Consider the following 144179-nt stretch of genomic DNA (forward strand, 5'->3'; position numbering starts at 1 on the left):
TGTATAAAATATATATGTATTTTTAATCTATTGGCTGATTTGTTTTTGCCTAAGTATCCTAAACTCCTACTATGTTAAATATGAACAAATTTGGCATAAACAATGATAAATATTAGCTACTGCCATCAGTAGAAGTCATCTTAATTGCTTGGGCTGATATCAGTACATCTCTGTGTATAAAACTCAAATAAATGTACAACAACAGAAGTAGTATGTTGGAATTTGAATTTTCACTATTTATAATTGTTTGTATTGATTTCTTGTCAGTTGGGCTCTGGTCAGATCTTATTTTATCATTTGTTTTTATTTTATTGTAGCTTCGAGTTTTGTTGTTTTGGCTTTGTTTTAATGAGCGACAATAATCTTGATCAGTGCATCCCCAGCATTAAAAACAGGGAAAGTCCTGCAGCTGCATCTCTCCATCGTGTTTTCAGACTGAAGGCACACATTCTGACCAGCGAGTGCACCTGCTCTCAGCTCCAGGTGTTCTTGCTGCCCGACAGCTGCTTGTTTTTCTAGTCATACCACGCTAACTTTCAATACAGCTAAAGCCAAACTCAACACACATACACACACACATACACAAGCTTTGACTGTTACTACAAAAAGTCCATCTGGCTGTGTCTGTTGAAACCAGCTGCCAGCCAAAGAAAGGAGGGGTGTGTGTGTGGGTGTGTGTGGGTGTGTGTGTTGGGTAAGCCCATTCATAAAAGCCAGCATCTGATGTTCAGTTAAGGCTTTTGGGACTCAGCCAGAGGGCATTATAGTTCACGTTTTTCCAGTAAATAAGCAGCCTGCCAGCAGGTTTAACCCTGCTAAGTCATCATCTGTGATCACCACCTTCTGCTACTGGAACATGTTTTATATTTTTCTTTTTTAAAAGTTGTTCTTCTAAGTCTAATCCTTCTAAGTTGCCTTAATTACCTTTTTCCCCACTTTAAAATCTTTTAGATTTCTTGGCTAGACAAACTTTTTTTCCTGCCACCATTGTTGAGATCTTGTTGTTTTGGCATAAATTCCCCAGCATGTTGTGTACAATTACTTTGTAATTCCCAGAATCACAGCAGTCTCAACACTCATCGTGATGCCAAACAAAGTAATAAACAAGGCAGAATGTAAGAGAATTGTCCCTGGTTGTATCTTATGTCATAAACCTAAACAACAGTGATCCTATCAGACTGGTGATTTCCAGCGACAATAATTCAAAGAAAAACAAAACACAAAAATCCCCCAGACGACTACCACTTTGAATCCACCGTTTTGCTCTTGACATAATCAAAGCCTCCCTTATCTTCAGTTTTTGTGTTGACTCAGTTTCAGGGAACACCTACCCATCCATCATTATCCAACAGCCAGTCTTTCTTCTCTTCTCCCAGGTAATCAGCTATGGTCTCTGCCAGCCTTCTGCAGCTCATGGGCTCCTGTCCCAGTTCCTGCTGTTGCCCAGGGTCCAGCCCCGGCTTCTGCTCCAGGATCTTTCTGGCCAGCACTCCAGTAAAGGCAAAAAGAGAAACAACCCTCCCCCAGTTCAAGTGTCCATCTCCAACCAGCTCCTTCATCACCTTTCTGAGGCTGAGGCAGTGGTCCGGCCCACACTGCACCAGGAAGGTCTGAGCGAGGTTGTCGAAGCGAGCTTGGTGCTGTCTTTCGATGTCCCAGCCCAGACGCCTCATGGCAGCGGCTGATTCGCTGGGAGGTGGAGGGGCTTGATGTGGACTCGTGCAGCAAAAGGACAGGTAGTCCTCGGCCAAAAGCAGGGTCTCTTTCCACAGCCCACAGAATTTCATTTTCTACAAGTGAGGGAAAAAGAAGACGAGCTTGAGGAACTTGCCAATTGAGACACTGAACTACTATGAAGAACAAATGCTGATGATGTGGTTTTATCATCAATAAAACTGCTGACTGCTTCCTAAACAGTGTGTTTGGTTCTGTGTAATTAACAACTACAAAGCCTCACAGTTATCCCAACCCTGGATAACTGGGAGGGTTATATCAGGAAGGGCATCTGATCTGCCATGCTGTGGCAACTCCCTTGAGAAATATGGAAGCAACTGAAAGTACCTTCTTTATTTGAAAAGTGAAAATGTGACACTGGTTTTTCCCTGCATTTAAAGCAAGGTGCTAACACCCACCTTCTGCCAAAGGGAGACAAACACGATAATTTTTTTTTCCCTTTGAAAAAATGTTTATAAGGCTACCAAAAATGATGGTAAAATGACTCAAACAACCACGATGACATGATCAAATTACAAAACTGTCTTCTTTGTTATGTATTCTCTCTTTGTACTACAATAACTAAACGGTTTTAAAGCCTTTTAGCTCTGAACTATGTCATATAAATAATGAATACTGGCTGCTGACATCTCCCAGAGTCATCTTAACTGATTACAGCCTTACTGTATAAAGCTAAATGTAAAATTATGAAGGCAAAATCCTTTAGCTTTCGCCTCCAGTTACCTCAGTCGTGTGATTAACAACAGACGCTCTTTCAAACTAGTTTCATCAGCTTTGCTTTTGCAGCCGCAGCTGTTTTCATATTAACACCGGCCAACGTAACGTAAGGGTTTTTTTTTCCATTCTCGACATAAAAATGCGTAAAAGTCAAACACTATGACCTGTGAGTCAGTTTCCGCGTCAGGTGTCGTTAAACGCAGGCAAAGAGAAACTGTGGTGTTAGCAGAGTATTTCCGTAGGCTGTGCTGCGGTTTAGCTTTAGCTTTCTGTTAACGGAAGCCACAGTGATGCTGAAGGCAACACAGAGCTATCTTCACTTTAAAGAGTACCAAACAGACACGCAGATCAAACAGATTGTAGTTTGAGAGTGGGGTCACTTTACGTGACCATTTACTGTATCGGCTAGCCGTTGGCCGGGTTGTTGGCTTTAGCTTCGCTGAGTAATCGTTGATCTGTCACCAGAGCAATGGAGGACACAAAGGAGCGCTCGCGGACGGAGAGCGAGCTCAGCTACGACAGCCACGTCTACGCAGTAAAAGCCGGTTTAAACCGACCAAAAAAGACACCTCAGTGCGGACATTTTTCTCTATCTCTCTAACAAGACACAAATCAGTAAAATAAACACGTTTTTCTCAAATACATTAAACAAAGACTCACCCTCCCAGCGATATCAGACTGCTCTCTGCACATACAGACGGCGGAAGGAGAGCGTCGGTACAGTTGAGTCTTCCCTTCAGCTGATAGAGAATGTGTGACTCCGCCTCTCGACATGATTTTTGTGCTGGGAACGTCGACTGTGGAACTGTGGAAAGAAAACACCGTCACGGAATAACCAGCGGAAGTGTGGTCATAGTTTGGTATGGTATTCCGAAGGTACAAAAAAGGGTGACAAATAATCCATAAATCATTGTTTTACGTTAAGTAGTTGTTAAAGATGTCTTTGTGCCAAAGTATTTTTTTTATTTACATTTCCTTTAATGGGATGCCACAAAAGGAGACCAAAACCATAAACACAATGTAGAAACTTATTGTAGAAAAAACTGGACGGTTAACTTGTTTGGTTTTGTGTTTTACCAGACGAGGAAAGACTTGACATGATCAGAACATAAAAGGGTCATTCTACAATTCTGGGACAATTTATGCTTTAAAATGTTTTTGTCTCTTTGTTGTTGTTGTTTTAAAATTAACCCTATATTTTAACATTTTCTGCTGTCCGTTAAGAAACTCAAATAATAAACCACCACAAAAATTAGGCATCAAAGTGACATTTTTTGAGATGCCATACTACAGAACCTGAAAAAGTAGAGTTTAAAAATATAGTTTAATATAATTTTGACCGTTAAGTTAAATGATTACCATCATACTAAATACTCAGTTTTAGATAAACTTGATTTATATCAACGTTTGAAAACAAGCTAGCACAAATTAACATGGATGAATAGATATATAATCTAGCATTATTTGTCACAATTTACATAAGTGTATTATACTTGTTTTATATGCATGGTAACAGGGTGTGTAGTTAACAGTGTTACAAATCAGTGCGATCAGTAAGTATTAGTGTTTTCTCAGAGAAAGCTTGAGCTGAAAGTAAAAAATAAGTGTAGTTATATAAATAAAGGAAGGAAACTGAATTTAATCTGTCTTCTGGACACCAAGTATTACAAACTATGCCAAAGAGAACTGACCTTTGGTCTGCTTGTGCCACTAGCACATGACTTAATTATGTCACTTCCTTTTTTCCATGACGCCTTACATTTTTTTTTCTCTTCTGTTTCCCAACTAGATAGGTTTCATTAACAGAATTCCACATGTGTTGTGGGACATAACTTGCAGTATATAATTACTGTTCTTTAAAATATATTGATGATTAAAATATCACTTAACAATTGTAAAAGACAATGTCAACAAAATCCAAACAAAGAAGTGGATTAATAGCTTATTTTAATTGCTATATTTAACATGCAGTTTGGTTATCAAGAAGGACAGAGGGCTATTTCTTCTCCAGTTTATGGGTTTTCAGGGAGTCAAGGACTTCTGACTTGTAGCTTTCAATTATTAAATCATTTACTAGCATGGACTTAAAAGAGGGGGATTTAATATCTCTATTAGAGAGATCAGCAAGTAAAAAAATTAACAGTTTTACTCTTTGGTGTTTTATTGATAGAAAGTGTGGTTGGTTGGTTTGAACTGTTGTACCAAGTGTGAAATAAATAAATAAATGAAATGAAATGAAATGAAAGTCAAGGATGTTATATTGTTCTCTCTTCAGCGTGTACGCCCTATAGCTTACACATTGCTTCTCAGATGCAATTGAAGGTGGGTGTCGTCCATTGTGTCTAAAAAACAATGGACATCCGTGGACAGGCTCTTTAAAAAATGGTATGTCCTCTGAGCTTTCACCTTCCTGCTCTAATGTCAGAGCTCCTCCATCTCATCTGCTGACAGCAGGAAGTCTTTCTTTCCTTCAAGAATTCTGTGAAAATTCCTTTCTGCATCACTCAGTCCTCTGCTTCCCGAAGTGTGGGCATTGGTTGGTAAATCCTGCTCTCCACCAAATCAAATATTATAATATTTCTGAAATCCTATTAAATTGAAGTTACGAGTCTCATTTGACTTTTTGGACCCTTGTTGCCATAAAATGTGGAAGCTGCAGTCCCCGTCATTAAAAAAAAAAAAAGTCAATGTTGTCTGTTAGTCAAACCCCGTCAAATATGCTGTCATTAAAAATCCCAGGATATGATAAACTGTGATGACACAGAGGTCACAAAACTCATTTTCCTTAGCTTGGTTTGTCCTTTGGCTTAAAAAGTCCAGGTAAATCTACAGGTGTAATTTTGATAGCAAGGATTAATTAAGTTAATTCTTAACATTTCCACGGCTCAGAAAGCAAGAAAGCATTTTTTTTCTCGCCACTAAACAGTGACATCTGTTACTCGTTCCAAATCCATGAACAGCATGAGGAAGTGAAACATGCAGAGGATATGCATATAATCACTATGATGATAAACTCAGTGTTAATTTTGGGGACTTTCACTTCATGGTAATACCCGTTGTACACTTGTCCTTCAATCTCCGTTTCACCTTCCCCACATCATGGCCTTTCTCTGTCTACACTGGTGTTTCCCCCTAGGTGATTCCCACTATAGATTTATGACAACCTGAATGCAGGCTAGCATCGAAAGTGAAAAAAATACAAATAAAACAGAGCAACCTAATCCCCGGAGTGCATGTTTTCTATGACATAAGTTCAATCATCTGAAATGCAAAGTTAGTGGCTTTCGGAGAAGGTCGGTGTCACAGAAATACAGTGATGCAGCTGTTATGTAATTAAAGTTGGATGCTGCCCTTCCTACAGCATAGACAAACCCCCCACCCACCCCAAAAAACCCTCATGTGCTGTACTGACTGGACTTAGTGGCGTGGTGGTAAACATGTTGCTAGAGACATAGAGTGATGATGTGGATAGAGGTGGCCGACCTTTGACCATTGTTTAGAAAAAACAGAGACGTGTAAGAAAGACATCAACAATGCTTTGAGGTCACAGACTGAACAAACAGTAGAGGGTCATGACATGAAAAGTCAGTGAGCGTCTCCCACCTGACACCCTCAGAATCAGCTTATTCTTTGTGTCTTAGGCTATTTACTGAAGCCATGCAAGGCTTTGATGCATAAACTTGGAGGGATGGGTAAAAATTTGGGGCTTTTCGATTCATTTGATATTTCTCAGAATTTGAGCCCTCCTAATAAGCACAGGACATCACCACATCACCATATGGAAACAATATGTTTGCTTCCTTCAGGGGAATAATACAAAATGCTGTTCAAACGTTATCGTTCTGACGTAAAAGTTCAGTTTTTTTCTTCCAAAATTATGTACACTTTACATCATTGTGGACCTTTTCACATGCTTCCTGCATTACAGCATTTGTTTTCCTACCATACAGAGAATCATTGTTCACCCTTCATCGTCATAGTCCATGAAAATCAAATATCAGAAACAGGAACTCAAAAGAGATGTGCGAATCTAGAAATGCCTCTCTAATGAAAAACAAACTACCAGATGAAAATGACACTTAACAGTTTTAATTGGGATTCCAATAAGAAAGGAAACCCAACTTTACAAAGACTCTCACATAAGACCATAAAAATCTTCCATGTGTGCTTATTGTTTTACTTAGCAAGGGAGTCAGGAATGTTACATTCAAATTAAAAATATATTTGGCTTTTACATACCAATACCAAACCAGTAACTTAAAGTTAAAGTAACTAAAGTTACTGTATCTTTTTTGGTGAGATGGTTAACGTTTGTTTTGGTCTTCTGTGTATTTCTTTATTATTTTCTTTGCTGTTTATTTTGGTCAAATCCAGATATTAAAGCGTTGTAGTTTAGATGTTGTTTAAAAAGGGTACATGTGCTAAGCTAAAACTACAGCTTTCACATTTTTAGTCAGTAGTTTGTGCTATTTTCAAGCTGTTTTTGCAGTTTGTATGACACTAAAGATAAGATTTAGCACTATGTTAAAATTTCAAACATCCTGTCAGCATTAGTAATGTCCTGCTTTCACCCTCCTCTAGCATACGTTTTGCTTCCCATTTTTTTTTGGATATATGGCCACCTTATTCACAAACAAAGTCAAGACTTAAATCTTTTTTTTATCTCCATATCCTCTGCAGAGCCAGACAGTTTTATGTTTACTGTGGATCAGTTACGTAACTCAACAAGCTCAGTGCCTGTTAACTGATTATCAGACAACCATAAAATGTCTGGTATGTGCAAAAAAATAAAATAAGGTAAATAAAACAGGCAATATAAATCAACTGCATTCAAACAGATACTATACTATATACTATAAAACAATCTGGCATGGTATGTTAGTAGTAGTAGTAATTGTGATAACAAGTAACTGACTGAAATGGTCCATCAAGGTTTGAGAATTCAAACAAAATCCTGTCCTGATCTTTAGCACAGGGCACCAATATCGTTTTCTTTCGGGAACTGTTATGAAATCATTCATTTCTTTATTAAAAAAAACAAAAAACAAACAAAAAGCAAAAAAAAGCCAACAAAAACCTCAGTTTTACTGAGCTTGTCATTGCTGCACTACCCTCTTTCTGCTGGGATACAGTGTAAACGCCCCCTAGTGCCACTAAATGGAACCAAAGAAGACCACATTTTCTTCTGTCTACTACCCCCTTCTCATTTTCTCTCTACTAACTTTCCCAAAAATCATACTTTGAGGGTTTAAATGCTTCTGTGATTTCACCAATTATAACCTTGCAATAAAAGATTTGTCAGATCTCTGCTTATTTACATCTCTCCCCTTCCCAGAACAGAAGAAATGCAAATTTCAGCCACTGGGACCGAATCTAGGTCATCCCGAATGCCGGGAGGCTGAAGTTGAATGCAGCTTGAGAGGCACAATCAGTTAAAATGAGAGGATTTACTAAAGTCTTTACATGCTGCTGTATGCTTTGTTAAGCCATATCAGGTCAGCCTTATATGTTTTGGCATTTGCATCTTCAGAGTGTGGTTAGACATGAGTGCATTAAAAGGATATATATAGTATCCTGTGTGTCAAGTAGAGGCCAGGGTAGAAGTGGCTGTAGCCTACATGAAAATCTTTATTTCTCCCACAATAAAATATGCATTTTGAAATAAGAAAACTGAGGTTCTATTCAAATTTCTCTTCTTGTGTTTAATCATGACATCAGCTACAGCAAAATACCAAAAACTAGAGACAATATACACAATACAGTTAACAGCATGTGCAACTACAGCTTCTTAAGAAAAGTGACAGTGGGCATTATTTACATGACAATCGGTAATATTGTTTGCAGTATGACACATAAGTTTGATCATGCAGATGATTTCTAAAGGTTATTTGGCTCTTTAGAGGAATACATATTTCACACTATGTTAAAAATAACATAATTATTTAGCATCAGTCATCAGGCTAGCAATAACAAAGACCGGGAATACCAACTTCTGCTTAAACAAATATCCACTTTATAGATATTATTGAATATTTTCATTCAGAGACATCTGAGGGCTTGGCTGACTGAAGGTTTCTTCAATACACACCTGAAGTAGTGCTAGTATTTCAGGCTGGGCTTAGGGATTATTGGCCACCAAATGTAGATACCTTTGTTGGAAACTACCACAATAAAAACTCTAGGCCCAAACCTGCATGAGACAGAAGTGCAGAGTTAAAAACATACATTTGTATGTCTGTAGCTACATTTAAAAAAATAAAAATTAACCAGTTACTTTATTAGGTACACCCATTCAACTACTCGTTAACACATATATCTAATTGGCCAGTCACCTGGCAGCAACATTTAGGCATGTAGGCATGCTCAGACCAAGCATTGGAATGGGGAAGAAAGGTGATTTAAGTGACTTTGGTGTAGCTGTTGGTGACAGACAGGCTCGTCTGAGTATTTCAGAAACTGCTGATTTACTGGGACTTTCCACAGAATCATATCAACGGTTTACTGAGAAAAGAGAAAATATCCAGTGAATCAGCAGTTTTCTGGGTGAAAATCCCTTGTTGATAGGTCAGAGGAGAATGCTCACACTACTTTCAGCTGATAGGAAGTTAACACTAACTTAAATAATAACTTGAAAAAGAGTATCTCTTAGTGCAAATATGTTGAGCCTTGAAGCAGATGGGCTACACCAGCCGACGACCACAGAGAATGCCGCTCGCTGTCAGCTAAGGACCGGCAACTGAGGCTACAATTTACAGAGGGTGACCAAACTTGGATAACAGAAAATTGGAAAAATGTTGCCTGGTCTGATGAGTCTCAATTTCTGTTAGATGGTGCGATCAGAATTTGGCATAAATAACATGAAACCATGGATCCATCCTGACTCGTTTCAACAGTTCAGGTTGCTGGTGATGGTGTGAGAGTGTTTAGGATATTTTCTTGGCACGTTTTGTGTCCCTCGCTATCAACTGAACATCATTTAAGCACCACAACTTACCTGAGTTTTGTTGCTGACTATGTCCACCTCTTTATAACTACAGTGTACCCATCTTTTGATAGTTGCTTCTAGCAGGATAACACACCATGTTACAAAGCTCAAATCATCTCGCAGAGAATTAAAGAAGTTCTGAGGTCAAACGGATGTCCAATCCAGTATTAGCAAGGTGTGCCTAATAAAGTGGCTAGTGAATTTATAAAATGACTCACTCACTAACGCAAGATAAAGTATATTTTTAAATTAAAAAGCCACCGTAAATTCCAAAACAAGCCTACTGTTTACCCAAAACAAGAGTTTTATAAAACGGAAAATATAATTTGATCCTGTTGAGAAACTCCAGCTCACCCGTAAAGTGCTATCCCAGGAAGCTGAGCCGAGCGCTGTGCCATCAGGTGACACTCTCACTCTGCTAACACGGTTCTCGTGACCAAACAATATGGTGGCACGAGTGCCCTTCAAAACATCCCATACGTTGATAGTATAGTCATTATAACCAGCAAAGAGCAGACGGCCTGAGGGTGGAAGAAAGAGAAAGACATGGTGAAGACATAGATGAAATGGAAGTGGGGAATTCTAAAAAAAACAGGGAAGCAGACACTCACAAATTATAAGGTGAAATTCCTAATAATGATTGTTGAAAGCGCAGATTTTTTTTACATTAAATACTGTACTATTAAATTTTAAATCTAAATTTGAGACAGAACAGAGAACCAAAGCGTTCTCAAACTTTCTTGAGCCAAAACGTACTGAAAACATTTGTTACAGCAATTTAAAGAGTGTTTGACCGACTCCTCACCGCTCAGAGAGAAGTCACAGGTGGAAGCGCCAAATATGATGCTGTCCTTCTGGTAGACGGCCACTTCACGGTCAGCTCTCAAGTCATAGAAACGGCACTTTGAAAAACCAGAAAACATAGAAACAACCCGTATTTAAAAACATACTACGGTGGTTATTCCAGTAAATGGCCTACAGTGCAGATTATCAGAGTAAATCACAGCAACAAGACTGAGGTTGCTTTTAAAGCTAAACTGATGTTGGCGTTGTTCCTGCCACGCCATAATTAATGTGACCAATCAAATTACAGCGAGACAGGAAAAATAATGAACACTTAACCTAAATCCAACCTCAGAGGCAGCATAAAACTATACATGTTTCATGACACAGACTACACATCTCTGTACATGTACACGGGACAAATGTTAGTAACAATTTAACACATGTTTAATGTTTGTAAAAGGACCTTTGTCTCAAACAAAAACTCCCTCAAAATGCAACTTAAAGATGAAAAAAGGAAATTCAAAATTGGAAAATGAGTCAGCTAAGTTTAAAAAACAATCTCAACAATGACTATTGTTCGGAGACAACGAAAGTCTTCCTGCTTTAAGCTATTTCTGCCAGAAAGCACTGAAGGAAAATTTCTCCCATCAATGGCTTTTTCCTTTCGCCTCAGCCACTTGTCTGCTAATATAAAACCTAATGTAGTTGTACAATTTGATCCAGCTGTAAGCTTGGAACCACAGGTCAGAGTATCAGTACAGTCCTGCTTTCTTCCATAAACATGAAGTCTCTAAAGCTTTGCTGGTTTAATGAGGAATCATTTCATCCCAGTCCAAGCTTGTGTCCCAGTTTGTTTTAGAAAGAATTTTACTGATGACAATAAGTCTTTATACTAAGTTAATTAATCGATAATAACAATTTTACATCTTAATAAGTCTAAATAAGGGCTGATAATAAGATCACAAACACTTTCATTGTTGGATTATAACACTCATAATACCTTACAGGATTTGTTACTTTAATTAGATTAACACATTTTTTAAATGTATTTAATAACAGTTAACTATGCACTTTAAAACTGACCTACACGTTTTTTCCTAAAAATACCTTATTAAGGGTAATAAAGCTATTAATAACTAATATGCTTTTTAAAACCTTGGGTGTCTGGCTTGAGTACTACATGATGTCGAGATTGAAAAAATGTGACTAAAAACAACCTAAAGTACAATATTTTAGTGCAATAACATCTCAATGTCTTTTGTTGTCATTGCTTTTAGTCTCTTATTAATATTTCTGTATTGATTTTCTGCATTTGGTATGTTTCTGTTTTTTACTTCTATTTTAATGTCATCCTTAAGGTTAAGCTTATACTCATTTTTATCTTGTTTTGTACTCTTAATGTCTATTTTGTATCTATTTTGTAGCGCTGCTTTTAAAGCACCTTTATAATAAATAAAACTATTAGTGTTGTTATAAATGCCTTGATAAGAAAAAGTGAATCACAGAGTTTACAATAATGCTTAATAATGTTTCAAAAATGATTCAGAGGGAGCTCCGTGAATCAATATTACTGCTCCACGCAGGAACTGAGACAGTCAATTAGGTAGTATCACTGATGAGCTCATCAAAACAAACAGATGAGCAGGTTACATGACAGGACTCACCGTCGCATCATCAGAGGCGGATGCAAATGCATCTCCACTGGGGTAGTATCTATGCACAAACAGACAAAAGCAGGATTAGAAATGATGCAGTAATGATGTTCTTTCCATTGAAAAGGGAACTGACTGATTCTGTTTTTAATTTAAGCTTTTCTTTTGAAGTAAGTAAATTATTTTGCTGCTTGATCTGCATCACAGAGCTCAGTCAGTATGAACAACACAAGAACACAAACTAGTCTTCTAAATGAAAAATGTGTTGGTTTCTCAATACTCTCCTTTTGTTGACACACTCGAAAAATATCTATAAGAATATACAAAAATGTAAAGATAATGTCTCAGAAATAAATTAAAACTATTATATTTATTTTTGTTGATTTTTTTTCTCTCAACATCAAAAGGCAGCAGCTGTCTTCAGTCATGTCTGGGAAATGCGTGAACATATGTGGCTTTGCTCTTCATGGATTTTGATTTATTCCATTTCCTCCTTTTGGCTACAGCTTTTAAATGTCTGTCAAAGAAATGATCCATGTTTCATTTGTAAAATAAAGAAACTATGATTCACTTAAGCTTTTTAAAAAAGTAGGACCCACTTCACGCAGTTGATGTCGGACTCGTGGCTCTCGAAAGATTGAATGTTCTGTCCAGAGCGCATGTCCCACACATTGGCCTTCATATCACAGCCCTGACAACACAAACACACACATACAGATAAACAGACACACACAGGCGCACGAAGAAAATACTGTTATTCTTCGGTAAAATCCCAGTTTCTTCATCATAGTTCAATGAAAACCAAACATAAAGAAGAGAATTACAGGGTTTCCCCTGAAGAAGACCACATGAATCTCAAACCAATCCACAGAATATCTCTCTCTCTCTCTTTCGCTCTCACCCCAGAGACAAAAGTGTTTCCAGTCTCAGATGGGGCGAGGTCCAGGGACAGGACATCAGCTGTGTGACCGTGGAAACTCTGCAACAGCTGCCCGCTCTCCACATCCCACAATGCACATGTGCCATCGCCACTGGAGGTCAGGAGCTAGCAGACACAAACGTACAGAGATGCATGAATATAAGAGCAAGGCCATGCATCTCCTTTATATATACAACACTTTTTATCACTCATGTCTGTTTGTTTAACCCTTGAACAACCCAATCTACTTTAGCAACTAAAATGATAAGCATCACTTATGACTCAATCATATTTAATGGAAACTTGAACTAAAAAGCACAAACTGCAGATTTGAACACAGAACACATTACACTGAAGACACCATTGTCAGTGTGTTTTTTCCATCCTGTTTTACTAACTATACACAAACCTCTGATTTTTGATGTGTAATGTTTCAAATATGTTGTGCAGAAACACTGAAATATATCTAAATGTTAGCAGTCAAAATAAATACAGTCCTTTCCACAGCACTGGGGAGTTCCTGTAAAAAACTTTTGGAGATGTAGATTGAAGAAATCATGGCATGAAACGTCACAAAGGCATGTACCAATACCTGATTGAGGTTAGAAAAGTTTTTTAGGGAAATGTTTTTAAATATCTTTGCCCAATCGAGAACCTTGAAGCCAGTGAAACCCAGACCATAGAAACTAAACAAAAGGGAAGCTTAGAAATATTAAAATAGTTTGGAAAGCCAAGCTTGGCTGAAACTGGGATATACAACGGAACAATGATCCCAAGCACGCCAGCGAATCTACAGCAGAATGGCTGAAAAATAAAATAAAATGATTATTTTTGTTTTTTCTGCTGCGAAATGTGGTTCTAAAAACTACTGAATCATGAGGTGTCCTGTGAAAGCAGCCATTTTCACATGACTGTAAACTCTAAGACTTGATTAATTCAGAGAAGTGAATGTTCTTTACCTTAAACACCCACACAGACATATGATTAGCAGTTTTATCTTTGCTGGGTTTTTTCCCTCCTTCTTTAAATTTATTTTTAGCTGCTTGGTTTCATTTCTCAGTTCAATTACGTAGAAATGAAACAGATAATACACTAGATAGTGTGCTCCTAATCATTACGCAATTATGGTCAAATAAAGCACTTTTTTAAAATTAAGTGTTCGACTGTTTTTACTTCTCAGTACTTTTATGGATGGATTGCTTTGAGGGGTTGTCAGTTAATTTGCCAGGAAATCTGATCTAAAGAGGAACCTTTTCCTATTTATTAGTCAAGGCAGGTTTTTTTTTTTTCTATAGCAAAGTTCATGCACAAGACAAATCAAAGGGCTTTACATAAGCATTAAAAGGACATTAATAATAAAAAGATTTAAAAAACTAAAAACTAAATACATGAATGAAATAAAATTCAAAACAAAACAACATATCGAGAAACCGTCATCAGAATACATACATATGACACAAACAGGCAGGTTCTTTTGCAACGTGTGGAAGATGAGCGTACATCCTCTCTGTTATAAAAACTCTTACTATGTATCTGAATACAAAGAAGCAGACAAAATGTCAACAAATCCTCTGATGAAAACAGATTATGGGCACTTAGAGACACATGCAGACATCTGAGGTCCCTGCCGGCTGGTGGATTAGAGAGCTCCTGCTGGATGACCCCAGGCACAAAAAACACCACACATCCTGCCTGCACCAAGCGGTAACTCCAGTTTCGACAGGAATATAATTATCAGTAAGCCACAATTACTCACACACACAGATGAAAATCTCTGCGATCTGACGGAGAGCCTTTGCATCACTCTGACTTTACGCACCACCTGCCTGACCTTAAAACTTTCATGGTTGGTTCGTTATTACTCAGTGAAACCGCACAACAGCACCAGCTGAAAATCTGAGCTAACACACGCATATACACAAATACTACACAATCAAAGCATGTAATCTAGACTTGAAGGGATTTTAAAGCTGCTCAATTGAGTCTCCTACACACTGCTGCAGTAAAAATAGCGGGAACTTAAAAAAATATAAAGACTGGCATGCGTGACAGTGTGTTGAAGGGAGAAAAAAAGAAGACAGACAGGAAGACGACATGCATGTGTGTATTTTTGTGTTAAATGTTCTGCCCTCAAATCACTGTGCTCCACTCTTCTTTAGATAAAAGCCACTCAGTGTCTATTAATACACCCATGAGAGAGGATCATACCCCCCCCCCGTCTCTTTCCGGCCCCTCCTCATCCCTGCCACCCATATCCTTTCTCCTCTCCTCCCCTGCCCTCATTTTACCTCCACTCCCACTGTGTTCCTGTGCCTCACCGAGGGCCAAAGTGAAGTAAATTATTAATGCCAAATATTTCAGGTCGTCTCCTTCATGTTCCCTTTTTGATTCTCTTCCTCTCCCTACCTGTATTTCCTGCTGGGGGAAACGCAGAAAAGACCCCTAACTTTCAACATATGGAAGCCAGTATTTAAAAGAAAAATGAAGAAGATAACGGTCACTATTCCTTGAAACAACAAGACTTATTAGATGTAATGAAGGAGGGATGGCTCAAACTAAAGAAAAATCCTTGTTGCACTCGTTGGCTGCATTGAATATGCTACCATGGACTTCTACTGGCTATTTGGGAGGCCTGTATTGAGCCTGGAGGACCACATCCCCTAGAAGCTCCACCAGCTGATGCGTCGCTCACCTGCATGTCAGAGTTGGTGAAGGAGCAGCCTGACACATAGTTGGTGTGCATAGCAACCGACTTCTTCTTCGCAGCCAAGTTCTCATTTTTGTCCAGAGACAGCGGGATCACTGAGCACTTGTTATCCAGCCCGCTTTGGGAGAAAGCAAATGTATAGTAATGGGTTTCACCCCAGTTACAGCGACAAAGTAGTCACAGATAACCATTCATGATTAAACACAAAGATCTTTCCACCTACCCGCATGCTATGGCACAGCCTGAGGGGGGCATAAGCACACGCCAGCACCCACGTGCACGGCAGGGGAACTCCATGCTCCTGTAAAAAAATATGCAAAGAAAAAAAAAGTGGTTATTATGGTTAAGAAAAACACACATCTTCTTTTTTAACATAAAAACAAGCAAGGCAGCTTGTGCACAGCTGTGGTTTAATCTGGATGTGGTGTGTATTAATGGGGATTAAATTCAGTGTACTTATGCCTCCTCCGTCACGAGGCATAACGGTTAGAAAAGCTGAATCCTGGCTATCATTTAAGGCTGGACACATACACTGAGTGATTATGGGGGACAGATGGATAGATAATATTTAAATTCATATTTCCATATAGTCGTGTCAAGTCCTCTTTCTCTCTCTTTGAGGATATAGGATGGCCCACTCACCCTCTCAACACCAGCACATATGGTGACTGAACATGCATCTGAGCATTCAGAGGAAGAGAAAAATCACTCAGACTTACATAACAGAGTGGACCACCGGGTGAGGTTATACGGGGCTATTGGGAAGAAGAGGCCTATTCATTTATCTCCCCTAAAGACATAGTTTACCTTCTTTGGGACGGAGACTGATTCTGATCTTTTTTTATGTTGAGGGAAATTATTAAGGTAGACTGAAAACATGAGCATTAGCATTAATGCAAGAGCATTAATGGTGCCGTAACAGTATGCATTATATGTTATATTTACTCAAAAAATGAAACTTGTTATTTTTAAACTTGGGACAAAATTCCTGTAATGTAAATTTTGCTGCAACTTGAGATGACTCAATTTGGACTGAAGCGTGAAAGATTCACAGCAGCAGATTATCATATTTTGCAGGCCCCTGACGTAAAATGTTCCTCTTTTCCTTTCCAGAAATTTGCAAGGAGAGGAAAAGCACAGAAAAGCAGAACAAGAAGCTAAACTTTACAGACCTATTTATACTGCAGCAAAGATTCAACAGATTCATGCCTGTTAAAAAAAAAAAAACTTGAGAAACTTGAGAATATTGGTCTAATTAATTAATTAAGTAAATTTTAAATGAAGAGATTAAGTCTTGTAAATGCAGCGCTCATGTGTCCAAGTTCCCAAATTTCATAGACATGAAATTCATAGTTTTTTTTGTAATTTTGCAAGAATAATAAAAAATACACTAAAAGTTCAAGGAATTCTTACACACACAAAAACGCAAGATAAAGGTTTACACACCTTATTAAGAGTGAATGCATCCCAGACAATCACTTTTCCGTCCTAGGATAGAGAAATGAAGTCTTTTAATGAAGAAATAAACGCACAAAAACAAATAGGACAACACAGAATAACAGAAACACTGCTGTGTCTCAGAAACAACACAATATTTATCTTTAGATACTACATCTTCTGTGTATGTATGTGTGTGTGTGTGTGTGTGAGCAGGTGCATACCTGTGATGAGCTGACCATGCGTCGCTTGTCTTTGCACCAGTCCATACACAGCACCTTGTTCCCGTGACCCTTCAGCACACGTCTGGTCTTTATGGAGAGAGCACTCAACACCTCAACCTTCTCTGCCACCTGGTGCACTGAGGTGTAAAACACACACACACACACACACACACACACACACACACACACGCACACACGCACAATTTACTAGTGAAAAGGAAGTGAAAACATTAGTAATACAACCGGTTTTTATGAATGTAGAAATCTGTGCATTTTGCTGTTTTTTTCTAACAGTTTCATAATCAAAATAATCTTTATCTAAAAAAAAAAAACTCTTTCTCAGATCAACTCTAGATTTTTAACTGGGGAAGGAATAAAGTGACTCAGGACCTAATCACAAATAAATTGGTATGATAATTTTAATTTCAATTTTGAAAGAGTGCCCAGTTAACACAAGCAAACAAACAAAAATAGGCATGATCTGCAAGTCTGTAGTGAACTGTAATACAAGCACTTTAACTAGATAATACTCATTATTGTAGGTCACACTATTTGGAACTGCATTGCAAACCTGAAAAGTGTTCAAGTTTTTTGAGGCCAAACATTAAAAAAATTAAAACATTTGTTGATAGAAAGGAAAATTAAATTAAATTAGACCAGGAGAGACAGAAAATTAAAGTTATATAAGTATAATTTCATTCATTTAAGGCACCCCAAAGCTGTGGGAAGGAGGTGCTGCAGCTATCTCTGATGGATTATAGACGACCTGCATGTCTACGACAACGGTTCAAAAAATAAACACGTTTAATTTAGATGTGTCAGTTTGAAAATATTTATTTACTTATTTATTTTTTATATTTCTCAACTGCTAATGCTCTGTTGTTGTACATTTCACTTAAATGCACATTAGCCTGTTATTAAATATCAATGATCTGATGCTCTCACTCTGCCAGTGAACATCACTGTCGATAGTCAATGCTTTTATCAGATAGATATTTAGTAAACTTGGCTTTCAAAGCTGCTGTCATGTAATGTTTTTGTAGTTCAAATATACTTGTTATTAGATCATTGCTAGCTTTGCCTGTAAATTACAGCATTAGTGGGCATAACGCTAAAGAGTTTGTCCTTGCAGATGCACTGTTGCCTCTGCATGTCAGCTTCATAGACTGTAACCCTAAATTATTATGATTATTATATATAAAGGCAGCTGTAACATTTAAGTGAAAAAAACATTAATCAGTAATTCTGATCTATTAAATAAAGTTTTTCATTCCCCAGCACTTTTAACTAACAGCAGTATATTTCCAGTGTTTTCTATACCAGATTTATTCATGACCAAATATCCAGTGCCCCCCTCACCCCCGCTTTTTTAAGGTTCCCACCCTTTGCCCCTCAATTAAAATAAAAATCCTGGAAACGCCCCTGCACACTGCCTTCCTCCTCACCCTGTCAAAACCTCTCCTTTGCCCCCCCATGTAAAATTTCAGAGAGAAGTCAAACAGCTGGCAGCTACATATTTTAAGCAGATAAGAAAATGTTTCATTAGAAAACGAGAAGCAGAGTGCTTGAAGCTCGTTTTGCTGTTTGTTTAATTCATCACTTACACTCCACGTCGTTCAGCTTGTTTCGCTCCTCCTCCAGCTTCTTCTTCAGAGTCTCGCTCTCCCGCTTCAGTGACTCCAGGGTTTCCCCTTTTTGGAGCCCCTGACAAGCCATCTTCGAGAGCAGAGAAAAGAGGAGAGCAGGGGAGGAAGGGAGCGGGAAACAAGGGAGAATTGGGAGAAGCGGGTGGTTGGCGATTAGAGGTTTGTTTAAATAGTCCCAGAGAGCGAGAGTGATGCTGTTGCGCGTGCTGCACTCCGCTGCTCTGCTCAGCCTCCTCCCCCTCACTGCTCCCTGCACCGCTGTTCACGGGGAGCTCCTCAGTCTCCACCTTTTGTCTTATTCCCACATTTCAGTTATGGCATGAGAGCTGCTTTCAAAACACGTTGTTATTTAACATAAAAATTTATGCGAGAAAATTTTATGTGAGAAAATATTAAGATGTTTAAATAGTGATGAGGCATTATATATGAGAACGCTGACACTCAATCTTCAGTTTAAGTTTGTGGGACAATTCTGGAAAAGGTAGGTCTAAATCCCATTTTGAGTTTTTAGCTTTTCATCAGTTTTTTTCTGGAAAATGTTAATTAAAGTTAATTTAGACAGTCCTTCAAAATATTTTGTTTTCTATTTTATAATTACATTAAAATATCTCAAAAATACGAAGTATATTATACATAATTTTGCATATACAAACTGCTTTTGTAAATCTATCCCAACACCTGCTTATAAAAATTAAAATTAAAAACCACCTGAATCTTAGAAAATGTTGTTATACTTTTTTATTTGTTATTTTTTGTGGTGGAAATTTGAAAGAAATAAAACTGAGAGCCTCTATATGTCTTTATATATTATTTACTGAAATGTCTGCAGAGGGACCAACTCAGTCACAGAAGGTAAGACAGTCTGCAAACGAGTGGCTATGAACAAAGAAGTGATTCAATATTTAAAGCTTGATTCTCACGCACGCACGCTGGCTGGAGTCTAATAGAGTGAAGCCAGATTGACTTAAACACAGATGCAAGATGCATAAACCAGAGCTGCTCTGCTCGCCTTGAGGCACATGCAAAGGGTCACTGCTTGTACACTCCCATTTACGTTAACCTGTGTGCAGACAAACAAAGCTTTCACAAAACAAAGAACAGAGTAAAACAGTTACAGCTCTTATTTTTCTACCACACTTCTCAGTGCTAGTGAGTCGCTCTTCTTGCATCACTTTGCCACTACTGGAGATTCCAGGCTCTGGTTGCCTAGGTAACCCTTTATCATATTGCCGCCCTGTACCACCCTGACACATAGCTCAGTTCGCTTCGCTCTTACTGATGCTAAAAAAATGTTTTATATTTCTTTTAGTTTGTTTATCATATTCCTTCTGGAGACGTCATCTTTCAGGCTCCTTTTAAATAAAAGGTTAAATAGGTTAAATTATTACTGGTCAGTTTGTTTCCTGCGCCATCTTTAGGTAATAAATGGTATTACATGAAAGTATAGCCCAGCCCTTGTTTAACTTTGCCTGATGTCTCTTCAGCACAATAAAGAGATTTCTATGACTTAAGCTCAGAGTAGCTGTTTCTTCACATTCTGTTAATAGCTGTTTTAGTAGAATTTAATGAGTGGTGGTGATGATTGTGCACTACCACTTAAATGAATTTAATCATTGTTTTTATTTATTAAACTAAGTTTACTTTAAACCCATAGCGGTACCACCTATACATTTTTGTAACAACAGCAGCAGCACACATAAAGCTTGATGAATTAGCTAGCAGGTGATGATACAGCATGTCTAAACACGCTGCAGTTTCAATACCGTGCCATGTTGATAGTGATTAATGTGTGTGTATGTCCTTTTCTGCAAGTGAATATCAAATAAAATTGACAATTTTTCCCACACTGGCTTTTCAAATGTTATCTAACATAATCATTACATCAAACCTGAATAGAATCAAAGTAAGTAGTCTGATCCTTTGTTACAGATCTATTGCTTGTTTAATTGAAGCAGATACGTTAATATTATGTAAAGTACATGTTAGGAAGTGTATTTCTGTCCTTCTCCAAAAGTTGCATCTGTTCATCTGGACGTAGCGTTTTGTGGGAGAAACGTTTCGTCACTCATCCAAGTGACTTCTTCAGTCTCAGCTGACTGCAGGTTTCCCCAAACCTTATAAACAGTACATTTGCATAATGACTGAAACCAGCCCACTGAGGGAACAATGGGCTGTGAGGTCAGTTCCTTAATCATAATTATGCAAATTCCCATGACCATTGATCAACAATCACTGACCAAAACACACTGATCAAAGAACACTGATCAATGGCCATGAGTACCATTCACAGAGAGTTGGGGAATGGCTGCAATCACAGCATTGTAAGATGGCGAAAGATGTACCCTTAGGCCCCCTCCTCGATTCAGAGATGGTCTTTCCGTGTACCGTAAACCTACGCATACGGATCAGTATCTAAGGTTTGACTCTCATCATCCACTGGAGCACAAACTGGGTGTCATCAGGACGCTACAACACAGAGCGAACACCATCCCCACTGACACAGCGGCCAGGGAGGCAGAAGAACAGCACATCAAGAAGGCCCTGAGTAAATGTGGTTATCCCAGCTGGACTTTTGTCAAAGCTGGGAAGGCACCTAAAGAAAGCTCCAGCCGATCCAGGAGAGAAGGACAACCGCTGCCCAGGCGAAAACCTGTAGTGATCCCATATGTGTCAGGAGTATCGGAACAGTTGAGACGCATTTTTTCTAAACACCGGGTTTCTGTGGCTTTTAAACCCCAAAATACGCTGCGCCAAAAACATAGTGTACGCTGTTAAGTGCCAGGAGGATTGCCAGGATTTATACATCGGGGAAACCAAACAACCTCTAGCGAAGCGGATGGCACAACACAGAAGAGCAACCTCATCAGGCCAGGACTCTGCAGTCTATTTACACCTACAGGCCAGTGGACACTCTTTCAACGATGAGGATGTACACATCCTGGACAGGGAAGAACGCTGGTTTGAGCGCGGAGTCAAGGAGGCCATTTACGTGAAAAGGGAAAGACCATCTCTGAATCGAGGAGGGGGCCTAAGGGTACATCTGTCACCATCTTACAATGCTGTGATTGCAGCCATTCCCCAACTCTCTGTGAATGGTACTCATGGCCATTGATCAGTGTGTGTTGGGGAAACCTGCAGTCAGCTGAGACTGAAGAAGTCACTTGGATGAGTGACGAAACGTTTCTCCCACAAAACGCTATGTCCAGATGAACAGATTCAACTTTTGGAGATTTACTTTCCTGGATGATTGAGAATGCATCAAGATATTTCTGTCCTTGTTTGGAGATGATCACAGGGGACACTGGTGTCAAGTGAGCTGAGAGCCACTTCCTGTGTGTGTGTGTGTGTGTGTGTGTGTGTGTGTGTGTGTGTGTGTGTGTGTGTGTGTGTGTGTGTGTGTGTGTACATGTCAAAAGGTGCTGATGAGCGATGGGTCATTAGTTCAAAAGTGTGAGTGTCTTCAAACTAAAATTGTCCCTCACATGTAGAAGCACGTCCTGATTTTACCACTAACCCTAACCCCAAGCCACTGGCAGAAATACATTTAAAAAACAACAAGAAAATAATTTGTTTACACTTAATATTAATATTGTGAAAAAATTAAAATGCAAATTAGAATAGTAGCATTTTTTCCAGCATGGAAGTACGGTAACTTGGACAGGCGAGCTAACCTGGTTTCCACCTGTCAAAACTACAAACACTGGCATTTAGCTCTGTAAAGTGAATAATTTCAAAGTAATAAAATTGTTACAATATTTAACAAAAAAATAAAATCTCCAGTTAATCTACAGAATGAGGCAACTAAATTAATAAAATGGAGCAAGCTACCAAGCTCAAAACCAGAGTTAAACAGTATTTAGGTGTTCCCTAAATGCAGATAATACTCGACTCACATATTTTTTTATATTTAAAGGGCACTAGCAAAATATCTGCCTCCAGATATGCAAGGTTGTAGCATTCAGGTTAGTGATGCTGGAGGCAACAAGCATTAGTGACAAAAACATCCTGCAGCACTGTTGAGTATATATTATCCCTCGATTGGTGAGTTAAGAATACTCTGGTTAAGAATAATCTGGGCATTATTTGCCAGTATTGCAGAAACAGATGTCTCATCATGTGAATGTTGTTAGGTGGTAGCTGCTCAAGTATAAAGCTTTTAAATCAGGGACAGAGGACTTTTTTTCACAAGGGCTACACATGACATCTATGCTTATGTTCAACTTAATAAATTTAGTAGACATGGTTGATTAGCTTAAAGCAGGGGTGTCGAACTCCAGGCCTCAAGGGCCGGTGTCCTGCAGGTTTTAGAACTCACCCTGGGCCAACACACCTGAATCAAATTATTAGTTCATTACCAGGCCTCTGGAGAACACCAAGACATGTTTAGGAGGTCATTTAGCCATTTAAATCAGCTGTGTTGGATCAAGGATACATCTAAAATCTGCAGGACACCGGCCCTTGAGGCCTGGAGTTCGACACCTGTGGCTTAAAGGCTATTTGCCAGCCCTGAAGGGCGAAGACCTTTTCTCTAAAAACAAAAACCTTCTGTTAGAAAATGTTGACTGCTTAGGTATAAATTTGTTGCACAATCATAAGATTACTTACATAAATGCAGTATCAGCTTTTAAATTAGGCTACATCTTGTTAATTGGTATGCATTGCATGAGCCAATAATGAATGATTATGTTATAAATATGGACTCGGGCTGTTTTTATATAATCGTAATGAATAATTCGAGACTGCCACAACAATCATAAGTGGTGCATGCTCTGTTGTATTTCAGTTAAACAGCAGTACACACTCATTACAGTCATTCACAATGACATTCATTAGCATAATGCTGCCTTTGTTTCATTTTTGGGGGGAGGTGCAGGGATGAAAATGAGAGGAGAACATTACCATTTCCACACAGAGGGAGCAGTAGTTGGTGGCCTCGTTCTTAATGTAGATGTTCATCAGAGGACTCGGTTTACTGCAGCTGTCGCAGGGGCCAAAAGTGGCCGCCATGAAAGTCTGGTCACACATGGCTACGGAGGATCACCAGCACACCTGCAGAAACCCACAAGACACACACATAAAGATGACATTAATCATCAGGATTACATGTTGGAGGGTTTTCTTTGTGGCTCTTCTGGTTTCTTTTCTCAGCTCTGACCACTTGTCTTGTTTTGCGTTTGTGTGTGTGGAGCTGTACAGAAGATAAGCAGCTGGTAATCTACTCCAGCCTGATCCTCCTCTGAGGAGAGCAGCTATTCTGGGAACCACACACATCCAGCAACACAGAGTTCATGGCAGTGCATGATAAAGGACTTCCAAATTTGAACTAAATATGGTCATCCAAATTATGGATCAACATTTTATCGCTTCCCTACACAATTATATACATTTGAACTGAAATACAATCAGTTTCCCTCATTTGAAATGAATTATCTTTACATGTTATTGGCTTTCCATGACAGTATAACTCATAATGTGTAAATAATGTATGTATTGAACAGAATAGTGTCATGTTGTTAGATTGCATTGAGTGAGAAGTTTGCACACAAACTTGTCAATAAAGTTAGTTTTCATTTGAACTTCTTACTGTCCTTTGATATGTGATCACATATCAACTTTCTGTTTACTCTCTGTTTAAGTTGTCCTCATAGGATCTTTTGTATCAAATGTCTTAAACATTTGGATACATTTAAAATATCTGACACTGTCTTTGATGTTTTTAACTAAACTGCAGAGACCTTAACATCTAAAACATCAGCTTCCAGTCAATTCCCACAGTTAGCTGCCATATCAACAAATAACAATAAATCTTACCTTACTAAATACTTTTTCCCCCCTCCGTAGAGCAGGTGCTTGTCTCTGGAGATCTAAGTGGAGGTTTTCTAGTGAAGAGGATTGTCAGTGAGGGACAGAGAGGGAATGGTAAGCTTCTTAGTGAAGCATTTAAGCCCCAACTCTGCTCTGCTTTTACCGCCATGCTTTATACACTCCTGCAGCATTACCTGTAAGGCCTGGGAGGTTACTTTTACTGTGTAACCCCAGTGCATTAGTCTTTTGGATCACCACCAGCTGCACAACTACTTTATGGCACCAATTTACCAGTTATAAGCACAACCGGATTTGCAGAGGGTTTACAGAAAAAGTGAAAATATTTCAGTGAGCAGCAGTTCTGTGGGTGAAAATGTCTCATTAATGTCAGAGGACAATAGCTGGAGTGCTTCCAGCTGATAGGAAGGCAACAGTAACTCAAACAACCACACGTTACAGCTACGGTATGCAGAAGAGCATGTCTGAATGTTCAATGTGTTGAACTTTGAAGCAGAAGAGGCCTCAGTATCAGCTGGTATCAGTTGGCCATCATTTAAACCCACAGTCTGATCACTTAGTTCAGAGTGAAAACACACCTGATGACTGCTTGCAGCAGGATGACTCACCGTGTCACGAAGCTCAAATCATTTATCAGTGTTTTTAGACTGTGACAGGGAGTTCAGTGTACTCAAATGGGCTCCAAAGTCACAAGATCTCAGTCCAGTAGAGCACTTTTGGGAACCGATTTGCACCACGGGTCAGCTGACATCTGCAGTAAATTGTGTGTGATGATGTGATGCCATTATGTCAATATAGAATAGAATAGAATAGCTTTTTATTGTCACTGTTACAAGAACAGTGAAAGGCAGTTTGGCATCTCTCCATGTGTGTGAAGTACACAATAGCGTAAGTATTTACACAATGACAAATTTACATTTACACAAGAAAGATATGTACAAGTTATACATACACCTGCAAACATACACGCACATACATACATATATGTATATATACATATTTGCATCCGTACATGCATACACACACATATTTCCACATACACGCTTACATCTATATACATACACATACATGCCATCTAACTAGCAGGTGCATTGAGAGGTGCAGTGTGATCAGTGATATTGCACATTGAGTGGGGGGGTGCTGTTGGAACTATACTAAATAAGGTTATAATAAATACAGTTTAAAGAGGTAAGGGTGTGAAACAAACTCTGAGGAATGTTTCCAGCAGCTTGTTGAATCTGTGCCACAGAGAATTAAGGCTGCTCGGAAAACCAAGCCAAGCGGGTAACTAGCAAGGTGTAACTAATCAAATCTGGTGTTAAGCAACATATTAATTTGAGTTTAAGCATAATAAACATTTTTGTTCATCAAAAGCTCAGAAAGTACAGTAACCTCAACAGATTAAAGGCAATAACATCCAAATGAAGTCAGGGAAACTATGTAAACCTTCCAATTTTCAGGTTTTGTTCTTTCACTGAAACCTCAGAAATCAAACTGCTTCACCCCCAAGAGAAAAAACAAAAAAATTCCACATCTTATTTTCTCTTATGACTAATTTTTCCTAAAACAACACAAAACTCTCAAAAATAAGAAACACGGAAACCCAAACAGTGCTGAATTCTTTTATTTTACTTTTACAGATTTGACAATTTATTCCAAGTTTCTTAACAGTGAACACATTCACTAAGCACAGCTACCAGAAACTACAAACAGTCCAGTTTTTCCAAATGTACACATGGGATCGGAGAGGAAACATCTGGTACCGGCTTCAGCATGTTCACACCAGTACCGCAAGAGCTGGGGAGGGGATGTATCTCTTTTTAAGTTAGTTTTGAACATTTCTTTAAAACGGCACAATTTATGCTAGTGCTGATGAGAACAATGGTAATTTATAATGTCTGAGTCATATCATACAGCCGATTCTCTCTTTAGTATGGAAATGCAGAGTGAATGAATGACATATTTCTCCTGTTTGAGAGCCCAAGAGAAGCCCAGGGGAACAAGATGCTGCAGCAGCTCTGCTCAACTAAGAAAGTAACACAAAACACTGAATGAATGAATGAAGATGCTTTTTGTTTTTCCTCTGAAACTAGCTAATCCTTTGCAGTGTCCACTGACTTCATCTCTGACACCTGCGCCACACATCAACTTGTAGTGTTAACAAAGAGATGTTCAGTCAGTCAGGACATTAGCTAGAGGAAGCTCAACAGGCTGCATTTGTATGAAAAGAACGGGGAAGTTTGATGGATTTCTTTTTCCAGTCCATACCCATCTATCGTCTATCAGATTTCCTCTGCAGTGTTGAAAAAAGTTCATTTTGATGTCTGTGACACCAACTGCAGGACCAAATGACATGCAATCAAAATAAAACACACATTTATATTCATTTTACAGTGAAAGAAAAAAAACTGCACTGACAGAACAAAACAATGCCACAATGTTCGTTGATCATGTGTGTAAGTCATTCAGATAGCAAGTGATTCAGATAAGGCTTGGTCTACAATGTGCAGCTAAAAATCATGATACGCTTCAATGTTTTTAAACATTCATATAGTTGATTAATTCCTTCATTAACCGTCTTTCTTACGCCTACAAGATATGTTCTCTTTGCACGCGACATACATTAAACCAGCTACAAATCCAACCAATATAACAAAAACATGGTCCCAGGAAAGTGCAACACAAAATAGCTTTACATAATTACTCCACTTAAAATTAGAGTTTGGCATTCGTACTTCAACTTAATAGTTTTTTTCCCCTCTGCGTGTAAATTTTACATCCTTGAAAAGGTTCGAGAAATTAAAATCAAAACTGCAGAATCCAGTTCACGTGTGTTAGGAGAAAATATTCCATCAAAGTGAAATGTGGTTTTTGAAAGGGTAAGGTCACTGGGCAAAATAAGGTTCACATCAAGGCGAGAGGCAGCTTAATACTAATGGCACAACAGGAAGTAAACTAGAAGTGCCAAAAGAAGAGGCAGCAAATGGAGGAAAAGCTGTTTTCACACACAAACTCTGAATAATGGCTGGTGAATCCGGTCAGTGCATCCTTTTACTTCTTTTCCACTGTACCCAGTCTAAACTGGTTTTATACATTTTCTCAAAAAGCACTTGTGCCTAACCCTGACCAGTGATGTCAGTGAATATAGGAGGGACTATCACAAGAAACTGACCAATGACTGGCCTGAGTTCTTCACATGGAAATGACCCAAAATCTGCTGGTAACACTGCATAATAACGGTTTCTCACACCTGCTGAAATGTGAGCTTATTCTCGGAACTGTTTTCACATCAGCACTGGTTCCAGTACTGCTGCCCACATAAGTGGGAAAAGGGGATTTTGTTTAGGTGAGGGTGCCACCTGGGTAATGTAGGAGGCTGGACATGATACCCATTCAGCTCCATAATTAGCTGCACTTTTTTTTTTAACGTGAGCTGGCAGGTTAAATATATTAAATATCTCATGCAACTCTTCTCACAAATCCAGCAGATGCATGTGTGAAAACTACTTCAATCACAACATGGGCAGATTACCAGACAATCGTCCGACACTTCACCTGTGCCCGGGTTTCTCTTCTTTAAAATCAAAAACATGCACTTGGATTTTGCCAAACCCATGCAGTTTAAGTGGGGGCAGCAGGAGTAGCGGTGCATGCAAGCAAACAATCTGAGCTGAAAGAACATGTGCACCTACAACAGAAAGACAAAAAACAAAACTTCTTTGTCACCCTTAACCCAGCTGTGAAACTGAGAAGAGGAATAAATGAACACATTGTTTTTCTGGTAATAAAAGCCCACGTTGGGACATGCTGAGTGAAGGTGGACGGGTAGGAGATGTAAGAGGAGTCGAACAGAGCTGTGTTAGTGAGAGGATGCAGCAGAGGGAATGTAAAGCTCAACAGATTTGCATTAAACTTCATAGAGCCTTTTCCATCTATTCTGCTCAGTAATACATGGCTTTAGATTATCTTAAGAAAATGACAATACTGAAAAAAATAAATAATCGCACAATGACAACAGTAAAACATTTTTATGGCTGTGAGCCAGAAGACAAGAAAAAAAAAAACAGTAAGCAGAGTGTAAGGTTGGTACTCATACAGTATGTGTTCATGCCAGTGTTTCCTGTGACGCTCGGCTTTGGTCACAGCTGTAAACGGTGCAGACTGTCGCAGGTTAAACCCTTTGCAGAGTTTGAACCTCGAACCTTCTCAATCTGTCGTCTATAAAACCTGTGCTACACTTCATATGCCAGACATGCAGGCTAAACATGACAAAAAAACATCTCAAGGTTTAAGACGCGACCTAACAAATAATTATCTGTGCCGGCACTCATTAAAGATACTACATATTTACCTGATATTGACATAACAGCCAAGGAAGCAACTAAAACTTAAACTGTCTCTAAGAAGCTGTTTGCCGTGGGAAAGAGTGGTCCCATCCTTCACTTCGGACACATTCGCTGCAAGGGGGAAGCTTCTAATCTTAAAAAGGGATGTAGCTATAAGTGCAATAAATAAAATACAGGATATATATTATTTATATTTATATATATATTTATTTATGTATAAATAATATAGTACAGATGATGAATTTTGTCTTGGCTTGACGTGTTCAGAGAATAAAACGTACAAAGTGAAACCTGCTCAGTGGTCACCTCAACACGGGGTGGAGAGAGCGCTGACTTTTTCACCTCATCATTCAGCAGCCCTCACACAGGAGCTCAGAATTCACCCAACATGAGGGCAGACTGCTAGACTGACAAATTATAACTCGTGTATCGAGACGACAACAACAACAACTATCTTAATGATTACTGGAAACGCAGATGAAGGATCGATGGAGAGTACTGGAGGCATTGATCTGGTCCTGTGGCTTCTCTAAGAGGCAGGCGTTTTGTACAAGCAGCGGATGATGCTCGGGGCTTACGGCCAGATTTAAACCAGCGGAAATGACCACGTGTGTGCGTATCTGTGCGTTCGTGAAAGAGAGAAGGCGAGTGTGCGTCTGTACGTTCGGAGGATGAAACTACTTTACAGATGTGACGTGTCTGCATTTTTCATGTATGTGCGTGCATGTCCGAGTTTAAACTAGAGAAACTGCTGAAACTTTTCACCTGTTTATTTAAACGTGACTTCAAATCGTGTTAACTTGAGTGAAATTTGCGAGTGTTCGTGGTGTTCTAAATTTTTCGGGGGAGACGGTGACTTGCAAATCCGACTGTGGCCACTAAGACAACATCGCCGCAGGGCTCAGAGTGCTCTCGTGGGCTCGGATTAGACACGGGTGAGGAAGCCCAAGTTGAGCGAGCTGGGGATCTGGATGGTTTCCAGTGCGAGGCAAGAAGGGTTAAACGGGAAGGTGACGGGATAGATCATCTTCGTGTCCATCAACAGCTGGGGACTCTCACAGCGGTCCCGCAAGCGAGTCTGGAGAGAGACAGATGATGGAAAAAGTTCATATGCATTAAAAAAAAGGTAGTAGACAGAAAATATATTAAGCCAGTCTGTTTGAAGACTCGACAAGTAAGAAAAGTTATCTTGGTGCAGAATTTTCAGATTCATGATGATTGCATGATCTTTTGTTCGTAAAGCTGATCAGTGCAGTGACTCAGATCTGAGAGGACCCTTGAGCTCAACATAGTGCCTATGGGAAGTGTTGAAGAACTGTACTTGTTATCAAATTTACAGCCCTCTTATTACAAGATAGCTACCACTGAAAAGTAACCTGTTACTTTAAAAATAAATTACATAAACACCGTCTTTGCAATTATCTATCCAGCTACTGTACATCGACTTTACTTCATTTCACAGCGAGTGGATATTGGCAGCACCCCCTCCACCACATAAACAAGCGCATTCATTTCCATCAGAGCGACGGCTTTAGGCAAAGTAAAAGCTAGCAGTTGTGGTTTTGGAGCTGTAGCTACGTATCACTCTCTTCCTCACCAGCATGTTGCGAATGTAGTTTTAACTTGACGTTATTTCTGACATATTTCTCTCACATGACACATATTAGCACAAAGGAAACTGAATATAAAAGCCATCCCCATCCAAACCTGACCTTAACATGCACACTGACACTGGATGCATTCATCTCTGCAGCTGTGTTGCTCGACGTTTTAGTTACTCAAGCAGAACAGAAGTTTCTGTTTATCAGATGCTCAGAAACACCAGAAAAATGCTGATGTTTTTCAAAGCAGCACACATTCATTGCCTTTACGGTACATGCACTAGTTAACAACAACAGCTGTCTCAAAGACCTCACAATATTAGTGACAAAACCCAAACAATCAGACAGTTTTCTACGAGTGACCGCTTTGAGGAAGAACTTCCTTTTAACAGGAAGATAACCCGAGCAGAGCCAGCCTCGCTGAACTGCAGCTTGCCTGGAACCAGGGGGGAAAAAAATGACCCCAAAACACTGAAGATATAGCAGTATTGAATTGATATAGCCAAAAAAGAAATTACCTGTATGGTTCGTATGAATGCAACTGACACTCTTTCCTCAAACTCGTTGACGGGGGTGTAGAGGTTCAGGACTTTTACGATCTGAAAGACATACGACAGAAAAGTTACAAAACACAGAAAGAGAAACGTTTTAGCTGAAGCTTTAGCTGATAATAATTTAAAAAGATCAGCTTTTATCTGAATGAGGTGTAATGACAGAATATTTTACCTGAGCAGTGGTGAGAGCGTGGCACATGGAGCAGATGGCCTCTGCATCCTCGTCAGTCTTCTTCTTCACCTGCAGCAGCTGAGCGGCCTGGATCAGAGGCTCCAGCGTCTCTTTGGCTCCGCAGGTCATCAGACCTTTGTCTCTGAGCCACTCCTCCAGCTGACTCACGTTGTACCTGCAAACACGCATGATGAGATAACACATCCAGCCTCACTCTGGAGATCTTCTCTGAGCAGCTACACCTCATACCTGATCTGCATGCCTTTGCTCCAGGAGCACATGTCTTTGCGTAGCAGCAGGTTGTTGAGTGTGACAGCGCCGATGATATAAAACTGCTGCTTCACCACCTGCTTGATGAGCTCAGGGTCGGTGCCGTGCTGGCACATGGTGGAGTGGAAGGCGCTGAGCTGTCGCAGGATGGAGTCCAGGGTGTAGGTGCCCTCGTCGGCAATGCTTGACGTCCGTTTACGCAGGCCCGTGGGCTTAACCCCGGACACACCCTGAATGGTCTCGTGCTCCAACATGCCAGAGACTGAGGAAACACACGCACAGGAAGTGTATAAGTACATGTGCTCTACCCGCTTGTTAAATGATGACCAACCGACCCTGATTATAAGTTCAACCCTCTCAGCATGTACTTACTTCTTTTGCATCGAGTCTTGTAAAAATTGACTCTATGTTAGCCCAACTACATCTCTGTAGCTAGCAGCGGGTGCCTGAACATTTTATGGCAACTTCCTAACTTCACCAACCATCTAAAATCTTATTATTTTTCAATCCTCATCTATAATTACATTTATAGCAGTAAATTTATGTATCACATGGATTTATTTCAGAAATTCCTCAGCTAGGACTTTGCATTTTTTCTTTTATGTTGATAGCTTACAGTTATTGCCAACTCCTAACTGCACCTCATAAATCCTCTTTATATTTAACTGAAAAGTGTCTTAAAGCTTGTTTGCATAAAAGAACCAAAGGAGCATTTGAACCACGAAATTACTTATTGAGTGACACACACACACATCACATGTACAGGGACACACCTATCATGGGCTGGAGGATGTTCTCCATGCATTTGATCAGCTGCTGGTAGATCTGGATGGCCAGGTCGCTGATCACTTGTCTGTACTCTGCGAGGTCAAAGTTGGACAGACAGTGCTCGTTCTGCCTCGACGTGTTGTGCTTCATGAATTGCTGAGACAAGCACAGAAAACAATACGTGTTAGAGAAGGTGAATAAATGATGTCAATATTAATCCACGACACAGTCGGTCAATACAAAAAAACAAACAAACAATCAAAACAACAGCTTGTTACGTCAAGCTTTCTATTTTTTGTCCTTTTGGGCATTTTTAACAGATTAGTATATAAACGACTGTAACAGCAAGATAATAAAAGAGATTCCTTCTTCCCGAATATCTAAATACAGTGATACTGACTAGAAAACCCTTGTATGTACTGGAAAGAGACATTTTCAGTGTTTTGTGTATTGTTGTTGGTCTCACCTCGTCTCCGCTGTACTGTTTCAAACAGTGCAGGAAGCGGCAGGTGTTGGCCAGCCAGAAAGAGACGGTCTCAAAATCATCTCCTCGTTTCTGATGAAGAAGAAAACATCAGCAGAAGTTTGTGTTCACTGCAAAACCTTTTTTAGTTCTCTAACGCAAAAAAACATCCAAAAATTTAATGTAAGAACAAAGGAGCTGGAAACACAAAATGTGAACTTTATTCAAATATTTAAAGCATGCGTACCTTTAAGATCTTTTTAATGCTGTTGATGGTTGACGTGAGCAGAGTGCGGACCTTCTGGTCATCGTTGACGTAGTCTGCATGTCTCAGACACATGAACAGGATGTAGGCTGGCAGACCTGGGATCAGATTCACTGCTACCCCACGAGGTTTTAGTTCTGGAGAGATGGAGGAGGGGGGAGTTTATTTGTAGATTTTATTTTGTGTAAACCTTGAATTAATGCTTAATTTTAGAATTATTAGACTATATCATTAATTCTAAATTCTTACCCAGGATGAGGTTCTTAACCAGTTTCATTTCATCCTCCTTCTTGTACTCTAGCATTCCCTGGAAGTCTTTCTCCCTGCGAGGAATGTTGACAGGGTGGATCGGCTCATCCACCATCTGTCCCGGAGATGTCTGGCCTTCGGTTTGACCGGCTGAAAGAAGCATGGCATGTGACAGTCAGCTGACATGTGGTGGAAACAAACATATATGAATAAAGATTTTCAGACTTCGTTTTTTCTCGCTTTACCTCCCATCTCTCCAATCCTCTTTGAGTAAACCTTCAGCTGCTTCTTGAGCTTTCGGATTGTTCTGTCCTGCTTCTCTAGCTGCTCCATCAGATCCTAAAAACACAGCGAGGGACACAAAAGGAGAGAACAGTGAGGACTAACAGACAGCATCATCAGACACAGACTGCTTCGCAATGTCGCCCTCCAGTGGCAACAAGGAGGAATCCTACTCTTCTGTTAGTGGGCTTTGCAGTGGACATCAGCTCAAACACGGGAATCAAAAGGTTAGAAGATGAAGAGAAGAGAATTTAAAAACGTCCTTGGTGTGATTTTTAAATCAACATTAGTGCTGCTGTACTGCTTTTTGTTTGTTTTTTTTAATCAGAGGAAGAGAGGTTGCAGGATTTTCTGGCTGTTAGGAAAAAGAAGAAGGTGCAGCGCTGCTCCGCTGTGAGTTAGAAGACACTGCTGCAGAGAATTAGAGCGACACCCTGCGCCATTTCATTCAGAACAATCTCTGTTAGTTACACACGTGCAAACATGCAGGCAAACACACACGCGGTCTCTACATACAACCATCCGCCGTAAAATGACGACTCGAGCCTCTCGGGATGCCGTGGGGTCGTCTGCCATGAGTTCCTGTCAGGTGACACCATCCACACAAATGAGCATGTGGGACGCAGCTCTGTAGCGGCTGGTTTAGTTTGTGTATGTATGGCCATGAAAGTGACTCAAATCACACAGTCGAAATGCTTTTATTCACATTTCCACCACTGGAAGAGTTTTTAGTCGTGGTCTTATTATTAGTGATGTAACGTATTAGTCAAATGAGCTGTGGCCATCTTTACGGATAGTGTAATATCCACACTGTTGACCGTCCCCCAAAGTCTTCGTAGTCCCAGTTTTCTCAAACCGTAGGGTGGAATGATTATTTCAGAAGTGTTGGTTGGGGGTGTGACCTTTTCTCAGTGGTATGTGGTAATGTATTTACAGCAAATTAAGATTATTCTGTGGGTTTTTGGCGTGTTAATAATAAATAATGTGACTGCAGATTTAATATGTGTGTAAGATATACGAATGGTCCATAGCTGTCAGTAGTTATATGAAGAAAAATGTGTGTATACACACACCTAAAATTCATTCTTAGGTGTGTGTGTATACTGGTAAAAATAAGTGTATTGTTTTTATTTTTATCATTTAAAAATTATGCTGAATTTGTGAGACACAGTTTAGCTCCTCCCCGTATCTGTGTGTGGAAGCTGCAGCGTACCAGGTTCTCGTTGGTGAGCCGGGTGATCTCGTGTTGCAGACTGGCTTCGATTCTGGCCTCTGGAGGCAGCTGCAGATTTTGGGCTAAGAGCTGCTGCTGCCGGTTGTTCTCCTCCTTGACGTTCTGCAGCTCGCTGCGCAACGACTCCACCTCATTATCGTAAGTCCTCCGCTGAGTCTGCAGCTGGTGCTCCAGTAGCCTGAGAGAGGTAAGAGAGAAAGAGACAGAAATCAGCATCATACTGTGAGGGGGAGAAAAGCAGTGAGACGCCCAGTGCAGAAGGGAAAGACAGAAGCTGTAGTTTCCACCAGAAAGTGGTGATTGAGGACAGCAGCAGCAGCATGCTGTGCAGACACTACCAGCAGCCCAGAGTCTGGCCTCTCTGAACAACACTCATTCATTCTCCTCCTCTCTTCAGAGTAAAAGTTTCTCTGTGGAAAACTGAACCGAGCCAAATCAGTACTCAGAGATCGGGCTCAGGAACGGAGCAGGTAGAGCTGACAGAGGTTCAGTTTTCATTCAGCAACCAACATGCAGTATTTCTATCATTTTATGAAAACTACAGTAGCAGTTAGTACAACAGCAGCACTTCATACACTTTATTAAAAAAGAACTTTGACTGCCTTTCTTGGTGAATATACATTGTTTTTGTGTTTTTCCATCAATTTCTCCGATGCAATCCTTTCTTGCTGATGCCTTTTAGGTATCGGTCATTTTATGCACTACAGTTTATAAAATGACTTCTATTCTTTTACTAGATTTTATGATCCATTTGTTTTTCTGCATGCATAAATCATTTTATAATACACCTGTATGAAGATGATTAGCAGATATTTCTTCTTGAGAGTTTGTCCAACCAGTCTACATGTGTTTTGTGGACTTGGAGAAGGCATTCGCCCACATTCCTCTAGATGTCCTGTGCTTTGGGAATACGGGGCTATCGGCTCTGGTGGGGATTGTACTCGTGTGCAGCCGCCTGCTTGTCACTGATTCTAAAACGTTTTAAAGTTATAGTAGTCTGGGTTTTATTTCTAAAACTTTCTAAAAATATTCCTCGGGAGAAAATTTTTTTTGCTTTAAAATAAAAAGCACCACTGTGGCTCTATCAGCACCTCACATAGCTCAAGGTAAAAAATGTGTTTGAACTCTTTATTATGTATTTAAAGTACTGCACACACACACACACCACAGTGCAACCCCCTCAGAGAAAAATAACTGCTCTGACACTAACAGACCTCTCAAGATTTAAAGACAAACACTGTAAAAAATTAAAATGTTATTTATCTTGAAGCATGCAGAAAGTGATTAACCTCAGTCAATGTCTATGAACAACAGTTAAGAGTTTTTTAACGATAGTAAGCAGTTATTGAGGAAACACTTGAGTGGAAAAAAAATTCAGCCCATCTAACTTCACAAGCTGAAGGCATCACAGCATAAAAGGAAGAAGAATTGCAAAGTGAACTGACGTTTAACAAGCTTTCATAGCTGCATAAAACACGGTTAGTAGAGTACAAAGACAAATCCTGCTGTACTGTCAGAAATAAATCTAGAAACTAAAAACAAACCAGAGCTTTGTATCAGTGACTGTACATTACGCAACACCTAAAGAAAGTTTCAATTTGTAGCACCCTGTGAAGTGTGTGGCAGAAACAATAAGGAAGACAAATAATCAGAAGGCAGTCAAAATAAACAGACTGATGTGAGAGAAATGAAGTGTGAGAGAGAAACGTGAGCGAAGAAAACCAACGGGTCACATCCTTTCCCGTGAAAAAAGGCAAATGTATCATGCTCAAAAACACCGTTAAACCTGATGGTCTCCTTCAAGCCCTGATTAACCAGCCACAGCTCTCCGTCCTCATTCAGCTTACGTAAGTCTGGAGCAGCAGATCTGACCGACACACAACACAAAGCAACATGAACATTACAATGGCAGAAAGAAACGTGAAGGGTGGTCGGGTGAGCGGGACCACATGAGCAAGAATATTTATCTGAAGTGTGATAACATCCTGCATCTGGTCTTCAACACAAAATAATAATAAAATACTAATTTGTGTGATGTCATAAAGTTAAAGGAAGAAACCCTGTAAAACCTGATGTACTGATGATGTGTGAAGTCCTATTTCTGACTCAATGCATTTCAGTAATACATTAAAGTGGACCTATGCCGCTCATTTCTAACCCCTTCTGTCTTTTACAACAGCTGCAGCAATCTTGCCGCCTTACTGTTACAAGGTTAGAACAGGAGGTGGTGCTTCTGTGCCTGAAATGACCAAATTAGAGATAACTACTTTCACAGGGATCACAAAGAGTAAAAAAGACAAAGAAACATCTGAAACAGAGGCTTTAGTGTCAAACCTGAGATTATGGTTGACAGAGATTAGATGTACATATGCGGACCTCATTACTGTAACAGTATGTGCACAACAGAAAATAAATGAATTAGCAGTACTTTATATGAGTGTGAGTGAATGAGTTTGTTCTTGCATTTACTGAGTGATCCAGTGACTGAACATGGTAGTCAGTGGGAACAGAAAAGGTCAAGAAATGGGACACAAACAGAGGGATGAATGCAGCGATGCAAAGTTGAACTTTTAGGGAAGCTCTACTGTAAATCAACATTGTCGCTGTTGATATTTCTAATCTGATGCCATTGATCTTATCAGCTGTCAAACATTTGGCCTCATTCAATAAAATGTGCATGTGTTACTGTGTACAGTAATGTTTACGCTTGCAAGATTACTTTCAAATTTAGCTCCCATCGCCTCCGTGTGCAAATCCAAATCATTCTAAATTGAATGGCATGTGGCTGTTTTTTGCTGTCTAGAAACTGTCATGCTCCATTTCTCTATGAAGTCGAGAGTGAAAAGGGAAGCAGGTTGCTAAAAAAAACAAAACAAAAAAAACAAAACAAAAGGGAGTGTGAGCTTTGAGGTAGAAGCCAGAAAAGGCACACTTTTCTGAAGTGTGTCCTTAGGAGTGAAAAGCTTGGACTGCAATAACCGAGGCAGTAAATATTGTGTCTCCAGAGACTCGGAGCGAAAGGTGAATTGGGCAAAAGTTTCGACATCAGAGCTGTTGTGAAAACTTGGAAACAGATCAGAAGAAAAAGGAGGAAACGGGTGAAGGACGAGCACCACCTGATCCATCAGCCCAAGCCATTTATTATGCCAAAGTAGCATTTAGTAAAGAGGCGATGTTAACTGTCAATTAGGATGATTTCTATTAAATTAATAGTGCCAAATATGCTTGGATTATTTATTTTTTAATAAAGTCACCCTAATATGCTATGCTTTCGGCAAAAATGTGTGTGAGACAGAAGGACCCTCATGATTGTCTGAGGCTGCTATAAACCAGCTTTCAGGAAAAAATATGGATGAATCTGGGATTTCTGCACGAAATGTTTGAAATGTTCAAACGCAGATTTGTGAATGAGGCCTAATGTCTACACTGTTCTGAAGCCAGTAAAATTATTATGAGGAAAAGTGAATTGATTTAACATTTTACAACTCAGAGTTTGTAACATTTTACCCTTTTCCCTTTAGTTGTGCACACAGACTGTATATAAAAGATGGAAGCCCTGCTGTGACGTCCGAGTGTTTTGGCCTTTACTATCTTCCTGTTTTGAAATTGGATTAGCAAAGGTCACATCTAATTAAGCCTTTAAAGCCTGAACCATTAAATAATAATTACCAGAAAATTAACATTTTTTGAAAATGGAAAATTCTGTGTTGAACTTTGTGATAAAATTTTTAAAAAGATTATAAATTAAATATTAATTTGCAAACATGAGCTTTAATTTTTTTTTTCATATTTGCTACATCAGGTATTTTTTCTTGCAGTGTATTGTGTAATTTATTTCGGGTTTTTGGAGGGTGGAGTGGGGAAATCACAGTGATCAAGTCTCAAAAACTCAGAAGTTACTAATGAAGACAATAAATTACAACATGGGTATCATATAAGATCTGAATAATAATAAGACTTGAACCAAGTGATTGAGACGAAAAAAAAAACTTTCCAATAGATTTCTCTCTATAGTAACTTTGTTTGCAAACTCAGCCACTTCTGCATCTCCCTCCTTGCAGCTTCCACTTCCATCCTTCAGTCTGTGGTTGTGTGTAAACGCACGCTTCCTTACAAGTACGCTGTGCATCGCTGTTTTAGCGTAATAATGAAAACAATCAAAACATAAATGAATCATTTCATGCACCATTCATGCCAAACTCCTATAAAGCTGAGGCCGAAGCTCTTCTACATCGGGATCTAAACTGTGGCACGGTTAGTCACTTTGGGCGTAAAAGTCAAACCGAAACTCAAAGCCGTCTCCCTCGCTGCTCAGATAGTTTCATGCTGTTATGTGAAGCAGGTCCTGCTGTAACTACAGCACCGTGAATACAGAGATAAAGTCACAACAACTGTAGAGCCATTAAAGTGACAGAACTCCTTGTTTTAAAGAAGAAGAAACTCTGCTCCAGTTCATGCTGAACAGTTTGACCCATGCAAAACATTTTCTCACTTCCCTCATGAGCCACATAAATATTCTCGATGTCAGTAAGTTAAAAACACACAATGTCCTATTTCTGTTGGGCCTAAACAGAATCTAATATTTTATTTTGCAGCGTGTTCTCACTCCTGCGTGTCAAATATGCCGTTTTTGCCGTCTGTCCACCATTACGTACAAGAAGTTACAAAAACCTGCTTTAGGAAGCTGAAGGGTTAATCACCCAGAAAATGTCTTCACGTCCTACTTCACTTTTTAAAACCTTTTTTCACTTTCTTTTTTTAAGCGTTAGAAGTCAGTCATATGCATACAGTATTAAAGACAGAAAATTAGGGGACTAGATTAGTTTATCCTAATAAAGTTCTTTCATCCTCATCATAGTTCATTGTAATGAAAATGTCTTCATGAGCTATAATTGTTTATTTATTACTCTAAAGGGAGGACAGATGCAGCAGTATTATATTTTCCAAACAAGTTCTACAAAAAAAATCAATATAAAATTAACATATTTCCATTTTTTTCAGTATTTTCAAAATGTTCTGAGTCTCAGAAGGAAGGTCAAATGTTCAATTTCACACATTTTCTGAACTATTTTTAAACCATTAAAGGATTTTTTTTTAGATTTTTTCTGTAACATTTTTCTATCTGTCATATTTTTCAAATCCAATTGGCACACTTCCCAAATAAATAACACTAAACCTAATCAGTCAGCTAGTTTCCAATCAGTAAGCAGAAATTACAGATCAGGCCCACAATATACCAAAATGATGTGAACTTTTCTTTTCTCCTTCATTTTTCCCTTTCACTTTTACTGGTAGGTTTGGTTTAGACACTAAACGCATTAGTTTATGAAAAACTAACAATGAGTTTGGTAAGACACGCCGGCGGCATTATTTGACGCCGTGATAATGAAAACAGGCGCGTTATTCATCATGCTTTTAGGGCCAAAAAAACGTTACGCTCTGCTGCATCAGCACTACAGCCTGAAATCAGCTGCAGTAACATCTGTCATTTATAACCCAGTATTTCAGCGACAGCGTGGCCATGCATGCTCTGCTCCACGATGCATCGGCCACGTCTCATCGGTTACCTCAGCCTACTCAGGAGATCACTGACTTCCATCTGCTGACGCATGAACCTAGGAGATCTGACAGGACAAACAGGGATTCACACACACATCGCACACACACACACACAGTGCTCACACATACACGGTATCATAATGGCACTAGAGCATACAAAGGTTGATGTGAGTCAGTGGAGGACAATGAGTAAAGACATGGAGGTGAGGAAGAGAAGTGGCTGTAAAAAGTACCTGTTGGTGTCTTTGAGGCCTACGTAAGCTTGCTTGACTTCGTCATCCTTCAGTTTGGACACGTCATCTTTATACACTGAAGGCTCCGTCATGGTCTCCTGGAAATAAGCGAAGAGACAATAGAGAAACAATACTTGTCACTTGTGATCAAAAGTTTTGATGTTTTTTGGGATACATGACCAAGAACCATTTCAATGTTCACCTAATGAGACACTGGTAGCCAGAATATATGTATATCTAATACATATAATATTGGCAGCTACAGTACTGCAGTTATCGGCTTTTTAAAAAAAAACATCTGAAATATCCTTCAATCAATTGTGTTAATTTGTTCAAGTATTCATGACAAACTCATATTATTCAAAAACCACAATTTCAACTTGCAGGGAGCTTTCATACTGAACTACAACACACACACACACACACACACACACACACACACACACACACATACACATACACATACACATACACATACACATACACATACACATACACATACACATACACACACACACACACATACACACACAAAGACAAAGGACAAGACAAATGTATAATCCACAGGTGATGACAGTGTCTGATTATAAATATGACTATTATGTCTTGATTCTCTAATTTTACTTCTTTTAATTATCTGTTCTTTTCCTTTCTTTTAATTTTGTAATTATAGTATTGTATCCTTTAATTTGAGTTATAAATAAATACACATAAATACTGCTTGGTGTCAGATGAGCCCCAGTCTCCTCATAAATCTTAACTTGATCTGATATTAAAGTGATTTAGATCTGTTTACAGCTCATTATGTTGTATTGAACAGTTAGAGTTAAGAGCGGCTTAAACTCTGAATTCATATTAACATTTAAAAGCAGAACCTCTATGCTACAGTCAGATATCCATTATATTCAGGTAAATATTTATATATTATATAAAACTCACTAATTCTACACATGTAATGTTAGCCAAATATGCATTTTTAAAATCTATTACTTATGTCTACTTAAACTATCACTTTTTAGCAAATCTATACTGATCACAGATTCACTGGCCACACATTTAAATGATGCTCAAGTGATACTAGGGGGCCTAAAGTGTGTCAAGAGAATATTTCCCACACCACCAGCAGCCTGAACTGTTGATACAAGGCACAACAGGTACATGTTTTCCTGTTATTTTACCATTAAAATAAATTATAAAGTATTTTCACTAGTAAATTTATGTATATCAGCTTAAAATTAATCAGGCTGTCTTGACTATGTTTACACCCCTAAAGGCACTGAGCTGCTGTAATGTGGTCGGTTGGATATTTGATTAACAAGCAGTTAAACATCTTTGTACCTAACAAAGTGGCCATTGAGAGTCTATCCAATATTAAGCTACATTCATTCAGTTATCTTTAGTAAAGGATTTCTCACTTATTTTCAGATTCTTACCCACTTACTTAACTTTGTATTACAACATTTAATAACTGGTTATAATTGCTCCACACGGAAATATCAGTAATTTCTTTGACCTTTCTACTTTAGTCTTCAATTTAGGTTACAAATTTTCACACAGCTTCAAGAGAACAGGAGTTAATGTGTTTCACCGAGTGTGTGAAAGCAGTCAATGGCAGCAAGTCGCATCTCTTCATTCCACAAAGTTAAACAATGCAGAATAAAAGACAATAAAAGACAACTGAATGAGGAAAGCAGTTGTTTTATGTCGTTTTTCAGTTAATTTCTTTAACATCATTGCTGATAGCGTCGTCGCTGTAAATGGAAACCAGAATAAATGCTGTTATTCTGTGTTTCACAGAGATGCCTGAGGATGTTTCATTCACAGCACAGACCATGAAAAAAAATGTCAAATACTCGTGGTTGATGCAATTTTTCAACTGTACCTTCTCATCCTGTGGGGAAGCATGAATGGAGGAGAGAAGGTGGAGACGGGGCAGTTAGGCACGATGGACAGTGGAAGCATTGTCAATACGCAGCGTGAACAGTGATTTTCCCCCAAAAAACAAAAGTAGAGTTCACGTGTCGAATAAATAAAGACTCGTTTTAAGATCCTAAGATCAATAAAGTTTTAGGGGTTTCCTGGATGACATAAACACAACAAGAGTTATAAATTAAAATTAGAAAAAAATTCTTTGGGTCAATAGAATTGACCCATTTTTTTGTTATTTGCTTACTAACAACAACAACAAACGCAGACAGGGATGAAAACACACAAATATGAGAAGGTGGATGTAAAATAGCAGCATTTCATCCACCTTCACAGTTATGAGACCTTGTAAAACACGACAACATGCCAAACACAAGACCCCTTTTTGTTTTTCTCTAATGAATGTGAACAAAACAAAGAATATCAAGTGCTGTCTCTACCTTGTGGTGCATGGCCTCCTTCTGACTGACCAGCTGGGAACGCAGAATCAGCACCTCCTCCTTGCGGACCTCCAGCTCCTCACAGGAGGCGCTGAGCTGTTCCAGGAGCACCTTGTAAGCTGGCGAGCCCGGAGCACCGGCACCTGTAGCAGCATTACCGAGCAGACTTTTCCTCATCTCTTCTAGGTTATGTTTCAGCTTCTTGTTCTCTGACTCGAGCTCCTGACGCTGAAAGATGGAGTTACAGTTAGAATTACAAGCAGAAAATTAGACTTTGTTTTAATTTGCTGTATAAAAAAAGCTGATGATGTCATTCAGAGGAGTGAGTGGAGATTAGGACACCTATGGTCATGTTACTTACCTTCAGGGACTCGTACTCCAGCTCAGCCCCACGAGCCTGAAACAAAAACACGTTTATATACTTTTAATGTGTAGTGATAATTATTTATGTAGATGATTTTGGTCTGAGTTGTATTTTTTTTACCATAACAGTCACAAAATTATTTTATAAGTATTGAGGAAGACCTGAACCTGAACAAGCTCTAATTATATTCTATATCATCTCAAATATCCATCATCTGACTGAACTGCAGACCTTTCAACTTTTGGTTTTAGATCATCTGTTTTTCAGTGAGTGCAGTGAAAATGGGTGAAGGTACCATGGCACTAGCCCGCTGCAGCTGCTCCTCTCTGTTTTCCAGTTCGTTGCGCAGCAACTGCTTGTCTTGCTCCAGCTCTGTGACACGTTTCTGCAGCTTGAGAGTTAGCGAGGTGTCGATTCCTCGTGTCACATCCTGCATGTGAGAGAAAGGATTACGAATGTGCCACATGAAACGTATTTAAATGCAAATGCTTAAAGCACATAAACATCAACTATAATAACATTTTCAAACACTAATATTAAACATCTCCTAACTTGTATTCCAGTTAGGGTTATGCTTTACTTTAACTGTAATGATTTGTTTCCCTAATAGTTGAAACTCCATCTTCAGATCACACTTTTTAACTTGACTCTGCTTAATATTAATTTTCTTACTTCGCGGCCACGGGTACCGTCTTCCAACTCGGCGTACTCGGAGTTGTACGTGTACTCTGATTCGTTGCTGCTGTGGGTAGAATCTGTTCTCCTGTGGCCAGGCTTCGAGACGTTCTGCAGACAAAAGAGGAAATAAGCCTTTTAATTTTAACAAGTATTGACTCGCACTCACTCTGCTGCGCCTGCAGATTAAAAGTGCAGTTAGGCACTGAACACTACCAAGCATCTGCCTTCCACAGAGTCTATGAAGAGTCAGTATTTCTGCTGTTCTCACCTTTTCTGGAAGCTAAACATTTAAACAAAGGTGTAGAAATGTGTCTCATTGTTTGCAGTACATGGGCAAATGTGTTGCTCACCGAAGAAAGAGCCATCTCCTCCTTGAGGTCGTCGTATTTCTCCTCGAGGCGAAGGTGTTCGCTCAGGAGATTCTGGTAGCGAGAACGCTCCTCGTTCAGGTCGGTCTCCAGCTGTTGAGTCTCCTCTGCTATCGCACGAGTCATTTTCTCTGAGGGGTAAAACATAAAGAACAAGTCGTTTCAAACTTTGCAAAGATGAAATTAACTGAGCTGTTGGATGTAACTTACATGTATGTGATAATGCGTACCTGTCATCTGCTGACTCTGTTCCTGAATCAACCGATTCAAGTCGTCCTTCTCTTTCTTCAGCAGCCCGTTCTGATCCTTCAGCTCTGCCACCATCTAAAAACACACAAATGTGATCCTTTCATCACAAATGATTAAACCTATCGTACAGATCATATTGCGTGGGACACATTTGTTGCTGAGATTTCTTTTTTTAAACTAGACTCTTAGCTTTGTAAGAATAATCTCCAGAAATGAAATGTAATGATAGATGTTATGATAGCGTTGCAATGAATCTGACTCGGTCTGTGCTGTTCTCCAATGTCTCTTCGCAATAGTGGAGTCAACTCAACTGTGTGCAGTGGTGTGTTATTTTTCTATCCAAAAGCAACATTTCCAACACTTATGTCCCTTTAAACCTAAATCTATGTCCTGCAAAAAGCACATCAGTATTTGTGGAGGGATTTCACTCTAAGGGAAACTAAACATAAGTAAAAACAATAACAACAAAAAAAAATATGTATCTTTGATACAGTAGCTTAACACACTAACAGTACTTTGGCCTAATGAGCAAAAAGAAAATTAAAAATATGAAACTAACACAACTCCTTGGGTCTTCAGTCTAATAGCCTTCACTGGCAACAGTGTAAAGAAAGAAAGCAATGTAAACTAGAGAAAACCACACACATACACCAGCTGTCTCACTAAATCACTACTCTCCTGTGCTCATCTGCCCTGGGGCAATACTGCCCTCTGAGCCCACCATGTGCCCCTCTCCCCCCGGTTCGCTCTGGCTCCTGAATTGCCAATATGTGTAGTCAAGCAAAAAAAGAACACACTTTTGTGATAAACAAGATATATTTCTCCTGGAGACTAGCGGGGACTTGACTTATTAGGGGTCACTGTTGATTCTAGTTTCAAACTAATAATGTGGATTTTTGAAGTAGTCTCAGAGACATGAGAAAGAGGAGGGGAAAGAGAGGCAGAGAAAGAAAAGCCATGTGACTAAATTCACCCGCAGCAAGCGAGCGTTCAGTATGCAACCAAAATATGTGGAAATTAATAAAGGAAGAGAAAGAAGTGGATGAAAGTGAAGAGAAATATGAAGATGCTATATATTCATGGTGCACAGAGATGTGTCAAGTGGCTCCTGTCTTACTTTCTCCATTTCGTCCCTGTAGCTTTGCGCCCAGTCCTCGATGGTCTTCTTCTCCTGCTGCGTGGCACTCAGCTCCTTCTTCAGCCTCTCCAGCTCCTCCAGCAGAGATGACACCTGGTTGGCTTTGTTCTTGGCATCTTCCTCCACCCCGCGTAGCCGGCTCAGCTCGCCGCGCATTCGCTCGCTCTCCACTGTGTAGGAACTCTCCAGGCTGACTAGCCTCTCGTTGACCAACCGGTTTTCCTTGCTCTGGGTGTACAGGATAAAAGTTAAGCTAAATAAAAACCCTCAAAGAGAACAAAATAAATAGATAAATGAATGAATGAATAAATAAATAAATAACACGACAGGTCAACATGTTACCTGCTCGTCGATCTTCCTCTGCAGCTGCATGATCTTGTTCTCCATGCCTTTGTTGAGTTTCTTAAAGTGTTCGACTGAGCGAGCCTCAATCTTCAGCTTCTTCAGCTCACGCTTGGCCCTCATCCTGCGGATGCAGCACTGCAGGTAGACGATGGCTTCCAGGCAACGCTTGTACCAGCACCGGGCCAACCAGCCACGAACGTGCTTCTGAATGATTACCGCCTTGTGCTCCCGCAACAGCTACAGCCACACAGAAAGGCAGTGATAGAGAGGAAAAGAAATATGAGTACAATAAAGTGAATTTTAGAAAAATTACACTTCCTTCCATCCACTGAAAACTGAAAACTGTGCAAACATAGAATAACAGAATATAATATTAAAAAACAGGAGTGTTTTCATGACTCACCGCCTGATACTTCTGCCGGGCCATGTAAGCTCTGAGGATGGTTTGCATGGCCAGAGCGGCTGCCTGCTTCTGCTTGTAGCGTTTCCTCTCCACATACATCCTCTGGTACTTCTGGATGATAGTGGCTGCCTGAGTGCGGCGCAAGAACTTGGCCAGGCTGAGGAGAAGCAAGGGTCAGGATTTCAATTTCTGTACACCTCTAGTATTTAGCTGGATAAAATGTTAAGTGCCACAGTTCTCACCAGCGGGCCTGGTATCCTCTGGTGAACCTTTGGATGGTAATGGCGGCACTGCGCTTGCGCAGGTACTTCTTGCGTGCCAACCAGCAGCGGATGGTTTTTTGGATGCGGATACAGGCGGCACGCAGCTTGTCTGCCCTCAGCTTCTCCAAGTAAGCCACCTGGCCGGCTCTGAAGAAGATCTTAGTCTTACCAAACTGATATTTATCCTGGTCCTAAGGGACAAAAGAAGCAGTGATCAGAGGTGAAACAAAACTCAATCATGATTTCAAAGTTGTTTTAATCTGTTGTTTTATAACAGAGAACTGTAAAATGAAGGAAGGGACCAACTATCTGACCTGCACTAATTTCTCCAGAACGTTCTTGCAGGTCAACTTTTTGTCAGCGAGGACGTCCTTCTGCTTCATCAGCACTCGGTAACGGCTGAAGAACTCCTGATACGTCCATCTGACAAACAAACACAGACGCTTACAATCTGATCCTTTCAATTTATCAAACTGAAATACTTCAAATACCAAAAGCCTGAAAGATCCAAGTATTTGGAGTTTTGGTCGGCAGACTCTTTGATCTCAGGGGAAGTTATTTTAGTTTTTTTGCATTGAGCATCACATTGAGGGAAATGGTACTAAACTGTCTACATTTTGATATGCAAAATATTCATATCTCAAATTATAACTTTAAAAAAATATATATACAATTTATTCAGTAGTGCTGGGAGTGTGAAGTTTTGCTGTTTGTTGTATAGTTGTCTCTTTAATTAAAAATTTATTTAATACACTATGTTTTGGTTTTGATTTTGTTTTCCTCAACTCATTTTCACCTTTATTATTACCTCACCACGTCTCCTGGATTGTCTGGGGAACGTAAGAACTGTGCACATACTGGGGAAGCTCACGGTGAGATGAGCAGTGACAGCATTTTTGAGACTCTTCACCTTGTCTATGTCTATATGAGTGAGTTAATTCAGTCAAAAATCTCATCACTTCGGCTGATCCAACTGCTTGCACTGGCCTTCTGCTATCCAAATGTTATATTTCTTCTATATGAATTCACATTAAATAATTAGACGTTTACAGTGTGAGTCAGTCACAGTGTTGCTGGGGTGCTTCAGTACCTCGATGGGAAGCCTGCAGCAGAGATGCGGATGGTTTCCAGGACGCCGCAGGCTCTGAGCTGCTGCACCGCACGTTTGGGATCAAACCTGCCGAAATCGAATAACCACAGCCAATGTGAATCATATATACACAGTTTTGTACAATAAAACACTGCATAAACATGCAGTGTTACCGGTGTCTGAAATTTAAACAGAGAACTTGAAAAAGAGAAAAATATTCCTACAAAAACAGCAGATTATAAAACAACGCTGAAACTCACGAGAAGGCCAACTTGAAGTCATTGGGTTTGATACAGCGTACGTAGTGAGGAGTGGTTGCGTTCAACGTGTCCATCAGCATTTGTAGAGAGTTACGAAACTACAAGAGAGGATCATCATCACCATCATCATCATCGTCATCATCATGACCCAAATCCCTTTTATAAAATTAAGATGAAAGTCTTTAAAGTTCAATAAGTCACAATTAACAGGCTTCAGATTTCCTAAAATAAACTCATAAGAAAGATAAAATACTGGCAACTGCTTGTGCTTCGCCTCAGTCTCCTAGTAGATACGCCCATGATAACAACTTGAAACTCTTACGTCACCTTGTTCTGGAGTTGTCGCATTCACAAATTTACATGTCCACGCCTAATGCCCACGGACACCCACATAAATACAACACTGATCGTCAGCTAAGAGAAGTCCAGCTAAGAGTGAGACAGCCACCTGACAGCCGACAGTCTTCTTGTGCTCTTTGCTGCTCGTGTCCCGGCTCTTGTCGGGTTTGATGCTGAGACGGGTGCGGCCCCCGGTTCCCTGGACATGACCAGTGGGGCTGGTTGCCTTCTCCTCGTCCTGGAACAGCTCCACCAGCAGGTCAAACTAAAAACAACAGCCCACTCATAGTTAACAGCTGATAATGGCATGAATCCTCAACGATAAGGTGCATCTCTGCTGCTGCCATATTGCTCAGGGATTCTGATTACTGGTTGTAATGTGGTTTGATGGACAATACCACACTTTTCTGCTGCTTTTGAATTTCCCAGTGGAAATAATAAATAAATAAATAAAAACACAGATAATAAAAGTTGAACATGTGAGAACTTATCTTACTGTCTGAAATCTTACTGTCCCAAATATGTTTAATTTAATATATCACAATAAGCAATCCTTCTTTTTAGATGACTTAAAGTTCATAAACAAAGGCTTATCTCTGACATATATCTAAAATAAGCATTTGGGTAATTCTAATTTAGCAGTATCCAATATTGTAAACACACGTCTACTATCTAAAACAAACCAAACAGCCTCTGCCTTTGCCTCCACAGACAAAAGTACTTTAGGAGGTCCAGCTCCCCCTGAGGAACACGGCGACTGCAATGATGCATCATTCTTACATGCGTCTACATTTATGCATGGCATCACACACTGCAGATAATACTGACTTACTGATATTTCATTTTGTTTCAGTAATTAGGCTTTAGTGCAACTCCTATAAATCACAAATGATTTTTTTAATACTGCCATGCATTCTGATTTTTCTTACTTACCGTGCAGGGCATACTGGCTTACAAAGCAGGACAGCAGCTCCATTTTTGCGACACTGAAAACCATCACTATGAGGACTTACTGTAAAATCCCAATTCCGAAAAATGTTTGGACACTTTGTTTGCAAATCCCATAAACCCATATTTTACTTACAACAGAACATATAAAAATGTATCAAGTGTTTAGATATCTGAGAGATTTTACTGTATCATGAAAAAACATTGGCTCATTTTGAATTTGATGGCAGCAACACGTCTATAAAAAGTTGGAAGCGGTGCAGCAAAAGGCTGTTAAGTAAAGTGGTACTAAAAAGAAACAGCTGGAGGATAATAACAATCAGGTTAACTGGCATCAGATCAGCAACATGGTTGACCATCTTAGAGAGGCAGAGTTTCTCAGAAGTAAAAGTGGCTAGAGGCTCACCACTCTACAAAAAACTGCTTCTACAAATTCTGGAAGAATTTCAGAATAATGGTCCTCAACATAAGATACTGAATATCTCATCATCTACAGTACATAATATCAAGTAATTCAGAGAATCTGAAGAAATCACAAGGGACAAAGCCAGAAATATCAATACTGGATGCTTATGGCGGCACTGCATTAAAATCATGCATGATTCTGTCATGAAATCAATGCATGGGCTCGGGAACACATCCAGAAATCTGTCTGTGATATCCATCAAGCTCCATAATACAAAGAAGAAGCTGCATGTGAACACGATCCATAAAGTCCACTCTCTTCTTTGGGCTGAAGCTTATTTAAAATGGACTGAGGCAAAGTGGAAAACTGTTCTGTGGTCCGAACTAAAAAGGAGAGGTGCCATCTGACTTATTAGGCACTCCGTGATAATATGGAGGTGCGGTGTAGCCAGTGAAATTAGCAGCTTTCACATCTGGAAAAGCACCATCAGTGCTGAAAGCTTTATACACATTTTAGAGCAACATATGCTCCTACGCAGATGATGTCTTTTTCAGGGAAGGCCTTGCATATTTTAGCAAACTGATGCTAAACCACATATTACAAGTAATACAACAGCACGGCTCCGTAGTAGAAGAGTCTTGGTGCTGAACTGGCCTGGCTGCAGTCCAGACCTTTCACCAACTGAAAACACTTTGAGCATTATGAAGTGTAAAATACACCAAAGAAGACCCAGGACTCGCAGACGCTTACAGACCGTTGTGGTAAACTTTTTTTTTTTTTCTTATATTGGCACATTTGATATGTTTTGGCTGAATAAAATATGGGTTTATGAGATTTGCAAATGATTACATTCTCTTTTTATTTACAACTTTTTTGGAGTTGGACTTGTATGTTTTAAATTTACAAATGCAGTGTGGAGACATCAGAGTGAGTTAATTAATCACAACAACTTCGGACAAAAAAACAAAACAAAACAGCTCAAACGCAGTTTGAGAGTTTAAGTAGAAGAGTGAAAAGATATTGGTCAATTTGTTAATAAGTTTTTGTTAAATTCAGTCACAGTTGTTACAATGCTTTACAAACAAATGTAATTAAAAGGTTAAGTTTAGTCATATATGACAGTATGCTGTGGCCATATATGAGTGTACGGCATCATTATGCCATGAAATAATATCACAAACATGTCATGTTCCATATGACATGAAGGTTATATGAGGAGGATGCTGTGTTATGTGTCGCTGCAGAGCCATGCTGCTTCTAACCAGCATCATTAAGCAGGACAGCCACATCCACAAAGGCTTTACGTGCTGCTCGCTCTCAGATAAAAATACTTTCCTTCCTTCATCCCTTTATTTTTAATGTTGAATCCCCCCTTTAGTGCTTTCCATGCAGCAAACAAAGGCATACACAAAACTCAAATCTCCTCAGTGCTGTTAGAGTGTATTAACTCACAGAGAGAGACAAAGAAGGAGGAAAGTCAAAGGAAAAAGGAGCTAAATGAAGAGCTACAGGCAGACCAGCGTTGTAAGAACGCTTCTGTTTACCTTCTGCTGGCAGTGAAGGTTGTCATGATGAGGACAGAACCAAACATACATGGACAACATATGGAGACAAAATTACAAAAAACCCACAATGAAAGGTTAAAAAAGAAAGCCAAATGTCAAAAAACCCTAAAGGTCAGTTTCTAAATCATGATCTTCCCCCATCCAAAGCGATCACACACAACTATGATTCAAATGGAAAAGAAAAGAAAACCAGGAAGACAAATGAAGCTGAAATGGATGGAAGGAACCATGATTTAAAAAAACAAAAACATTTTCATTGACATCCAGCAGAAATGCAGTATAAAACACAAATGTGGTTGGAAGGTGGCTGCCTTCAGACCCAGTTCCTGCAAAGGACATCTCATTTGGGTTGCTTGGAAAATGAAAGTTTAACAGATGACACCTTTTTAAAAAATTGCAAATAAATGTAACGCAAAACTGGCTTCCCTGTAACAGTGAGGTGGATCAAAGCTTCAAATGCAAAGAAAAAGTGAAGTTTTCCCAAACACTGCTCGTCTGATGCTGTGCGCACACGTTTCTCGACTGTTTTGTTGTAGAACAACATCCAAAATCTCTGCAATTTTTTAATTAATTCATTTTTTTAATCAATACTTTGTCAATACTGACAAAACAGTAAAACTAGAGAGTAAGACACAGGCCATAATAATTTAGGATTCTATGCTTAAGAGTTGTTGAGCCTGAAATGTTCTGAAAGATTGGAGAGGAGATGGCATTCAGTGTGGCGGAGTGCATTTCTGGATGAGAGACCTACTAAAGCAGAAATGCAGATTTTTCAGAGTCTTTATGATACTTTATCTGTTAATGTGTTAAACTACACAAACAGCTAGCAGCTAAATGTTTATGAGTCATTTCAGTTTTACTGGCTGTTGAGGGCTGGTTTAAGAGCTGGTTTTAGACGCAGATACAGACAATATTACAGATGAATAGAAGGCTGTTTTTAGACAGCGTGCTCCTTAGTTAATTGCAATATTATAAATATGTATTCATATTCATATTAAGTATTAGCTCAGTAAAAACAAACACGCACACACAGACACATTAAGAATGATGGGATAAGCTTGGCAGAGAACCTTAATTTGACTAAATCTCATTAAGAGGTCAACCCCAATTGCTTTAATGCCCCTGATTTCCATGGCAACTATAAGAGTACAAATCTGTGTGTGAGAGTGAAAAGGTCTTGTTAGATGTTAGAGCAGACTATATCTATATTTCAACCCTTACCCACTTCTGGCTTTGCTGAAAAGGTCTATAAAGGAACAGCCGAAGGTCACTGTGAGAATTTTAAACAAACACACTTCAATAAAGTCTGCGTGTGTGTTTCTGTGCGTACGTGTGTGTGTGTGTGCATGTAGCCAAAACAGTGAAGAGGATTTAAAGGCTTAGGCCCCTTTTAACCCAACAGGGTTTTACACTGATCTCCAGCCAAGACCAAAACACGCACACACACAAACACACACGTGAGGTTAATTCAGCTGCGATGTAACTAACTTGGACTTGCAGTTATGTGTGTAGAAAAACTGTCTCTCTGAGTACTGCTGCATATAAAACAGTAGTCTGTAAGGTTTTGTGATCTACTATCACATATACTTACATTTAACTGAAGTCCTTAACTCAGGTATAAAGTTGGAGAAAGGTCTTGTGTGTGCTAAACTTGAATCTATCCTGCATTCAGGATAAATGTGTGGCACACATTTAGCTTTTTGTGCCACATGTAAGTAAAAACCTACACAACTGAGAATTTATCTCTGCCAGTGTCACTATCCTCTTCACCAGTAGAGGGCACTGTTCCCCATATACTTTAAGTTGAACAGCATGTTTGGCCAATAAACAACTTTCTATTTTTTCGGCACAGAGACCAGGTGGCACATCTCTGCAGGAGCAGCAGACTTATATGTCAGTGGATGCTTCACAGTTCTTGAAGTCCAATGTGTTTTAAAGGCTTACATTTGGCTGATTACATACAACAAAACATATTTTCATTGTTGGTGTTTGTGTGTCTCACCTTGCTGGCTTTCATCACATTGATTTGCTCTTCATTCACCGTGTCCTTGTTCTTTTCCAGGAAACCCTCACACTGGTACTCCACCTGCCCGACGACACAGCAAAGCTTGCGTTACACTTGGGATGAGCGGGTGTCCCACTTTATGTGGCACTGCACAGCATTTCCAACCCACATACTGAGAAAATGGTCCAGTTTACAAAACTCAGCACACATAGAGGACACCTTTAATGAACGGCTGTAAGGAAAGCAGGGATGGCTGCATCGTGGGTCAAGTGCAGGTTAACAAGTCAAAGTCTTTTACTGCTTAAGTGGCGCTCAACAGGGAAACTGTGAGCTATTTAGTGAATCATCATGAATGACACTAGCATAAATAAATGGAAATAGAACAAAAAAGCTATTAAAATTTACATGTGAGTGGGTGAAGCTGATGGAAAGACATTCTCAAAATTTCCAGCCTTTAATTATTTTTACTTTAATAGATTTTTTCCCTTTATTATTGTTTTTGAATGAGGTGAGAATAATGACATTGAGTAACAGTGTACATGTGTGTCTGACAAGAAACGGATAGCTCAAAAAAGATGTACTGATCTGTGGATGTATCTCTATTAAAAGACAGATGATTACCATAAGCTAAGAGTTTTATGACACAGAGAGCGACGAGTATTTGGATAAAATGATGTGTATTTGTCCTTCACATGGCAGAAATCAAACCTATAGCTTGCACAGTTTGTAATTTTGTCTGCTGTTTAATCACTCGTGTCAACATTTCAAATCACTTGTCAGCATTAGTCTTGCGTTCCTCGTTGACCTACACAATGCACTAAGTTTATCAAATCAAATGTATTTGTATAGCACTATTCAAACACAAGGCAATGCTTTACAGAGGGACAAAAGATAAGGAGAGAGAAGGGAAAAAAATTATGCAAGACATAAAAAAAAGATCAAAATGTACTGAAGAAGCCCTACAAATGTATCCAGTTTTATTTTGGTTTGCTACGATTCTGGGAGCGACATAGGTGACCTCTTCCTGATGACCCGAGAGTTCCGCATGTTTTGTAACGTATGTTTGAAGTGTAATGTCGTCAGAGATCATTTAGTGCTTAGTGAAAGAATTTTTTAAATCTGTCTTAGAAGACACATGAAGTTTTTCTGTATATGCTTTAAACAGGAATATTTTAATTTTTGTTCTGTTTTTTGGTTTTTTTAAAAAATGGTAATAGGCTTTGTCTTGCCTGTTGAAAATGCATTTGTCCACAATTATTCTGGCCCGATTTCAAAATGTAACCATTTTTTTAGAAATTTCAACTATACAGACTTGTTCAAGCTCTATGATCATGTGGTGACACTGATATGTAGAGTTGTGTGTCATAATTATGGTAAGAGATTTTATAATATCTAATAATTATTATAAAATTATATTATTTCTTGGGTCTGTTCAGCCCGAGTTACTCCTGTAAGAACTTTAGCTATAGGATGCTTTTTTCTCTTGGTATTGAGTCAAACTGAACTACAGTGAAAGCACATTTCATCTAATACAAAAAGTATGAATATTGGAAATCCTTAGACTTATATGTCTCTAGGTATCCTAATATAACATCATTTGGTCTTTTAATCCACTTTCTCAGTAACCTTATAGTGAAGCTGTAAAAACAGACATGAAAATTAATGCTTTGTCACACAGCATCTCATTAGAGGACACAAAACTTATTATTACACCACTACACAAACATGTCATTGCTAAAATGCTCATTTACGTTAGAGCACCAATAATTGGAAGAAAAAAAAAAAAAAAAAAAAAAAAGTCAGTTAAATCTTTTAAATCAACCTTTTTTAAATGTACGCAAACACTTATGATACACCAAAAAAAAGAAATGTAACAACCTAATTTGTAACAATGTGACAACACAAAGCATACAGTCTGACAGACCCACCTTGTCTGCAAAATGCTGGATGATGAAGGCGCGGTTGGACATGCGAGGCTTCTCAAACAGGGAACAAGTCTTTAGGTGGGTGTTGTACAGCTTTTGAGCCCATGAGTCATCCGAACCTTTAGGCATCTGTTACAGAAAGAACGAAACCATGAATAATGCATTTTCATCTTTTCAGAAATTACAATGAATGTGTTTATTGCAGTTATTTGATTGAACTTTTTCTTGTCATTCATTGCATACTGACAAACATATGTCCCTGCCATAATGTGAGAAATGCGTTCCCACCTCAAATGTCAACAGCCTGTAAAATGACCTTGCAGAGTTTGAGAGCGACAGAGAGATAAGCTCAACAGACACAGGACCTCGACACAAGAAGCTGGAGCCTTTAATATCACAGCTGCCACAGTATTAACTAAAACAAAGCTCAATTCTGTTTATTTCATACACGCTCAATATTTCATTCCAGTCTTACTAACATGAATGAACATAAACTAAAAACAACCTCATGTCTGCCTCTTGTTCAGTTTCACAATGAGAAAGAAGAAAAAGAGACCTGTGGTTAATAATTCGCTTTGGGTTTCTCAGTTTTAGGTATTGGTGACTTCAGCCTTGTGTGTGGTGGGAGGCAATGACAAGCTGCAGGTTGACGTCAAAAAATGGAAAGCAGAATGTGGGTGTGAATGAAGAAACCCACAGGCCTCTGCTTAACATGCAGCACAGGCTCAATTTACTTTATTTTGCTTGTTTATATTCATGAGAAAGTTTATGTAAGTAACTTATTTAATGGTAATTCCTTTCTTTTTCTTTAAAGATATGTAGTTGGAGAAAGTCTGTTCTTAAAAACTTTTGCATAAAGAGCAAACTGCTCAAATAGAAGACAAACGTGAAGAATGATGCAACCTAAGCAAACTATAAACAACAGAATCGCTGACCGTGATATAACTGATCTGAAATACACTAGTGAAGTAATCAATCAGTGTAGTAAACAAGATTGATCGCCTTGTAAAAATGAAACGCTCTGCTGGGAAAACTGGTGTTAAAGTAACATGTAGCACCCACCACAGCATTGCTGTATTAGGATGATGCACAAGCCAGTCCACAGAAACTGCTCGGGAACACAACAATTACCCTGTATTCACCCACGCAGTGCCAACCTAGAACCAGTGCCATGCATTTCTACAAATACAACACTGACGCCTGTACAAACTAGCACCAGCATGGGACCACAGAATTGCTAGGTTCAGAGTTCAGTGGCTAAGTGGAGGGACTATCATCAGACCTAGCCCACAGATTCAACCCCCATGATTTACTTCTCACAGAACTAGTAGGAACTCTACAAATCGAATTAGCTCGAACCTAAGAAACTGGTCCCAAGTATTTCAATGTTGTGCTCGTTCTGCATACACTATTTGTCGGGTAAAATAAGACGTACCCTGCACTCCTCGTCCAACAGGTCCAGGACGCCCATCTTAGCTTCTATGAGGTTGATGCACGGCTGATTGTCATAGAAGTCGATCAGAGTCCAGGGGATCTGCTCCTTCATGTACTCCTCCTGCTCCAGTTTGAACACATGCTGTGCAGATAGAAACACACAGTTAGGTATTTAACTTTGCACTTTAAAATAATAATAAAACAATAATAGTATTTACAACCTTTAAATATAAAGAGTGGCTTAACAAGAGTTATGCTGCTCTTCATAAATGATTTGAATTTTGCAGAAAGTAAATCAGAATTTATTTTTTCGTGTAAATTGTCCATTATTTTGTTCTATTTTTAAACTCTGAGGTTTTTCATGGAAATCTAGATATTTTGTTCAGAACCACCACTGACATGCTTTTGAAGTTTGTGAACTGCCACGTTTTGATTGAGGAGCAGTTATTGACTGTTTGCGTTTTGCTGCTGCTTACCATGTTGAACTGTTGCTGCAGCTTCTCGTTAGCGTAGTTGATACAGAACTGCTCAAAGCTGTTGATTTCAAATGTCTCAAACCTTGTGAAGAACAAGAGTGACGTTAATGACCTGAAACACACTTTTTCACTGCTGTATTTTAATTTGATGAGCAAATTCAGACAAATCCAACGAAAGAACGATGCTAAAAAGCTCAGACTGATTAGTTACCCCTTTGTAACTACTACATACTTTGAAAGTAGTACACAGACATACCCGTAGATGTCGAGGACTCCGATGAAGGAGTGCTGTTTAACATTTGTCACCAGAGCCTTGTTGACGTGCTCCACAATCCAGTTGAAGAGCTTGGCGTAGATATGTTTGGACAGGGCATCACGGGCATTCGTGGCCTGCAGACGAGGGAGCGGCTTGATATACGTCTCTGTGGCCGTCTTCAGCTTCCTGTGGCACAGCCACTGGGACATATCCTGGTAGGTCACGCCCACCAGCTCGCAAAACGCCATCAGGTGACGATTGTTGGGCTACATCAGAAAGAAGAAGTTTTTATCTCCACTATCCAACACAAACCCAACACAAAAGTGAAGTCACACTGTGGCCCCACATCAAAGATGGATCATTAAAAAAAACATAATAAATGCATCTTTAGGGAGGAATAAGTGGGAAAAATGCGGCATTTATTAAAAATTTCTTAATAAAACAAAAGAAAAAATAGATCCCAGTGGAATTAATCCAAACAACTAAAGCTGCAGCCTCATTTCTGCCTCTACCCATTTACTAATTTTAAAGCTTCTTAGCTTGTAAGCATGTGATAGGCTCATGAATATGCAAACTGTGAATACAAGGTACCTACAGGTATAAGCAAGCAAGATTTTGAAAAATCCCTAAAATTGAAATTCAGAACAAACTGGCTGGCTGGCATTACCATGTTCAGAGTTCCTACCGGGGGATTTAAAGCACAAGTATGAAGGATTCTTCTGTTTTTAAGTATTCTTTAAGGAATGACCTACATCATTAAGTTTGATCAGGGATGCAAAACTCATTTTACATCAAGGGCCACATACAGCCCACTTTCATCTAAAGTGGCCAGACGAGTGAAACCTTTCTTTCTGTCAGTGTAAAGAAGTTTAACTACACATTTAATCTCTGAGATGTGTGCAATTTCAAAGCACACCTCTGTCTTTTTATGTGATAAACGTGTAAAACATTTTCATAAAACAAAGTTTTTGTTAATTCACAAAAAACCCCAAAAACATGTAATTGTTTATCTATTACTTAATTACTTTGGTGTAGTATGAATGGCTGTGGGGAACTCTTTATGAGTGGGAAAAGCTGAAAAACTTATGAAAACACAGTTTTCCCCAAATCCCCAAATTTATGCCATACTTCATATTTTCCAAGGACTTCCAGCGGGCCGAACTGGTGTGGGGAGCTGATTCTGGCCCATAGGCCTTATGTTTGACATCCCTGAGTTCAATAGTGTATCTTATCAGTATACTGTTACTGCTAAATGTTTTTAGTTAGTTGCACTATGAAGTCCAACCTTAACGATGCAGTCTTATTCTGTGATCTAAATGTGCACAGTGGGCGAAAATAGCAGCATTTTTAATATTGAATTTAATTCAATTTAATACTTTTATCAATAAATGTATATTTTTCTGTGTTTATCAAAGGTGTCAGAATAGTGATATAGTGTTAAATGTACTCGGTGCACTCCCGTTTCCATTTAAATTCAAATGTTTTCCTACATTTTGCCGAAATGAAATGCTGAAATACCAGGACGTGAAAGCATATATAAGTTTTAACGTGTATACAACATGCATATATTTAACATTGTGTCCATATATAGAGAGAAATCCCAATCATATCCTCCCCTGCTTCTCCTTTTCAACAATCCCTTAAAGCAAATGACATAATCATGCAAACTTCACTATCTCTGATCAGCAGCCAGTTCCCAGGAAATGCAGAATAAACCCACTGACCAACACCCAATTCCATGAGACCACACGAAACAACTAAAATATGATTAATAATCACATGCAATACCATAAGCAAACTGATGTTAGTTAAAAGTGGAAAGGAAAAGATCACAGAAAAGATTTCTGAGCAGCTGAACTGAGAAAGTCCCTCCTAATTACAACACTTATTTATGCAACAGCCCAGTGACACGCTCCCCCTTTTCTTTATGCAGTATGAAGAGTATCCTCACAGGAATAACACTGCTGTCTGCGTCTCTGTCCTTAATCTCCACATTTCCCAGATGAAGAATGGCAGCCAAAACCTGGAACAAACCCATCTGATAGGACTCATTAATACCTGCAGAGGACACACAAACACATCGTTAGGTTTTTACTGAGAATGCACAATATGCTGCAGGCTTTACGCTTTACAGACAAACAAACACAAAGTTAAACACTGATTTTCCATACAGATTTCAACCTGCATGTATTTTTAGGTGTGTGAGTTACCCAGCAAGGAAAAGGCATTGCGTGTGGTGCAAAGCTCCTTGGTGTCATCCACTCCGTCGATAACGGGGCTGCGGCCTTGCCTCGTGTACAGGAAGTCATTTGCACTGCCTGAATAGAGACACAGAGGAGCAAACATGGAACAGTGGGAGTCTTACATTGTGCTACTTGGACACATGTGTGCTACTGAAACCTGCACCAGCAAGGTACCGTCCCTACACGCTGCTCCCCGGGCACCCAATGGCTGCCTACTGCTTCACTGAGTGAGTGGGTTAAATGCAGAGAGGAATTTCCCCACGAGGATCAATAAAGTATACATTATTATTATTAACTAGGAAGGTGTGTATTACAATCATATGCTGTGACACTGCATCCAGAATGAACTCTATGTGCAACCTTGCAACTAACCAGAGCTGCAATCCTGATTTGTTGAACTGAAGGGTCAAATACAACAAGGACACAAAATCGTGGCCACCAAACGAATCTCAAGGTCAGATTTCAGAAGATTTTCTACAGGCCTTACTACTTCTACTTTCTAAAGGCCCTGGTCTCTATTTGAGGTAACACGTTATATTCTGCTAAGCTGAAGTTTTTTGTTTGTGTTTCATTGTTATTAACAACTTATTCACTGTGCCTGAGTTTAGGTAGAAATGATCATAATCTGTTTTTAATCTGTGACACTGACTCACTCAGAGTGATGCTGGGTGTTTGTTCACTGTCAGATCAGGAGACTGATAATGTGGAAAACTCAGTTCTTAGAAATAAACAAAATCAAGAGCGCTTCTTCTGCGTATGAGCCCAACTTTCTTACAATCGGTTTCTTTATACACACTTAACACCGAATTAGGGCATGGTCTGTTGCCTGGCAACAAGAGGCAGTGACATGACTGTGACAACCACTCCATTAACTGAGCCAGGAAGTTAGCAGGAGAGGAAAAGACAGCAGCTGCGTGTGTGTGTGTGTGTGTGTGTGTGTGTGTGTGTGTGTGTGTGTGTGTGTGTGTGTGAGATAGAAAGAGTGCCAAGTGAGTGGCAGTAAATGGCGGTGCCAGCAGAGAGTGTGTGTCCATGACTAGGATGAGCAGGTGCAGGTCCACAGTGGGAGCGCTTTATAAGGAGCCTGATGAACCAGAGAATCAATGAGTCACAGCTCAGTTCCTACAGCAGGAACTTTGCGTGATGCATCTAAGTCGATATCTTACTAATAATTTACAGAAATCTCTGACTGTCCGTCTATCTATGTGTGTTTCACTCATCTCATCAACTGCTTGTCCAATTGTACTAGTGCCAGACCATTACACTAACCTGAACCTGTATATATCTAGACGAGATCTAGATCTTTGGGCAGGATGCTTTGCATTTGTCATCTCATTAAAAAAAAAAAAAAAAAAAAAAAAGCTCTAAAACACATAAAAATCAAGAAATAATTTCAAAGTCAGCGAGTTCTTGAGCCAATGGATTTCACCGTTCTGGCATACTGTCTACAGCGAGAGTGACTCACAAGTCAAATAAATAAATACACTTGGGAAAAGAAATTCCCCTAAAATTACTGGAGTTCATGCAGGAACATTTTACAAATGAATATTTATTGATTTGTAAGTCTGTTAAGTCATTTTAATGAAATGCTTTCACTTTACAGCATAAAGTGAAAATCTAACCATTATGTTCTATTTGTGGGTAAGTTTCATTCACAAAAATATAACAGACGAATGAGGAAGGAAGTTAGTTCTAGTTACAGCTGGTGTGGGAAACATATCTTTTGTCACCTTAAACAAAAAAACAAAACATAATAACCTTTCAGCATATTGTAAATTAAGTACTTGCCTCCTCTTGCCTCATTTTTAAATGGTGACTTTGTCCAACATAAGATATTTTTTAGGCTTAGATTAGGAGTAAAATGTAGTATATGTGCTGAAAGGGTCAGAGGAGAAAGTGAGTTGTAGTCTGGGGTTGAATCCCAGCTGTGTACGCACGTGCTCATCTGGTGGTCGGTGCTTAGAACAGGGAGGGTTTTTTTGGCCTCTCCTAGTTTTCTGTTCTGTAACATATTTACATGAGTCCGATGCCACCAGCAGCATGACTCATATTAGAGGTCTGGACTGCTTGTGAATTCTATTTGCACCTAAAATTGAAGTGAAAAAAAAAAAGAGAGAGATCACTCTTATGTGGCACTTAATGGTTTTTTTCATGAGGTCTAAACAAGCAGCAGACTTCAGGGCTGAAAAAAAGCACTGAAGCATTGAAGTGCCAAAAACTGCATTTCCTCTACTTCCTCCACTTCAAGGCTGCTTTAAAAAGTGAGTTGATCCCCACAGACGTCCATATTAAATTGCCCCACATTAAAGCATTTAAAAGCATGCTTACACCCTGGTACGAAAACAGATGCGGTCTCTATGGATAGTCTCCCCCTTCAGTGAGCGATTTATTTATTTATTTAGATTTTAATTAAGAGGTGTGGCCACTTTGATTGGCAAATGTACAACACAAGACTCCTGTATCCGCTGGCTGTCTTCTAGGCCTCAGCTGTGCTGGCTGAACAGTGGACTGCATTTCTCTTCTCTGTTTGTGCTATTTGTGCCTTTTGGGGTTTTTTTTAATGTTACAGTCTGTCTAATAATACGGTTTGATTTGTGATACAGACCATCCAAGAAGTTTGTGCTTCCATTTTAGTGAAATTCTTATTTTTTTAATACTCTATTGCTTGGCACTACTTTGCATATATTTATGTGACTGCATGCAGTTCATGCAGCTCATGAGCTTGCTAATCAAGCTAGCTAGCATTAGCTCGCAAATTAGCACTCTAACCTCTTGTCTAAATTAACTTCTGGGTTTAAAAACACTGACATTGTTAAATGCTGATGTTGAGGTTCCAAAATGTATAGTGCAAACCAATAGCTTTCTATACTTGGATTTCTATGGCCTGTATACATCCATCTTTTATACAGGTCATTGGTTTGGTGCTCTCAAAATGAGTGAGAGCATGATGGCAACTTTTATAAAGTCTGAACCTCTAAAGCATTTCATTAATAGCCATGTGTGTTCAGGTGCTGCAAATTAATTTAGCACTTCTGCAGCTAGAGCGTTTGTATTTGTCTCCAGTGTCAGTATATATATATGTGTGTGTATGTATATGCTTATGCATGTGTGTGTGCGTGCGTGTAGGTGTGTGAAACGTATATCCGACTTACTCAGCTTCAGAGCCTTGAACTCAGGCAGATGGGCAGATGCACAAAGCTGATAGAAGATATGATAATTTCTCTCCTCGTCCGCCTGGAAGAAAGCAGAAAGATCATATCTGATTAATCAATAAGATATTATTATTTCTTAAATAATAATGAATAAAATGGTTTAATACTAATGTTCACTAAAATAGTTAATTATCATTCCGATATGGTTTTTTTTACTTTTTTCCAGATAACATTCATGAAAGAAAAAACAAAAAAAAAAATCAGGTGCTTGTTTCTTTACATACTGCATTCTGCTTTACAATTATACAGTTTGAGAGCCTAACATTTGGAAGCTCTACAGGCTGGCAGCTGGAAACTCGGTGCCTTGCTCAAGGGGACAATAGCGACACACCTGACAATAGAGTCAGGTGTGAATTTGAACATCTTTAGACATATAAGGAATGAATTCCTTATATGTCCTGGAAATTGTCCTGATACGTCCTGGAAATTCTTCCCAATTAACATGGAGTTGTGTTACCTACCTGCGTTTAACCCTCTACTGGACAACTGACTGTATGTGACATTGTGAGAAATACAATAACTCAAGCTACAGATGAATATCTTGTGAAAAAAGAAATTGATTTAAAAAGGTGCTGCAAATCTAGAAAAAAAAAAGCATCAAGATCTGCAGTCTGTTACCTGTGCTCCACATCAGTGGGACTGCACCCACACCACAGAATGCAAACACACACACACACACACACTTACTACTACTGGGTTACTGGAATCAAGCATGTGAAAAAAATGTGAGGAGGAAAGTAATCACGTTTCTCTGCCAACATCCTCATTCCTCAGTAGCACTGTCTATAATAACTGTGTGTGTGTGTGTGTGTGTGTGTGTGTGTGTGTGTGTGTGTGTGTGTGTGTGTGTGTGTGTGTGTGTGTGTGTGTGTGTGTGTGAGAGAGTGTGAGAGAGAGAGAGAAAGAGAGAAAATGTTTCTTTTTCCAGGCATTAAATGTCCTTGTTCTTTTATCATCTAGATGCCACCCTGCAGGCTTCTCCAGTGAGCAAACACACCCACTAAATATATAAGAAAGAAAGATAACAGCTTATATAAGAGAAAAACTCTATTTATAGAATATTTAAAGACAGTATTGAGTAAACTTTTATGAGGTATATTGAAGTATTTCCCAGAATGTGCCCATAAAAATGAAATGAGACGAAATTAAATGAAATGAAATCCTTATTTGAAATGAGTTGGCCAATCTCTAGTCCAGGATCATCTGCTCAAGTATGTTCAGACAGGTTTCAGCATGGCTGCTATTTTAAATTTAGTCCTGGAAGTTTAATTCAGACCACTTACACTGTGTGTGCTGTGATTTTGCCATGAACGTCAAACTTACAAAGCTTATATATACAACAAAAGTCAACTTCACACTAAACCGATTTGACTTTTGTGCGCAGGCTCACTGCTCATCTGATCAAACTCCACAGTTTCCAAACCCAGTGGTCATGAGCATGAACACAAACAGCCCAGACAAAGAGATGGAAGGAAAAGGAAAGGAGGAAAGGAGTGGCGTGCTGTCACCCAGTGTGACAGATGAGCAGTTAAAGGACGGGTTTACTTTGTTTCCTTTGTCTTTGTGAAGGAGGAAATGATTGTTGCACACCTGTTCTGTACTTACAGGGCAAGTTTTTCATGATCACCACTAATGATGTTAGGAAGCACATGCTGCTGAGGAGTGTCTGTGTTTGACTGCATTACAAAGAGTACCATCATCCTGTGTAATTGCATTTCACAGTCTACCCATTGTATCACTACAGCAGGGTTAATGTTACTTAAGCTGAAGGATCAATGATTGAGACTTTACTACTTGAGTGATGATATTATTAAACACCTTCCAGTGAGTTTTTTGAAGGGTCTGAGTGCAGTTTTCTTATGAATGACCCGAAGGCCCCTGCTAGAGTTATGCTGTAACTCTAGCAGGGCAACAGCTTTTATTGTAATGCTGTACAGGCCGACAGCGAGCTTTTCCCCAAAGCACCCCCAACATTAAGGAAGCAAGCTAACGACAAGATCACCCAGAACAAAGCAAAAGTGATGCTCAAAAACATTCAGGAAATTCAGAGTAGAAACTGAAACTGTCTAAGGGTTAACTTTTGACCATTAATCTGTGACTCGTGAAGAAGGCATAAAAAAACGTAATGAGGGAACGAATCAGTACACAGAACAACAAACACAGCATATGTGAATTTATGCAAATTAAAGGCTTATTTTGTGCACTCACCTGAAATACCACTCGCGATTTCTCCAGCAGATATGTTCTCATGTTGGCACCGATGATACGGTAACGGTTGTCAAAGCCGATCTCGATGTATTTCCCAAAGCGACTGCTGTTGTCATTTCTGGTGGTCTTTGCATTTCCGATGGCCTGGGTAAGAGAAGACAGACACAACCAACAATCATCTCAAAGTGCGACTTCAGGGGAGGGCTATGCAGATAACCACAACTGATTTTGACTGGGTAGATTTTAGAGCAGCAAGAAAACACAAGAAAAAAAAAAATACAGCAGAGTGAACGGTCATTTTCACTGTGGTTAAAAAAAGGAAAAAAAACACATTTATCTTACAACCTGGAGAGCCCAGTACCAGGTGCAAAGTATACCTGTTTTTAAACTGCAACCTCCACCATTTTTGATGCTTCCTAACCATACCAGCATTACTAAAGAGGCCAGTAAGTACAGTAAGGGCTGAATGTTGATCCCTGATTAATTATGTATTGCAACACATATTTGTGATCATCAGAAAGGAGGTGCTATCTAGCAATTTCCACAAAAAGCTGACAACTGATGTTTATATATAATATTATATATTTATATATTATCATCTCCTATGTGTCTCTTGTTGACAGCTTCTTTCAGGTTTTCATTTTGGCCTCACAGCTCTGCAGAAGACTCCATTTAGATGACATTCTGGTGAAAATATGAACATTAAAAAATAGTGTTAGGCTTAAAAGGCTAAATGACACTTTTCTACAGTTGTGCACATATAACTCCAAAAAAGCAACTGCTGTCATGTCAAGTAAGTTAAGGTACAAAGTAATGTCTGAAGCTGGAAAACAACATTACCGTAACAGTGTCAGCGAACTGTTAAATTGGAACGGATCCGTTTGAATGTTACAGAGTAGATGATCTGATTTGCGTCTTCTGATTGGTGGTGTTGTGGACATGTAGCTTTTTTTGTGATGAATAGAAGTGACTTTGAGAGGTTTCTGCCAGGAAACCATGTTTTGGAGGAGGCTCAGCGTGGGATTTAGCGGGATTTAGCACACACATTTTCTAGGTTTTCACAGAGGCGGCTTTTAGAGGCTCTTGCATCTAAACTCTTCTTTTCTTTCGACTGATATTGATATCAGTCAAAAGAAAAGATATTCCTGAATGAAATAATCCAGTTGTTTTACCCCATAACGCTACAATTAGTTGTACCAGGTGTTAATCAGCAGGCAGGTTTTGTTACCTTCTGACTGCTGGCTTTGCAATTGTAAAGGTGACGTCAATTCTCTCATCCTAAAGGCTGAACTACAACTTGCACATCAAGACCAAAGTTTCTGTATTATACTCATCTTACTCTAAAACCAAACCAGTACATCGAGCTCTCAATCAGCCATATTGATCAATGACCCTACAGACGTAAATAGACCATTGAAGCTGCCCAGAGACAAAACAAAGTTAAGAATCAGCTCAGTTAAATGTAGTTAAATTGTGGGTTCTTGTTGAATTAAGGTCAAACACACAGTCTTTCACTGCAGACAGAGGGACTTTTATCAGAGCAGGTATTCCAATCTCTGCCTGCATCAGCCAACACGTACAAACACCTCGTTCAAACACTCTCCCTCCGTCATGAACACAAACAAACACACACAGGTTCTGTGAAATCGAAAAAGGCTGATGCAACAATCTACTCTGCATCCAGGCTGAAGTGACATCACCGCAGCAAAAGAAGAAAGCTCTCTATTCATTCTGTCAGCCTGTTCCCGATTGGCTGAAGGGGAAAGCAGCAGTGGTCGAGGAGAGTGATGTTAGCAGAGGGGTAGGAAAGAACGGATAAGGTGGGGGTGGGGGGAAGGGGTGGTGGGTTGAAGGAGTGGCATACGGGCACAAAAGAGCTCTGCAACCTTCCTGGACTTATGAGTCCATGGGAACAAATACACAAACATGCACACTTAAGGATAAAACCTGTGTTATCACAGCACAGAGCGGCCTGAGGCCACAGTCTGGTGAAGAAACAGAACAAAATAGTCTGTAAAGACGAGTGAGAATGAAAGCAAGGAAGAGGAGAGGCCATTTTCCACCACAATTTCCACAAGAGGATTTTTATTTTTTGCGTGACCACAGTGAAAACCTCCCTGACAGGACTTCTGTCTAAGACTTTTTCAGGGGAGAAAGACGTACCTACTCTGGGAGTTAGCCCTGAAAAACTTTTGGGTGAGGCTTAAAGCTGAAGACAACTATTTAAATTACAAACAGATGAAAAGTAAAAATTGAAATTGGAAATTTGATGGCAGCTTTAAACTTACTGTTTAAAGAGAGTGAAAGAGAATGGGACAACAAACGGCTGTGGGTGACCGAGGAAGAAAGTGAATGAACAGTACAAAAGAAGTAGTAAATAAGAGAAATAAAACACTATTTTTGTGACTGATATAAAATAGAAATCACTAATAAATACAACATATTCATATCTCCACATATATCCAAGGGAAGGTGCTGTTTCTAAATGAAGAGAAAGCTTCTTCCAGTCTGCTGTCAATGCTTGATGTGTGTAAGTGCGTGCTCATATCGGCCATCGCACTGCCCTGAAGCTCAGACGCAGACAGCCGAGATACAACCTGGCTGTTACGTGCATAAAAACAGCTGTCAGGACTAATTTGCCTAAGCTTCACGGGTCTTCACAGCAGTAGAAACACAGACAGACAACAACAGTCTAAAGGAAATTTTTTAATCCCTGAAAAAAAAAGTTTTGGAGAGACAAACATTCAGATCAGCTAAACAGGAATTCTTGTCATGACGGGCAAGAAACCTAGTGTCCAACGATAAGCTGTCTGTAATTCCGTAACTCTTAAACTTTGCAAGACTGTAGTGTGGAAGCACAACGTGTGTTTTGATCTGTAATTTTAAGTATACAGGTTAGACAAGGTCACGTTTAAGTTATTTAACAAAGTTTAAGTAGTTCTTCTTCCCCATCATCTCCAAGTGCTTGCTCCCAAAGGATCATCTGATCATTGTGTTTATTTTCTTATTATTACAAACTCACCTTACAAGGTAAAATGCTGTCAAATGACTGGTGTTGTAAACCGCCACTATATAAACAAAAGTGAATTTAATTAAATAGAAAACAGGTGAACGATCAGGATCGAGCCCTCACCTCCATGATGGGGTTGGAAGCCAAGACTTTCTCCTCTACGTTGGCCTCACTGGCTGAGCCGCTGACCGTAGCAAAGTATCTCATGGCGTATTTGGCTGACACCGTCTTTCCTGCACCAGACTCCCCGCTTACAATAATCGACTGGTTCCTCTCATCCCTGAAATTAAAAAAAACAAAACAGCCTTCATAGGTCATGCATAACGATGCTGATAAATTCCAGTTTGTAGATTACAATATAGTGTTGGGATCATATGGAATTTTTTTATCTCACTGAATGAAACAAAAACACAGGTCTGTAACCAAAAAACTGCATAGGATTTTTTGACTGTTTCAGATTTTTACTCACTGAAACCAGGAAATATTTTTAAAATTCCAGGTTTTCTTGAAAAACTCCTGTTTTTAGTTTAATTAAGCGTACAATTTCCCTTTTTAAACTGAAATCTGGTATCTTATACTTGAGTCAAAGTTAAGAGTTAATTGTAATAAAATATTTATTTTTTTCATCGCTGTTGTGCTTTTTGTACTCCTCGTGTTTTGCAAAAAAAAAAAAAAACTGTACATGATGGAGGGAAATGGAGATCATTTTTGGATCCAGCACCCTAAAATCATAAAATTTAACAAAAATATTTTGCAGACCTGTGTAATTAAGAGTATGGATTTGGTTGGGTGCAAATTGCTATAGCTTTCAGTCCAAATCAAATATAGCTTCATAATTAAAAGTGTGACACACACAATTTCAGGAGACAGATGCCAGATAGGAAGTGTCACATGCTATCATCATCAACACTTTTTCAGCCTGCTGGCAGCACAAGCATCGCAGGTCTGTACACTTTAATGTATCTGCAGGTCACTTTCCTTGTTCTATGCATGAGACAAAATCCTTACATACTGATACTTCCTAAGGCATCACCTTTCTTCTGCAGTTCCAGCTGCAGATCCAACTCCATCTCCAGCCACCATTTATCCTTTTTTGCAGGCTTTAAGGGAAGTTTATGTTCACTCTGATTTGAGTTTACATACATTTAGTTTCACTTTAATCAGTGTCAAACGTGTTGAATCAGTTAGGACTCTGAAGCTTTGTGCAAATTTCACTTGAATAAGAACTTGAATAGAATACTAACCGACAGACTTACCCTAGTTTACAATAAACATATGATTATTTAATGATTATAATACAAAGAAGATTGCAAACATAAGATAGTGGACATGTTTGAGACTGCTGCCTCTGGCTCTCCTTCACTGCCCTGTGGTCTGACTAAACTTAGTGCAACATACTGTCAATATTCAATGTGTTGATGATATGAGCCCCCACCAGGAGAGTGCAAAGATCTACTAGTTGGCTCCTGCAGAGAGTCTTTGTGGGCTGCGCGTGTGATTAAAATAAGAGAGGGAGAGTCAGTGAGACCACCGTGTGGCTATTTCTGGCTCCGCTTTGACCTACAAACCCTAACGAGAGAGGCAGGGCTGAGCAACAGGGAGACTTCAACCAAGCCTGCTCAGGTAACACACACATGCTCAGACAAACCTGGCCATCTGCTTGTAAGCTTCCTCTGCTACAGCGAAGATATGTGGGTCCATGTCGCCCATGTTCTGACCGCTGTAGGCGTTGATGATATCCGTTCCATAGATGGGCAGCGTCTCGTACGGGTTGATGGCCACAAGTACGATTCCTACGACGCGAGGAGAAAAAAAAAAAAACAGTAGAATTAGCTGAACAGCAGCAAGACCACATAAGGAGGAATTATGCTCTTATGATGGTAAATGATTAATATTGTTAATTAGCTTTTTATCTCATGCAAACTGAATTTGTCTTACAATAATAGCAAACATGTCTTGAGTTTATCAGTAAGAATAATGGAATAAAGAAGCTAAAATGCTGTAGGCAGACAAAGCTTGACTTGTTTATTTAAATTAATAAATCTTCCATTGTTACGGTGATTAAAATAAGCTGAGAAATAAAGGTTATATTATTTTTAAAAAGAAACCCTGTGACAATTCAATATTCATCCCTTCAATGACACCATTACTTAAAGCTGTAATTTTAAACTGGCAAACATACAGTCTGGCATCTTTGATAGACGAAGCACCTGCTTACCGCAGTAAGTGTAGATAAGCTTCGAGTCGATGAAGCGGACTTTGAGGTTGTGCAGCACTGCTGGCTCGTGGAGGTAGCTGAGCGCTGTGAGGTCATTCTCGCCCACCAAAATGTCAGGATTTCGCAGGTAAGGCAGGTTTCTTGTCTTAGGGTCCAGCTTGTGCTCAATGTTCTGAGGATGACCACAAGAACAGGACTTAATCAAGAAACAGCACATTATTCAAAATATGGCACAACAAGGTATCCGTTTTATTAAAAGATGGTAGATTGGTATAAAATCCAGGGTTAAAATATTAAAATGAGGCTTTAGATTTGTTAGAACTTGCAGAAAAACATTCATCCATCTTCTACTCGTCACCAAGGTCCAGGTCACAGGGGCAGAGACGCCTAAACCTACTTCTCTCCAGCTACCATTTCCACCTGTTCTGGAGGGATACCGCAATGTTTCCAACCCAGCAGAGCCGCATAATCCCTCCAGTGTGTCCTGGGTCTGCCCAGTTGGACATGACCCAAACAACTCACCCAGGAGGAATCCTAGTCAGATGCCTGAACCACTCCGGCTGGCTTCTTTTGATGTGGAGGTATGTCAGCTCTACCCTGTCTCACCAATGACTCGTCAAAAGCTTGTCATCCAAACTCTGAGTCCAGACAACCTCATTTGGACGTCTGGGTTCAGTTAAAAAAAACAGAAGATACAAATATTCGACTGGGACTAAAAAAAATGAAGGGACTCGAGCGATATAAGTTATATTACAGGATTTACAGCAGTTAAATGTGCTGTTTCTAACAATAATAAGGAACTACCAGCCAAGTAGATTATGTGGTCCTATACAATACAAAGTCACCAACCCACTGATCAAATGATGAGAAAAGAACATGTTTTTTTAACCCACTGCTAAAAGGAGAAAAGATCTGCTTTTCTACCATCAAACTAAATTAGGTCCTGCAATAAAATCCACTCAGAGATTTTATCTTTAAACTGTTTTCATGCTGCTGTTTTCTGTCTGGGGCTGTCTGAAGAGATCAGATCATTTATATAACCACTAACAGAGGTCCACACTAACAGGGTATTTGAACACCATTTCATATTCACGTTCTCAGAAATGTCATGAGACAAGCTACTGATTTTCCACCGCTCAAAGCTGGAGAGTATAAATGTTGTTTTCATTTTCGCTCCCCTCTTTCTGTGTGAAAGCTTCTGCTTGTATCCTGTGCTCACTCCTTTTATATCTTTGTGAGATGGATGTACTGTATTTCAGATATTCGTTTGATATCTTCAAGAAAACAATATCAAGATTGAGACAGATAAGCTAAATGCTTCACTGAATAACTGAGTTATTATGATCAGCAAAGGTCATCTCACACACATGAGCATATTGCACCAAAGCTGTATAACTATTCAATTTAATCAAAATCAGAATTCTTATAATTTTGCATGTTTTAATTGCTTTTTGAAAAAAAAAATGTTTAGTTTCAGTTTGAGTGGATTTGCTCATTTAATTGTTTTTGTTTTTTTTGTTTTTTTTTGTTTTTTTAAATGCTTCGTGTTAGTGTCGACTTTAGTCTTGTTAATTAGTTAATGTGGAGGGTATATGGAGGGTAGGTGACTCAAAAAAAAAGAAAAAAAAGATCTGCTTCATCAGACAGATTTCTTCTATACATTTATCTTATTTTTATATTTTTCTAAGTCTGGTTTTGAATTGAGTTATTTCATTTTACTGAAAGGGGTTTTTGCACCTATTTTCTTTTTTTTCTTTTTTATTTACTCAGCTATAGTAACCTTGGCTAAATTGGATTGTTACTACTTTTATGGCAGCGTAAAGCCCAGAGATAGGTAGTTTGTGACATTTAGCTTGAACGAAAAGGAAAAAAAACCTCTCGAACCTCCATCTGACCTTTACTGACTCCCAAGATCTGTTGCTTGTTCTTTGGCACTTTTTAACAAATTACAATTTAAATGTCTGACGTTTTGGTGATATTAAGCAGCTGAGAAGCTAAAAAGAACAAAACCTTTATCCTATTCTACATGTCCATCATAAAAACACCAAATTTTAGAGCATCTTTTGGAGGAATGATGCTTCATCTCCACAGACTTGGAGAATTGATACTAAGACGTGCTGCAGCTGTTCTGATAGGAAGCAGAGGCTCAACACACTAAGACACTTTATGTTGGTGTTTCTTCGATTTGTTACTAGACTGTGTTTTTAAATATGACTGCATAAATCTTAAATCACTACGGGCAATATAGTAAATGGTCCAGCTACTATCAGGCATTCATTTAAATGAGTGCCTCATGGTAAGGAATAGCTTCATGCTGGTAGCCGTTTTTATTCTAAGCCAACAAATTAAATGTACTGAGATACATTAAAAATGCTCCACGGGGCATCTTTGCTTCTGCTACATCTCATTAGTGGTTATTGGTTTTATCATTAGCGCGCTCCACAAAGGAATCCTGCAGAGAGACAGAAAAACCAAGAGAAAGAAGAGGGGGGAAAAAAAACAAAGAGGAAGAGGCTGATTCTTCCCCCACCCTGCTCCTCTTCTAACCATCCTCACCTTTCCATCTTCCAGCATGAGCTGCAGGGAGACATCTCCACTTTTGTAGTCCTTGGTGAGCTCAGCAGACTTCCACACCTCCTCTGCATCAGGGATCCAAACCCGAGCAGACTGAGACACAGAAAAACACATACACAAAAACCAAAAACAGATAAAGTTAGAAACCAGACAATTATTTCACATCAGGTACACAATAGGATACTTGCATAAACACTGTAGAGATGCCGTTGCGTTTATAGTATTAAACACAAGAACGTTTATGAATATCCAAATCTGGAGCCTATCCCAGCTATAGTAGGGTGAGAGGTGGGGTACACCCTGGACAGGTCGCCTGTCTGTCGCAGGGCTAACACAGAGAGACAGACAACCATTCACACTCACATTCATATCTATGGGCTATTTATATGTGTAATTTAAAAAGAACCAAACAAAAAACAAAAACAAAACAAACAAACAAAAAAACCCCACATGCTTAACTTTCTACCCTTTCTACAAAATAAGCTTTTTTCTCCTCCCTGGAAGTTATACACATATAACCATCTTTGCTGTTGCAGAATTCTTCCATAAATTGGAATTCACGATTCACTGAGTGACACATCACCTCTTTTATCACATATCTGGATAAACCCACTCCACCTGATGCTCCATGCAAACACAAATCACTTAGGTTTCCTTCTGCTCAGTTCAAATGGAGGAGGACAACAGGACAGTTTTACTAAAATGCCTCCTTTTTAATATATCCATCCAGTATATCCATATATCTTTTTAATATCCATGACCTCAGAGAAAACACTGGCTTCTGTGTTTCACAGTCATGAGAACTCAGCTCCTAATGGTCAGTTAAGTTATAGGAACAAACAACTGAACAAACACTGGCTTATACTGACTGAAGAAAGCAGCTGTGAATGTTAAATGGTGATAACTTCAAACCCACAAACACAGACACACAGGCATCACTAGAAAAGTGTTTCAGGCCTTACATACATGTGACTGGAGGCAATCAGCTGATCACAGAAATGTGGGAAAACAGTGATGGGCACTGCCGGTCACATGGCTGAAGAGACTAGCTTATAAATGGTGACGCATGCCCACACTTATGCAAGGAAGCCCAACTGTATAAGAGTCAGCTGGAGAACCATGCAGTGACTGGGTCATTAATAGGACCACGGTGTGATGGGACAAGGTGACCGCACAGTGCCTGGCAGAAGACAAAAGCTAAACAGTGCATGTGTTTAGCTTTTTTCTTTTAGAGTATATTTAACATTACAAAAGGGGAACAAATGAACAGGAAAAGTGCCAATTTTTTCCGGAGCATCTAATGCACATGACGATAAAATTCCTTGTTGAACTTCCAGGAATGCTCTCAGGCCTTAAGGATTTTTTTTAACCTTCCTTACGCAAACTGCTCATGACGATTTCACAGAGGCAAAAGACAAAGACCTCACTGTAGAGGAGCGTAACGGGAGAATAAGTGGTTAATTTTGTCTGCTGCTTCACTACCGATCATCTGAATCATGACCTCATAGTCACACAAATCCTCATGAACCCTTCGTGGTGCATGAGAGCGGTGGGGTGAAATGGCAGCTTTAGCAGAGAAACTGTTGAGTCTTAATATTTTATAGCCTTGTGAACCAATTAGGGTTTTTTTCACCTGTAAAAAAAGTGCTGATTCTCATTCCAGCCCCGTCACAATTGTCTGCAAACCACCTCAGGTGCACGGTGCACTGGTAAGTTTTGGTAAAGAGAGAGCTGAGTGTGAAAACAAAACTGTTGGTTTATCGGTCGATCCAAGTCCTCCCCTCATACCCCATGGTCCCAAGCTTGGGTAGTGACCAAAAGAATGAGATCGCCGGGGAGAGGGAGTCTGCCATCGCTGCTGAGAATGCTGCCCCATGGCCCAGACACAGATAGGGATAGATGATGGATGGAAGCTCCATCAAGTCCTCAGGTTATCCACATTATTCCTCTCTCTCTCTCTCTCTCTTTTGGTGCAGAAACACTAAACACTGTGACCTGTATAGTTAGGCTATGTATAGTGTGGCACTTAAGAAAAATGAGAATGGCACTTAGAAATGAGCGAGCATCTTTGTAAGTTAGAGGATGAAGAAAATTTAAAAAAAAAGAAAAAAAAAAAGAAAAGATATACATGGAACACAGTAAATAGGGAATATTTAAGGTGTGTAAAAATAGGATACAATCACATTAAAACTAATAAAGTGAGTCATGTTCCCAAGAGGTTAAAAACTAAAACTCTTAAAAGTCAACTCTTCCATTGAAGCAGTGCTGTTACCCAAACTGCCAGGTTTTGGCATCCAAATAAAAGGGAACCAGTGCAGGATCACAAAATTACAGGGATGAAGTTAGAACTTGTATAGGTGGCCTACGAGGTGAAACCACCAATGGCACCTACCAATGATTGGCAGATTCAGCCCAGAATCCCCCAGGTGGAAATTACTAGGGCTGTCCTGAATACCATCTTTTAAATGTCTGAGAGTTAATAATGATAATAAATAGGACATATTTAAAGCTTTGCCCAACTAAGGGGTTAGGAGGGTAACATTTGATAACAGCAATGTTGTCTGACAATGCGCTACACTTGGAGAGAAAGGCAGAGGCAAAACAATGTCACACAGGGAGTTCACAACTCTGTCTGGGTGCTGCTGCTTGCTGAATGGTAGAGAGGAAGTTGTGGGTCACTCTGAGCTAACGCACAAGTCCCAGAGGTTTTTCACAAGAGCCCATTTGAGAAAGAAAAAACACTAAAGGAGCTAATTAGCCGCAATAAAGTGAACAGAAGCATGAGGATCAATTTTTAACATTCGTTACAGTCTGAGAAATTACAGTTCTCGTGTGGGCTGGTTCTCCAAACAGCACCAAGCCTGGATATGCAGCAGCAATGTATTAGTAGAAAAGAAGTATATATATGCTTTTGTAACAGTGGATCCAAAGTTGGATTTTTAAAGGCCTGCAAATGACCATTTAAAGTCTGCAAAATGCACAACAGCTGCTTCTACAGTAGCAAAAAAAGCTTTACTTGAAGTGCCTTGTAGTCCCCGTGTCGTGACATTTTAAAGTTGGATATCTTTTGCATTTCTGTACTGCGATTACTCACCAGCACCTACTTTATAGCACTACCAGCATATCTTAGATAAGCCAGTACTAGCTGATAAATCTACAAACATGAGCTGTCACACTCTGAGTTTATCTAATACTGAGACAATAAGTGTTATGTTTGTTGTATTCAGTATGTTTGGAGACAATGAGAGACGGAGAAACTGCACATCTATGCGTCTGTGCTGAGTTACACATGAAACAGCAGCTAAAAGGGAGAAGCCCTCACACACTGCCCAAATGATCAAACCACAGGACTCAACCACATTACTGTCTGACACTGATGCTCGCTATCATCTGCACCATCAAACATCCTGCCTTATCCCTCATAAGAGACACATTGTTATTTGCATTCCAGTGGATTTACAGTAATTTTATTCAAAATTAAATAAATAGACAACAGAACAATTTTAGTAAAAGTGACATGCTTTTGGGATGGCTGCTGAGATCATTTTTATAGAGGCTGCTGGTAAATTCTGCTACGGCGCTTCAGATGAGCCACTTTTAATGTTCATTACTGGAAAAAAAAAAAAATCAGACATGATCAAATGCATGTTTTCTTAAATGAAAGCATGAAATAGAGCAACATTCATCAACATGCCAATGGCCCCTGTCAGCGCCGAGGCCACTACCAAGCTTTCTCCAGACATTTTGGTCCGGTTTATTTACACAATCACAACAACAGTGGCCTCAAAACTTTTATACTGTAAGGTAAAGGCTACAGAAAGAAACCTCTGGCTCACGGAGAGGCAACCGTCTGCCTAAGACAAGTAAAAACACCACTCTGCAAAGCTTACTTATCAAACAGCATGTTTGACTGAGCGGCACAAAACTCCTAAAACAAGAAACCAGGTAGATTTAAATGAAACGTCCTTTTTAAGCTTTTACTGATGAAGGTTTGGGTTCTTTTCATGTTCATATCGGTGTTCTCTCTCCGTTTAGTCTTCTCAAAGCAGCACAGGCTGTACAATCATGTTAAAGATTGTGATCTTAGTATTATAGGTCAGGTTATTGGCATAGCTGCTGGAAAACTGGCCTTACTCTACCAGCTCTTACAGCAGAAACTGTTCCACCATGCTCAGCTCATGTAAACGCATAAAAAGCTTTCCGCCATTTTCCTTCCAACTTCAGAGAGATTTTGCTTTGTGCCAGATAACGACCACCATCATTAAATTATGGTTGATATCTTTGGTTGTGGCTTTAAAGTTGGCAGCTGTAACTTTCTTGTGAGGAAAGTTTGTTGGGATAAAAAGTGGGAATAAAAAGAGGGCATACTGCATAGGCTGGATCTCAGGAGGATAGTGTATCGTGAACTAAGTTTTCTATCAACCAAACAGAATATTTGAATAAGAAGGAAATGATGAAAAGTTTTTCAGTATGGACTAGTTTAATTATACAACATAAACAGGGGCTTGTTGGACCCATAATCTTTGTATTTTCTCTTATTGAAGTGTTTTTTCTTATCAAAAATATTAATCCAAGAAAAAAGTAGACAAATCCAGTACAGACAAGAATCACAGTTTTTCGGTAAAATCCACCCGACACTGTCCTTTGATAGTAAGTTGTATTCAATGAGCAGGATTTGATATAGGCCCTGGGTATTACTTTTAGTTGCTGTGTTTTGTAATTTACACAGCTCTTTTTTTCTGTATCACTTCCAAAACTATATCACACTGCATATACTTTGGAAACAAATAAAAGAGCAACAATTCATTGTCTCTATAGTGAGTTCCTCATCCAGTGAACAGACTCAAACTACCTCGTTTCCTCTGCAGCCTTGGAGAGTTTGGTGTACCTGTACATAAACCACTTCTTCACCTGATTAAATTTCTGGTTAAAGTGATCCTCCAGCATAAAAATGGATCTTCAGATGAACCAAACAAAGGCTACCGTTTCCAGCTGCAGCCCATGAGTGTGGAGTTGGAGCCTGTTCAACTGCAGTATGAGAAACTCTCTGCAGAGTCTATTTGGTTAGCAGCAACTGAAATTTCAAAGTAGGAGCAAAGGAATTTTCCACTGGTATAGCAATCACAGATAAATAAGACACAAAACACTCATAAGTGGTTGTTAATATACATGATTTTTATACACATAAAGCTACTTAAAAGGAATTAAGAGAGATAAACTGGATGGAATTATAAGCTCTATATTTGCAGGTGAATATAGCCTTTTACCATCTTCTTCCTCATTCCATCATGTTATAACTCCCTGCGTTAGACCATCCCAGCAGCCAGCCTCATGGCAACAAAGAGGCAGAAAGAACGAGAAGGAGGAGGAGAAGAGGAGGAGGATGGAGACTAAAAATAGCAACAGCAAGTTCTGAGCATCATCACACCTCACAGAGGCAAAGCTGCACACTTTCTGATCCTGGTAATTGTCACAAAAAGCACACACACACAGAGCACTTGTTTCACACACCACTAGGTGTGAGGCACGATTATCCTGAATTAGTTAACACTGAAATATGCTCCCAATTTGCACATTAGCAGACATACATGCAGGGGAAGAAAGAAAGACAGCACTGTAGTACAGCTGCAGAGGTAATGAATCATATTTATAGTCCAACAAATTCCCCTGGGTTCGGAAATAGAGGAGAGATGTAGGTTGAAACCACACAGTCTCTCTCACACACTCATATTCACACACAGAAACTGACAGACATCTACATGTTTCAAGGACGTCATCGTCCAGAGTGAAAAAGAAGCTGGAAAAGAATAGCATCTAAATGCTGGAGAGAAAAATGTGATGAGTCAGGGTGCAAAGACAGACAGAGAGACACGGGTGGATGGTGGAAGGGATGGATGGAGGCTGGTTAGGCAAGGCTGGTGTCTTCTGGGGTGGCAGACAAAGAGAGGAGGCATGACAATAAAGGAGCAAAGACGTCAGAGCATGTGTGACATCAGCAATCATGTGACTACAGTGTCTCTACTTTTTCCCCACATGCTGTATGCAAGACACGTCCATGCAGCACATACTTGGTTGCAGCAAAGCAAGGATGAAATGTTTTCTGTGTGGCGATTTAAAATGTGTTCACTCCTAAAGCGAGAACAACATCTGTTATCAATATCACAGTATAACCGGCATATAAACAATGCAGCATTAACTTCCATTTGTTCCTCATTGTTGTTCTAATTTGAAACTAATGGTAGCGTATCCAGTTTATTTTCTTACAGTTCAGGAAAAGACAGAGTCACTTGTACAACTCCTGAGTTGTTTATTAAAACAGTTTAAAGGGAACATATTATGCTCAATTCCAGATCCATTGAGCATAATATGTCCATGCACTGATCTGACGGTCATTCTTTGACTGTCAGTGAATCAAAATCAAATCAAAAAAGCAGCAAATTGCTGTGAAATAGATTCTTGTGAATTTGGAAGCAGAGCAATGACCTTCCACTGGCAGTTTATGCCCCTGACCCTTGGCAAGCAGGAAGATTTTCCATGTATACAAATGTAAGTATGAAGCATGAAGGGAACTACTTTTCTAGACATCACACCTTTTTCTAAAATGAACCTTCCCCATTTTAAGCACTCTCTGAAAATAATAAATCAAGCTAGTACAAGCAGATGCTTCAGCTGTTTCATATTGGCTACATTCAGAAGACAATGATTTAAAAGAAGAAATCCTGTATTTTAGTTATTTTTAAGGGCCAAATAGCACAATCTTGGGATTGGGTTTGTGTAACGCATTTTTGGTCTCCAGATCTATGCTCAGGTAAGACAGATGGCATCAAGGTTTACCTTCTCAAACTTAACAAATGCTCCCCTGAGCCCAAGAACATATTATAACCACAGGCGGAGCAAGACACCTGATGATGAGTAACATCAAAGAAGAAGCCTCAAAGGGAGTATACACGAGCATACATATATATTGATCATATTGGAGGATGGCATTAAATTAATAACAAGAGAGCACCAGTAGTGGCGTGGTGCCTTGCTGACTGCTCATGTATTTAATAGTACCACTTCTCTTTAATCCAAAATTCACAGATTACCAGAAGCAGCAAAGTGAACATTATAGTTGTCAAAAATGATTTCTTCCTGTATTTCAGGTTTTCAGTACACAGTAGGGGTCAGCAGTTCAATTAACAGAAGGGAAAGGTCTTGAAGGCGCAAGTTGGGCTGATGCTAATCCTGGTTTAATTGAGACAAAGGATCGGGAACTGATTAGGCTACCTCTGGCTTAACACCAACTAATCGTATTACAGTCAATTACACCGCAACTTTTTTACACTCCAACATGACTGATGCCACTACTCCTAACATGACGGCCAAAGTCTGTGCTCTTAGCATCTAAAAATCAACAAATGAAAGAAGTAAGAAACTACTGAGATGAAGATTAAACCTCTTCCACCAAACACTGTGAAACCATTGTGGTACCTTTTGAATATGACAGAAGTGATGTTATCACAGAAGACCTGCAGACGTCCTGAAAGTCATTTCAGCCTCAACTCTTCCGTATCCGACTGCAACGCCTCTTGGTATTAAATAATTTTGGCTAATGCAGAAACTGGAGGTGCACTGAAGTTTTCAATGTCACAGAGATCAGGAAACAGGGAGTGTGTGCAGTGCACCGTTTTGGGGTTGCAAGGCTAAGTGTTTGCAAATCTGCTCAGAGTAAACAACAGATTAAAGAGACGCTAATACAGAGCTCTGAGCTTTCGCTCTGGAAGTGGGCGCCTTTTGGCCTACTGCAAGGCTCTTTTCCCTACTTATAACTCAGCTTCTCATAAAGTCAGAGCCTGGATAGCTGGGTTTGTCCTCACCAGTAAAGTAATACATTTACTGCATACTGCAGTTGCAGGCAGAAATATTAAGGAGCCATAGACTCGCTGAGGTAACACAAGCCTACTTCTTTATCCATCTATGGATCAATCATGCTTATCATGAGAGGTTCACCCCTAACTGCCTATTTGGAGCCAGGAAAAATCCCTTCAAGATTTATACTTTTTTTCCATGCAAATGTAACTGAAAATCTATTGATTTGTGTGATATTTACAATTTTCCAAATGACTGTATTTCTCTGGGTATTTGGTTTTTGGGCTTAATCTACCTGCTACAAAAAGAGCAAAAAACTTTCATTTCAGAAGGATTATGGCTGAACATCCTGAAACATCAAACACGCAGCTAAACTGTCTTCAAATAAAATATCTATTCCTCGGTCTAGTGACTGAGACAATCTTGTTCTTTTGACCGAACAGAGGAGCTAAAGGAATTTAGACAAGTACACTGCACCTCATAAAAGTAAGTCAAGCGGAAATGGATGAAAACCTTAATATATTTCGTAGCACAGACTGGCAAAGGCGACCTTCCAGACAGCCGCAGCGGTATGCGAAAAAAGTGTTTTGCTCACATATTCTCAGTAAAGCGGTCAATGGAGACTGCAGAAGCCTCGTCACATGATACCACTCATGTGAGAATCTGCTGTTTTTCTGCTCAGCTGGGCAGACACAGCATGACGCCAAGATTTAGAGAGATTTCAGCGCTGTTGGAGAGCTTGGTAGGATGGAACCTTGATTGTCTGCGCTCCCAACTAGACCATTGGCACAACTAGCGTGCCAATCGTCTCCTGACTGCCCAAGATCTCTTACTAAGAGGCTCTGACGCTGATCAGCATCTAATCACATTAGTTTGGCCAGTGCTGACTCTTGGCATAGTGTAGGAGTAGTGTTGTTTGCTTCTTTGCACTGTAAAAGAGCAGAGAATAGGAGCCACAATTGTCCTCCCTTATATTTACGACACCACAACACACCAACAGAGTATGTGGAAGACAGTTCCAGCTCACCAGTTCTTTAGTTATTTAAAACAGTCAATAAAAAGCAAAGAAATCTATGTGATAGCAATTACAGTGCTAGATAAATTATCCAGAAGAACATATTGCTGCTCCATCCAACCAACAAAGTTGTACTGCAAAGCCAGATGTGCATCCAAAACAGGCAGCAAAAACTACAAGCTACTTCCACTGATTCAATTTCGTCAAACCGTAACAAAGATGTTGCTGTTATTCAGATAACAAAACTCAGCACAGGCTAAAATCTGATTTGTTGCTAAGTGGAAGTTATTACTGTCCTTCTGATTTCAGTGACATAACCATTTCGAAGGGTGTGTCAGGATTGGGGCTCCACAGCCACCATTACAGAGGGCATGTACTAAAACCAAATTCAAAACCACAGCATAGAAAGGTTCTTTATATGACATAAAGAGAAACAGCAGTTTATCATTAAAAGCATCCATTCCTTTAAAAAATAATGACACAACTATTTAATTAAGAGGGGAGGAATTTCTTTAAAGCTTAAAAAGGGAGCAAAAACTTACTTTCAGAAACATATACTCCAACTCCCGGTTCATTTTGACTGTTGAGCGAGCTTCTAGCTCATGCTGTGACTCTGATGGTTTTGTGGATGCCTCCAGCCACGCACGCCACAAGACCAGACACTAACCGATCGAGCAGTGAGCTCCAAAGCTCGCTGGCAGATGAAACCTTCCCATTGTGTCTGCAGACACAAGTGGTGTTCAACGACGTTATCCAAACTTCCTTGCCCCGTGGCAGATGACTGGCCTTCCCAGCTGTCTGTCAAAAAAAAAATCTCAGCTTCCTTTATTGATCACATGAGCTATGAGGCAGACGGCGAGTAAACAGGACCGTCTCACAAGCCGCTCCGAAAAACAACTGCAGACCAGGAGCTGCAAAGATGAAAACTGAACCTGGATGATACATGAAGGGAGCTAGCCTATTAAAGGAACGTAATATCTTCCCGTAAAGCAACATTGAAATTCTGTAATTATTTATTTCTTTTACCATTGAATTCTGGTCATTTTTTATGCTTTCTGGTCAAAATCAGATGCTACATCAACACAGTCACATTAAAGGGACTCGCTATTTTACTCACGAACATTCAGCCATAGAATACTTCCATGTATCTTGATTTGGATTGCAATGACCTCATGCATCAACGAGTACAACATGATTGCGCAATTACTTTAACCAGGTCATGGCAGTAACTGAATGCACATGCTCTCAATTACAGATAAAGCGGAAAAAATAAACCCATGACGTTGAATAATATAAAACCTGCCACCTGACGAGTTGGAAAAACACCTACAGCCCCAAAGATTTGACTATTCGTGAAGTTTTTTGGAGTTTTTTTTAAATCAAACTGGGTTTTGTAACACGAGCATGCTAACGTATCACCAAAAATGTCACATTTAATAGGGGTGGCAATTACACTAACTCACGACAGACTGCGATACAATACTACCACTATAGTATCACAATGGTATTGCAGCACTGTGAATAACTGAAACAGAAAGTCATCTGCATCAATGTTAAACTGGAGTCCAACATATCACTTTAGGTTCTCAGTAAACTGTGGGCCACCTGTTTGCAGCTAAAGCCTGCATAATGACAAACAAACTAAACAAGCACTGCAAGCTAACATGGTGGCTAATACACAACTGCACAAAAAAGCAGCCAAAACTGAAGGTTGTGGCGCTGTCTTGTTTTTGTTTTCTTTTGGTTTTTTATTTGCAGGCAACTCTAAAACACTAATTTCTTGCATAAACAGGTGAACTTTTTTTAAAAAAAAATATCCTGTACAAATAGTGACTTGCCATGTTCAGACCAGTGAAACAGGCTAGAGCAAAGTGAAGGTACTGATATTCTGTCGAACTACTAACATTTGCAGAGTGTTTGCTAGTTATCATTCTCCATAGATTGACAAAAACGTAATAAACATATGTAAGAAATAAAGGCTTTGATACCAAGTTTAGGTCAGTTCAGGCTAATGCCATAAGGGTTAGGGATATCAGCATATCAAGCTACAATAAGCAAACTGATGGTTTTCTTTCCACTAAATGAATTAATTGTTAGACTTGAAGTCATAAAATAATATTTTCAAAAAAGGTTTGTCCACATTTGAGGTCTCTTAGGTACTCTGCATCTTGATGCCAGAATAAGTGAGACAAAATGACCATTCAGTTATGGCAGAAGTGCACCAATGCACGGCTGTCAATGGGTTGAAAAAGGTCAGACATGCTGGCAACACCCCAACAAGTGATGTAACAGCAGGTGTTTTCCCTTCCATCATCTGCTCCTGACTACTCTCACTGTGTGACTTCACTAACTAGCATGTGGCCATATGTGCAGCCTGCTCAACAGGTTATCTCCTATGGTACAGCTCTCATTTTCCCTGAAACAACCTGCAGCTCTTTGAGCTTAGGACCCATGTCAGTGACACAGTGAGAACTTTTAGAGGTGAGACAATAAGAAGCTGGAAAATCACAAAAACAATACAGAGAATAAAAATATGACATTTTTTAAGTACCTTTCCACTGCAGCAATGCTGGGTAGGTCTGACTTGCCCTATAATTTATATTATAATAAAAATAAGAAGAATATTTTTTGTTAAATATCCTTTTTAAAGCCAGCATTCCAAAAACCCTTACAAAAACATTCGGTGTAAACAATATTTCAGACTCGAAGGATAAATTACAATTAAAATATCAATGTAAAATTTAGAAACCGGCCACTACAAGTCTTGAGTTCAACAACAACAATAAAATTAAGTGTGACTCAACAGTTAAGATTAAAAATATATAATAAGTAATCTAAAAATGTAAAAATTAGGAATTTTTTTTTTTTTTTAAATGACATAAATCCTTAATAGTGATTTAAATTTAACAATTCTGCAACTATTTTGACAAATGAAAAAAAAATTATACCAAGTGCTGGAACTGAGACATTGTTGTTCGTTCTTGTTGTTTACATTGTTGATCATTTTGCTTTTGATAGGTTTAACCAATCAGAGTCAAGCCCCACACAGCAGCTTTTCAGGGCCGATCAGATATACAGTATCTACTGCGAAACAAGTACTGTTTTCTGATATGTCCTTGAAAGAATGGGCAGTTCCTGCAGCTTGACACACTACCTAAAGCTCACTGCAAGTTCCTACAGTAGAAAATGTTTACATTTTAACTGACATTTGAATTATGAACCCGCAGCCCTTTGCTGGATGTCTCACCCCACGTTCATATTTTCACTGCTTCACTATCAAAAAAGGCTAACATGCCAAAAAAAAATAATCTTAGAAAAGAACAAAAGCATAAATAAATACTGTGCCGTAATTAATATACAATATGCAGACTAATTTGAGCGTTATGAAAACCTCATGTGAGAATAATTTTCTAATCAGCTACAGAGAGATCTTTTTGTAACCGCCTCGTAGTATAATCACATATTTTATAAGTGCCTGTGTGTGATACTACCATAATCAACCAAGAAATAATGGCAGTAATGACCTAACCTACTATTAGCATGCCTATCTTTTCCTCCATTTTCGCAACTTAACCTTTACTATTTTTTACTATTAAAGGAAAAACTGGATCCTACACTGGATCATTCAACGACCCCATATAAACACAACTTAGAAAGACTTTGTGTGTATTATACTGGCCTTTTTACATGACTTTCGTTTGTATTGTATTTAGATTTTTCCTTACTGAGTGCCTTTTTCCATTTTGCTTATTGAGCTTCTTATTGCATTATATGCAACAATGTATGGTAAGAAAAGTCTAACCATCTTTAGCTCTCCAACACGGCGAGTCATGAAGCTGTTTCAGTGTGGCTGTAACACGTTCATTTTCTTTTCATTTGGTTTTCAATTCTGATCCTCACTGGTTTGTTTGTTTGTTTTTTTGTTTAAATATGAAAACTACCCAGCATCTCAGCTCAAAGTGCATGACACCCTTCTTGCTCTCAGCAGAGACCTTCAATCTTCAGTTCACTTCACTGTTGCAAACTTAGCAACTTTGTCACAAGATTTAGCAGCTTTTTATAACCCCCTTTTCAAAGAAGCCATTAAGGAAAAGAAAAAAAAAATCTATGGCGCTCTTGCTTTAGCTGGGGAAGAGCCACACCTCCTCCTGTAAAGTCCAGTGGCTGTATGGGTACACTGCTTGTAACTTTTTGAGTAATCGTAGCAGAGCTGATATTTTTAACTTTCTTTATGATATTCTCAGACGCCCCCTTCTTGCTCAACTGCTCACTCTTGATCACCTCAGCTCAAAAAAACAATGCTATGCGGGGTAGCCCTAGTTCTTAGTTTAGTTTTACAAATCAATGTTGAGTCTAGCTATTTTAAAAACACAGCACATGTGCCTGTATTACACTCAGCTGTATTACATTCGAGTGTATTTTTGAAGCTTCAGTTGTGCGGTAAAAGGCCTTTTCAGCTCTGAGTCATCTTTTTAAGGTGCAGCTTGCTTTCCTCTCCACGAGAGCGCCCTCTCTTTCTTCTGTCTCTGTTTGCTTTTCTTTTCCTCTTACTAGTTTTGATCTTGATCTGTTTTATATTTTTGGTCCGAGTTACCAAAAAAGAAAAAAAAGAAAAAGAAAAAAAAAAAAAAACACAGACTACAGTCTTAAAGCAAAGAACTTCACCCCTGAGTCACCTCTCTTTAAACAGGCAGTCAGGTCACGCAGGAGACAAACACAGATTGCCGCTGTGTGTGTGGATGTTTGTGATAACATATGCACAGTAAGCTCCTATAAGGCTGACTCGTGTGCACAGAGGGCAGACTGTTCCCCACCCCTGTGCTGGAAAAGTAAATCACATAGAGAGTCCTCCTAAAAACCACTGTGCCATTCAAAGCAGAAACTAACTCTTGTCAGCAGCCATGCTAGCACATACGACCAAACACTCACCTGCATTTAAAGCCATTTCACCGCTTTAACAGATTTTTATGGAAACAGGCAGCTCAGTCGATGCATGGCTGTAAGCCATATCCTGCTGGCAGAGGAAGCAAACTCAGCAGCATCTATTGGTAGCTGGTTTAATCGAACACCTAAGTGCTATTTAAGCAGAACCCAGGCATCTTAATGTGTATTTTTTTCTATCCCAGCAGAACCATTAATTAATAATCTGCCAGTCAATTTCTCTGTTAATCACTTTATTGTTTAAAAAACAAAATTAGAGAACGAAAGGTGACATCTTTAATCCCTGTCCAGATATAAAGTGATTTGCTTTTTGCATATGACTTTTTAGCCCACTGGTTGTCATTGGGAACATTCCAGGCTTTATAGGTAGCCCTCTAAAGCCGCAGACACACTAGAGATTGTTCAGGAACTCCCTAGCAACCTGAAATCCTCATGACCTCTAGGAAAGTGCTAAATGACAGAAATTCAAAGTGGTTTCTTGAGTTTATCACTTAAAAAATGGAAAAAATTTAGAGTTTAAAGTTTAGATCCATCCTTTCTGAGTCAATTATGGTCATTTCACCTGGTTCCTGGTCACCATATCACTGCTCATCTTTTCCTGTGTGGACATCCTTTAACACTCTTTCCCTTTTGCAAAAACCTGATCACGTTAATTCACAATCTCAAGAAAATGCAGTAAATGTTGACAATTCTGAAGGAATGTGATGTCTGCAAAGACCTATTTTGCTTTTCCTTATTTTCTTATATGTATTGATACTTTTGAATGGTGACGCTCTTCCTAAAAAGTTGTTCCTATGAGCCCAAAGCTCAGGTTTCAGACAGTTTTTTTCTATTCTTTGCTCTGTCGGATGTCAGTGTGAGAATTCAGGCACATAGCTCTAAGCTAAAAGCACAGAAGCTCCACCCACCTGCCATTCAAACCTTCTGTTTGTGATGGGCAGCCAATTAGAAGAAAGACGGTTTAAAGGAAAAAACAAAGGGAGCTAAAACAGTTAATTCTGACACTGGATAAACTGAAGGGCTGAACAAAGGCCCACTACAAGATCAATGGGGATTATTTAAACTGTGAATCATGGAAAGCTACTCTAATACAATCCAAGTCTAAAATAAGGAACAATAGGTGCACAAAATTCAAACATGATCAAGTCTAACCAGCAAAATTTGACATTAAAGACGATCTAATCAATGCAGATAATAACTGTCATTCTTTCCAGATAATTTACCATCAGTGCTTTAGCGCTACATGGAGCAATTAACACATGCCTTTTTAACCGATTCTTTACAGAGGCCAGATATCAGCTATAAAAACGGCCCTGAGGATGCTTCAGTGTCCTTTTGGTGGCCGAAGGTTTAAATCTGTCTCCTTCTTGGAGCTTTGTCTAGGTAACAGAGACTGCAAAAAGCTCCTGAGAGTCACTTAAAAGAAGAGTTTACAGGTTTGAAATCATCGCACCGTCTTTGTACCACAAACGTTATTCACACTAAAGACACCAGCTGTCAAAGTAGGGGGATGGGTGACTCATCTCCCCTCCCTCTCCCTCCCTCACACACACACACACACACACACACACACACACACACACACACACACACACCACTTTTTTGCATCTCTGCCTCATATTTACAACCATCAATACGCAAAAGCAAATCAACAGCATGACCTTGAAAGTTAAAAGTGCAACACAGGCCTCTTTCTAGCAGCAGTATCATGGTGTCTTCAGGGACTATTTGGGTCTGCACAGCCACACCGAGGCTTCAGGGCCTATGAGCATCCTGGATGCTGAGGGGAAGGATGCTAAAGTGTCCAGATGCGGCGGTCTTTATGTGCATGAGCCGAGAGTACATAAAGAAGGGGCTCATACAACTGAGCCAAGAAGCTAAATCCAAAGTAATCTCTGACATTAAAATATATCGATGCAAAGGTTTGAGCTAAAGCTAAAATAACAAGGTTTAAAGCCGAAAAAGCAGAGCCTCCATGTTGGCTGGCACCGCCTTTGCATCATCCTAGCCCCCTGGCTTCCAGAGAGTAAAATGAAAAATTAAAATATGAACGTAAAAAATAATATATGTTTTTTTCTCTTTGGAGATCCAATGGCAAAATAAATCTTTTGGAAAATGTTTCGCAAGGAGGACTATGAAGGGAGGAGGTAGAGGCGAGGAAACGACTCTGCTGCATCTGTCAGCTGCACCCATTTCAGCTGTTCATCCAAGGTTACGTGTAAACACCTAAACACGAGATTTAAGCGGTTTCAACCCCGCTTTCATTCATTTGAGCCGCGGACACCGAGCCTGCACATTCCCCGAGGTGCAAAAATCAAACTTTCGGCGTTTTGTTCGTCGGGCGGAAACCTAGCTATTTTTCCTACAGGGTGAAGCCACGATTCGGACATTTATTTAGCGGACCGGCTACAAAAAGCAGGCACCTACACAAAGCTACACACTCGCGTTACCTTTGTGTACAGCTCCTCCGACGCTGCCATGACGGTCACTCGCTATGTCCTTCCTCCAATCTGGGCTGAAAGTCCGGCAGGTCTCCGCGCTGCTCGGGGCTCAGCGTGTGTTTTCATGTAGCGGGAAAGCAAAGCGTTTGTTGCCACGGAGACTCAGGGGGAAGACGTGCCTCTTATCGCCATGATAACCCAACAGGCTCCAGGCTGCCGAGGTTTCGCTGTCTCTCACTTTGCATTCTGGGTATGATGATGGATAAAATGATTCAGCCAAACGGAGGAAAACTGCTGCCGCGTGGGAAACGGCGCCTCCTAATGGTCAAGGCTTGATACTACACATAAAGGAACCCAGGAAAGGAAAAGAAACATTTCAACATAGTTAACAATTGATAATTTGCACAATGCAGAATTGCATCTCGTGGTGTATGACGTTTTGAGCACACCAGCTCTTCATCAGACAATGAAACAAAGGACAGCGCCATGTTAAATCACCTGTGATAGGTCACAAGACCAATGGCAATAATATCCAATCAGAATCACGACTTATATAGGACAGATAACTGATAAATAATCTACATGTAGTGTGTACTACCCTAGCGTGAGTCAGAAAAATCAGTGCCTAAGAAGACAAATAAGGAAACAGCAAGTGATCTCTCCACACACCTAGCAGCCAACATCGGGAAGATATACATAATATAATGGCATTGATGCAATTGGTTAGACAGATATAAAACCTACTCATGTTCAGTGTATTTATTGCATCCAGCAATGCAGGCACCTCTCTCTGAGTTTTCTTACACCTGGTGACAACGTCTCCTTAATAGTATATATTTGTGTTTACATTTTCATAATTGAATATACATATAGCAAAAACCTTAGATGACATATTCTAGTTAACTGGGTGAGTCATATATTATTTGTGTATTGTTGATGTAAAAACCCACCTAGGGACAAGGACTGGAAATTAAAAATATTTGTATCTTTGCAGCACGTCACTGTCATGGTCTGTATTGTGTCATTGTTAAATCGCATTGTCCCTATTAAATTAATTTTTATCATAATGGTGATTTTAAAAAAAACATTCTCTCTCAGTAAAATGCATTTTCTGCAGTGACTGTGATGTATAATGCTAACCACATAGGTGACTGTTGTGTCACTCACTCTGTTGATGTGACAAAACCCACTGTGCACGCCGTGTAAGGGTGAGGTGAATACTAAGTTTGATGTACAGTTGTGCTCATAAGTTTACATACCTTGGAAGAATTTGTGATTTTTGGCCATTTTTCAAAGAATATGAATTATATTACAAAAACTTTGCCCTTTTTAAATCATAATGACAACACAAACTACCCAAATGACACTGATCAAAAGTTTACATACCCTCGAAGTTTTGGCATGATAACACACACACAAGTTGACACACAGAGGTTTAAATGACTACTAAAGGTAACCCTCCTCACCTGTGATCTGTTTACTTGTAACGTGTGTGTGTATAAGTTTCTGGGCTTCAGACAGACTGCTGCATGTTTCATGTTGTGCTGCACTGATGCTGGATTCTGAGCCATGGGAAACGCAAAAGAAGATAGTTGAAATTTATAAAACAGGAGAGATATAAAAAGTGATCGCTGATGTTTTGAGGACGTGTGAGCGACATAGGCTGAAGGAACTTGGTCAGAATTGATGGCAAGATGAATACAGAAAACGCTGGAGGAAACTACTCATCAGCCCTGAAGCTACATATGGAAGACAGTTGGATGATCCAACATGACAATGATCCAAAACACAAGGCCAAGTCTACCGACCACTTTGGGGAGATCTGAAACGTGCAGTTCACGCAAGACAGGCCAAAAATTTAGAACTGGAGGCAATTTGCCAAGAAGACTGGGCAGCTTTACCATCTGAGAAAATAAAAGTGCCTCAACCACAACTACTACAAAAGTCTTACAACTGTCATTGATGTTAACGGAGGCAATACATGGTATTTAGAATAGAATAGAATAGAATAGAATAGAATAGAATAGCCCTTTATTGCCATTGTACATGTACAACAAAATTGTAGGTCCTCCACACCAACTGTGTCAGATTAAAATATAAATGGTAGACAGCAGGAATAAATAGCAAACAGGAGAAATATATATATAATCAAGATGGATATATACAAAATAAAATAAATATTTACAAAAATAAGAGAAAGGCACACATTAGAGAACAAAATGGTTGCAAAGTGCTTAGAAGTGATGTAAAGAAAAGACTTGGTCTGATTAGAGTCAGTGTGTGAAGAAGCTATTTTTGAGTTTGGAGGTGCGGGACCTGATCGACCTGCTAGGTTGGGTTGGTGTGCAGTTATGGGTGTACAGGTACTGGTGCTGGAACTAGGTTTATTATGTAGGGTTACTATGTAAACGTTTGGTAGGGTATGTAAATTTTTGATCATGAAAACCACGAACCCTCTCTTGGCTGTCTTAATATTTTACACATTTGTCCCCAGAGTTGGTACAAGGTTCAAGAAATTGATTTAAACTGATTTAAGATGATTTGATCTTTGTGACAATGTGTGTTATCCTGCTGTACACTGTGGTGTATCCACTGACATGGCCAGCAACAATGCTCAGGTAGGTTGAGACCATCTAACTGTCACATTTTAAACTCCATTAAATCACCTTTTTTTCCTCATTCCAATGCTCAGTTTGAAATTCAGCAGGCTGACTTTACCATGTCTAAATACCCAGTAGTTGAACCAGTGTATAATTCATATTCATCTTCACATGACATTGTATTGTAATTATAGTTTTATGTATTTAGCTCCTTTTTTTCCCTACCAAGTTGTTCTTGTATTCTTCACCCTATTGATGTACTCATTCTGTTGTACTTTAATGACAGCTCCGTCTCCCAGTGAGCCCAGGCTCCATTTTGTTCTGAGTCTTTGGCCCCGGTTAGGTCTCCCAAGGCAAACTAGTCCTGAGTGAGGAAATGGAAAAGAGAACAAGGGACCAGCTTACCCTGACTGGGATAGGGCTACCTGGGTCTCACCCTGGAGTCAGGAATGGGAGGGAGCTCAAGTGAGAGCACTTGGGCCTTAACCCATGGAGGCCACCTTCAGTTGCCCTTAATTAGAGGTGGTGGGCAAGGGTGGGTATCCTTGCATCACTATCGCTTGCTGTGTGCACGCTGGGAGGTTTCACCCATGGATGAGGGGATTGCTTACCTGTGCCAGTGATTGGGTTTGTGCCTATGGACTGAATGATATTTTAGAGAACCCAGCCTTCTGGGAGTGACGGGGTGCGGCTCTTGAGTGTCCTCCATTTAGTGACTTTGTCATCCTACTGGTGGACTTTAATGAGACCTGGTGGGGCGTGACTGGGAGAAACGTTCTGCCTAATGTTGTGTTATTAGACTTCTGGGCAAATAACGGTTTATCAATTATAAACACCATGTTCGAACAGAAGGGTGCCCCTAAGTACACATGGCACCAGGACACTCTGGTTGCCAGTCGAGGGTCGATTTTGTAACGGTATCATCAGATCTGCAAGTATATCTTCTGGATACTTAGGTGAAGAGAGGAACTGAGCCGTCAACTTATCACCACCTAGTGGTGAGTTGGACAAATCTGGCGTGCCTAAACATTTAGGCTCCTCTGCTTGTGTGACCAAGGTAAGCAGAAGAAAATGGATGCTTGTATATTTATTCTTATTTAAACTATTTTGTTATAGGCTGTGTTTAAATTCTGGCTCCTGGAACACGGAAATATTCTAACTTCCAGAAAATAAACTATTTAAAATCTTACTATCTAAACATTAGATTTACCATGTAAACATTAGCAATCTGAAAGCACCTTAAATACATTGTAGGTCTTTAAAGATTACACAAAAGTATTGTGCAAAACTACTTTATTTACAAAACAAAATGGCACAATGTGACAGCAGGGCAGCCATGTACATGCACAACTTGGACAGATGTCCTAGCTTTGATTTTTCACACCACAAGTAAATTGCATCTGGCCAGTAAAACCCCCTGGAAAAGCACTATGCAGGGCTAAGGATAATTAAAGATAAAACTACTTTAAGTCATGATTACACAAGATTATTTCCCCAAAACTTACACTATTTGTTCCTTGTTTTTGTCCACCAATGTATACAGCATAAAGACTGGTCCCTCTGAAGGATTTTACCCTTCAGGTCCTGTATCCCCTCTAACCCGTTAAAACCTGATTCATTCATGATGACTTCATCCTTAGGAGAGGACTGTGTCGGCATATAAAATGGAGCAGCACACAGTGTAAACTTAAAAACACTGCATTTTGCTCTTGTAAGAAGATCTCCTATTTCCGACACTTCTTGAAAGAACTACCTGCTACCAGCATTTGAGCCGCACCCAAGCCTTTTAGAATCTCTTTTAAACATCTGCTCAGTGCACCTTGATGAATAAAAATGCAGTATGCGAAGCTTCACCTTCGGGAACCCAGCATCACACATGCAGTTCAAAGTGACACCCTGGCCTTCACTGCAAGGTCCTTTAATGCAGACACAATCATAGTGTTAATAAAACTGAACTTGGCCTCTGAATTACTATATTCAATCATTCTAGCATATTGACAGCATAATTTAGAGTAAGGTCATACAGTGAATAATACAAATCTGATGTAAAACATTCTGCCCCTGTGCCAGACAAATATATATATCAGATACATACACACACACACAATCATAATCTCCAGACTGAACACCACACTAAATCACCCCCGTGCCCAAACCTCACAAGATGCAAGCTTCTGCTACTCGCCCCTCTCTTCAGCTCGTAAACAGTCATATCTGTTGTCCATCCATTGTTCAGAGGCATCACAGACTGTTTCTTCAGTGTACATGGACAAACATGGAGGTAAAGACAAGACATGAAGGAAAAGTAGGAGGACAATAACAGAGGAAAGGATGTGGTGGCAGTAGAGAAAAAGCCAAAGGGTGGGTTGAAACAAAAAAAAAAAAACAACATAAAAAAAAAAAAAAAGGATTTGACATGGTGGACCTGGAGGTGTGGAATCCAGTTGGGTGGGGCCCAGGCCAGTGTGGAGAGGGTGGAGTGATAAAGTGAGACATAGGAGAGGTAATATTAAATCTCTGAGACTTAAGTGGAGAGGGTTAGGGGCTGGGAGGTGCTGACGGGGCCATCTGAGGCTGCGTGTACATCAGCCTGCCAGTTTACTGGCCACAAGAGAGGGTTTCCTCTGGGGCAGGTCCTGGGGGGTGGGGATGTGGTCCCCTGTGATCTCGGTCTTCTCTGGTGCAGCTGTTGGCAGCTGTTTGTTCTTTATCTTCGCTTTTGCCATGTTGTAGTCACCAGAGTCAAAGTACTTTTGCTGCAGAAAAACAGAAGATTCAAATTAAGCAAAAGTGGCACCAATGAAAACAGACACCAATATAAAAATGTCTCATTTTTTAAACATCAGAGTAAATCCCACAAACCGTGATCTTGATCAAAAAGGTATACTCCTGAGATTTTATGAAGGAATTTGAATCAGGTCTGTCTTTTTTCTTATTGTCAACTGGTGGAGGCAACCCCCCCACCCCAAAAAAACTTAAATTAAAGAGCCAAACACTCAATGTAGATTTGAAAAAAGTGATAAAGGGTATTTATTTTAGTGGTCTACAGATAAAAAAATAAATAAAATAAGAAAATACCAACAATATCACTTTGTGTCACCATCTTTCTGGCCTCTAGGGCCAAATGGTAAACACAGGCTGTGTTTCTGTGGTCTCTCAGGGCATTACACAGGAAATACAAACGCCAAACTGCCAAGAAAAACTTTCCTCAAAGAGGACAATACAAACACTGAAAGAAAAAAAAACCCACTATAAGAAATACACACAGTATAACACTAGAACAGATACACTCAGTAACAATCTTCATCAGCAAATTAAACGTGAAAACTAGGAAAAGAAAAAACTAATTTTAGGCAAGTGTCTTGATGCATGCTCAATCATCGGGGTAAGGAAATTCCAAAAAGTTGATTCTGTTCATCTGGACATAGCGCTTTCAGCGGGAGAAAAGTTTCATCACTCATCCAAGTGACTTCTTCAGTTTCAGCTGACTGCAGGTTTCCCCACCCTTATAATGACTTCTGCACAATGACTGAAACTAGCATCACTTGCAAACAATAATTTTAGGGAACATCAATTCTTCAAAAAGAAATTACTGCAGCAGGTAATTTCTTGTGAAAAGTACAAGAAAAAAAATTGTTAATTCCAAGAAAATTCATCTTGGTTAGTGCATTATTATCAAAACAAACACGATTACTAAAATGTTCTAAAAGAGAATGGAAAATTTCCTGGAAGCTGACCACTCAGGTTAAATCATGCTGTGACATATTATTAATCCCTTCAGCAGATATTAGACTGTCTTCCACTGACAGGTGATTACTTTTAAAAAGTCAACTAATTATTAGGATACCAATCACAAGTTATTTAAACCTAAACCCATTTTTGATTCTCTGCTGTCCCAGATTTTACAACATGACTGTCATGATCCTGAGTCCATGACTCAGTGATTTTGTGTTTGGTGTATTTATTGTTTTTATTTGTGGGCTGTTTTGGGATGGTTTGTGTTTTGGGATTTTAGATACTGGGTTTCTGGGTTTGTGCTCCCTCTGTTGGTCCCTGGTGTTAGTGTTCCCCTGTCTGGTCAGGTTAATCAGGTCCAGCTGTGTCTCCCACCTGTGTGTGATTTCCCAGTGTCCCTCTGTGTATTTCCCTCAGTTTCTCGTCGCGTCGTCTGTGTTCATCCTCTGTGTCACCCTGCGTGCTCTCCCTGCTGTCCTCCCTTCATGTTCAGGTTTGCTGCTCTTTGATTTAGTTTCTCCCAGTTTAGTTCATCCTTAGTTCTGTTTTGCCATCTCCACTTTATGTTTGGTATTCTTAATAAATCACCCTCACATCAGAATAAGTACTGCATTTGAGTCCTCCTTTCCTCACATCACATGGCCGCTGCCCCGAGCCGTGACAATGACAGAAGCAGAAAATCCTTAAATTTCATCTACAATCAAAGTCGATTTTACCACAAGTGAACTGTTTTCTACAGAAGACAATTCTGGAAATGTACTTGCTTTACAAGTTAAAAAAAAAAAAAAAAAAATAAAACAAAAAACCCCAAATATGTGTCAGTTTCTCAGTGGGACATTTCTTTCTTTCCTTATAAACTGGGCTGGACATATTTCTCTATTAACTATGTTCAACACCAATCACTTGCTAGTCAGGACCGTGTAGTGCACCTATATAAAATAGCAAAAGTTTCAAGGACTATCCTTAAGTGAACCCTTTATGTTTTGAAGACAAACACAAGAGATTACTCACCCCTTTCTGAAGGCGTTTCCGGAGTAAATCCGACCCTCCGGGTTTATTTCCCAAATTTGGATATCTTGCTTTCAGTTTAGCCTCCTCTGCCTTCTCGGGGCTGATTGTCTTTTCCTGAACCTCCTGTAAACAAACAGAAGCATAAGATTGGATTAATCAGCTCTCGGTCAGCTGGTAGCTCCAGTCAGCACCACACTTACACAGACGTTTAAGCCCGTAAAACTATGAATAAAACATATCTAATGACGTTTGAAGGCTGCTTATTGAACAACTTTACTGAATACGTTGGTGGCAAAGGGTGGTCCTCCATGGAAAAGCTTTTAAATTCAGCGCTCCCGCATATTAACGTCAAGCTAGACAGAAGCATTAGGAAGCGTTAGCATATCCTACTAGCCATTAACGTGTAGGTGTAGGTTGGACCACCGGTTGGGATTCTCGTTGCTTTAAAAAAAAAAGTACGCTACCAATACCTAGGCTGGCAAGACAGTTAATTAGACAGGCCGTGATTTAGCACTTCTAGTTTAATTAGAACTGTCACTGTGCTGAATAAGCTAAGCTAATTTTTTAGCAGCTAAGCTAATAGATGCTTTGAATGTCACGTCAGCTAACATCAAAACACTTCCAGCTGAAAGACAAAGCGCGAATTACTACGTAATAGAAGATCATTAGGATACCCGACGAACAATATTAATCTACCTGGGTCTCGGTAGCTAGTTAGGATTTATATGTCAACAATGAAATAGAGGAAGAGGAGAAGCTAAGCTACAGTGTTAGGGTTACCACGAAGCAACCGTCCCCGGGGCTCGTGAGGAAAAGCCCGCGTTTACCTTCTCTTCCACCGGCGTCTCCTCAGCTGTCTGAGTCTCTTCGTTATCCCCCGACATCTTTAAACAGTCGTGATTTTTGTCAGGAGACCGCTCACCAGCCGAACAAGTGTTCCACAAATCCCCCGCTCGCGTGTTGCTCGCCCGATTCGACTCTGACTCACCGAACCCACCCGAGAGCTGCCGAGCGCTCACTCCCGCACAAAATACTACGTCACATGCGGAGACACCACGCGCGCTCCCGCCGTGCACACGCACCGGGTATGGAGTTCAGATTTAGGTTGCATAATGACACAAAGATCAGCTGCTGGGTCCATGTGCTGTGTCACAAATCCAGATCTCAGACAATAATCCGCTGATCTGGAGGATGGAGAGCCCGGCACCGCTTAATGCTGGACGATTTATTTTCAGTTTCCTCAGGACATCTCATTGCACAAAACCAAGAAGAATACAGCAATACAAAATAAAGTGTTTTCTTTTTATACCTACCCCACAGAGTAATTTGTTTTCCTTCTGATTAAAAAAAAGCCAAATATGAGCACGTGCAGTGTAAACGATGAATGTTTCAGAACCCATTTGTCATTTTTAAGAAATTTATTGACATGTTTAATGAACCAGTTTGAAATGATTTGAACTTTTGTGACATGATGTGTTATGCTGCTGGAAGCCGCCATCAGAATATGGGTACACTAGCCATAAAGGGATGACATGATCAGCAACAATCCACACATTGGATGTGGGATTTAGCTCAGATCATGCTAAGGGCCCCCACAGTGTGCCAAGAAACAAGTTTAAACTAGTGTACTTAAACAAGTGTACTTGCATTACTTCTTAAACCGTTTTACTTAAAATCAATATTCACACTACCCCTTCCAAAGGATCTTATTGTATCAAAAGTAAAACTTTTCTAGTCATGTCCAATCATTGTATTGACAACAAAGAGGATCCTTCAAGCTGTAAACGACCGGTCATTTGTTATGATACCTCAGATTCCAGAAATCTATCATTTAAAGACAAAATACCTGGAAATACCTTGCATGGTGGATCCGGTGGTTATGTAAGCTGGAAGTCATGTCAAGTCATTCTTTCAACAAGTTAATAAAAAGATTTTGGTTCAATCCGTTTATTATTTGGCTCTATATCACTTGGGTATATAGAAGAACTTCCATCCACTTGATGTTCTCTCTTAACATCAAGTTTTCACAGATGCCATTCACAATCACCTCTTTCCTCTTTCTCAGACACACACTGAAGGAAAACAGACCACAAGCCCAGATCCTGACAGTGCCCAACAGGTGTGTGTCAGATACAATACAACCCCCCAGTTTCTTAATAGAAAATATGGAAAAATATGGAATTTTCAAAATAAAGTCCTCCAACATAGGAAACTATTCAGTTGGTTTGATTTTCAAAATAAAAGCTCTGGAACAGTAAAAAAATTTGAACAGGATTCTCTAAAATTTAACCTTTCCAGAAAAGAAAAAGTTAGTTTTCAGAAATGTAAAATTTTCAAAGTAAAACACCCCAGTTATTTAGTTTACAAAATTGGTTACGTTTAGCTTTCATATTCTCAGTTTTACAAATTAATAGACTAGTATTTCTTTATTTTTTTAACCATATAAATATTGTTTCATCCTTTTTCTTAGCCAACCAATTTTCATGTATGTTAGTAGCAACAACCCCACTAGGAATTTCCCAAAACATGCACAGTCTAGTTGTTTATAAAATGATTAAAAAAAAAATAACTGAAATATATGAAATGCATTTGGAGTGTATGGTAACAAAAACTCATTGTTTTGAGCTGGGGAAAAAAACAAAACAAAACAAATTTCTGTAATTGCATAAAGCAATTTAACTTATGTTTAAACTTCCAGTTACACCTCAGATATACTGTTTTTACTCTTATTGTGATTAAAATGTTTCATGTGGATATACTTTTAATGATTACAGCCTAATATACAAGGAATGCTTGTGACTCATCCCAAAGAGTGCGCTATGCTGTCCGTGTTTGAAAAACATCAACAATGTACTAAAAACAAGGGCTGTCAGTAACAGATCTCAACACATGTATTTATAGTGTTGTTTTGCACCAGGATGAGTCAGTGACTACTGGCCAATGTTTAAAATAAAAAAAAATGTGTGGGGGTGTGACAGCTGAAAATCAGCTATCACACCCCACACATCATTCTTGCCATTCCCACATTCTCTTATGCACCTTTTGTCTTTCATTTAGCAGAAAACCAGTTACTGTTTGCACATAAAGCCGGAGGTGAGCATCGAGACACATCAAAAGGCAGAACAGGAAACATGGTGTGAGAATTAAAACCACAAAGAGACACAGCAGATTCCAGATTGCTTTAGAAGATATATAGATATATTTTTTTTAGATTTGAATATTAATGTCAAAAATACATACTATGATATACAGTTTGCACTACATCATCTTAGCATGGCAGACATCACAAGTAATAACTGAAATATTTAAATATTAAATAAACTGATGGTAAGTAAACTGAAAGTGAATGTGTAAACACTAAACTAAGGTTATTCTTTCTATTGCAACACTTCCAATAAAGTGGTTTTGTAACAGTACAAAAGTATTAGAATATTTCTATTTTCTGTTTCATTTCCAGTTATATTGAGAAAAAAAATCCACAGTGCACTTCTGATGTTCTGCTGTGATGCTTTCACGTGAGTCTATCTTGATTGCTTGTTCAACTGTTTTTTTTTTTCTTTCAGTGGTCCATGGTATATGTTGCACCGTGGTTTGCCATAGGGTTCTTCATCTATATGCACAACCTCTGCTCCAAGCTCAGGAATCAGAGAGAAAACTGAGTTCACTTTCAGCTGAGTCAATCTAATCTTCAAAAATTTAAAATCGGAATTGTTTATTATTAAAAGGCCATCACATTCAATTAGAAACAAATTATTTCTTATTTCACACTCAATAGGTCCAATTAACATTTCGATTTAACGCCTCGACTCTTTTCAAATCAATTTTTTGTCTAACTTTTTGTGTGTCTACTCTCCTGCAAGACGCTGGAGGGGATACACACAACAGCAAGTAAGTGTATTACCCATAAAATCTGTTAAAAACATCTTGACCAGGAGTACAACATCAGAAATACATCCTAAAACTGAAACTTTTGACTCAACCTCTCTGTTCCAAAGCTGTAAGCTTAACAGTAACCAAGCTTTTATTTCTGATGAGTCTCCTAGGATCTCAGCTTGCTGCCCCCTTTGCCAGTTTTGGATGACAGGGGATGAAACATAAGTTTGTGGAGACAGACCACGAGAGGCTTTTGACTCTGGTCCTTAAACCTCGTCTCTTTTCAAATGGACTAACGGTCTGAGTCTGTCGCTGGCATCAAGTTGTGACTATGTTTCAGTAGTCGCCTGCCGGGTGGAGGAGGGAGGGCTTCAGGCCTCAGCAGCGGGAAGAGTACGGCGGGTCAACAGGGGACTCTGTGAAGGACTGGAGCTCGTAGGCAGCACCGCTGTCCACCTCCATGGACTTCCTGGAAAACAGCAGACGGATGTCCCTATGGAGGTAGATCTTCCCAGACTTAGAGCTCTGGAACCTGGTGGAGGTTGGGAGAGGGGGAAAAGCATGAAATGACAGGTCAAAAGCATGAAAATGGGAGTATAAACATGGGTGCTGCTGGATATGCTCCACTTTGAGTGTTCAGACAAAAATAACAGCCATCTCACCTCAGGTGAATGAGGTAGCGCAAGGTTCGTCCCTGGCCCAGGGCGAGGGGTTTCCTGCTGGTCTGATTGTTTGTGTCACGACGGACGGGAACAGAGAAGGTCCTCTGGCGTAAGAAGGTCTGGTTTCCAGCTGGCATGGCTCGTAGGTCGTACATCACAACAAACATCTTTACCACTGTCTTATTAGGGTTGAATAAGGTCTGAGGGGTTTAACCGGAGAGCAGGGCAGGGTTAAAACCATTTTAAAGTCAGGCTTTGTGATAAGTTTTAACACTGTTTTTCATTTAACTATAGCAAATATTTTTTACACTTTACAGGCTGTGATCAGGATACATAATATGACTATTCCTCTATACCTACAATTCCAACAATGTAATCAGAGTATTAAGGAGAAAAGAACTTTCTGCATTATAAATGAAACAAAACCACCTTGAACAGGTCCCTGCATGTTTAATGATGCAGTTTCCTCTACATCCACAAGGAGTCTCCATTCACTTTTGTTACTTACTGTAATCTTCTCTTTGTTCTCAGCCACGCTGTGATGTAGCTATATTTTGAAAACATGTCTACTGTCAACTGTGAAAGAAAATCCTCACCACTTGAATGGTTCCTGATGGAGGTACACGATAGCCCCTTTTTCCCAGGGACTCCAGGTTTATCACACCCTGCCAGAAAACACATGACAATCAAAAACAGGCAAACAGAAGTAACACACATGAGCTAATATGGTTTTATCTCTAGGCTTAGGGGGCTATATTATTACTTTATAGAAAAAGAAATTTTACCATATATGGTGAGGGAGCGTTGTCATCAGAGACACTATAGAATGACACATCTACAGGTAAGGTAAGGTGACTGGGGCAGAAGGATCCGCTGGCGCCAACCTCTGCTGTGAAACCCTCCACTGTCCCTAAAGGCTCCAGGCGGTAGTTCAGCACACACTCCTAATGGGACACAAGTTCAGCTTTAAAAATGTCACTCTTACTTTTCTACAGCTTGACACAGTTTTGGTTTTCACTTGAAAGTTTTAAAATCAGGACTTGTTAGACCATGTTTCACAGCTATGTTTTCATTTTTGTTTAAAAAACAATACAACCTGCGGTATGGTGGTTGCTCAAGGTTAAATCCCTTTGAGAATGTGACAGTTTAGGGATACAAAAAGGAGAAGCGGACTTGAGCTAATGTCAAAAACGATGGCTGAAGAGAACAGATGATTCTGTGTTTGTGTGCTATACCTCAAAGTTTCCCAGCAGGCTGAGACTGGCAGGTGGAGCACTAGCACTGAACAGCTGCTGTGACTCATCCGTGTACCCATCTCTCTTTAGACACACCCTGTAGTAAAAAAACACATGCTGGATCAACACGTTTTTAAATGCGTTATGTAAGAGCGCCTAAAGGTGTTTACATGGCACACATTTCTAGTGTGCCTTAATAGATATGTGTCTCAGGTGAGCTAAAATTGTCTCAAACTGGCTTCCATCTGTTTATAAACACGAGCGGCAACTTGAAATGTTGGTTACTCTGAAATCCTAATTCACTAGAAGCGCAAAAAAAGTGTTCAGGCCCACAGGTCACAACATAGAAACTTTACATAATGACTCTTTCCATCAACCATATGTTTTTTGGTGAAATATAAACAAATAATATCATATAGTGCCTTTTACCAACCAGAGCAAAACAGCTCTTTTAAGCAGCTAAAATGACCTTTCACCCCCGAATACCAAACTCTTCAAACATCTGCTGTACAAAAAAGCAGCACTGAGCTTCCACCCACATTTGCTATGTGTAGGCAGAGCCATGAATCTCTGTGTATATAAAACCAGTTCAGTGCTGTCTGCCATTTTGAGCTGCGTGTGTGCATTTCTAGATGCAGTCACAGTACAGCAGAGCTTCAGCAGGTGGCACTGTGAGAGGAAAAGTCAGCAGAATGGGACTGACCCAGCTTTAGCCCTCTGTGAAGCTGCTATGGTCTCATCTTTTCTCACACAGCCTGATTTATGCAACTGTTTATCTGAGGCTTTTGTATCCAAGGGTTCAGGTGTGATATGATCTGAATCTTCTAACATATATATATATATATATATCCTTTACACTATAAGCTGTATAATAAAACAAAATACCTCTATCTTCAAGTTTTTCTTGATATTTGTTACATATAGTAAAAGCCGTGAGCCTGCAAACTGAGCGAAACATGTAGGTTTTAAAAATCATGATGAAAAGTATGAGTAACTAGATCCAGATGGTACTGTAATCATCAGATAATGTGGGAGGTAACTGTAAGACAAAAGACTGCATTGTAACTAGTCAAAGCGCCCAAACTTATTTTCTTGTACAAAATGAGTTGGAAACTAGTAACTATAGTAACACAGATCCCAGGTGAGAAAATGTATACCTTTTCCCAGAGGCCCAAGGCAAACCCTTACAGCCAGCCACAGAGGTGTCCAGGTCAAAGTATCCTGTTTGACTTTTCCTCTGAGGAACCTGTAGCAGACACACAGGACACCATCAGCACATATTTTTATTTATTTATATTTTTATAGAGAGAGTGTCATGACCTGCATGTGCCAGCTTGTTGCTGGTGAGACTTAAACGTGTGTGTGTGTGTGTGTGTGTGTGTGTGTGTGTACAGTATGTGTGAAAGTGATCAGAAGACAGGAAACTGTGATGATGAAACTTGATGAGTCATATAGCTTACGTATCGCCATGTGTGCACATCAACGCTGAAAAACTACTCAGTAGCCCAGCAGCCAAAAAAAAAAAAAAAAAAAAAAAAAAAAAAAAGCTATCCTAATCATCAAGATTTAAAGTACTGTAGTATATTCATTGGTGAAGCACTGTGAGTAATGCTTCAACATGAGGTGGTGAGTATGGTGTTATGACAAAGACTTGCATGGACTCTGACAGTGACTATTAAAGCATAGCTAAAACATTAGGTAAGAATGCATCTGACTCAAGTGTCTTTTCCGCAGATGTTCAATTTTGAAGCTGAGAACCGTTTCAGTTAGAAGACATGAAGCTACTGTACATGAGTGTGTGTGTTTGTGTGTTTCTTACAGGGCTGGAGAGCAGAGGCAGGCCAGTGCAGGGGTGGAAGGCCTTGGTTGCTGTAGCGTCTAATGAGTGGCGATTCTGTTTCTTCCAGCTGTTGCAGGGACGCAGAGGGGAGGGACTCTGAGCACGCTGGGAGTAGAGAGAGAATACATTAAAAAAAAAACTTGCAAGTGGACAAGTGAACTTACATCATCTTCCTACCCCAGCTGAACTTAGAATAAAGCATGTTATTTTGTTACCTTGTATCTGTCTTACATATAAAACAGTGATTAGAACAGTTGTGACACATTATTGCTGACTAAAAAGGGTATCACACACAAACTGGACAATGCTTATTAGAGAAAGAATTGCCTTACAAGAACAGTAGAAGGTGGACTCATATCTAGACTTGATGTGCTGGAGCATCCAGAATCTGAGGGTGCCTGGTTCTCATCCTGGAGGGTCTGGCCCTGGGCAGGTTTGCAGTTTTGCGTCTGCATTTGCATCTGGGATTGAGGTTGAGGCTTGCTGTGGTCGTGGCTTCTGTTACAGTTCATGTTTGGGGTGGCGTCGTCGCAAGTCCAGTTCGAAATCTGGGCTTGCCAGGAGCGGTTTTCGATGAGAGGGGAGGCAGGGGGGGATTCATGGCTGCTGGGTGTCCTGACTCTGAGCTTTTCCTTTGGGGGAGTTCGTAAACGCTGACCAGCCTGTGCGTGGGACTGGCCTCTGAATGAGGGTTCTTCAAGTGTAGACTGAGCACCATTTTGGGCCCGGGGAGAATGGCATTCGGCACCCCGATCAACTCGGGGCTTGTCTGTGCAAACAGGCGTGTGTGTGGCAGCGGTGTGCGTGCTGCCTCTGTGAGGTTCGTGGCTAGGTATGTGGCCGTTGGTGTAGCCGTTGGTGGCAGTGTGTGGGGCATGTGGGATGTGTGTGGTGTGCGAGTATGTGCGGACTGTGTGTGTCACTGTTGTTGTGTGAGTATGGTGCAGAGGACTGCCACTTCTGCTGTGCCGGGGGGACAAAGAGGGGATAGACAGTCTCTCCTGGATGAGCCTAGTAATGTCTTGAACTGCTTGGGCAATCAGAGAGCTGTCTGTATCCCTCTCCCTGTCTTTCTCCTTCTCTCTGTCTGTCTCCTTCTCCCCATTCCTCTCCTCTTCTCTGTCTTTTGTCTCAGTCATTTTTAGCCTCCTGCAGGCTGCAGGTTTAGGGGAGGAGCTTTCCCATTTCCCGAAAGAAGTGTCAGTCACAGGTGTGTTAAATGGGGTGGGCCACACATGTCCCACAGACTCATAGGGCGGTACCTCAGGCTCTTTGGTCTTACTGGCAGTTATATCATCATGGTTACTGCCCCACATGGCTTTGGGAGGGTTGTCAGAAGCAAAAAGGCCAGGAGGGAGTGGGGGTGCTGTGGGGTCACAAAAGTTGAGCCTCTGTGCAATGCGGGCAATAACTTCCTGTCTCTCCTGCAGCAGGGAACCAATCAGTGGGTTTGTCTCAGGTGCAGCAGGCCTCGGGGAGGGGCAGCGGGCTGGCTCGGCCATGGAAAAATTCTTAAAAGCTCTCAGAGGCTCAGGGAGTGCACTCTTTGACCTCTCGTTGTTGGTGTTGGTACAAGAACCATAGTCTTCTACCTGTGTGGGTTCAGATGAACCATTGAGAGCTGAGTACAGCCACTTCCCTGCTTTACTTGTAGGAAGTGGGGAGGGGGAGTGGGAGCGGGATGGTGTGGGGGAGTGAGAGGGCCTGTGGAAGAGTGGGGAGCCCTGACGTTGGGGGGCGTTGCCCTGTGGGAGCTCTCCATTCTGATACAAGTGATTTTCACCAGGCTCTTGGCTCTTCTTGCTGTATGGATGTGGCACAGATGTGTGAGGAAGGCTGTTAATGGGGATGTTGTTGATGGGGAGATTGGGAATGGGTAAGCCGTTGAGGAGAAGGCTGGACATTGAGTTGGAGCTCTTGCTGTACGTATTAGAGTTGTTGAGAAGGTTGTCCTTACTGGGGTCCTGGTTATTTTTGAGGGTGGGCAGGCCACCATGGCTGTTAAGGTTTGGGTTGAGGCTGGGAGTCTTACTGTAAAGCGGAGGAAGGCCGGTATGGATGCTGCAGGCTAGGGTGGGATAGGTGGGCTGTCTGGGGAGCGACTGGACACGGACCTGCAGTGCAACACTCTGGGAAACATTGGGGACTGGGAATATGTGCTCTGAGGGTGGTTGGGAAAACTGCCACACCAACTCTTCATCAGCAGCACTGATCCTATTGGATGGAGAAATCCTGATTCAATAAACAGGGTCCCGTTAACTGTTAAGTTTAAAAGAACGTAAGAACTATCTGAGCTGTAATGACATTTTAGCTGTGCACACAAACCTTACATATGTGTATATTAATGTGCAACTAACATAACTTTAGCTTTAGTGTGGAACTAGCACTAGTGTGGAAGCTTGACTGAACAGTCTTCAGCCCATCACTGTTAAAGTCTTCAGTGAGTGTTACATCTGACCTGTACAGGATGTTTCTGGGGACGATGCCATGTGAGGCACTGAGCCAGGCGCTGAGCTGGGAGAAGAAGACGTAAGAACGAACAGCTAACAGCAGGGTCTTCTCCTCAATGAAACGGTCGCCGCTTCTAGAAAAAAAAGAAAAAAGAAAAAAAAATGGTGTAAGTGTGCCAGTATGTCAGGTTAATGAGAAAAAGATGTGTATTTTTTTAATCTTTCACAGTGTTCCTCGTTCCTACACATGTGAGTAGGAAAGTAGGCCAATATGTCAGACTAATTAACTCCCTGAGTACCACACCAATTATATACATTTTTATTTATGCTCACATTTTGTTTGTTGTTTGTTTATAGATTTTTGTCCACTGCTTTATTTTCTATTTCTTTTAAAGCTTTTAACTGTGCTTTGTTTTTCTCTCTTTTTTTTTTTTTTTACTAAAGATTTTTCCAAATAGTTTTTGGTGAAGGTTTTCCTTGTTCCTCAAATATATAAAATAAAATGCAGTTTTTATGCAGCATTTGTGTGTTGAAACACATGATGTCATACTAAGACGACTGTTATGGCCCATGTTTGGTCCATGTGCAACAGGTCTGCTGGTAAACAAGCACATGTTCATGATACTTAAAGACCCAACATACCATGTACATCCTTTCAAGTTTAGCAGCTGCAGTGACCCTTACAGACGTGTCTGCATCTGTGAGTATGTTGATGTCCATTTGGCTCAACGCGAGGCTCTGTCCCATCAAGTTAAAAAAAGTTTGTAACAAGCTTATTGACATCATTTCCCTATCATTAAGGCATGAATAGCTCTGACAGTAATTATAATAATTTTGAATTCCATTAAATCAAGTGCTTTTTCAGCTAGTCTCAACAAGATCAAACAGGGCTGAGAGCCAGTTATGTTTGTGTTGCTTTTCTTCTTTAAAAAAATCTGACTATTCTAGTAGCCTGAGCAAATAGTTTCTTGAACACTTTCAAGTCTATTTTTTTTAGAAAAATCTGCCTGCACAACAAATTCTTTGTGCTTAATATGATTCTTCATCAGTAAAACCGAACGTTAAAGTAAGCAGAGCGATAATGTTTCTTGTATGGTAAAAGAGGACAGTGTACGTTACGAAAAATAACATAATAGACATTTTCTTGCATTCCCCATCTTTAAAATGGTGTGTGTGTGTGTGTGTGTGTGTGTGTGTGTGTGTGTGTGTGTGTGTGTGTGTCATACTGTCTAGGAACAGCCTGCAAGGTCCATCTCTCCAACAGCAGAGCATCTTGTTTGATGACCGGGTCACTGATGAGATCACTTGGGGGGCACTCATCGCCATAGCAACAGTCTGGAAGGAGCATGACCTCGATCATAATGGGTATGTTGTTCCTCCAAAGTAGGATCACCTCAGAACGGGTACGCCTCGCCTGCCGACACTAGGCACACACACATCCATGGACAAAGGTGAGCGGTTAGTGTTCATTAGTGAATGTCAACACCAAAGTTAGGGGCACAGCAGGTAGAGAGTAAATATTGCTATTAACCTCTGAGTTTAAAAAAAAAAAAAAAAAATAATTATATTTTTATCCTGCATGGCAGTCCTAGTGACAGAGGGATATACTATAGACTCAATTTATTAGCTATACTTTGCAAAAATTAAAGCAGCCTAGCATAGCGGTTCGTTACAAAGTTACAACTCTGTTGCCAAACTAGAAATAAAAATTTATTACAGAGCTGCATTATCTTTACTAATGTATTAGTACAGTGTGTATACCATCAAATCAGAGCAGTTTAGGTACCACTCATCCTGAAACATCCTGTTAACATGTTACACTTCATTCTGAATATTTAATTTTTCATGATCGCAGTTTTCTTTTGCTTTTTTTGCCCGAGGGCTGTTACGTAGTCTTACGTAATACGTTACTTTTCAACTGTCAGGAGTTAACAACATACAAAAACAACTGAATGTGTTTAAATATTATTTTTGGGGGTTTTATAAATGCACAACTAAAACAATAAACTCAGCTGACACTTAATTCTTTTTTTCTTTCTTTTTTTTTCTTTTTTTTTTTAACCTGTCCCGTTTGGTTCTTTTGCCATCAGAATTATTGTCTAAAGGCGAAGAAAGATGCCCAACGGATTTACTTTACCAAATTGACCATCCCAGCCTTGCCGTAATGGTCCATTTGATTCACCTTTTATTGTTTATTTTATTTTCACTTGCTGAATACGGGACAGACTTAACTGGGGGAAAGAAAAACAGCGGGGAAGAGGGACGGGGAAAAAGGCCAAAAAAACACTTAATTCTTAACAGGTCACCTGTTATGCTTTGAAATTATGTATATATCTTTTTATTGTTTGTGTTTTTGAATGAAGTCAGCATACCGCATTGTTTACATTATTGGGTGCTCCCCTGTCATTGGGCTTAAACCCACAACACTGCAAAAAACATTATTTATTTATGTTTTAAACAAAACCTTTGAGACAGCAGACTCAGTTCCCGCACATCTCCACTTTCCAATTTATCTTTGTTTTGTTTGTCTGTCTTTGGTTATTATGTTGAGATGTTAAAACCATAAGAATACTGCGCAACTAATGGATACGACAATCTATACCTGAAGCACTGCCGCAAAACGTCAGCTGTGGATTGGTATGACAAAATTTAAAAGGAATTCAGGGCAGTACACCAGGTAAACTGGATGAACTGGTATATCGCCCAGCTTCAGGAAAGTCAACTTTTAGTTTACATAACAAAGACTGCATGAGTAACTGTGTACATTGACAATGCTTAAAGCAAGGAAAAATTCTGTGCCTGAAGGGGGACTGGAAGGTCATCCCACAGAAGGTTATCAGTGTTTTGTACCTTTTACACGTAAATTCCTGATAAAATTTTTATCAAAGTGATTGATGGTGTAAATCTACATGTTGTTAAAATTGAGGTGGATCTATCATTTGGCTACACGTAACATGGAGATTGGCTCTGTAGCAACCTGTTAACCATTTCAGAAAGGCAAGAACGCAATATAATTGCATTAAATGTGATCCCATTATCTTTACATGTAAGGTTGATCCAAACTGCAGATAAATGCATTAAGTCACGCTCTACTCACTCAGAAACATTAAATTATAATGTATATTTTTTTAGACCTTAAAAAAAATATTTAACACAGATTTTCTACTTGGAATTTTATATCTTAGGTCAAGCTTTTTAACCAGTTGTTTAAAGCAATGCTCTTCTACCGTGTAACCACAGCACTAATTTCCATCCATCCTTTGCATTTCCGGTCAGATGGACTAACTCCCGTGTGCTGCAGCTCTCGGTGGAGTCACTTGTTTACATTTGGGTGGCATATCACCAGTTGTACTTAATGGTTTGTTGTTCCAAGCTTAGTGGGAACAGTTTTCTTGTACATTTTGCAAAGCACTGCGGTTGGTTGAAGTAGTTCTCTTTTTAGGTACTAAATCATCATCTGAGGGTGATGCACAGCTCTCAGACATGCCTGGGCTTGTCTGATAATTGTGTCCATAGCATGACTTTAGCAATAATATCTCCACATGGGACTTTTAATCATGTAAAAATCTATAGCGCTATCATTGCAGGTGATATGAGATGGAACAGCCCTCGAGGCCACATAACTACCACTAACTGCTGACCCACAGCGCACCAAAGTAGCCCTATTTTACGAATACAAAATATAGGGCTCCTTTCAATATGTACATGCAGCCATATTCTTAATGTGGAACAGTTTAAAAAACACAAGCCTATAAATGTAGGGCACAGTACCAGATAACTTTATGCCTTGCATGGACGTATGAAATAAATCTTACCTGGGGTAGTTTGTCGCTGCATTCATGCTTGTGAAGAGGAGGCATGGCTGACTGGGCTGGCGGACAATGTAGCCCCTCAGTCCTGCCTTTCACAGAATACTCTGGTGTCCTTCCCTCTGTGATGAGTAAGGTCAGGAACACCAGGAACTCCTCCGCATCGTACTCAAAAAACTCCTCTGTTGCATCTGGACAAGACAAAGAAACAAAGGGTCAGCAGTAGCTATATGACCAGTGCACATTCAAACAAACAAATAAAAAAAACAAACAAACAACAACAAAAAAAAAAAGGGATCAGCTGGAAAAAAGTATCAATTAAAAAAAACAAAAACAAAATGAAATGTACCCACGCCAGAAAGCCACCTGTTCTGCCTGTTCAGTGTTGCATGCTTGAAAATGGCCATTTAACTTGGGCTGGAAAGACTTGTTTAGAGAAGGGGTGTGGGGGAATGCAGTGAATGACAAGTTTTCCAGTTTGGCCACTTCAAAGGAATATATTTAGATCATCCATGTCAGCTGAGTTGTTGGGTGAAGCCACACACTGATTGTTTCTTCTCTACGCAGCGTGCACATAAACATCAGCCGCACTGACGATGACATCATTAATATTCATTGGAAAAACATTTGCAAACAAAAGATCAACCAGTTACACGAGGAAAACACTCAAGAAAAATCATAAGAGTGCATGCTCCACCAGTTTGGCCAGGGGCTGTGGGTGGGGTTGGCACGAGAGAGCAGGACCTTTAACGGCGCTATTCCCCTCTGACTAACAGCTATACAAGAGCACAAAGGAGAGCTAGATGTCACAGTAAAATTACAGCTTATGCTAAGCCACTTTCATTAAATGTATTTGATTCTCAACTACAAAAAAGGTGCAGCTGGGTCAGTAAGATGATAGTCAAGTAGCTTGCGTGTCTCCTGCCACAACAAAATTAAACAAATCCTGCTGTTTGTGTTATAAATGAGCTTAGACCTTAAGGAGGGTATTTTTAGCAAACAGCTGAAGAGCCTGTCTTAGTTCTCCATCTCCTGCTCTTCTCCAGAGAAAACTCCCAGAATCCCACAGGAGGTCAGCTGATGCACAGTAGCACAAAGAATCACAGCTTTCTTTCTTCTGACGCACAGGAGTTGCCTGTACATATAACCTCTGCAGGTCTAAATAGGTGAGCCAGCAGCAAACCAAACTCAAGTCAAATTTAGGTGAAAACACTGCTCTCACTCTCTTGCTCTTCTTTTAAACTATGACTGTGCTGGTCCTCACAAGAACACAAGTACAGAAGCACATAAACACACCCTGTCCTCCTCCCACCACAGCAGGGCTGGGTAGAATAGAGTCCCTCTCAGCTGGCTATGCAGAAGTGTGAGCTATGGGCTGCTGCTGTATATATGTGTGAGTGCGTGCATATCATAGCCAGCCAGTCGCACACATTCCACTCAGGGAACTCCTCCTACATGCCTTTGAGCTGGTGCTGCACGTGGAGAGAGACGCAGTCCAATACAAAACATGAGGAGGGAGGGATAGGAGGAGGGGGTCTGTTAGCCAGCTGTAGGCTGAATAAAAGCAGGGTAAAGGAGATGGAGAGGGAGGCTATATTCATAGACAATCTCCTTTTCTTTATGGGCTGAATCAGAACTGTGTGAACAAAGGGAGTAGGAGACCAACAGTGAGCTAGAACAAGAGAGAAGAGACAGGAGCAACGGGGTAATGTATGACAAAGGTCAGCATTCAAGGACACCGTCTCTCGTATTTACATGAGAGCTGGTCGCACACACTGGGTATGGTGGGTTCTGGCTGGCTGATTTCCAACCAAGGTTTGATGTTCCCAGTTGGTCAAAGAGACTCCTGGTACTACTGGGATCTGGGCTAAAGGTGACACTCAGGAACAAAATGAAGCATGGGCTGATGAATTGGCGTGGGGGGAGAAGAGCGCTTAAGTGAGCAGAGGGAAAAAAACAGCCTCTGAGAAATGGTGTGCTAACCCCCAAAGCAGACACACACACAGCTCCCAATTCATATGTGCACAGTGGGTGTCAGATTACTTCACTCTAGGGAAAGCCAGACTCGGGAACACATACACCCCTAAAGCACATATTGCAAAAACACACATGAACGCTAACAAACAAGGACAACATGGCACACAACATGCACACAAAGGACCAGTGATGGAGGCTCTGGTTAAGGGGCCCAGGCTGTGTATGTGTAGATGAGAGCTGTCATTCATTAAAAGGATTGCGCCTCAATAGAGCATTCCTATGAAGCCTACAAACACACACGCACACAAAGAGACACAACTTGAATCAAAGTTAGGAGGTAATCAAGATACAGAATAAGACAAAAGAGGCTAAGGCGAAGAAAACCTTTGGACAGATGAAGTGTTCAGAATGAATCACATTTGTGTCCGATTTCTGCTACTCGAAATGATTAAAAGCAGAACAAAAGTCAGAGTAAGACATTTTTCTCATCTTGCTGGTACAGATACTGATCCTTCTACATGGGAAAAACTCTCATCCAGAAAGCTCAACTCAATGACTGATGGAAGTAATGCAGTATCTTAAGAAAAATAATTATTTTCAACCCTCTCCTGTTTCTGGAGAAACAGGTTGGTATATTTTCCTTTCTCACATGTAGCATGTGGCAGGAAAAAGTCCTGCTTTCTGTACTGTGAATGTTCTAAAGGCATTCACACTACTGAAAATACACTGTGTGGTTTAAGGGACCAGCATGATTGGGTGGTGACCTGACACCAAGGTTTCCAGACTTAAGTCTTCATGTTGTAGCTGTGTACTGTCAACAATGGGCAGTGTCAAAATTATGTGAAACAGCAGGTCTGTAGTCTACTTCTGCCTGTGATGCACTGTTGTTGGTCCTTTAGCTTAGCCCCTGCTGTGGAGAAGACCAAATTAGATCTTCATAGACAAATAATGTATTTGAAGTGAAAACAAGTGTAAAAAAACCAAAACCCCAAACAATGAAAACTGTACAGTGCAGCCTCTTCTAGTGTTTTTCATATCTACCTTCTTCGTGTTTAATGGTTTTATAACTCCTTCCTTTTCTTGGAAAACTCAGCTGTCATTCCCTTTACTTATCAAACCAACTTTTTAAACTATCAGAAATGCCAGACTATGTGCTGGCTTTTTGGACTACAGCACACAAGCATGTCTGCGTAGGTTGTATACTCGAAATCCTACGCAAAAGACATAAATGTTGCACAATGAATTTTGCTTACGGTGAGGGAGCTGTCTGAGTAGAGTGTGGAAGAGGCTGTGCACATAATAAGAGTTGGCAGGTTAAAGACTGGCCAGTGTCTGATCATTGCATTAATCCAAATTCCATTTATAAAATCTGAATAATTAGTTTAACTGAATAGTATTACTGGTGCTGACAAGGAAGACAGCAGAGCTTCAACATCTAGTTGACTAGCTCTCACATGCACGTGTGATCTTTAGAAACCTGAAATCTTCAGGGCTTTTATTCATATATCGTATGTTTTAAGCTAATAAATATATGTTAAAATTATTTTCTAAAGCTAGAGGCATCTGACAATGTTTTAAATCATGCCTACAAATAGTTAATGTCACTTTAAAATTTATGTAACAGTTGTTTACTTGTCATTAAGCCTACAAGTTCAACGTTCAATCCTGCCTTTTCCTTCCCCTCATCTTCCGTTTACCCACTGGACCATGACTGATTAATTCCTGCCTCTCCATCTTTTCAAACGGGCAGTTTTATCTCTCATTAGCTGATATGTTTGTATGCATACGCTTTAAATTAATGTTTGTCTGAGATACATTATTCCTTTCTTCCTTCAATTTGTTTTTGGGTCATCTATGTGTGTAAATTATGTTCTTCAGTTTACATTGGACCCCTTAAATTGTTTGAAAGAAGTACCATAGCAACTACTGACAGTGCTTGAGAAATGCAAACAGAAAACAATTGTGTTTAGGTCCAGTGACACTTCACTGATAAATGCTGCACTAAGCAAACCCAAACAGTAATCCATGTACACATGATGGAAAATGTTATTTTCCTCTGTTCCATGTGCATGTGATCTCTCATCTGTCTCCTGATCATGTGTGATGTGAATTATGTAACAGGTCGGATTAAGATTCGGGCGTCTTATTATTAGACCTATGACCGCCTGCCACCGAGTGCAGCCTGAATCCGCCTACAGATCGCCTGGTTCAGCACACACACATGCACACAATCACATACACACCTCTCAGCTGTGTCCATCTCCTCTAGCCAAAAGATCAGTATAGAGTCATGTGGGATGGAAAAAGGCCTCCAGGACAAGAGCATAGGGGTCAACCTCGATAGCCAACATTGTCGTCACAGTAAAGTGCCTTAGCAACCTGTTCAGTGTGCCTTTTTTTGTTGCATGTGTTGCAACAGATTCTTACACTTGTTTCTGTCTTTATAAATTATACAATATAAATGCATGTAGTCTAGATAAGCATTTACACTGTGTACCCAGTAGCTGTTTAAAAACACAAACAGATGGCATGAAAGAGGGAGAGAAAGACAGAATGTAAGAGAGACACATTTAGATAAGATGACCCATTAATCTGCGCACCATGGCCACACAATCACTGCATAGTTGTGCCTCTTTCTATGGCCAAAGCTGCTCTGCTCTCTACACATACAAACATTCAAACACATACACTCGCAGCTAATTAGAATGCTGCCTAAGTACCCATATGTCCACCATTCTCATCCTCCTCTGCACGGCCATTACTTTACCCGGTTTGTGCCACTTCCAGAGTAGCATGGTTAAAAGAGACCTGCGATATATAAACACTGTTACAATGGTGGATGTTTAAAATAATTAGGTCAGCATATGCTTTTAACAGTTAATTTCAAATGATTTTCTCAGGCTTTGTTCTGTATGATATTAATGGGAAGGACTATCCCTAACATGGTCATCTCAGGTACACAGCTCCACCTTTGAGCACAGAAGCCCCACCCATCCCACTGCTCAAGCCTTCCAACTATGAGGGGCAGCCAATCAGAAGAAAGACGGGTTAAAAGAAAAAGCAAGGGAAACAGTTCGTTTTAGACAGAGGATTAAATAACTAAGCTAGATTTGTATTATTTTGATTTTTGAAATATGCAAAGCTACTGTTTTCTTTAAATAATAATTATTTTCATTACTGACCAGTGAAGAATTTTTTATAGAATCCATTTTTAATGAAATGCCAGAAAAACAGTTCCCACACACCAAAGAGGCATCTTCAAAAATCTGATGCACAGAAGTTTTGTTTACTCTCTCTATTTTGCGTTTGTGTTTAAAAAAAAAAAAACCCCGAAAATATTCACTACATTACCAAAAGTGAGATGGAGGTAACTGGAGACAAAGCTGGTGGAAGATCAGTCACAGATCAAAGTTACAGTGAGAATTCAACAATGCAGAGTTCACCTACCTAAAGCTGGTGGACTGATTATCAAAGAAAGAATATATCTCACTCAAAAAAGAGGGGGGGATAACATACTGCAGGGCAGCAGCCAGAGCTCACAAAGAGAAAGACAGAAGGTCTGCAGAGACACTGAAGGAGACAGATGACTGAAGGGGAAAGCGGAAACCTACACAGTTAGTTCAAAGGGGAGACAGGAAGTCATTTTAACCATGTTTTCAGTTAACTGTCTGTCAAGTGAATTTCATTCAAATGTTTGAACCTCGGAAAAAATTTCTTAAAAATAAAGCAAATTAGGTGACATTTATTTCAGCCGAGTTCCTCTCAAAGAATACTCACAGGGACAGAAAAGAATAAATAAAAGACTCTGGAGATGAAGCAGCTCTTATAGATGAGAACAGCACATCAACACATTTCAGCACATACCCCATGCACTGTGAGAGTCCAATTTTTACACTGGGGATTTCCTTGATTTTCTCTTAATTAACCTGTGAGTGTAACACTTATTTTGCAATACAGGGAAAAAACGAGCAAAAAAACAAAACAAAACATGATTCAACATTTACATAACAACAAAGATCTATCAGTGGGTGTTCCACTTGCCTTTGTATAAAACATCCACGTCTAATATTAGAATAAACTTAGACGCATGAGAAAAAGGAACAGTAAACACATACTTGCTTTGTTTAAGAGCACCAGTATGCTGTAAAAATAATAAATACCTCATAGTAATAATTGATTTTCATCCACACAAGATACTACAGCTCTGACTGCTCTTACAGGCTGAGACAATTTTCTCAAGATGAATATGCAATAAAACTCTGAACAAAGATCTGTACAAGTGGACCCATTTCTGGAGAAAAATCAAGGAAACAAAGACACAAGTGGGTATTTGCAACTTACAAAAGTTCAAATGCTCAGTCTTAGTCCTGATGTTTAAAATCTTTTGAGGTTTTAAGTTGATAAGTGTAAGACATTTGATTTTTTTGGGTCTGCAGACTTCAGATAACCAGCCAGCCGGGAGGCAGTGCATTAAGGCAATTTCCAGGCAGCTTCAGTGCAGCAGTCTGCTGGGCTCACTGAGGTGTGTCAGCTTAACACACAATGATATCTAACTCCTTCTGAATGGAGCCAAACAGAGAAGGTTCAGTCTTTCCTATCGCAAATTTCTTATTCTGATCGGGTACAGCAGTGGATGTCCTTGATTCTTGAACAGTTCAAAGTAAAGGGTTTTTTTTTTTTTTTTGGCTGCACTTGCACCTCTTAGTCATCACTCCATGAAATATAAATTAAAAATGTGATGCAGTAATGAGCTCACCTTCAATCATGCATGGACTGGACACAGCAGATAGTGCCAAATGCTCAAGGGCTGCAAGATATACGCAGTTGTATTTTTAAGCCAAAGCTTTTCTCAGAAAAACTAAACTTATATCATGAACAGTATGCATTACTGAAAGGTTTAAATAAAACAAAGCATTGGTTTTGTGTCACATGATTTTCAACTGTGCATCAGTAGAGGAAAAAGAAATAAACACAAATCTAACACTAGTTTCTGTTTCACCATAAAATACAAGTGAGAATCTACTGTGCTGAATGCAGTTTCATTGAAATGAGAGGTTAAAAAAGCAGCATACATCACATCTTTTTTGTCATCTTTGCAAGAGCAATCAACACCAACAACCAAAGGAAGCAGCACCACAACATGTGACATTATGCACTGCTGGTGCACAGCATAACCTTCATCTAACAAAGCACCATCATTGCTTCTTAACAAACCCAACAATGCTCAAAAATACATTACAAAATGCAAATTTTCATTATCTGGACACAACTGTGCTCTGGATTTTGAATGGTAAAAAACCCAAGGCTCTCTTTTTAAATCAAGAATTTTGCAGTCCTGATACAGATATAAAGACACACTCACAGCTGCATTTTTACAAGACAGTTCTTCTATGCTAAATGCCTTTACTGCAGCCCCCAGTGTGATAAATATAGACACAACTTGGTAAGCACTCTTTTTCTGTTTTTTCTCACTCTTATTTCAAAGTGAAGTTTCCCACAACCAACTATTTGATGACTTTGTGATGGTGTCTGCTATGAAAACCCATATTAGAAACTGCTAAAGTGGAGAGTGCCTGAAGTCATACGCTATTAAAAGATAAGAATAATCATCAGTATTACAAAACTGTGAGAAAAGTTCCAACAGCCACAAGTTACTTGTTAAAATGCTGACATCCACGCAGTTCTCTGTTCCTTTTGATTTCTACATATTATAGCTGTTATGCTGAGCTAACTCTGTACAAGTATCACAGTACAGGCAACTTTATGGACTATTTCTACAGGGACTCCCATGAAATCCACCACAAAGCTATTCTTATGCAAGCAGCCTGATGGCCACTGTGCAACTACCTCAAAAAAATGAAGGCATGCTTTTCAGCCTTAAAGTATACAAATGCACTGGTGGCAAAGCAGGTGGCAGTTTTGAAGTGTCAGCAGCTCTTGCGAATGCATTTCTACCACTATGGGAATTGTTTGCAAGGCTGTTTTTCCCCCCCTTTTTTGTTCCATAGTTCTGCAGTTTGACTGATTATATTTGGAGACCAGGTGGTTTTTACAGGACCAAATTAATTATAACTATTTCGCCTTTACATCTGAAGGATCACGACTATCTGTCCCAAAATCGAATATAAAAAACAAAAAAGAACCAAAACAGATCTTCCACGATTCTTGCCAAACAAGAAGTCACAAAGGAAGGTTCTGTTTTTGTAGTCAGCTCCGATGTTTTCATTACATGAGTCATGAAGCTCTCATGTTAAAAACATCAAGGTCTAGGAGTTAGATGATCTCCACAATGTGATCGACCAACTGTCTCCAAGTAAAGGAATAATTCATGTATGAGTTAGAAAATGAGAACAAAGCACTGAACACAACTGTCACGGCATACAGATCTTCCACTTTTAAGCTTTGTAACAGATTAAGAGGGACCTACTAGTTTATGCCAAAAGAAAACTGACACAAGCTAAACAGGCAACAAATTGCAAAGGGAGATCCAGAGATCCTCTGTGAACCAGGACTTTCTGTATTCTCAAACTCCCAAGGATTTGGAAAAACTGCCCTAGGTCTTAATGTTGTTTGACCAACATGCAATACTTTCAAATTATAATATATATGAACACCAATGTTGTTTCTCCATTTCACAGCAATAATACAAGTTTCTGTGGGTTAAAAATAACTACATTAGAAAATTATAGTGAATATCAAGAAATGAGCTGGGTATCAAGATGTAGGTAAAAAGGAGACCTTTCATATAATATAACCTGTTTGGACCAGGCACTTATTCCACATGGTGATGTCACCCTTGCACTTTTTTTTTAAAGGTTTTCTCCAGTAAACTGTCAGAAAACTGGTCAAAAATCCACAGTATCAACGACTGTTTCTATTCCTCTACATCAAAGACATTAAATTGGTGAAGTGTTGCGAAACTATGATACATCCTGTAATGCTGATGCTTGAATTTGGTTATAAAAAAAATACTTGTGCTGAACAAAAACAGGACTTTGGATTTAAATTACGACACTTGGAGTGCATGTAAAACAGTTTTGGTTGACGCAAATACTTTGACACTTTGTTGCCAGTCAACACAACACAGTCAAAAAGTACTACCACTAAATCCCAATGAGCCCATGAAACAAAATAATAACCTTTAATTTTAAGTTACTGTAGATCAAAAACTTTATCATTTTCTGACTGGGACAGCACGTTGGTTTACAGCTTTCATCTAAAATTACCAGCACTCACACTGGGACAGTAACACACAACCACAGGACTGGGTTACAAGCTAAAGCCAAAAAACAAAAACAAAAAAAGTCAAACATCTGGATAGAGGGAACAGTCTTGTATAACTTCACAAGCTGGTCCAAAAAACCACCCCCATGTCATGTACCACATATCATGAGCTAACAAGAAGCTTAGAGAATCACCAAAAACTGTAACATCGTGGGAAATTCTAAGGAAACAACACTGTGATGCACAGGGTTTCAGACAACTGAATTAACAACATTTATCAGATACAGATGACACAATTTTTAAAGGGCAGAGGGGCACCAGTGAAAAATAAGAAGCTTTACTGTATCTATTTCTCAACATCTGCTTGTTTTAAAAGTGCTCCCGAACACAGTGCACCTATGTATGTAAGGAATCTAAAAGCTTCAATCTTGCTAAATTTCCTGTGAAAGAAGAACCAGCAATAACCACACAGGCTCTGTAGCAATAAATAACCTCCGCTTTTCTTATTAAAAACAAACAAACAACACAAAAGGAAAAAAAGAGATATGGTCTTAGTCATTTTCCTCCTGGCTGACTGACCTGGGAATGAAAGAAGACCGTGATCAATGATCATAACCGCTGACCAGGGAAGAAAGGTGGGTGGGACACGTGTTACCAAGGCAACAGGAAAATTGTGTTAAAGATTCCCGTCACGGTGATTGAAGAGTGTCTCTGTGTAGCAATGATCTGCGCCAATATGTGCCTTTGCAAGTGACAGTTAACGCTTCAGCTGTGCTCTGTGAGGGTGCAGTGAGGTGCTCCGGCTCTATGCCACGGCCTTGCTTTGCACATTATGATTTTCTGTTATGACAGTTAAGCTGTTTATGTGATCATGCTCGCTTTGCGAGTACTGAGCCCTCTCTAGGTCGTTGTGCATGTTATCCTCAGTGTTTATGGTACTCTAATGTGAATTGCTATACAGACAGAGCTTTTACTCTCCATCTCTGCGGTAAAACAGCAGAGGACTGTTGCTTAACTTCACTTGTAATAAACAGGGTCAGCTGCGTTTCCATAGCGTTTTAAAACACGAATCACACATCACTGCCAGCTCACCTTTCCTGCTTTTGTCTGCCTTGCGTTACAAGATTACAAAACACTGGAAGTGGTGAAGTCTGCCAAGAAACCGGCATGTTTTTGCCAGCGGCTGTAAATAATGGTAAAGATCTCTCATAAAGAAAGACCTCCAGCTTCAATTTTAAAAAACAAATCACAGTTGTTTTAGGTTTTTACTAACAGACTGAGAGACCCTGGTATTTTAAATTTCATCAATAAGCTGGCTGCCAATGTATCTCACCACTAAACTTTGGACTCTGTTGACAACTACTTAGCTTTACAAAGACTATATTGGTATTTTCCTCTCCCTTTCTGAAAACGTTTCCACTTTCCCTTAAACTATGGACTCTGTAATGTGTGTGTGTGTCCCTCTCCCACTAACAACACAAAGGGGCAGATTCACATGAGACATAGCAACAAGTTCTGATTGGCTAAGGGACTTTAGTCCCATTACAGCTGAGGAGAACCCTTCTTTGTGAACTCAGCTTTTATTCTTCAACTGCCAACAGACAAATGACACACAGACACATACACAACCCAGACTGGCGCACCACCTTGTCCTCTCTATCACACCCATTATTGTCAGACATAAAACAAGAGCTGTTGTTTAGTAGCTGAGTAACATACTACTGATGTTACATGATAAACAATCTCTGAGCTGATGGAAAACAAAAAAAGAAAAATCACCATTGTGAAGCTTAACTGGACTCAGAAGCACTAAACAAACAAAATTCATCTAAGCTGAGGTGCAAAAGGTTAACTTCAGGCTTTTTTATTTTATAAAAGAGCTATAAAGAGCTATGCATCTTGTCTAAACTGCTACTATTTGACTTTACTACTTTACATATCCTCATCTCCATGTCCAACCTACAGGTGGATGTTTCTCATTTGGCTAATGAGAACAAAACTGTATGTCACTGAGTTCAAAACCAAGAAAACTTTTGTTCATACACACAAATCTGTTCAGCTTTCTTACAGTATTAGGTCAATACTGGATGATGAAAGAACCAGTAACAATGGCAGTTTATTGTGGTTAGGTAACTGCAATTGATGGAGTGTAATGAGTCTGAAGGATTTCACTGAAACTACACAGTAATTAACGCAGCTAACTATACCGACTGGCAAATTCAGCTTCTACAGCCTTTCTGAACTGTAAATCTGCACACTCTTGGCTAGCCAGTGAATACAAATGTGTAAATTCAAATCCTGAACAGACATCCAGGGTTAAAAATGAGATGCAGTATGTTCCCTTCATCTTTGACAACCATAGCAACTGAAGTCCTTAAGTAAGGTACTTAAACCCCTTATTATTCAAATGAGTTGCTTGGCAGCTAACTGTATAAGACTGGTTACACTGGGCAGCTTCCTGGTGTAAATGCAGCAGAATGAACAACAGTTAAGCAGAATGAAAAGTACAGTAAAATTTCATGAGATTTAAAAAAAAAGAAAAAAGACAGGCATTTGTGACATTTAGTAATAATAATTCATCACCTCTTCCTGGAGGTCTCCAAATCCCCCCTGATTTCACCTGAAATATCCATAATAGTATCTTTAAAGGTCCGGTGTACCCTTCCACGGTGCCCTTTTTGACCTCAACTCTCTGCAGTATCCTGTTTGACCTTATTTGCACACACTGGAGCTGTGAGGCACAAAGCCTCTGTTATTCAAGCAAGAGTGGTTCTTTTCAAACTCATTGTCTAACTAATATCTGTTATGTAACCTGGACTGGAGTGAAGTACAGCAATGGTGGACAAGGTGGGCCGTGGTCAAAGTGAGAATTGCTAAGCTCCAGTGGGGCCAACAGTTAAGTAGACCTCCCTAAAGTAGCCTTTAAATGTACACTATAGAGTCTACTTTTCATCTACTCGGACTCTTATCTTGCATTACTTCCCAAAAACTACAAATGCACAGCCTGATATTATACTAGATGTGCTGGAAAGAAGGTGAAAACATTATAATTTTTATGAGAAATTTAAAATACAAAGCAAAATCCTGGTCATTTTTACAGTCATATTCACTCCACATAAGACCACTATTAAATTTCAGCAAGCTGAATGCTGGCAGCGACAGGACACTAGGGCAGTGGGACAACCCAGCCTCTCACTGTAATCAGAGCTACCCTGTCTAACGCAAATGCACAGGCCTTTGACCCCTCCTGTGCTGCTAGTGTCAATTTCTAGAAAGGGGAGTCTGAATTAAGCAACCCGAGCAGTGTAGCTCCAAAGGCTGTGTAAAAAGTGGGCCAGACTGATTTGGTTGGAGACTGGAATTAGCTGCTGTGGACAAAGAATCAAAAGGCTAAAGCTGACACAGTTGCTTTAAACCTTTGCCTTACTCCTGGCAGGGTTATACAGAATGATTAATCTGGTAGGAAAGGGCAAGGTTACAGCTCCTGACGGCAAATTTTAACAGCATTCATTATAAGCATATACCTATATGAAAAAATATCTAACCACTAAAGCCTGTCGAGCAAAGGTGAAAAGAGCAATAACTCAGTTGAGCAGGAAAGAGTAACTGTCAGCTGGTTTGCTGGGAGGATGAAGCAATATTTGGAGTGATAAGGAACCACCTGACTCATTACATAGCCTGGTTGTTGGCCTGAAAGAACTGAGATGAGACAATAGAGTTAAGGAGAGGGGGTAGTTGTGATGAGTTTCAAATTAACTCAACCTAACACTGTGGTTAATAAACAATGTGCTTAACGCCTCCACAAAGAGCCCCGAAGGTGTTCTCTATTAACAGACACCGGGAGTCTGTGTGTTTGTGTATGTGTACCCATTATTTCATTACTCTAAAAGAAGAGGTCACATGAGAGAGAAGAGCCCAATTAAATCTAAAAAAGAAAGAAAAAAAAAAGTTGCATCTAATAATTTGATAAGTCAACAGAATCACAGTCATAGAAAACAATGCATTTTTTTATTTTATTCTTTTATTTTGTGTCTTATTCTGTCTTAATAGTGTCATCTGACATTTCATTTGTGAGTCACCTACTTTGGTCTTTTAGTAATTGATCACAACAGCACACAGTGAGCATGGGAACAGAGAAGCTGGTGAGGTGTGTGGTGTGTGAACTTGATTAAAGTGGTGCTTATGTAAGACTCTTTGCAACCAAAGATATGTGGTGTCTGGTAACAGAAATTAAACCCTTCAAGAGGATTCAACAGCCTTCTGATTCACTCTGGACTGTTGAGGCTATATTAAACATCAACCAGTCGAAAAACAAAACAAAACAAAAATGATGGCAACTGACAGTAGTGGTTTTGATTTTATAAACACTGGTTAGAGAATGGAATATTTATACTAAGAGAGTACTGCTATAAGATTTGGATTGGATCTTAGCTGGATCAGGTATTGGTGACAACGTGTTGGGCTGAACTATTCAGTGCTCTGTGTTGTTTTGTGTTTACTTTGCAATGTGGCAGCAGGAGCTATCCGGAGAACTAACAGCATAGAAGAAGCTAACAGCAAAGCAGTTTGGAAGCATTTCACTTGTACTTTTGCATATTTTTTTACTTACTACTACTATTTCTACTAATTTTCATTTCCACTTGTTATGTTTGGTCTGAGAGAAGTTACATAAAGTAGAGGCAAGAAGGACACTGGATCACTGCAACCCATGCTGGGATTCGATTAAACATTATTTCACTTAAGCTGTTTCCTATCATTTCCACATGTTATGTACATGTGTGTGAGAAGCCTAATCAGACTACGCCTTAAAACATAAAAGATTCCCTGTCTCTTAGAATGAGGAAAACAGCTATCAAATGCAATTCTGGCACTGGATTGTGAGCAGACACCCAAGCCCCAGGTTTGCACTATATCACAAATGGGAATTATCTTGACCAGCGCATCCGTAAATTAAACACAGTCGAGAAAATGTTTTTATATGCAATGCCTGGAATACAAACAATGTAATTTACACACAGAAGCTCTCATAAAGATAAAATTTAGATTTGGACTCATCAGCCACTCTTGACTTTCTGGTCATATCAGCATGAAATGCAAATTTAATTTGCTAAAACGAAAATGCATTTGCTTTATGACACAGTCACTCTGACTGCCGGTCAATAGGATGACTTTTTCCTGAACTCCCTGCATTATTACACACACAAATATATGAATAATGCCTTCTTTGAGAAGCCTATAAAAATACATGGTTAAACCTACTGTCAGGTATTAAGTTCCTGTGTGTAAAATAGTAAGTCAAGGTAGCCCTATTTCTGTCAATATGTTTTTTCTCTCGATATTATCAGCAGATAGTGGAGGTGGGGGTGTTAAGTGCTGAGGTCTATATGTGATATGATTCAGAGGAGTGGAGAGAAAATGGGGAGGAGAGAAAAGGGAGATAGGAGAAGTAAAAGAAAACCAGTGGAGCAAGGAAGTCAGAAAGAAAAGTAATTGCCAGGAGGTTTTCCCTCCTCTCAGACCTGGCAGAAGAGTGATAATCACACATCCCTTAACATTCTCTCTCCAAACACCGCTGAGATTAACAAGAAGCTGTCATTTTGGTTTCTCAGTTCCAGAAATAACTCAGAAACCAATGAATGGATACTCTAAATATTTCTAACAAGCATGAGTGCCTTGTATTTTTGTGCTTTTCAAGCTAACAGGGCTCATCCCACAGAGCTTATAGTGTAACAGTGAGGTTGTTATGTCACATCAGGGATTAAAACTTCAAGTGGAAGGAAGGATGCACCACCCAGATTTGATTTTTCATGGAGATTAAGTTCCTATACATAGAAACATGGTTTGTTTACTGCATTAGCGCTGTTTAGCTTGTCTCCATCAATTCAAAAGCTTATATTAAAGGGAAACATTTAGATTTTAGTGAATTCATTTAGTTTTCTTTTTTTTTTTTAACCGTAAAAGTGTAAAAGGGAGACAAACTAAACAGATCAGTGACAGATAGAACTAAAAACAAAGAAACTAAATGCACAGAGACAAAGAGACACAGACATCACCACAACACCACCCCCACCAAGAAAAATCACCAGGCCCAGATGGCTCTTCCTGTTCCTGCAGAGCTGGCTGCTGGTTGGCTATGAGGAGCCACAGGGGCGGGAGGATGTGACGAACAAACAAGCAATGACATCACTCACTGGCAGTAGAAATATGACCCATGCTGCTACTTACTGTTTCAGCCAGTCCAGGGCCGATTGTGGACTATGTATTTTTGATTGTCCATAAAGCGTGTTAACAGTGCGGGTTAACAAAGTGACTGGGCTAAGTGTTCCTGCCTTTATGTCTGCGTGTGGGTGTGGATACAGCTCTTTAAAGTAGTAATCTTAAACATCACGTCTATATATGCACACACAGCATGTACGTACAAGGTAAGAGCACACTTGCATTTAAGTCCAGATAAAGGTTTGGTGTTCTTAATAAAATGCTCAAGCATTACGTAAGAGCATTACTGGTCTGGGAGGAGTGGGTGCCCAATCCCATACGACCGCTAGGCTAGGCTACTTACAGTGAAACCTGTCACAACAGCATTGATTTAGGCTGATTACTCCAGGGGCCAGGATAGTAACTCACAGCTGAATGGTATTCATTGCGAAAGGCAGCTCTAAAGCTGGGTGTACAATGGGCAGTCCAATATCCATGTTCACTGCAGCTGGGTCAGCAAATGGCTGTTTTGTTGTACTGAAAAGGCAATATGGAAAAGCACTTAGAAGATAAAATTAATTCCACCTGCAAGACTTTGACAGAAGAAATAAAAAAAGGTTAAAAAAAAAAAACAGAACAAACATTCCTTAAAATAAAAAAAACAATAAAGTAGTTTTGTATGGATTATTTTCATATTTTTAGTTTTCAGGTGCCTTACAATCAGGAGGGATAATGCATAAATGGCCAGAATTCCTTTTTCTTACTTTACTATATAAAGTGAGATGACTATTGCTGTAATTCAGAGCTATACAAATAAAACTGAATTTAATTTAATGAAATTAAATGATTAATCCTTTTATTAAACCCTTTGAATTAAAGCCAGCCATCTACACTTCTCCACACAATCTCATCATAATTGCTTGATTTCAAATCTATTGTGATGGTGTTTAGAGGAAAAAAAATTACAGAAACTCTGTCCAAATAACTTTGGACTTCACTGAAGCTAAAACATGTTGAGAACAGAAGCTCGGTAGATAAATGAGTAAATAAATTAAAAAAGACAACGATGGCTCCAACTGTGTGAGAGGAGTAAAACAGAAGAGAGCACCTGTTGTGTCAGCCTCCTGCTGTGGAGGTAAATCACAGCTGAGGAGGATGCAAAGACAGCACGAGACTAGACAGGTGCTATACGGGACAACAGTGCATGTCGCTCGGCGTTATCTGGGTCTCTCATCAGTGAGAGTGTAGACGCTGATCCGCTGGCAAGTGTTAGGGACATCTCGGGGCAGCTGTAATCTGGCTGAACGTATGGCAGAAGGCAGGCAGTGGTGCGAGCTTGGAGGGTGGGGGAAGGTGGACTTGTGCTCGACTCCTCTTTCAACTGGAAGCACTGGCGTACAAACAGCATCATAGAGAGCACAAATGCAGAACTGAGGCTTGCCAGCTGACGAAGTCCGACATGACTAGCTCTGAGATCATCTCAGACTATACGGTTTGAAAAGTGGACAATGAGAGCTGTGGTTGAGGGCATAAAGAAACTTGCTCATTACTCATCTATATGATCCCCTAGTCAACATCTAATGCAAATCAGCTTTTATTTGTAATGAGGCTCCACTGATCTGAGAGTGAAAAAGGCCACAGCTGAGCAAAACAGAGGATTTTATACCATAAACAATTCCAAAGTGGTTTTGAATCGTGCTTTCCTCTACTACACAAAGCAAATTTATGTCTTTTTAAAACCCAGCTTTACCACACTTAAGCAGCAACAGTTTGAAACAATACAAAAAGCTATTTTTTCCCCGACTAGTGTAAACGGGTCCGGAGTTTTCCAAAGCTGTTCTTTATGGGACCTGTAAAAGCTGTCAGTTGAGCCACATGGTTCAACGGTACAGCGCTTATTAGGGCCAACAGCAATCTGTTGAATACTGTGCCACACTCACTCTGTTCTCACACCCGCATACACTCACACACATGGTGTCCTGACTCATAGCTCAACTCACAGGAAAACAAGGGGGTCAGATGACTCTGGTTAGGCCCCGGAGCAGAATATAAGTGCTCCTTTTGTCATAAATAGCAAACGCATGCTTCACTAAGGCCCCAAAGAGATGCTGCATGAACTTTAAGTTGTTTTTCTTTTTTTCTTGGAAGTCCAAATTATCTGGGAGCTGGGCTCTTTGAAGACCATAACTGATTCTGCTTCTTTCTGCTAAATATCAGTTCTGATAAACTGATACCTGAGAAAGGGTCTGACAGTAGTGCTCTTTTGTGTTTTTAAATTTAAAACATGCACTCCTGCGTGTATCAATCCATTAAGTTCATGAAGGGATAAGAAACTGTGCTAAATTCGGAGCATTTTCCGACTTACATGGGATCTCATAGGTCCGCTCAGCACAAAGACTAGTTCGATATGTTGAATTTGACCACTGTTAAGTCCACTAATTCCATCTCAAAAGGGTTAATGGTGAAGCAAGGCGCAAGATGTAGCAGAGTACTTCTTTTTCATCTTATCATTTCCCCAGAAGGTATGACTTTTTCCGCCAAGCTGATCGGGAGGTCAGATGCAGTACAACTTGAGGAAGTGTGAGATAGATGTGTCTGGACTTGTTCAGTTCTTTCTTTTGGACTTACAAAGCAAGGCACCCCTAGGAACTCTCAGTCTGACCTTGGTGACCTTCAGTTTCCTGAAGGTCTTTCCCCACACATGGGGCCAGATTTACTGACAATCAGCAGCAGTGCAAAGCCCTCTTTTACCAGTAAAAAGCTAGTGTCAGCATTTACTGAATAGGTGCAGTATCAATTTTGTTACTGAAAAGCATGGACATGGTTGATTTTCCAGCTCGCCTTAATGCCCGTGTATTTGTAACAGTTTGACTTTCACCGTGCAAAATTTTGCTAAGAAATTATTTAAATGTACCACGCAAATGTTGTTTAATAAGGTTTGTGACACTGTCTTATTTTTCTCCTGATGTAGCTGTGATAGATTCAATTCAATTCAATTCAATTTTATTTATATAGCGCCAAATCACAACAAAAGTCGCCTCAAGGCGCTTCATAGGTACAGAGAAAAACCCAACAATCATATGACCCCCTATGAGCAAGCACTTTGGCGACAGTGGGAAGGAAAAACTCCCTTTTAACAGGAAGAAACCTCCGGCAGAACCAGGCTCAGGGAGGGGCGGCCATCTGCTGCGACCGGTTGGGGTGAGAGAAGGAAAACAGGATGAAAGACATGCTGTGGAAGAGATGATGCTCAGAGTATTAATTCATTTGGAAATGTTATCAGAATGAGTTTGTACTGGCATGAGTGAATAGCTTAACGATGTAAATGTGGTGCCAAAGCTTCCCTGTAACTTGTCACTGAGTTTCAGGTTTTCAGCCATGCAGAGATGAGCCTAACTCCAGAACTCACACAATGCTCTATGTGGTTTTTCTCAGCAGTGCACATGCACACAGAGCTCTGCGACATCGCAAATGAACTTGTTTTTGGATTAAGGTGTTTTAGATTAATGTCTGATTCTGCCTCCCAAGGTATTCAGGTTAAAAAGAAAAAGAAAATCCAGAACAATGCAGGTATTATGCACAGTAACTGAGGTAATGCATAAAGCCTGTGCTAGCATGTATTATTTTGGACAGTAGATTACTTGCTCCTTCATCAAGTTGACTAATTTGTGCTACTCTCTCTATTGTTAGTAGATCACATTTAAAGCTAATATGGGCTATATCACTGAACTTTTATTTTTTAGACATTTGATGTGCATTCAAGAAAATAAATCTCAATCCCAATAAGCAGCTGTCCTGGTGAAACTCTGAGCCCATGTGACAACAGACCAGGTAAATGTCCAGAGACTATCTCATGCTGTCCACTTCATGTGATAAATGGCAGCTTTAGACAGTGACTGCCCTAATTACCCTGACAGTGTCCAGAGTTCAGGTGTGAAAATGCTGCTTGAGTAAACAGCTCCTCTCTTCTCCACTGCAGTCCCTTTCTCTGAGAAATGAGGCAAGAAAGAGAAGGCATCTAGCCTATAAGCAATCTGGCATCTCCACCACAGGAACGGCACAGTATGTTCAAAATAACAATAGCACCACAGTATCTGCCAGTCAAATGGTGAGCTACTGCTGTGGTGCAGCTTCTACTGGCACAGGCTTTCATAATTAGAACATGACAGCGATAATCCATGAAGGGTAAAGAACAGACGCACTGTAGAAATGTGTCTTAGGCCAACAGCTCTCAATCTACTGGCTTGCACAAGGCAGGAAGATGCATACAGATTAATTGAAAATCAACTGCACCAGCAGGTTTGTTTTTGGCTGTTTAGTTGACCTAGTATGCTGTTCTGCATTATTAGGCTATAATTACACTGTACTATGTCAGCCAGTGTGCCCTTTACTCTGGCAAGGCACATCCCACAAATGTTTGGCTCTGTGTTTCTATATAAAGGATCCTACAGGCAAGGAAAGGTAAGGCTAGGATTAAAAGCCTATGCCCTTGTAGGGCACATGTTTACTGTGAGGTGTAAGGGTCCTATTATCAGCATACTGTGCTTAAGTAAGAGCCCACTCAAACCAGTCAGCAGCCTGTCTGCAGTTTCCCAACATATGTAAACACAAAGACTATAACTGACTGAAAACAGTCACCCTTCACTGCTTCCAAGTATGGTGCTATTTTGGAATTTCCAAAAATTCAAGCAACCACAACTCTGCGTTACAAACAACCACTCAGTCACCAAATGAATCATTTACTTAGTGAATAATTCAACTAACATAATAAAGGAGCTTAGACAAAACAGTCCGAGGGCAGAGATTTAGGCACCGAGTTACCCTTTGCAAATTGATGCAATAGTATAATTAGCATAATCACACTGAAACAAACAAGGATGTCCCCCTCCATCCCTGTTTTACCTCTTGCTGCAGATACAGTGAGCTGTAAACAGGTTGCAGAGCATAAGGCAGGAGCCTTATTTCCACAACAGGGTGGGTGTCAAGAATATTTTGCAGCAGCCCAGTGCAAGAGACTACCAAAACAAGAGCTGCAGGTTATATGCTGATGCAAAAAATGAGGAAATAAAACAGCTGACAGGGTTAACATTGTAAATTAGAGCAACAAATGTGTGTTTTACTGCACACAAACGTGCTCATTTACCTAAGTCAGGCTCTGTTAATTCAAATAACCAGTGACCAGGCTGACCAGCTGTTACATAATTCTTTGACCTGATTCTTCTCTCGGGGAAATGGGTACAGTCAGTCTACTAAAAGACGGAAATGCACAGCTTACCCAAACACTGACCACCCCAGGGATATATATTATAAATATATGTCTGTGTATGCGTGTTTTTCTGGTGGCACACATACCTCGCTCGGGCTTCATGTTGTCCAGTGTCATCAGGTTGCCTTCAGGTGCTCCTGCAGAGATCTTCCCAGTCTTCTTTTTTCCTAACACACCTAGCCTGGACAGCACACACAACGGGCGTCTGGCCCCCTTAAACCCCCTCTCTGTGACTGAGAGCTGCTGCGTTACCTAAGCAATAATATCAGCTGTGAAGCCTGCGTGTTGGTGCCAACTGCCCCCTATCCAACAACAAAGCATTGCTTTGTTAGCATGCTACTGTCTGCTCCCATCCAGTCGCGTTGTATTGTCAAACACAAAGATAACAGATAGCGTGTGCCACTTACAGTGACCGTAAGGATTGTCAGTCTGCTTGGTAGCGTCTAGCCGTTCTGACTGCAAATAATTTAACTAGCAAGCCGGCTACTCTTACAGCTAGTCTCAAATTCCACCATCTGAACCGTAGTTAAGTCGTGGTTCATTTCGGTGTCCCCGTCTGTGTAACGCTGGCTCCTAACTATCAAGACGCGGGGGGTTTGCTAACTCAGCAGTGCTAGCCAGAAAGCAAACTCAACCAACTCTATAACCCCTACTGTTTCTGTATTGTTAAGCTGGTGCTAGTGACGACGACCTCGCAAACATCCCCAACCCCCCAGTAATGTAGCACAGGTAGCCACGGCTCAGCTGCTAATACCGATGACGGGCGGTCTCGGTATTTTTCTCTGCTAAGACGAGAACATTTTCAGCGTTATCATTCCTCTCGCGAAACGATAACCAGCGATAATCACACGGACATAGTGCACTTTCTGCCCGTCAACAAAGCTCGAATCGTCGCCATCTACTTTGCGTTAGAAACGCCACCTGTACAGACTTCCTTTGTGAGCCTCATTAAAACTTTTCAAACCGACAACAAATAGTCCGACTCCGACCGAACCCTTCGGGGACGACGGCGACTTTCCCCACAAGCTTTTTCTCTATTTTTAAGGAGCAGCCGTTGTTGTCAGGGCGCTGACACCAGCTGACTACTAAAACTAGAGGACTAGGTCGGTACTGATATTATTCAGGCGAAATGCAGATGAAAGGAACAGTGAGTCCTCCTAGTCGTGATGCTTTACAGTCTGCCTCCCTTCCTCACTTCCCTCCCTGCTGCTTGTCAAAACAGATCAGTGCAGCTCTAGTCACGTGTCCCAACAACAGCGCCTCTCGTCACTTCCCTCTCTACCAGCCTCGCATGAACTCGCAGCCATAGCAACCGCCAACTTAGAAGTGGTACCAAAACTTCTGAGGAAGTCGCGCCATGTGTGGCTAAAACATGTAGATTTAAAAATAAAACACAAGCCCAGCAGCGTGCCTTTTCATTTCTGAAAGACAAACAGCGATCAAAAAGTCCGAGCGGAGACGAGGACACACAAGAGATGGGCTTCTCTCCCAATGCTGATTGGTCAGAGGAATTTAGTGCGCGTTCACGTGCGCGCGCGAGGGTTCGTCTTTTTTTCCGTTGTGGACATTTTGTTCTGGCTTCAACCTAAACAAGGCCAAGATTATTTTTGGAGATGCTGTTATATGTTAGTTGGCTACAAACTGGATGACAGTCATCTAAACTCACTCAGAAGTTTCTGGAAAACACTAACCCTTGGCACACTAGCTCTTTTTCCTCCATAGAAACTCCCCTGCTGTGTTTTTAAACAAAGGCGATGGTTAGTAGTACTTGATTTTTTTTGTTTAAATAGCTCGAAACGTTTAAGCTATAGGTTGAGAGTTTCGAGGTTAAAAGCTAAACATTTTATGGGCCTAAAATAAGGCATGGATGACACTTGAAGATTCGCCACAGTCAGATGCTGGTTATTGTAATGAGAGGTGACTTTCGGCATTAAGGCAAAAAATCCAAAAAGTAGGCAAAAATGAAGTAAAAAACAGTAGGGGAGCCTGGGGGTGATTGTAACACTTACAACTCGCAGAATATTTGTGCCAGGATTCTTACATTTTGGCATAAAATAGCAAGTAGAAATGTTTTTAACCTGTTCAACGTTATCAGGCAATTAATTACCTGATGCATAACACAAGGAGTTCTATTGTTCATAGCCTGCCTCACTGCTGGTGTATGTAGTAACACAACCTGGGGTAAATTGTAACAATTAGAATAAAGAAATCAAAATTGAGACCATATGCATCTTAGTCGTTTTATTGTGCATTGCTTCAGCAGTTTTAAGGGCTTCATCTAGGTCAAAAAGCTCTCACCTCTGACTTAAATCTGAGTCAGCTCTTGTTAGAAAATGTGCAGTAGAAGCAGTAACAGAAGAACAATGTAATTGTATTTCCCCCAAGAGTAGTCATGTTTTTCTCACCCACTGTCCTGGCACACAAAAAAAAGTAAAAAGAAAAAAAAGAAGGATATGGGAAACTGTTTTTCTTTGTCATCACGGGGATAGTTTTAATACTTTTAAAATAGGTGTTACAACCACCCCACCCATTTCAACCATTGTTTAGCCAGCTGGAGCACCATGGGGGTCTGAAATTAGCATAGATTAAATGCCTCACATTTTACCCAGGACACTGCTCTTCAAAATTACAAGTTGCATTTCAGCAGTGTCAATGGTAATAAAAATGCACACTTGATTAAAAAAATCGTTCTGTGTTGAAAATCAGTTAATTTGCTGTAAAATCTGAATGACTATTCACATGGATTAGCAATTTCACATTCAATGTCAAGGAAGATGTTATACATTAAACTAATGATATTTTTAAGTGAAAGCAGTAGTTTTGCAACCATTCCTTTGTTGCATTATCACCTGCAGCGTTTCTTCTTCCTATCCTGATACATGTAAGATGTGGTGTGTTGTCATTCTGGTGGAAAATAGAGGACAAAGGACAAATGCTCTGATTTAATCAATCCTCTGATGAAACATTTGGGAACAAAGGTAAAGGCCACAATAACAATTCACTTCATGAACAGACTCTGTAGACCTGGCTTTAGTTTGCTAGTGAAATTATACTATTTGGGGTACAGAACAGGTACAAACAAAGATAGCAAAATATTGTAAGATACTGCAAACTAAAAAAGTGAAGCTATTTGTTGAAAGTAGGAATGTTAGTTCAGACATAACCACGGTTCTGATAACGGGTGTGATGACAAATGTCAATTGTGTCACAGAAATATTGTGTTGAATAAAATGGCTTTGACTGAAATATTGTAAAGGAGTTTGGGTATTTTTTAACTAAGATTTATTTGTTTCTCTTGCATAAAGGGTGGGGATAATAAAATAAATAAAACATGTTTTTGAGTATCCATATGGGCTGCCAGCCAGATTATTACATAAAATGCTGATATCAGTATCAACCCAGAGTTTGGCAATCAATCCACTCCTAGTTGCAAGCCTTTTAAATTTTAATTCAGCTGATTTGTGCTTTCTCTCTGATACCAGATGCATGTGACCCAGAGAATGTGGGTCATTTGCACAATAAAACAAACACTTACCAACTGATTGTGGGCTTTTATCGACAAAGCAGGAGCAAAGTTTACATATGTATGAGGATAACACTAACTGTTGTTTGTGCTGAGTCAAATGTAGTGGAGCTCTGCATCCCATCCTGACAAAACCCCAGGAGCTGTTGCATATCACAGGGCTGAAGATACACATTTCTTTAAAACCATGGTATCCCCCATGCAATTGTCTGCACAATAGCCATAAATTGTGGTCAGTAAAATTAAATATGTATATATAGCACATCTGAATGTAAAAAAAAAACGCTGTTCTTTGACATCTTACAGAACAAACTGCTTCATAAAGTTGCAATGTGCTTTAAATACACTATGATCACCATTCTCCCCGAGAAAACTGGCTATGTTATTTTTAAAAACCAAATGAAAGTCAGCAGACATTTTGAGCCGCACAATTTAATTACCTTCAAACACCAGCAACACAGTGAGGCCTGCAGTTTGTTTGATGATGTAATTTAGCAATAAACTGTTAAGCTAATAGTAGACAGTCTTAGAAAGCTACTCCAAAGCCCCTGCTGATTTTAATGGGGGCATTTTCTGAATGCATATAAAGCTCATTTGCCTTATCGTCTTAGCCCATGGTCAGAAAATCAGCTCAGTGTGATGGGGATAGTTATCTTCGTAGGTGCTGCTGAGTATTTGAATATACAGTACCCTGAATCTTTGTTATTCTTTTTCTTTTTCCTTTAAAGATGTTGGTAACTGCAAATAATGATTGTTTGTGAAAAATCATGTCACAGCTCCATCTAGTGACAGGATACAGGTGATGCAGTAAACCCCCCCCCCAAAAAAACAGTCTGCTACAAGATTAAAACCCCTGGTAGTTAAAAGCACTGATCATCTCATCACGTTAAAGTGTTCTTCAGGTAAACCTTTGGTCATTCACGTCCTGGAAAGGTACTGACGATCATTGTTGTATGCAGGGAATCACTTTATTGTTGCACTTTGAGATCATTCAGTTAAATTAGTAATGGGCTACAGAGTAGATAAATAAACTCATTCGCGTGTAGTTCTCTGAGAAAGTTAAAATGATGACCCAGATGCAATCACATTTTGTTTTTCTGCACTTGGCTGCTTAAGTCTGACTCACATTTTTAGCAATAAGAACTGGTGACTCTAGTTTCTTTGGCGTTATACATATTTTATAGTAAAGACGGACTCCTGTTTGTTAGTAGCTCATGGAGATTTAGAAAAAAATGAAGGTTATACAGGTTTGTTAAAACAGAGGCTTTCAGGTTGAGATACAGTGTTTTATACTTTAATTGTTGTGGCAATGTGGTTCATTTTGGAACTTTTCCAGACTAACAATTTATCTGTCACTTAAAAGCTTTCAATCCACATTTGTTACAGGTAAACATTACTGTGTGTGTGTGTGTGTGTGACCCCTCCAGCATGTTCTCATCCCACGGTACGAATGCTGATGCATCAGATTGGGCTGCTTGTATCACAGTGAATTCGTTTAAACTGTTTAATACTTGCAGCAACATGTGTACATATATTCTAGATGTTTCTAGAAACACAACTTCATATATTTTTGAAGATGACAAAGCCTGTGCAAATGAAGCCTCTAACCTTGAGGATCTATCTTCCAAAACTACTTGTCATGCAGGTTGACATCCAAGACAGACTCATATACCTGGATGTTTCCTACACGCCGATTCAATTTGAAGTTTTATTGATTCAATTTGTCCGTCTGAGCAAGAAAAGACAAAACCTAGTAAAAAGAAAATTAAAATAACAATATTAATAATACAACAGCAAAGATTCAGAAGCTGGAAATACCAACAGTTTATTTTCTACTTTTTGTGACTACAGAAATGTTGAAACATTTGAACACTGAAAAAAGCTGAATGACATCATCACTTGCTTCTCAATTTTCTTTCTTTTTTATCATTTGCTTAGCAATCACAACAGATGATATTGCACGGCACTGAGAAAGCAGTAGCAAAGCCTGGGAAACAGCAATGACAAATCAAGTCATGAGACGTGGAGTTTTACATCTGAGAGTAACACCGACAGTATTGCCTCTCTGGCATACACACACGCACGCGCGCACACACACACACACACAAACACGCACACACACACACACACTGACACGCAGACTAAAAACTGAAGAAGCACTGTGAGTTGATAAGGAGGTCAAAAGAAAGAGATTGAGTCTGACAAGAGCACAAAGCTGACAAGAGCAAGGAGATTTCATTTTGAAATGCAAGTGCAAAATGAACTTCTACTGTAATTTATTCCTAAATGTCTATGACAACAAATATGCTTGTTTATCAAAACCCTTCAAGCATCTTTGTATATGAATAGCTGGAGGACACCCCTCTGCGGGTGGGAAACTAGTTCCCCAGCGTAAGAGATCCAGATGATTGTCTTAGGTGCTGCAGTATTATTATGAGACTTGTAGCCAAGCTACCCATCATATGGGAACTCCTTATGGGCAAAACAAATAATAAGAGATGAATTAGGAAACAGGAAAACATAGGTCCACGCTGCATTATCCTTTTGTTCAATATACAGGGCTTTTTATGTAAAATTAAAGCACCTGTACTTATTCATTCAAGACACAATGAATGCATAACATCCTGATGTAATCTGTCATGGACATTTTGGTGATGACCCCTTAGTCCGTGGAGACTCTGTGCTGTCTGAACATGACAGAGAGGAAACAGTACTAACAGTGGGGCCTCTGATACCCAGAGACCTACTGTTTTAAAATGTACCAGTCAGCCACACACATGCATACACATCAGCAAAAAGCTTGACAATATGCAGTACAAACACATTAGACAATGGGCAACGACAGAATCAACGAGATGCATGCAAATGAGCTCACATACAAACTTGCATACTTCAGCAGTACTTGACATTTGAGGTGCACGCTCACATTCACAGACAGAAAAACAGAAGAGCAATCCGAATAATCGTCCCCATACACACTCGCACACGGATTCCTTGGTAAGGTTCTTTGCAGTTTTATTAGACTTTGCTTATAGTCATTACACGAGTACGTACCAAAAGAACAGATACTAGATGGAGCAAGGCGGCGGTGCCACGGCAATAAAAACAGACCCAGCTCCGCGGCACAGCCCCTGGCAGACCGGCTGCCCAGCCTAAACTCCACCTCACTCTGTGTATGAGACAGCAAAGTGAGCAGGGCTTGCAGCCCTCGTTTCAAATGCTTCAGATTGTACATTGAACAGGAGATTCCCCACATGGTAGAGTAAGCTTGCCTACATAGCCCTACGCCTTCTACATTCTATACCCGTGCGAATGGCAAATCAAAACTCAACAAGTCTACCTCACAAATGCCAGTGCTTTTCAACATTATACATATTTTTTTTTTTCCAATTTTTGGTTTGTTTTAAAAATCTTTGGATGTGCAGTAATACCCATAAAATAAGTGTTTTTAAAAAGTCAAAAGAATAGAAAAACACACACACGTACACACTGCTTTTTGCCAGCTGTTCAACAAAGTAGCTCCTGTATAACTTTGTCTGCATTGGCAAATCAACTGTCTTGGTTTCTGGCAGTGTTTAAAACACACATTGAAATGCCGGCTAGGATTTAGCTGAAGAAGAATAAAAACTACTCCTTTGTTATATCTAAGCATGGGAAATAAGGCTGTAACATAAATGGTCTTTTTTGTTTCTTTTCTTTTTTCCAAAAACCTACTATATACAAATCTAGAGTTTCTACAAATGCATAAATTAAAGTAGTGGTTAACCAATACAAAAATGCAATTAAATTAAAATCACAACACAGAAGTAGAGAAAAGGGAAAATATGAACACAATATCACAGCAGTTGGTTTTACCCTGTAAAAGCAATAGTCTACCATCATAATATTGGCATAACCCAGTGTCTGATAAAAAATACGCTTCTCCCTCCATCCCAAAAGTTTCCTACATCAACCCTGAAACTTGTCCTCCATGTCTTGAAACAGAGCACTTCTGCCAAAAAACAAAACAGAACAAAAAACAGCAACTTCAAAATAGATAATCATACAGCTTTTTGAAGTAACAATAACAATTACCACACAAGTGGAGTTCTGCCTAACTCACAGATAGACGTCTCAATGCAGAACTCAAAGGAATTATTACTATGAGGTATTCAGACACATTGGTAAAGACATGCACGGCCAGAGTGCTGGACCTTCCTACACACAGCAGAGAGACAAGCAAGGTTAAGGGAAAGAGGGATGGAGGGATAAAGGGCGGGCAGGGGAGAGGATAAACAAAGACCTTTGGTTTAAACTGTAGAAGTGGACAACAAAAATTCCTTTGGTATGTTTTCATTGCATGGTTGCGCTGGCGAAAGCACCACGGTGTGATTAAAGAAAAAAATCTTCTCATTGTTTCTTCAGTAGTGGCCCTTCTACAGGCTGAGGTATTCACAGAGTCAAAGGTGAGAGGTCAACAGCGGTTTAACACTTTGGTTCAAGCAAGGCACTCGTCCTGGGAGTTTTAGAAAGATTGCAACACGTCTGCTTCTACTTTCAGGAACATGTCTGCCTATAGTTGAGTCATCAACTCTGCCCATGGCTATGTCAGGTTGTCTGCCTGTTGTAAGGTGAAGATGTCTGACCTATTTGTTGGATCAATATTATCAGCCTATAGATACACACTAACAGGCAGGCCAGGTGGAAATAAAGCTGCAACACTGAGAGCTCTGGTGGGGTAAGGCTTCAGATGCAAATTTAAAATCATTAATGAACCAAACTAAAAGCCTTTTCTGTCAACAAAGTGGTAGACAGTAATGTGTTTCTGTTATGAACATCCACTGATCACATTACTAATAAGGTAGTTGTACCCCACAGGCACCTGCATGGCTGATTGTGTGTATCTAAGGCTAGTTCAGCACATCTGCCTATAGCTACATCAGTATGACTATCTATGGAGCTGTAATCAGAGCACAGATGAAGCAAGAGCACGCATAGCGGGGGTGCATGGGTTGAGTGCAGGTGGGAGGGGGAGAAAGAGGAGGAGAAAGGAGAAGGGAAAAAGAGACAGGAGATAGGGGGGAGGGGACACATACATCACATCTTTGAACACCACTCATAGAGGCCGTGCAATGAGAAAAAATCTTTGGTTATCTTTGGTATCATCAAAGTGATAAAAATCACGTATGGAACTTGAGTGAGGTAGCATCTTTGGTTCACACTATAAAACATCAGCAGGTCTTGACACATTTTTTTTTTGGTTTCTTGTCGTCTTTTTGGTTTTTCTCTCAGAGATAAAGAAGAAGCAGCTCTCTCTTGCCTCTCCTTCAGCGCTTGTTCTGATGAATGTAGAGCTGCTAACCCTGGCCATGAGGAGGATGACGGCAAGGGGCCAGCGTAATATATCTAATGCTATGCTGCCCTGGGCCAGCCCTGTGTAGTGCTTTCCTCCTAGTGCTGAAATGCATAGCTTACTAGGAGAGCTGAGGCAGGGAGGGGAGGGAGTGCAGGGTGGATTGGCAGCAGGCAGGGAGCGGGGGTGCTTTCGTATTCAGGTGACAAGCTGACATTGCTGTGTAAGCGCCTGAAAGTGATTTGATCATTGATATCATCTCCTCCGCCCAACATCTTTGATGAGGAGATAAAATCAAATACATATGAAGTGCTTATTAAAAAGCACCACCAGAGGCTGTCTGTCTCCCTCACACAGTGTCAAAACCACACATAGATCCAGTAGCTTGTGTTTTACATAGAAAACTGAAGAGATTTGTCTTTGACAGGTGCTGGATTTTGAACACATAAAGTAGAACTAAACCTGCTGGCATTAGCTAAGCAGATTAGAAGGATTAGATGTAGCTGTAATGACTAACCTTAACATTGAGTACAATGATCATAATTCAGGAGAGTGTCTGCGAAGTTAAAAGTGGTATAGTCTATTTCTTTCCAAGAAGGCATCTATAAGGCAAATATCAATAGTTAATTTTTAGGGTTATACCATAGAGTATTTCCGTTTGCAGGGAGCAAATATTTAAACATGACTCAAAATGTTCTATGGAGAAGGAGAAGTATGATTTCCTTCTTCGTGGAGCACACTAACAGTCTGTCTCAGGAGGTAAGGGAGGAAAACAGGTAAAAAATACTTTTATCAACTACAAAATATATTCTTTGGTCAAATTACTTCATAGGATGTTCTTAAGTGGTTTGATTTCTAAACTGCAAAAGAGGCTTCAAGGTGTAGAAGGCTTTGGTTTTTCTTTTTTGAATTATTCAATGCCTCAGCATGTTGGAAGAAAGCACTACCGTGTGGGTTGAGGTTAGGCATTTTTTTCTATTTGGTTTGGTTTAGGGTTGGACCTTTTGGTTTTAGGGTTAGCAGTCTACGCATGGACATTTCCCTGTCTGTCTGGAATGCTTGATAGAAAGACAGACAGTTGGACAAACAGTCAGACAGTCCGCTCCACTGATCCGAACAAGGTTGCACAACAATCCAGTCTCTCCTGCGGGATTTTTTTTTCTTTAAAGTTGATTGGCCAATCCCACTGGAGCTCCACATTCTGGCTGTTTTCGAGGCCATGGACAACTGCAGATCAGACTGCCAAGAGGCTGATTAAACCTCTGTTTAGGGACCCATCATCAAAACCAACCAATCAGATTAAAGATAACAGTGGCGAATGATAGATTCATACTGGGTGGGGAGGTGAGGGGAGGGTGTAATAAAGCTAGAGACCAGTGACAGCGAGTGTGTGTGTGTGAGGGGGAGTAAAACTATAGTCTTTTTGCAGTATGTTACACATAAATGTGTTGCTAAAACAAACATTGTAAAGCAGGTCAAAGGAGAAGTCTTTGGTTTGTTTTTTCATCTTTGGATACTATAAATATCAATATAGTACAGGTTTAAGGGCAAAACGTTGCTTCAAGGTCTTTTTTAAGTTTTCTTTGTTTCTCTTAAGTTTTAAAGCTTTTCCACCGAGGTTGAGTCAGTCCATGAGTTGGTCAAATCAGTCCTTCTTCAGGCTTTGGTGCAGGCGTTGGGGCCAGAGTTGGCTGAGTGACCAGAGCCGTCATCCACCCACTTATCTAGGCTCCGGCGGCGTGCGTTCATAAAGAAGTTGCTGACTGTAGCCAGCTCGAGGCCCAGCTGCTGAGCAATGGTGAGTTGCAGCTCTTTGGATGGACGCTTGTTCTCTTTGAAGATGGCATGGAGTGTCCGCCGCTGCACATCTGTGAACACAAGCCGGGGCTTCTTGGTCACATTTCCCCGCTCGCTTCTGCCGTGGTCCTGTTCCTTACGCTTACATGCTGTGGAGATTTCAGCAAAGAGACATACAGAAAGAGAGAGGGGATTTGTGAGAGAGGGCAGAAGACAGAAAAACAAGAATCACAACTTATCCTGGGATTTTAAAAAGTCCTGAGTAAAGAGTGTGGCCTGAACCATGAATTGGTTCATTTCCACAATATTAGGCTGGAGGAGGCAGGTTGTAGGTTTCCACTCTAACTCTGCAAACTCCTCAGTGATGATGACAAGTAATTTTAATACTAAAATATTGTTGTATCTTCATAAAAAGTAAAACAGAGCTTTTGTATGTGACAATTTATATTTTTCCCTTTTGTATCCTGATTGTCAAGACCTGAGAAAACAGTGTTCAAAATACAAAAATTACATATTCTGATAACATAGGATTAGGGTCAGGGGTACTTAATCCTCTAGGGACTAAATGTGCTAAACTAATGTGATTATCTAAAGCCAATCCAAGCCTCTTTACTGTGTAACGTTATACAGAAGTCAATTTGGATCTACTCTGATATGGACTTTTCAGGTTCTATGGATACACATGCAGTTGAAATTTGTTTTAAGTGATGCCAACATGAAGAATATTCAGTTGTATCAAGAACCAAATTATACACAAGTTCTTATTTGCATATCTCTTTAATTTCCTATAATTCCAAGAAACATATATTTTTGTTGTGTTTCATGCTAGCTCTAATAAAATATTGGCCTTCAATGTAAACGATGCACAGCCTGATTTGAAAGCTTCCTTATGTTTGATGTAGCTTGTGTGTGGTTTGAGTTTGGTGAAATCAAGTAAACTCTCTTTGCTGGTCTAAGCACATTTTTGGATACTATTTCATATTTCACATTTTTGGATACTAAACCAGTAGAACTGGTAATTGAAAGGTTTTATCAACACCACATTTGTCACAGACACATTTCTATTACGGTTTTTGCATCATTTACTCTGAAAGAATCACACAACAGCCTGATTGTTGGAAGTAGTGCAGAGTATGAATGTGAGTGTGAATGAATAGTGGCATTGTAAAGCGCTTTAGGTGCCTTGAAAAGTGCTATATAAATCCAATCCATTATTATTATTATTATTATTGTTTTTGTCAAAACTCCTCATTTCAGATTTTTTAAAAAGGTACATGGGATATAATAGCAAAATTAGACTCTTAGAACCAGACAGACCCTCTTTTGGTTCAGGGACCAAAGGTTTCGTGGGTCCAGAAGAAGAGCAATCAGCAGGAAGCATGCCAGAACAATGAGCGCTGTCCACGGTGCTGAAAGCAATGTCCCCCCGCAGGTGACGTAGATAAATAAAGAAAATGGCCTGGAGATGATTTTATACTGGAAAAACAAAAACTTGGGAATCCATCTGATAAAAAGTCAAACTTCAGTTAATCTGAACTCTTTGCTATATGACTACAGTTTTCTTTATTAACACCCCAAGCTCCAGTCATTTAAACAGAGAGTGAGGTGAGACCAGGAGGGGGCAGACGCGGGCTGCTAAGGTGAGACCAAATATGGGCTCACTGGGGAAATTAATGAACAACACATCACAACCACAAAACAATTCTCCGACCAGCACCGATTAATTTTGCAAAGTGCACGGAGTAAACAAACGCATTTCATGAGACAACCCGAGACAACGTGCTGAAAACTTCGATCAGCCAAATTTAGACACCTTTTTTGAAAAAAAAAAAAGGGGATATGTAGAGGAGAACAACAACAGTGAGTGTTTCCCTACACTAATAAACTAATAAAATGACTTCCCGTTCTATACTGTAGTAAAGCACTACATATTGTCGTTAAACTCTACTTTATTCCTCTTGTTGTCCTTAGTTTTGATGTATTACCTCCAAATGAAAGCTTAAGTAACACTATGCGGTATAGGGACGATACTTTAAAAAACGATTAGAATTATAAAATCAAAAGAGGACACCCCCCCTGAGATCTCACATGATACATGATTTCTAATTTCAAGCACTTTCTTCAGCATGTGCTAAAGTACAGCGAAGCAGCCTGTTGGCATGACCATAAAGTGGAGTGGGCCTATAATTGTGAGTATGAGCAGCCGGGTGTCTCCAGTACTGGTAAATATTAACAGAGGGCCGGAGCTCCTCGTGTAAGGGTTGCAATAAATCAGCACGAGTGAAGGCCACTCAGACAGCAGGAGCCAGCACAGAGGAGCCCGACCCCGGCACGGGAGGCCCGCGAAGACGGGGAGCTTTCCCAGGACCGATGGGAACATAACAACGGCCTCGTTATCGGGCTAATCACACACACACACACACACACACACAC

At 39.9% G+C, this 144179-nt stretch overlaps 6 protein-coding genes across 17 annotated transcripts in view; all 6 read right to left on the bottom strand.

Moving 5' to 3' along the window:
* bcl2l10 (BCL2 like 10) overlaps positions 1-3268 on the bottom strand; it is a 4735-nt gene extending 1467 nt beyond the window's left edge. Inside the window, exons 1-2 of one of the 3 annotated variants that reach the window (XM_025907329.1) lie at positions 2616-2904; positions 1332-1790 (exon numbers count right to left, since the gene is read on the bottom strand). In XM_025907329.1, coding sequence (XP_025763114.1) covers positions 1332-1787 — 456 coding nt within the window. In that variant the 5' untranslated portion in view covers positions 1788-1790; positions 2616-2904. Of the gene's footprint in view, positions 1-1331; positions 1791-2457; positions 2595-2615; positions 2905-3111 lie in introns of those variants that run through there. The other 2 variants (XM_005447592.4, XM_003437699.5) reach the window with 2 other exon arrangements.
* Positions 3269-8132: 4864 nt separating this feature from the next.
* gnb5b (guanine nucleotide binding protein (G protein), beta 5b) lies at positions 8133-24726 on the bottom strand. The gene is given in 14 exon segments (XM_003437707.2): positions 8133-8641; positions 9791-9957; positions 10242-10338; positions 11887-11935; positions 12474-12565; positions 12776-12919; positions 15486-15618; positions 15724-15749; positions 15751-15801; positions 16947-16988; positions 17162-17298; positions 18766-18877; positions 23707-23856; positions 24619-24726. Coding segments are annotated over 13 exon segments (1188 nt in total). The 5' UTR covers positions 23833-23856; positions 24619-24726; the 3' UTR covers positions 8133-8629.
* Positions 24727-26238: 1512 nt separating this feature from the next.
* On the bottom strand, positions 26239-89493 carry myo5aa (myosin VAa). 7 transcript variants are annotated; one of them, XM_019358051.2, is made up of 42 exons: positions 89227-89493; positions 72952-73062; positions 70396-70567; positions 69826-69970; positions 68301-68457; positions 65168-65311; positions 62900-62981; positions 59715-59822; positions 59456-59562; positions 57505-57770; positions 57249-57330; positions 56774-56914; positions 55342-55467; positions 53411-53494; positions 51388-51390; positions 48599-48754; positions 48151-48248; positions 47891-47977; positions 47115-47223; positions 46780-46991; positions 46538-46694; positions 46132-46371; positions 45769-46017; positions 44633-44726; positions 44385-44533; positions 44029-44142; positions 43652-43786; positions 43354-43389; positions 42993-43220; positions 42509-42517; positions 40627-40724; positions 36621-36701; positions 34814-35012; positions 33564-33657; positions 33319-33468; positions 33052-33206; positions 32808-32897; positions 32347-32497; positions 31553-31835; positions 31304-31478; positions 31096-31176; positions 26239-30054 (listed from the first exon to the last, which is right to left on the bottom strand). In XM_019358051.2, exons 1-42 carry the CDS (start codon positions 89254-89256, stop codon positions 29902-29904), a joined length of 5541 nt encoding a protein of 1846 aa, XP_019213596.1. In that variant the 5' UTR covers positions 89257-89493; the 3' UTR covers positions 26239-29901. The 7 variants fall into 7 exon arrangements, with proteins under 7 accessions (XP_019213596.1, XP_025763128.1, XP_019213602.1 ...); XM_025907343.1 differs by lacking the exon at positions 89227-89493 and adding an exon at positions 80443-80575; XM_019358057.2 differs by lacking the exon at positions 51388-51390 and having other exon boundaries at positions 89227-89492.
* Positions 89494-93093: 3600 nt separating this feature from the next.
* Positions 93094-97606, bottom strand: arpp19a (cAMP-regulated phosphoprotein 19a). The gene is made up of 3 exons (XM_013272060.3): positions 97391-97606; positions 96564-96686; positions 93094-94573 (listed from the first exon to the last, which is right to left on the bottom strand). The coding sequence occupies exons 1-3, from the start codon at positions 97445-97447 to the stop codon at positions 94403-94405; spliced, it is 351 nt and encodes a 116-aa protein (XP_013127514.1). The 5' UTR covers positions 97448-97606; the 3' UTR covers positions 93094-94402.
* Positions 97607-99746: 2140 nt separating this feature from the next.
* Positions 99747-132559, bottom strand: atosa (atos homolog A). Of its 3 annotated transcripts, XM_005447595.4 has the most exons (12): positions 131181-132552; positions 110439-110623; positions 107850-108046; positions 106632-106757; positions 104506-106387; positions 104153-104278; positions 103491-103579; positions 102334-102430; positions 101884-102042; positions 101695-101763; positions 101099-101298; positions 99747-100968 (listed from the first exon to the last, which is right to left on the bottom strand). In XM_005447595.4, the coding sequence occupies exons 1-12, from the start codon at positions 131209-131211 to the stop codon at positions 100815-100817; spliced, it is 3315 nt and encodes a 1104-aa protein (XP_005447652.1). In that variant the 5' UTR covers positions 131212-132552; the 3' UTR covers positions 99747-100814. The 3 variants fall into 3 exon arrangements, 2 of the variants coding, with proteins under 2 accessions (XP_005447652.1, XP_025763134.1); XR_003220159.1 differs by lacking the exon at positions 99747-100968 and having other exon boundaries at positions 101165-101298; positions 101607-101763; positions 131181-132557; XM_025907349.1 differs by lacking the exons at positions 99747-100968; positions 101099-101298; positions 101695-101763 and having other exon boundaries at positions 101926-102226; positions 131181-132559.
* Positions 132560-136779: 4220 nt separating this feature from the next.
* The window catches only part of onecut1 (one cut homeobox 1), a 14445-nt gene continuing 7045 nt past the window's right edge, over positions 136780-144179 (bottom strand). For both annotated transcript variants that reach the window (XM_003437722.4, XM_005447597.3), the window contains exon 2: positions 136780-141895. In XM_003437722.4, the coding sequence (XP_003437770.1) occupies positions 141606-141895 (290 nt within the window). In that variant the 3' untranslated portion in view covers positions 136780-141605. The remainder of the gene's footprint in view (positions 141896-144179) is intronic.

Source organism: Oreochromis niloticus, linkage group LG1 (genome assembly GCF_001858045.2).
Source record: "Oreochromis niloticus isolate F11D_XX linkage group LG1, O_niloticus_UMD_NMBU, whole genome shotgun sequence".
Taxonomy (NCBI): Eukaryota; Metazoa; Chordata; class Actinopteri; order Cichliformes; family Cichlidae; genus Oreochromis; species Oreochromis niloticus.

Bases quoted from the DNA above. Each gene is read 5' to 3' on its own strand.
- myo5aa (XM_019358051.2), bottom strand. From the start codon at position 89,256: ATGGCAGCGTCGGAGGAGCTGTACACAAAG. The intron at 35,013-36,620 runs GTTTAACGGTGT...TACCTCTCTCAG, and splicing joins GGCTTGAAGGAGACCATCAG to GCTACTGGAGCACCAGCTGC. The intron at 33,207-33,318 runs GTAAGAATTTAG...CCATCTCTCCAG, and splicing joins GGTTAAGAACCTCATCCTGG to AACTAAAACCTCGTGGGGTA.
- arpp19a (XM_013272060.3), bottom strand. From the start codon at position 97,447: ATGTCGGGGGATAACGAAGAGACTCAGACAGCTGAGGAGACGCCGGTG. The intron at 96,687-97,390 runs GTAAACGCGGGC...GTTTGTTTACAG, and splicing joins AGACGCCGGTGGAAGAGAAG to GAGGTTCAGGAAAAGACAAT. The intron at 94,574-96,563 runs GTGAGTAATCTC...GTTTTTCTGCAG, and splicing joins GGAAACGCCTTCAGAAAGGG to CAAAAGTACTTTGACTCTGG.
- atosa (XM_005447595.4), bottom strand. From the start codon at position 131,211: ATGACACTGGACAACATGAAGCCCGAGCGAG. The intron at 110,624-131,180 runs GTATGTGTGCCA...TGTCTTGTCCAG, and splicing joins CAACATGAAGCCCGAGCGAG to ATGCAACAGAGGAGTTTTTT. The intron at 103,580-104,152 runs GTAAGAAACACA...TGTCTGCTACAG, and splicing joins TGCCTCTGCTCTCCAGCCCT to GTTCCTCAGAGGAAAAGTCA.